At 35.9% G+C, this 128,487-nt stretch overlaps 3 protein-coding genes and 1 pseudogene across 12 annotated transcripts; 2 read left to right on the forward strand and 2 right to left on the reverse strand.

Moving 5' to 3' along the window:
* Window positions 1-2,754: 2,754 nt before the first annotated feature.
* On the forward strand, window positions 2,755-66,930 carry LOC121422413 (caspase recruitment domain-containing protein 11-like). 6 transcript variants are annotated; one of them, XR_005971159.1, is made up of 15 exons: window positions 14,338-15,618; window positions 28,308-28,529; window positions 34,021-34,170; window positions 35,706-35,917; window positions 37,259-37,363; window positions 37,816-38,010; window positions 38,923-39,060; window positions 40,653-40,778; window positions 41,495-41,617; window positions 42,601-42,639; window positions 43,883-44,274; window positions 45,820-45,860; window positions 46,996-47,116; window positions 66,274-66,530; window positions 66,587-66,930. XR_005971159.1 is itself a non-coding variant. In XM_041617443.1 (15 exons), the coding sequence occupies exons 1-14, from the start codon at window positions 15,555-15,557 to the stop codon at window positions 57,866-57,868; spliced, it is 1,974 nt and encodes a 657-aa protein (XP_041473377.1). In that variant the 5' UTR covers window positions 14,338-15,554; the 3' UTR covers window positions 57,869-57,892; window positions 66,274-66,930. The 6 variants fall into 6 exon arrangements, 5 of the variants coding, with proteins under 5 accessions (XP_041473374.1, XP_041473373.1, XP_041473377.1 ...); XM_041617443.1 differs by adding an exon at window positions 57,823-57,892 and having other exon boundaries at window positions 66,274-66,930; XM_041617442.1 differs by having other exon boundaries at window positions 66,274-66,930.
* Window positions 66,931-78,040: 11,110 nt separating this feature from the next.
* On the reverse strand, window positions 78,041-82,823 carry LOC121423002. 2 transcript variants are annotated; one of them, XM_041618273.1, is made up of 4 exons: window positions 82,676-82,823; window positions 81,861-82,018; window positions 79,781-79,831; window positions 78,041-78,696 (listed from the first exon to the last, which is right to left on the reverse strand). In XM_041618273.1, exons 2-4 carry the CDS (start codon window positions 82,011-82,013, stop codon window positions 78,451-78,453), a joined length of 450 nt encoding a protein of 149 aa, XP_041474207.1. In that variant the 5' UTR covers window positions 82,014-82,018; window positions 82,676-82,823; the 3' UTR covers window positions 78,041-78,450. The 2 variants fall into 2 exon arrangements, with proteins under 2 accessions (XP_041474207.1, XP_041474206.1); XM_041618272.1 differs by having other exon boundaries at window positions 82,696-82,821.
* A 5,390-nt stretch (window positions 82,824-88,213) lies between these two features.
* Window positions 88,214-126,638, reverse strand: LOC121422363 (transmembrane channel-like protein 7). 4 transcript variants are annotated; one of them, XM_041617357.1, is made up of 19 exons: window positions 126,556-126,638; window positions 120,307-120,683; window positions 116,726-116,914; window positions 113,587-113,848; window positions 105,445-105,529; window positions 104,113-104,373; window positions 103,798-103,946; window positions 102,055-102,202; window positions 100,082-100,234; window positions 99,093-99,244; window positions 98,191-98,287; window positions 97,078-97,092; window positions 95,502-95,599; window positions 94,301-94,396; window positions 93,710-93,785; window positions 93,232-93,362; window positions 92,425-92,589; window positions 90,284-90,362; window positions 88,214-89,881 (listed from the first exon to the last, which is right to left on the reverse strand). In XM_041617357.1, the coding sequence occupies exons 2-19, from the start codon at window positions 120,566-120,568 to the stop codon at window positions 89,540-89,542; spliced, it is 2,760 nt and encodes a 919-aa protein (XP_041473291.1). In that variant the 5' UTR covers window positions 120,569-120,683; window positions 126,556-126,638; the 3' UTR covers window positions 88,214-89,539. The 4 variants fall into 4 exon arrangements, with proteins under 4 accessions (XP_041473291.1, XP_041473290.1, XP_041473289.1 ...); XM_041617356.1 differs by having other exon boundaries at window positions 126,498-126,631; XM_041617355.1 differs by having other exon boundaries at window positions 126,486-126,631.
* LOC121422624 lies at window positions 120,691-124,169 on the forward strand (annotated as a pseudogene).
* Window positions 126,639-128,487: the final 1,849 nt, after the last annotated feature.

Genomic DNA, 128,487 nt, shown 5'->3' on the forward strand with positions numbered 1-128,487 from the left:
ATCAATACAAGAAGTTCATGGCCCTGAATCTTGACAATGTTTCCGCCATTTGAATAGTTTCATAACGTCAAGTTTGATTATTTTATTGCCATTATAACTTCGGAAATAGGAAGTGCAGGGATATAGGCCTCGGTAAATAGGATAGGCAGAAAAAATGGTTATGAATTGTATGTAGGCCTATTTTCTAGGGGGGGGGGGTGGTGGACATGATGAAGCTGAACCAATTGGCTTTCATTTGGTGACTCTTTTATCTCACATCACTGCAGTCCTAAATCTATGTAGTTTAGTAAGAACCAATTTAGTGGAAACTACTAGTAGTTCAACATGTAGTCAGGGTGCTACATAACTTTTTAGAAGCACTTGCCCAGTCGGGCAAGTAAATTTTTCATTAGTTGGAATATCCTTGCCCAAAAATCTATTTCACATGCCCGAAAAAAATCATTGGAAAAAAAAGTTTGAGCTCTCTAAGTTAAAGAAAGTTTTTGTGGTTTTATAAACCATTGACCTTTTTCTCTCTTTTGACATGAACTGATCTTTGTTATTGCATTTCTTTTTCTAAACTGATTTTATCTTGCCTGCCATGACCAAAATTAGGGTCAGTATATCATATCGACCCTAATTTTTGTCATTCTACTGTGAGAATTTTGCTTGCCCAATTCAGGCAAGAAGTTTTGGTGTTTACTTCAAAACACTTGCCTGACTCTAACTTTTACTTGCCCCGGGCAATCGGGCAAGTGCTTATGTAGCACCCTGGTGTAATGAGAATGCTCGAAGCAGTCTTGGAAGCGATCTTGAGTAGTCTTACAAACCAGTTTGGAAAACCACCTTGCGATGTGGTTTTCAAGACCACAATGTTAATAATCTAGTGTAAGCGTAGATGAGGACACAACCGTTTTTCGAATTCAGCGATCTTCGCACGCATTGGGCACGCTTCACCACACATTGTGTGCATTAGAATGTCTACGCTGCGGTTTCAAATTTCTCGCCAAACATATGACCCCACTGAAAGCGATCCTGTAGCAACAAGGCCACTTACAAAGTGGTTACATGTGGAAAAGTTTCCAGTTATTTTTCCCATGTGAGTGAATTGTGGATATTAAAGCTGTTCGTATGACTGGAATCACTAGATTTTCTTAGGTTCTTCTTCAGCTACATACATATTGGATATCATTTAGCCCAAGAAAGGGTCACCAGATGCGTGTAAAGTCATTTGCAACAGCTTTGTGACACAGTCCTGGTTTATCATTTTGGAAAGGCTTTAATAATTCAATATTAATGCAACTGTTAAATGGGCCACTCTTGGTCACATGTGTGGCCAAAATTATGGCAATCTTGACTTAAATAGTTATAAATCTAAAAAATCTAGAGATTTAGCTATCATTTGGAAATGTTTTTTGCTGTCTCCAATATGTTCAAGGACAGAGGTCAAAAGAAGTGGGTCACATGTGTGAAATCACACGTACCCTTTTTAGACAGGCTAAAATTTCCTTAACCCCGTACTATTGGTGGGGCTAAATGGCAATTTAGCCCCACCTATAGTACGGGGTTAAGCTTAGCCCACTTTCGTTTTACACAGCGTGTTTGCAAAGTGGGCTAACCCCACCTATAGTACGGGATTATTTGGCCCTGCAAAAAAGCAGGGTTATCCCACCAATTGCGGTGCTAAGAGCAATAGTACGGGGTTAAGATCGCATGTGTACAACGAAAGTGGGCTAAGCTTAACCCCGTACTATAGGTGGGGCTAAATGGCAATTTGGCCCCACCTATAGTACGGGGTTAAGGAAATTGTAGCGTGTGTAAAAAGTGTACGAGTGAAGCACTTGTACTACGAATGATCGACAAAAACCACTAGTCCGGGGTTAGCGAGTTTCGTGTGTGAAAAGCAAGCATTCCTTATCCGGGGTTAGCAATAACAATTTGGCATGTGTGAAAAGGAAAAAAAATAGTATGGGGTTAAGGATAGTACGGGGTTAGCGATAGTCCGGGGTTAAGAAAATCCTGTGTAAAAAGGGCAACAGAAGCATGATTCTGAAAGTTTCAATTTCATTTTGGAATTCCTGTAAATTTCAAAATGAAACTGAACTTTCAAAATCATCATAATTAGTTTAAATCTCTAAAAAAATAATTATTTCTAACTACGGTAACTAAAGTCATGATTGTCATAATTTGTGTCACACACGTGACTATTAAAGAATGGCCCTTATTCGCAATGTACTATGAATTTGGTCCAAAGTGCTTTGGTGTATTTTATGAATATTCTAAATCTTGTGTGTTAATATTAAAATGGACACCTGTCTCCTAGATTTCAAATAAAGCAAGGCTGTTGCCGAGGAGATCCGTAGTTTCTATAAATTTACCTTTTTCTTTCCTGAAACCAGACCTGTGAGTTTAATCTTCAAAAAATTTTTTTTCCAGTTTCAAAGATTTTTTTTATAGACACTACATATTAAACAGTTTTAGGGTCTGAGGAGCAAAACTAATGGAGCGATGTCCAGGGGGGAAGTCCCCAAGTTGCATCATATGGAAAGATGGAGGGGGAACTGGAGGGGTGGTATTTATTGAATAAAGCAGTGTTGTACTATTGATTGAATGAACAATTGGTGCAGATTATCTACTGCAAATTCTGTTGACAGTCTTCATTATCTGTGCATTTGGGTGTGGATTGTATGTTTTTAAGTGATAGGAAACAAGTGAGCATACAGTGTTCTTGATTACATAATATACCCACAATCAAACAAGCACAACCAAAAATCTGTATAAAACATATGAAAAAGAGATGACAATTGACATTAAAACTTGTCAGATGTGCATCAATACAGCTCGGCCACAGAAGTCTGCAACTGAATATACTGACAATATTGGGATTTCTTTCTCAAGAACACTGAGGTTAGACTATATATATTTTGACACCATTTGACCCAAGACGTTAAGGATTCATTGTTTGAAAAATATGACACGGATGCCTGAGATAATTAATTTTTAGTATCACATTTATGTCTTTCATTTTTCTTCTCAATATCAAGAAGTCGAAAATATATTACGGCAAGAGAGCATTCTTGTTTGAGTGGTCTGGATTTTAAAAGTGACATATAAAAGGAATATCACGCTTCACTATTAATAAGTTTCAAGATGCATAACGGTACGTGCAATCAAACTGTTATACATATAATGTCAATACATGCAAATACGACAGTTTGCTGAACACATATTTGCATATTATTATACATGTACAATGTATGTTCGCTTCTGTTTTACTGCTTTGTTTTTAGTAAACAGTATCAATATGACAAGTGCAAGTCATATATCTAAAAAATACATTGTAAATTTTTTTCAACAAATGGAGAGAATTGCACTTCGCCATTGATTTTCTACAAAAATCTAAAAATTGATACTTTGACCCCAACTGACCAATAGGATGGTTCAAAGGGATGAGTGCCGATGATTTGGGATTAGACCATGTGGGATGATACTCTAGGGTCAAGTCCACCCTAGTAAAATGTAGATTTGAAGAAATAGGGAAAAAACAAACAACATAATGCTACAAAATTTCATCAAAATCGGATGTAAAATAAAATAAGTTATGGCATTTTGAAGTTTCGCTTATTTTTCACAAAACAGTGATTATGCACAACTCAGCGACATGGAAATGGGTCAGTCGATGATGTCCGTCACTCACCATTTCTTATGTTTTTTATTTGTGTGAATTATACAATATTTCATTTTTGCATATTTGACATAAGGACCACCTTGACTGAACCATATAAACAATGGTAATTCCACATGTTCAGTGAGGAATTAATTGTTGCTTCCCTTGACAATATAGAGAAAATTAGAATATTTCATATTTCATAAAATAAAATAGAAAAGATATAGTGAGTGAATGACGTCATCAGTCTCCTCATTTGCATACCGACCAGGATGTGTAAATAACTGTTTTCTGAAATTAAGCGAAACTTTAAAATATCATAACTTATTTTACATCCAATTTTGATGAAATTTTCAATGTTATGTTTGTTGGAATTTTCTCTTTTTATTCAAATCATCTTTTTGTTGGGATGGACTTGTCCTTTAATGGAAAGTAAGGGTGAAGCAGGGACCAGTTTCATAAAACTTGTTGTTACAACAAATTTGCAATAAACGGTTTAAAAGCTGCTGAAATGCTTCAGTCTGATAGTAGATTTGTTTAAAGATATTGTTATTATAACAAATCTTTATAAAACAGTACCCAGATGTTCATATCTACTAATACCCTTTTCATAAACCTAGCCTCCAATTAGCCGCCTAAGAGTAATGCGGATAATTCAATAAAAATTGCGTTCACAAACTCCGAAAATAAGCCGCATTATTTTTACGAGCGCCCGTCCTGAAAAAGGCGGATAATTGTCATGACAACTGGACACACCCCCTCTGATGCGGTTGTGTTGGAAAAGGGTGACCTTGTGACCGCACCATGGCAATTATCCGCATTATTTGGAAATGCGTTCATAAACTCAAAATCTTGTCCTGATGCTGCTATTATGCGGATAATAGCAGCATCAAAATAATGCGGATAACTCTGGTCCTCCTCCAATTTTACAACCAAATTATGCTGCTATTAGCCGCATAATTGGGTTTATGAAAGGGGTATAAGTGACAATGTTCTGTTTTTATTTCCTTGTCAATTTTAGTGAGGAAAAGTATAGGAGACCTTGAAGGACAATTCTACCCCAGCAGAAAGTTGATTTGAATAAAAAGAGAAAAATCCAACAAGCAGAACACTGAAAATATCATCAAACTTGGATGTAAAATAACAAAGACATTTTAAAGTTTTGCTAAATTTCACAACCTATATGCACATCCTGGTTAGTATGCAAATTAGGGGACTGATGACGTCATCCACACGTTATTTCTTTGTATTTTATTATTTGTATGAAATATTCTATTTTTTTCTTCATTGTCACGTGAAAAAATGTTTAATTTCTCCCTGAACTTGTGGAATTGGCATTGTGTAATACTATTACTATATAGTTCAGTCCAGTTGGTCCTTATTGTCAAATCTGTAAAAACATGTAATAATGCATAATTCAAACAATAAAAACAAAAGAAATGGTGAGTGGGGACATCATCAACTGTCTCATTTGCATGTCACTGAGTTGTGAAAAATAAGCGAAACTTTAAAATGTCATGAATTTCTTCTTTTACTCCTGATTTCGATGAAATTTTCAGCATTATGCTAGTTTGATTTATTCAGACCAACACTTTTCTGGAATGGACTTGACTTTTAATTCATCTTCATGGGGAGGAAAAAACTCACATTATCTTTGTCTTACTACTCACATTTTTAATGATAGTTATACAATATTTATTTGAGGTTTTTCTACAACTTGACTGGGCATTGAATATTGCATTTTCCAGTATTTATATGAAAGTTGAGATGCTTTAAATGCTAGTATAAATACACACTATTTTTACAAACGTATCAACTGATCTGCATTTCCTTGTAACATAATAACGTACTGAAGTAGCAGTGAAAGTAAATGACAAGAGTAAATGTTGATATTTTTACTCTAGATGTACACTATTTTCATGCATCCACCAATCTATTTCCTTGTAACATAATAACATACTGGAGCAATCATTTAAATTTAGAGTAGCCATCCAAAGAAAATCCACGATAAGCAATAGTTATCTCAAGTTTATAGAGTCTGGTCTTGTATGCACAGATATGTCGGCAAGAAGGCGTATTGATTTCATTGAAATGCGAGAAATTACATTATGTCGTTTTCACACTGAAGGTGAAGTGGAGTTACTTCGGATTGAGTTGATACGCTTGTACTGTGCACGGACATTACAGCCCCTTTCAAACTGGCAAAACTCCGCAGCGGTGTATCCGCAGTCGTTTCCGTGGTTTCCATGCGAGTTCACGCCATACATGTATGTGTGGCACGCGGAATCTCCCCCATGCGGAAATGAATGAGACAGGCGATACCGCAGTTCCGGTGCGGACTCTGTTTGTAACCCTCTCCTCGAAGTGCCCAGGTTGAGTACTCCGCTTTGAATCTGGATCGAAATAATCCTAGAATTTTTATACTGCCCTCCATAGTGGAGTACAACTCCTTCTGGACTCCGGAGTATCTCAACTTCGGCTGTCAGTATGAAAGTGGCTTTTATATAGAGACCATTCTCAGCCCCCTGAATACAGACTTGCAACAGTCTCAATGATGACATCACACATCTTTCAACTCAATCGAGTTGAATGATTAAAAATATCATTATAAAATTCTTTTGAATGTTTAGGTGACTATTTTAATGACAAGAGTACATGTGTAGGCCTACATGTATATCCAAATTCAAATGTGATATATAAACAACAAAGATAGAAACCTGCTTTTATTGAAGGTGTTCACACTAACTATGTACATGTATATGTCATCCATTTTTTTGCTGAAAATGCATGAATTGACAGACCTATGCTTTCAATTAAATTCCTTCTTAAAATAATCAGCCAATTTTTTTTTACTAAAAAGGGCGGGAGGGCATACGTGTATTATAAACAAAAGATACAAACTTTATGAGCATACGTTGTATGTGAATCAGATGAGCTGTAAAAATAAATAAATGAAAATAGCTTGATATCATTGGACCATTATACAACCATCTTCCTGTGATGCATTACAAAAAGAATCCAAAATGAATATCAGAGAGCTACTGTATCTGAGCCATAAAGTGAAATGTCAAATTCTTTGAGCACTGGCTACATTATGAATGGAATGACCTCATGATCATTTTAGTACATTTTGGCTCTCATTTTCAGAAGGGATACTATGGTTATTCATTTATAAAACTTGAGGGGATTTTTCTTTAGTTTGCTTTCTTCATCTCATTTGCATGTACTGTTGAAAAATTCATCTACAGCATGTCCCAAAAAAATGTCCCTCTGACATAGGGCAGGCTGAATAAGTTCCTAAGTATGATAGTATGAATTAAATGTTCAGGAGTAGAAAGCTCATTTTTATGTTCTAACTTCTATGAAAATTGAATTGGTCTCGCTTCAGTGTTTTTATATACACTCTGTTTAATACATAACAGTAGTGCATTTTAGCCCATTCCAAGTTTGTAGCACTGCTGTATTTTTGCATTGTAAGTTAACCCCTATTGTGATATCCAGGATCTCAGCAGGGACATTTCCCTAAATCCTTTCCAGGCTCATTAAACTTGGGCATGTTCAAAAGGACAAGAAACATTAAAAAAAATTGTTTGATTGATGATTGATATTAGGGGAATTAGTACACCAACTTGAAAGAAATTGTGAATGATGGATGAGTAAAATAAGCTGAACAATGAAGGAGAATCTACTAGTTAATCACACTTTCCGAAAGGGAACTTTACCTGTGAAAAATTAATTTTTTTTTCCTTTAAAAAGCTACATTGAATCAACTTGACCTCAGTACATGTGCATTAGCTTATTAACTGAAAAAAGTAATAAAAACAAAAAGGCAATATTGTTGGAATTAGACATGAAACAGACATGAACTGTCATTGTTTCGATCATTGTGCATCTCCCATTTAAAGGGGAAGTTCACCCTGAATAAAACTTTGTTGTAAGAATAGCAGAAAAAATAGTAAAAAATATTGGCGAAGGTTTGAGGAAAATCCATTAAAGAGTAAGAAAGTTATTAGAGTTCAAAGTTTTGGATTTGTGACGTCATAAACGAGCAGCTGCTCCATGTGTTATGCAATATAAAATGCATGAATTTTCAAATTTTGTATGGTTCCTGATGAATAAATTTTGTTTTCTATTCATGTTCGGGTGTGAAATGATTTTCTATTGAAATACAAAAGGTACAGTGAAAACTATTTTCAATTTTCTGAGAAAATGACAATTCATTGATTTTTTACCATTCGCTTTGTAGGAATGATACTTGCATATGACGTCACAAATCGAATAATTTAAATTCTAATAACTTTTTAATTATTTGATGGATTTTTCTCAAACTTTTGGCAATATTTTTAATGATTTTTTTCTGCTATTTTTACAATAAACTTTTTGTCAGGGTGAACTTCCCCTTTAATATTAAACATGAACTGTCAAATACAGTTGTTGCCCTTCTGAAGATGCTCAAGGTTGTGGTTTGATGAGCCTGGTTAGATCATGGGGATTTCTCTGACATCAGGGAATTCCCTGGTCAGATTCTGAAAGATCAAAAGGAGTTGTGTTGTTTTAGTAGACTTGTTAAGAGGTTGAACGCTGCATTTTTGAGTACAAATGTCCAACTTGGCACAAATGTTCCTTGAGTCAAAAGAAAAAGATTCATCCAAAGAGACACGCTGTATCTATGCAAATAAGCAAGTAATTTGCATAAATTTGCATATTATGTCGATATAGGAAAAACAAGTAATTCAGAATAAATATTTCAACAGAACTGCCCTAAAATATAAAATAAAGACTTAGGGTAAGACAGGGAAGAAAACTGTCAAAAAATAATTGGGATATCCTTGTTTATTATTACCTAATTTACATAAATTATGCAAATTATAATTTAAAACAGAGTATTCTTTCAAGAATCCTGAACTGTTTTATAAATAACGGCAATTAATACGAAATGTCAACATTCTACATGAAAGAGAATATATTAGCGAAAACATCGATATGCTTCATGACAGTATTAGTGTCTTAATTTGCTTAGAAAGAGGGCAAATATGTCAAAATGTATGACGTGATATTGCGCTAAAACGAGACCAAAACAACCTCTATGTCACAGTCACACTCACGAATCGGACAATAAAGCGATCAATGGTATGTCATTCGAGATAACACAATCTCAACACAATAGCTTCCATCGGCTTCTCGTATCGCTTTTGTTGGTGTGTCTGCCACACCGTAATCTGTGATACATACGGGCAAAATGCATTTCGGTATCGGTAAAACACTATTAATTTTGTTTTATTTGTTTCTAATTGGTTTCTCTTGGAAAATTTACAGGAGACATTGCTTTGCAGGTTACTGCTTAAATGAAGCTCTGGCACATGAATCATGACGAATGTACCCTACCTCAATCCTTATTTTAACTTTGTTAAAATATATATCTTTTGGAGACCCCAAAGTGGCAAAACTGCATCTCCCCGGCATTCCCGCTACTTTACAAAACCAGTTTGACTTGTATTATCTACTTGGAAAACACAGATGCTTGAGACATCAGACAACATGATTCCTGAAAAAAAAATTTGTTTATTTAAGCCAACGGGAGCCTTTCGAATTTACCCCATCCCCTCTCCGTATTTCGACTTTAAATACAAAAAATATCTTGTTTTAAAGCCATCGGCAAGGCAAATTGCGTGTTTTTTTTTATAATAAAGCAACTTTTATATCTATATCGTTATATTTACATTCATCATTATTGATATTATTATAATTATTATTAATATTATTATTGTTATTATAATTATTAATAATATTATTATTGTTATTATTACTATTATTGTTCGGCAGTTTGTAATAGTTCTCTAGCACAGTAAAGGCTATTGTTCGGCCGTTTGTAATAGTGCTCTAGCACAGTAAAGGCTATAACCCAACAGGAGCATGCCTAGGATACACTTTCCCTTTTTGGTTTTATGTATTAAAAAATAGTTTATTGTCTTTAGAACTCTTAAAAGATTACTTTTATTTGTTTTGATACCTTGGAATAGATTGAGGAGAAAATACTTTTCAACTGACATGTAGAGGAGCTGTGGTAAATTGAAGAACAGCCACACTGCCCTTTATTGATTCCACTCTATGTTGAATTTAAATATTTTGAGAGCCCAATCGGAAGAAAGATACATTTCTACAATTCTACTACACACAGTAAAGCATCTTTGCGTTCTCATCTTGAAAAAAACAAACAAACACAGAAGGCATTATTTTATTTCTCATAATATAAATTCGTGTACGTGACGGTGGCCTGTCGAAGTTGCCAAAAACCGTTTATTTTGTTTTGACAATATATATTTAGAATATCGTCTAAATGAAGCCCTCATCTGGAAAAGGGCACTTATTAAAGACAGCATCTACATTATATAGAGGAGGCCTTGGCACTTGGAAGAGGGGGCTGAAGCTTGTTTGATTTCTTGGGACCAAAATTTTACATTGAACCTTTTTCGTTTTTCAAATTTACATCAATAAATTTTACAGGAAATAAACAAAAAGGATTGCACTACAAAATGATTTTTTTTGGGTAACGTTTCGTTTTTTTTTTCGTTTTGTCACATCTGCCGGAATTCCAGGGGGTGCTATCTATCGAGAATAACACACGCAGCACCCCCCTCCCGCCCCCTCGTCCGGAAAATCTTGCGTTGTGCTTCAGCCCCCGCTTCCAAGTACCAGGGCCTCCTCTATGTAATGTAGATGCCGCCTTTAATAAGTGCCCTTTTCCAGATGAGGGCTTCATTTAGACGATATTCTAAATATATATTGTCAAAACAAAATAAAGGGTTGGGCAACTTTGACAGGCCACCGTCATGTACACGAACTTATTTTATGAGATATAAAACAATGCCTTCTATGTTTGTTTTTTTCAAGAGGAGAAAGTAAAGAGGCTTTACTGTGTGTAGTAGAAATGTATCTTTCTCCCGAATGGGCTCTGAAAATATTTAAATTTAACATAGAGTGGAAGCAATAAAGGGGTTTGAGTATTTTAGAGCTTACGTGTGGCTTTTTTTTAATGTACTACAGCTCTTCTACATGTCAATTGTAGAGTATTTTCTCCTCAATCTATTCCAAGATATCAATACAAACCATGGGCGGAAATCCCAGGGGGGACAGGGGGACGTGTCCCCCCTACTCAAAATAGTAGGGGGACACAATATCAAATGTCCCCCTACTTTTTGGGGTCTTTGGTGATGCTAAGAAATATATCACTCAAAATGGGAATAAAACGTACGTTTTGGGACGAGATGACCTTTTTTTTTATTAATTTTTTTTTTTTTGCTTGTCAAATATATTTTCGTCAAAATGACCTTTAATTTTAGGTAATAGCGTTTTATTTTTTTTGCTTGTCAAATTTTCCAGACCCTTGTCCCCCTACCTTTTGTGAGAAATTTCCGCCCCTGATACAAACAAAAGTAATCTTTTAAGAGTTCTAAAGACAATAAACTATTTTTGAATACATAAAACCAAAAGGGAAAAGGGTATCCTAGGCATGCTCCTGTTGGGTTATAGCCTTTACTGTGCTAGAACATTATTACAAACTGCAGAACAATAATAATAATAATAATAACATTGATAATATTATTGATATAGATAAATATGAAATATAGATATAAAAGTTGCTTTATTATACCAAAAACGCAACTTGCCTTGCCGGTGGTTTTTAAACACGATATTTTTTTATTTAGTGTCGAAATACAGAGAGAGGATGGAGTAAATTCGGAGGGCTCCCGTGGACGTATAGTCTTAAATAATAATAAAAAAAACTATCTTCAGGAAACATGTTCACACTGATGTCTCATACATCTGTCTTTTCCAAGTCGATAATACAAGTCAAACTGGATTTGTAAAGTAGCGAGAATGCCGCGAGCCGGGGAATGCAGTTTTGCCACTTCGGGGTCTCCAAAAGACATATATTTTAACAAAGTTAAAATATGGATTGATGTGGGGTACATTCGTCATGATTCATGTGCCAGAGCTTCATTTAAGCAGTAACCTGCAAAGCAATGTCTCCTGTAAATTTTCCAAGAGAAACCAATTAGAAACAAATAAAACAAAATTAATAGTGTTTTACCGATACCGAAATGCATTTTGCCCGTATGTATCACAGATTACGGTGTGGCAGACACACCAACAAAAGCGATACGAGAAGCCGATGGAAGCTATTGTGTTGAGATTGTGTTATCTCGAATGACATACCATTGATCGCTTTATTGTCCGATTCGTGAGTGTGACTGTGACATAGAGGTTGTTTTGGTCTCGTTTTAGCGCAATATAACGTCATACATTTTGACATATTTGCCCTCTTTCTAAGCAAATTAAGACACTAATACTGTCATGAAGTATATCGATGTTTTCGCTAATATATTCTCTTTCATATAGAATGTTGACATTTTGTATTAATTGCTGTTATTTATAAAAACAGTTCAGGATTCTTGAAAGAATACCCTGTTTTAATTTATAATTTGCATAATTTATGTAAATTAGGTAATAATAAACAAGGATATCCCAATTATTTTATGACAGTTTTCTTCCCTGTCTTACCCTAAGTCTTTATTTCATATTTTAGGGCAGTTCTGTTGAAATATTTATTCTGAATTACTTGTTTTTCCTATATCGACATAATATGCAAATTTATGCAAATTACTTGCTTATTTGCATAGATACAGCGTGTCTCTTTGGATGAATCTTTTTCTTTTGACTCAAGGAACATTTGTGCCAAGTTGGACATTTGTACTCAAAAATGCAGCGGTAAGCCCCTTTTTTGCAGTTAACAAGTCTACTATATGCTAGAAAGTGTAGAACGTGGAATGGGCTGAAAAGCACCGCCGCTACCTAATAGACTGTGTATTCAAAACCCCTGAAGCAAGACCAAGGAAATTTTTAGAGAACATGGAACATGAGATGAGCTTCCTAATTGACACATTTAATTGAGAATTATTTTTAATTTTAGAAGTAATTCAGCCTCGTATCAGAGGAACATTTTTGGGGGATGCGCTGTATGTACTATTAAAGTATCCCGTTTTCCACTTCCTCTTCCTATTTCCAATATACCCTCTTGGTATGATATGAGTGATTCTAAACTCTAAATATAGCTTCAAAATAAATAGTATGAAAGAAATGCACAAAAAATAGAAAATTTGGGAAGAATATTTTACTGTGTCTACTGATGATATGATTTCTTTTTTTTTCGTCATGAATATTTATTAGGTGGACTGATGATGTCACATCCCCACTTGTTCTTTTGTATTTATTATATGAAATTAGGTTTATTCAAATTTTTTCCTCCAAGAACTAGAAAAATTGGAATGAAAACTGAATAGTGCATTAAATATCTATTGCTGCAACTTATTTCATTATAAGGGAGACATATTATTCACACATGTATGAAATAATGAAAAAATTGTAATTTTATGTAATAACAAAACGGAAAGTGAGGATGTGACGTCATTAGCCCACCTAATAAATATTTATGAAGACTGTTTTCACAAAATATTGATAAACTTAACTTCAATAACTTAATTATTTGTTATCCGATTTTGATGAAATTTTCGGCATTTTGCTCAGTGAATTCTACTCTATGTATTAAGATATAAATATTTTCAGTCCAGACCATCCCTTTAAAGCTTGAAATGATTAGTTGTCAGATTCTTTGATGAAGTGGCCAGCTCTTAACGTTTAATGATGGGGGCAGTGTTATCCCATTTCAAGTTCTATCATATTTGCTCACTAATGATTCTATGTTATTGCTTTGCATGCAAGTAACGCCGGGGGGGGGGGGGGGGCAGTCAAATATATTGCTGTTCATACGCGTGGCCAAGGAATTTCTAAACACCCCCTAAACAAGTTTTTCTCTGTGCAAAATAGCTCCATAAACAAGCTTTTTCGCAGGCTTTATTTACACATTTTGGCCCCTAAAGAAGTTGTCGCCAAAATATGACCTCGGGGAAAAAACTTGGGGAAAAAAAACCATACCCTAAACACGTTTGGCTAGTCTTTAAAGAAGGCTTTGGGGAAAAAACATACCCTATTAAATACATGTATGTTTGACCCCGCGATTGACCATCTTTCAAAACCACCCTTTTTCTTATAAATCAGTGTGTTTGATACCCTTAGTGAGTCCACGCGCAGACTGCATCCAAAACTGAAAAACACCCCTTAAAACGTGTTTGTTTGGACATGCGTGTGTACAGCAATATATTTGACTGCCCCCACCCCCCCCCCCCCACGGGAAGTAACAGCTCTTCTTTCCTCTCCTTCCATCTCTTTTATGTACATTCATTTTTTGGGGGTAAATTCATTCATATTATGGTTCATTCATCCATTTGAATAAAGTGATGTTGTAAAGCTGAATCAACGACTGATACAATTCGTCCTTAAAATCTTTGAAAAACAAAAGACAATGAATAAATATTTTAGAATTATTTAAAGAAGAAATGATATGGAATATTTATTCCATGATTGAAAGAAGTTGTATATGAAGGGCATTAATTTCTGTCGTTTCGAAAGAGGATCCTGCAGTATTCAGAAGAAGAAACGAAACATGACTATCATAATAGTACAATAGCGAAAATGCATAAACAATGTGAATGGGTTCTTTTATTGAGTTTCAACCATGCATGTCTAGTTTCAATGATCAACCTGATTCTGGTTGATGATTTTGCTGGATGACTGAGTTAGTTTCATTCGTCCTCGGAACTCCTTGTGGAAGGCACTGTCTGTTTCTGAAGCTCTGTACATGTACACCTGTGGATATCATCAGTGGTGATTGTTGGACAGATCTTTCTGTATCGTGCAGTGGAATGTTCTCTATAAATACAACTTTTTTTAACGAATTATTGACGTGACAAATTTGGTCAAATTAATCATTTTTTTTATTTTGGAAAACTTGTTTCCAATGTTAAACCGGCTTGTTTCGTGATCGTAGGACCATTCCATTGAGAGTATGCCTGAATGGAACACGGAACTTGGTGCTACTTTGTGCTACTCTGTTGTGCAAACCCTTTATACTCAAGTTCATTGGTCTGAATACACAGCCTACAATGTTTATTGGAGACCCTCTCACCCTGAAACAGCAAGTCTTACATTATATGCTAGTCTTGTGTGGAAGACCCACTTGTTGATTAAAGTTTCAATCAGGGTCTGTGGTTGCAGACTACATGTAGCTTCGTGCATGGACAAACTGTTTCTTGGAAGGAAAAACTGAGCTCTTCCTCACTATTGGGACAAATTCTATTGAAGAAAATTTAATTTGATTGGAATATGAGCAAACAACTACATGTACATGTACCTTGATAATATCAATGTCAGAGCCGACTGAATGATTGCTTGTTTGTGTTGCGTGTCTCGTGAATTTCTGCTTTTGAATTACAAGTATTGACTCGACTAATGCAAGTCTAGAGGGTACTTGTGTCAATATTTACTCTCATAAACTTGGGATTGGCACTAATTATATCTCTTCAGCAATGCCCTCGATGCCAGTCAACTGAAAGAGAAAGATTAACTAGTTTGCAATCAGCACTTGAGGAAAACAAATTTGATCACACTTTCTAGTCGCCAATGATGAAAACTATTACGGTATACTACATGTTTGTGATTTGAAATCGGGAAACATTTTATGAAACAAGTAGTCCGTAATTTCCACTGTCAGTTGTTATAAGCTACAGAAATCGTGTCATCCGATTGGCTCATCTCAAATTTGTCAGTGAAAATAAATGATAAATTGCTTTTATGAAACACTCTTTAGTTGATTCTCTGAGGACTGGTATTCTGTGGAACTGATTCATTGTAATAAACCAAACTGGATGAAATTTTTTTATACAAATTTTCTTATACAACGGGAAGAAACGGTGACAGTCCCACACTTTCAACAAAATAGAAATAAATCAATATGGCTACTTCGTCTCCTGAAGCTGATGAGACCGAACCCACAACGCATAGTCTTGATGGGTCAGGTGAGGAGCTAGGGCATGTCCTTTACTCTTTGATCTTCTACCTTTTCTTATCAAGTCAAACCAGCATTAGCATCTTCTTGTATGATAATAATGTATAGCATTTAGAGTGCGCCCTCTATCTGGTTTGCTATTCAAGAGGCACAGAAAGCTGAAAGTGGAATGTATAACTGTATAAGGATAAAGACCACAGCCAGTATTCAGTTTGGTACTTAAAGGGGAAGTTCACCCTGAAGAAAACTTTATTGTAAAAATAGCAGAAAAATTAGTAAAAAATATTGGTGAAGGTTTGAGGAAAATCCGTTAAAAAGTAAGAAAGTTATTAGAGTTCAAAGTTTTGGATTTGTGACGTCATAAACGAGCAGCTGCTCCATGTGTTATGCAATATAAAATGCATGAATTTCAAATTTTGTATGGTTCCTGATGACTTAATTTTGTTTTCTATTCATGATCGGGTGTGAAATGATTTGTCTATTGATATACAAAAGGTACAGTGAAAACCATTTTCAATTTTCTGAGAAAATGACATTTCTTTGATTTTTTACCATTCGCTATGTATGAATGCTGCTCGCATATGACGTCACAAATCAAATAATTGAAATTCTAATAACTTTTTAATTATTTGATGAATTTTTCTCAAACCTTCGGCAATATTTTTTATTATTTTTTCTGCTATTTTTACAATAAACTATTTGTCAGGGTGAACTTCCCCTTTAAGCCAGAATTCAAGTATTTTGCTCAGTATTTTGCTTAAATCTACGTCAATTGCCTACCAGACTCAAGCTTGGCTTGCATGCAGTTAAGAAACATGATACGCGCAATCATACAGTTGAGGCCAGAAGTTTACATACACCCCAGAGGAAATTTTTAAAAGTTGACACTCGCAAACATCATATTATTTAATGTATCTTATAAAATATTTGTGCTATCATGAAGAATTTGATATCAAACAAAAGAGTATGTCATGCCCCTTCATCACATTTCTTTGTCATTAGGAGCTGAAAAATATTTAGATGTCATTTTTTCCCCAAAAATCTTTATATTTTAGACAAATTATAGACAAAAACTTGACAAAAACATTTCATATTTGTTGACAAAAACATTTCATATTTGTGATAGTTACTTCTCAACACAAACAATTCAGGTTACACTTTTTTGTTCAATAGTGACATATCATGATAGAAAATTTAATATAAATAATTTACATGTATAAGACATTTATATATTTCTATGGAATCATGTTTGAAAATATACATGTAATAACAAACAATAGAATACATTTGGTACGAATATCCCCTTTTTTTCTTCTTTAGAATGTTATGTATAGTTTGAAGAAAAAAAATTCCAAAGGTCTCAGATTGAAAATGTGGAAGTTAATGTCAAAGAATGAAAACCTGATGAAATCCAACATCTGGTCTTTAAACAGCTATTTTTTTTCTCTTCAGGCATGAATAGGTGCTCAAATCTATGTCTGAAATCAAACCTGCAAACTAATGTACACATGTAGTATTTCATTCAAAATGTTTTGTTGGTTTCAGAGAGGAAAGATATTCTGTTGTCCAGTGCAGGTGTAACATATTTCATCGTAAACTCAATTAATTACCACTTGACGCCGGGCTTTGACAAGGCGATTAGAATCTAATTATCATCTAGGAGGCGAGATGATCTCTCTGTACTTCTCTCTTGCAAAGAACTTCTGAAAACACTCCCCGTGACGTAGACAGGGTATTAGTACCCAGGAAAGGAGAACCAATTGAAAAGTTCTCGTCAAATTAAATCATAATGTGCGAGCTTCCTTGCTGTTCGTTGGGCTGCCGGTCCGCTGCCGTGTCTTTGGCAGGAGAAAGGAAGACATCTATTAGGGCAACATCCAGTCAGCCGTGCGGATAACGTGGGAGGAAATTGTTTTGTTTGTGAAGCCCACTCTTTGGTGGACTTCACTGTTCTTCTTTCAGTTGTTGTTCTTGGTCTCCATAACATGTTGCTGAATCTGATGCTTTGATACTGTGTCAAAGACTCAAGTGTGGATCTGCTTCTTGTTTTCTTCTCTATATTCATCTGGAATTCAAGATTTAAATACTCCATTTCTGATTTTCTGTATTGTGATTTGAATATGGATCTTGTACTGATTTCTTCTTCCATGTGTTGTTCCTAGATGCAAGTACTAGATGTTTCTGATGTTCTTTACTGCGTCTATAGGACTTGAGTGTGGATCTACTATCAAGTTGTTTTCATGCCTATAATTTCATCTGGTATTCAAAGATGCAAGTACCTATTTCTGACTTTCTTTTATACTGTGATTCGAGTGTGGATCTAATACTGGTTTTCCTCTCAATTCATGTGTTGTGTTTTACAGGGTGTTTCTAAAAAAAAGTAACTGAAGTTCAAAGGTCAGCTGTATCAAGAATACATACGAATGTGTCTAAGATGTGAGTGCGGAGGACATTTCTCTCCATTCGTTTTGTGTTCTAAATCTGCTATGCTTCTGATGTTGGTGATTGTTTATCTCAAGGAGTATTGAAGAACACTATAATTAGAGGACAATGGGACAGTATTCTACACATTTTTGTAGTATTCAGTGATTCCTGGTCGAGGAACACGTTCTTATGGACATCACAGATTAAGAGTTGAGAAAGTTGCTGTCGTCAAAATGGTAATGGACAAAATATATATATATTCAGCATGTAAAATGTATGTCTCTTGCTTTTATGTATAACATTCAGTTTAAAGGAACGAATACAAATTTTTGTTTGGATTCAGGATAATTTCTTTCCACTTTGATTGGGAAAACCATGCAAGTTGTTTGCATTTTCTCTCACTTGCATGAGAGTAATATTGGGAGTCAAAATAAGTATACATGCTTTTCTTGATAACAGTGTGGACTTTATTCATTTAGTTTTTTATTAGTTATATATAATATTCATACAGTTATTTTCTAAACAATGTGGACTTTAATTTCATTTATACTAATTATAATATTTGAAATTCCTGAATTCCATTTTATAATGGCACTTTTGCAGGCAAGTCCGCTAGTTTTTATAGCGCTTTTCCCAATAAACGGCTCAAGCGCTATACAGCATATTGAGCGTGATCGGTTCATCACGGACGGACATTTGATAGATTTTGAAAGTTTTGAAGGCTTGTAACAAATTAGGAATAAGATGAACAAGGTTCCTTTGTGTTTTGTAGTGAAGGGTAGGACAAAGTATGCTGAATGATGAAAAAAGTTTGTTGCCATGGTTACCTACAAACATAGGTATCCACTAAATGTGCCATATCACGGACGGACATGATAGAAATGTGGTTTTTAGAATTTTTGTACATTTTTATTGTTTCTATCTAAACAGCTTAACATGGATCAATAATTTTTAATGCAACTAACACTCGGGTATGTTAGCTTCTATGTTCAGCATATTGAATTCTTAACCAATATCAAACTTCTGAGAGAATTGCAAATATTTTCCATCACGGACGGACATCTCGGACGGACATCACGGACGGACACAATCAAAATACATTGGAAGTACCCTGTAAGAAGTTCTTAATACTTTCTTGGGGGAACAAATGCTATTGTATTGATGATTTGTACATATCTTAATATTATTAAACATTGTTAGTTGCACAATCAAGTTGCTACAACTTCAATCAAGTTGCTGCAACTTGATTTAAGATGTATAGCAACTTGTTTTCTATGCTAGACACACAGTATAATCTAGACATATGATCGCTCTAAACACAGTTCTTGTCAAATTAAGAATTGTAGAATACTAGGTTCCAAATCAACAGCTAGTTGATCAATGATCATGTTGATACAAGTTTTTTTATGATCATGATGATTTTTAGGCATTAATTTTCCAAGAGCAAAGAGGGGTTTTTTTTAGGTCAAAAATCTAAATCGAAAAGATCAACAGGTCGCTGATCCTTATGCTTGTTTGTTGGATCAACACTTTTGGGGGGCTCTCTTTAAATCCATCTTTTGCACATATCAAAGTGGAGACACCCCATAATATCAACAGCCCTCATGTATTTAGGCACTGACCGAATCCAAAATTGAAATTGATATATCAATCCAAAGCTTATTAAAACTTTTAAACACTGCAGTGCAAGCTTTATGCATTTTCACAGTTTACCAGATATTAAGCGATTTGCTTAAAATTAGCTCCATAATGGACTTCAAAAAAAGGTATTCATGTAATTTTCACAAGCCTCAAGACTGTGATGTCATGTTCTGTTAGAAGCATTGTGAATCCATAGGTTTGTACATGGAAAAATTGATTTTTCTGCTAATATCAGATTATGCATTGCATTCTACTTCTTCTCCATTACTTTCAGCAAGCTTGAATTGATGAAATCTACAGCTTTGGACTTGTTCTTGCCTCATTTTATTTCCTGCTTTTTTGGCGTATACATGTACATGCAGCTTTCCAACCCTATCTGCATTCCAATAATGTTTAACAATTTTTCCTGACAAAAATATAGCCCCAATAACGGCCAAACAAAGATATCACAAAAAAATGTGACGAGTTGTAGGTAGTTACTCCATTTGAGTTCTGAATAATTCTCAGAGCCACTTCTCACTGCAAGTAGAAGCTAAAATTAAATTCATAATCTGCTCAACAAAGTTTCTCATTTGCATATATTAATCTTTCCACAAGTATTTCACTCGTCCGTCCGTGATGAAATTAATGTCCGTCCGTGATCATTTTTGATTGATTTATTGTATAAACATGCATAAAATGTATGGATTTTAGCTATGTTCAAATAAAATGATATAGTGTCCAGTGAAATACTTCTACACAATTTTATTTCTGTTTCTATTCTGATAAAGAATAAAAAGCTGAATCCATAGACATTATCCTAATAAAAATGATCCCGGACAGACACTAATTTCATCACGGACGGACAGAAATGTTAACATCTACAAGGAAAGATTACTTCCCACATTTTTTTCCTACTAATTTATGTTTGATGATAGATTACGGTTCAGAGTGCAAGACCATTAAAAGAAATTGGAGTAACTTTGAAAACAATGAAACTAGAGTGAAATGAATTTGAGTGAATTAACTTTGTCCGTCCGTGATGAAATTAATGTCCGTCCTTGATCATTTTTGATTGACTTTATGATATGGATAAAATGTATGGATTTCAGCTATGTTCAAATAAAATGATGTACAGTGTTTAGAGAGATACCTCTACACCTTTTTATTTTTTATTTCTATTCTGATAAAGAATAAAAAAACTTTTCTTATTTTTTTCCATCACGGACGGAAATTTCAAAATGGAAATGTTACACCTACCAAAAAATATTACTTCCCAATATTTTTTTTCTACTATATTATGTCTGATAATAGAGTAATGTTCAGAGTGCAAGAACATCCAAACCAAATTAGAGTAACTTTAAACACAATAAAACTAGAGTGAATTTAATTTTTAGTAGAAATGTCCGTCTGTGATGAGAGGTAGCAGCACCCCCATGAATAAAATGGACTATTCCGGTACTTTCGGAATCATCAATCTTCATGAAACTAAGTTTTTTGAAACCTGAGATATCAAAGATTATTTTAAAAGCAAATTTGATAGAAGTACCTAAAAAAATTTTTTTCACCTCAATGCGAACCCTTAACCGATCATGCTCTATTATTACCCCGGTCATTTCATTCATTTCAATCCCTCACAAAAAGTGCACAATTTCCACTCCCTGGGGAGCATTCCTTGCATTCATCGCAGCCTCATAATGGCGCTGGCAAATTCAAACATGTCTTTTGCATCATATCGAGTACCCATTTAGCACCTGGGTCAAGAGTGGCAAAATGTGAATGAATGCCTTGCCAAAGGACGCTAGACCGCGTTGGGATTCAAACACATGACCCTCTGATTACGAGGCGAGAATCAGAACCACCTTAATACACGACTCTTCCAGTATTTTGTATATATATATTTATACAATATAAATATTGTATCTTCATGTCTTTTGAAATAATGCCTTAAAGGAGAATGAAACCATTGGAACAAGATAGCTTGTGTGAAAACAGAAAAATCAAAGAAACAGATCAACAAAAGTTAGAGAAAAATCGGACAAATAATGAGAAAGTTATGAGCATTTGAATATTGCGATCACTAATGCTATGGAAATAGCAAATTGGCAATGCGACAAAGATGTGTGATGTCACTTGTGAACAACTCTCCCCATTACTTTATTTCACTTGAATTGCCTCTTTTATCACATCTATCCATAGATCATGTGTTCTTTCTACATGAGGGCATGTATTACATATTTTTTAAGAATACATCATGGATAAAGAGTTTGTATCATCATTAGAAAAAGCAAAAAGAGACATTTTGAGGGTATTTTATAGTCCACCAAAGGGAAAGTTGTTCATCAGTGACATCACACATCATCCTTGTCGCATTGCCAATAGAGGATCTCCATAGCATTAGTCATTGCAATATTCAAATGCTCATACATGTAACTTTCTCATTATTTGTCCGATTTTTCTCAAACTTTCTTTATTCTTATTCTTTGATTTTTTTGTTTCTACACTAGTCTATTTGTTCCAAAGGTTTCATTCCCCTTTAATATTGTAAATATTGTATCTTCATGTCTTTGGAAATGATGCCTTTTAAAACATTTAAAATGTGTTACAGTATTTCCACCTTTCTCATAATGAAATTCAATTTCAGTATCATAGTTGTTCATTTGTAAATGCTTTAATTAATAAACTAGTTGTTATTTTGTTGTGCTTCCTAGAACCACATAATTAATATTGCAATGCTAGAATCAATAGTGCCGGTTATTTGTATATAATTATGCTGTTTGTACATTAATTACTCATTAAATTAGTTTCACATCAAATTACATGCATTGTTTCACATCAAATTACATTAATTGAAGATTTCAGACTTAAAGTGTAGTCATCAGTCAGGGGCGGTGCCAGGGTATCTTGATGGGGGGGGGGGGGTGGCTAGAAAATCTAAAGATGACATTTTCTTCAAATGAATAGTAATATGGCCCAGCCATCTTAGATAATTATTTTAATGTTTTTTTTTTCTTCCTGTTGTCTTTTATTCCCTTTTTAATTCTGTTTTCACTATTTTTGAAAATCATTGAGGGGGGGGGGGGGCTGTAGCACTGTCCATTCCCTTGAAAGAGTCTGTTTACATGTGCAATCATCCCAAATATTGTAAAGGCGAGGTTAAAGAATAGTACACACAAAACTTAAGTGGAAACCTTGGATGTTTTGTTTTTTTGAATTGATAACTAGGAAGTCATTTATATCGAGGGTAGATTTGCTAAATTCCGTGTTTGCCATGACAATTTTAATTAAGATCATGTTTGCAGTATGTATACAAGGGGTGTATTCAATATTTTGGGGGAAAATGTCTATTTAGGCATAGCCCATGTCCCTTTGAAATGATCCCCCTGACTAAAGAAAGTATCAGAAAATGTGATTGTATGTATTATCCTTCCATGTAATTATGATTTCTGCAAAAAAAAAGTACAAATTCATTATTATTGAATGTACATGTAGGTTCTACAAGCTTGTTTAGAGAGAGAGAGAGAGGGAGAGCAAGGAAATTCAAATATCTTGGTGTCAAGCTTGATGAACAATTAGTATATGGAAAGAGCACATCGATTACACAGCCAGTAAATTATTTCAAAGAATGGGGTTTTTAAGACGGATCTGCGAAACTGGTTTTTCCAAATGAAATTTTTAAGATGTTACGTTGTTCCTTAATCATGCCACTCCTGGATTATTGCATTGTTGCATGGTCAAATGCCTTATCGATAAAAGTTAGACAATATTCTTGGGCGGTGCACATCCACTCACATAGCTGATATGTTTGCTTTTCACACTGCATTTCCTTAACCCCGTACTATCCGTAACCCCGGACTATCCTTAACCCATACTATCTTTTCTTCGATTCACACTCTGCTCAACCGTGGTTAATGCCTTAACCCCAGACTATCCCTCAGCTCATGAATATTGATGATTTTACCATACAGAGCGTGATTAACGTGCAATTCGACTTCTGTGATTGGCTAGTGCTTAGCCCACTTTCCTTAGCCCTGTTTCGTTTTCACACTGCATCTCTTAGCACCGCAATTTTGGTGCTGGCACCACAATAAGCCAGCTAACCCTGCTTGTTTGCAGGGCCAGATAGTACTGTAATAGCCCACTTTGCAAAGACGTAGTGTGAAAACAAAGTGGGCTAAGCTTAACCCCAGAAAATTGGTGGGGATAAGACCCCCCCCCCCCTTAGCCCCACCAATTTAGGACAAAAAGTGTATTGTGAAAAGCATATTAGAGAACTATTGTGGCCAGGGTTGGCGGATTTAAATCGTGATTTAAATCACGATTTAAATCACCATGATTTTTTTTTTAAATCATTGATTTAAATCACTTCCATTGAAAAATGTACAAATCATGGACAAAGTATTTGTTCAACACAGTTTTAATTCTTCAAGTCAACTGAAAAACTTTGAATTAACTTTGTATCAATAAAAGATCAACAAAGTCTTCATATCTACTTAAAACAAATTAAAATCAAATTAATAAAATCAGGTAATTCCTTAAAAACTACAGATGTATGTTGTCAATAGGTACTCATTTTTTGTAAATTATGTCAAGTTTTTCTTCTGAAATTTTACATTCTTTGTCAGTTATTATTAGTCAATTTCTTTCTTAACATAAAGTTTTCACATAATCCAGACTTTTCAGAGAGCAGTTTGTAAAAAAAAATATATAATATGTAAAAGTCAATGAGAAAAAGTTTGTTGGCAGTTTCCAGTTTTGATCCTTCGCCTACTCGTAACTACTTCTGTCATGTAAAATAAAAAAATGATACCTGCATGTAATCAACATATTTAACATGCCTCTTATTTCGTATTGTTACATTTATCATACATTTGATGTTTTAAATAACATAATTATAAAAATCACATGAACATGATGTAGTACAGTCATAATTTGACTGTTGAGAAAAGCTTTCTCTTATAAACCTTTTAAGTCACTGCAGCCCATTTTATGTTCAGTGCTACAAATAATGGAAGTTTTGTATCTGCATGTAATAATGGAAAGAGCTCTATAACAACAATTTGCAAAACTCAGAATAAACATTTAACACTGCATTTTAATGTTAAGATGCAGGTACTTCAGTTACAATCATTGGCAGTTGTAAGCTGTGTCTCATTTAAAATAAAATACTTCTTTTTGTAATACATATATTAAGCAGTTTTGCAGTTTTTATCCTTTAAGTTAAAAGTAAGATTTTTTTTCATACTTCATGGATCAAACAGATTTTTTTGTAGAGAACATGGGAATAAAAATTGTAGATTAATGTAAAAAAATCACAGTAACAGAATGTAGTATAGTCACCCTTTGACTAAGCTATCTCCTATATTGTTCTCCAAAACTGAGAGTTTTGCATCTATATCTGTAGCAAGAGAAGAGTTTTTTATCAAAAAGATCCTAAACATACACATGTACAGTTGTAGTCTCTCTTTGACTATTGTAAAGCTGTGACTAATTGAAAAAAAAATCATTGATTTGAATTATTTCTCTTACAATATACATGAATACTAGTAATTGGCAAAGGGTTTGTTGGCAGTTTTGATAAGGGATTTTTTTCTCTTGGATTTTTTAAATATTTGAATGAAAAATCCCAGAGGGGAATTTTCTCTACTCACTGGGAATTCCCTATGGAATATTCCTTCATAGGCCTATGTATGATAGAATTAAGTTCAGATACATGATTCCTCAAATTTATTTTTAATTGTCCATTTTTACTGGATTTTAATTACAAAATATGTGGTTAAGAACAATATTAGGGGTGAAATGTATAACATCAATATTGATGTCATTGTAAGAGTAAGGGGGAGGGGGATAATTACCCTTTTTTTCGAAGGAACTTTTAAAAAATCAAAAAAATCTGATTTAAATAAAAAAAATCTGATTTAAATCAAATAAATCTGATTTTTTTGATTTTTTTAAAAAAATCAAAAAAATCGCCAACCCTGATTGTGGCAAGAACTGCCCATTCAATGGAATCCACTTAGAATGATCCAAGAATATAAATGCCTGAATGATCTTTCACCTGATTATCTGAAATGTATCTTCTCCTGGCCAAGTCAGGAAATTGAAACACGATTCCGCATGAATATAGCTCTCTCAGTAATACCATAAAGTTGAATAATTGTGCAGCCAGTCGGACATTTGAATTCATGGGATGTGCTGGATGGAACAACCTCAATGTAAATCAAAGAACAGGCGGTCGTTGAATGCTTTTAAATTGGGATTTAATAATCCAAATTAAAGGAAATTATGATTTTCCATACATCCCAATAAAAAATATGAAGGAAAATTGTCATTTTAAATCAGATTTTAATGGATATTTGTGTTAGTTTCTTTTTTTTAATTGTTTTGGATTCAATATTTATATAGATACTGTATGTAATTGTGCTATTTATTATGTAAATATTACTGATTCAAAAATATCAGTTAAACAAATTGTATGTTGTGCGGACAGGGCCATTATGGAAAGTCGTTCTGAATCTGACAATGATGCATGTAGGCCTACCCTGTATGAAATAAAACTACAAATTATTTGCGAGGGGTTATACAGAGGGTGTACATCTTAAAAAATTGTCTGATACACAATGAAGAATATGTATCATGTATGAAAGGGGAGTGAAGATTAAAAAAGAAACACAAACAATCTTCTCCAGATGTAGAAGAACTCATATCAAAGAGCTCTGATTTGGGGAAATAATGCATACTGGTTCAAACCAACTCAAACAGATGAAATTTCCTGAAATGAATTTCTAGGCAAAATCTTGAAAATGAATCAACTTCACTCTTTTCCCATGTGATTCTTGTAGTTGGTACAATGCAGACTGATTGTCATTGAGAAAGATCTGTATGGAAAAGAATAAAGACCCCATTCACATCACTGTCCTGAAATTATTCTACTGGAAACTTGTAAGAGTAGAAACTAGTTTAACGTGTAATGAGATCTCTCGAAGCAGACTTGGAAGCGATCTTCCAAACTGGTCGTAAAACCACCTGGCGATGTCGGAACTGCCAACCAGTACGTTTTGACCATATTTAGTACGTTTTTGCAACCAAAATACGGCAGTACGTTTTTTCTTTAAAAATATGTTTTTGTAAAAATTAAATTTTTTTTTTTTTAAATCATAATTTATTGAGAAAAATCATCTCTATATGTCTCTATTTCATAAAACATACACCAATATGATCCACGATGGCATGTGTTCTACCTATGTTCAGCAGCACCCATCCATCTTCTCAGGGCATTTTTCCCTTTTTCTTTTCTTTTTCTGGGGGGGGAGGAAAAGTACAGTTTTTTTTTATCACAGAATACAGTGTTTCATTCCCAGAGGTTGGCAGGTCTGCGATGTAGTTTTCAAGATCACTTTGCCTCTAGGTTAAACTTGTTTTAGCATTTATTGAAGACACAACCGTTCACCAGAAATCGATCTACTCCACATGCTGGCCGGTATTCTGAAGACAGGTTTCAAGTTGTGGTTTAAGTATGGAAAGCCAAATTGATACATTAATCACTAACAGCAGAGATATCATTTTTCAGCTCATTTGGCTCTCAAATCATTCATAATTGTCTAGGAAGTATAAATAGATGATTGTCTTCACCATTGATGAATCAGGAAAGAGCACAGTAAACATAAGAAACATACAACTTTATAAAAATTTTGACACTTTCAACTTCCCATAATTTTAGCACAGAGTTAGACCACGGTCTAAGTTAGACCTAACTTCAGAATACGGGCAGCTGTGTTTAGAATGTCTGCGCTGCAGTTTTATTTCAAATTTGAAAATGCCACCCCACTGAGAGCATTCCTGTAGCAATAAGACTGTTTCACATGATTTGGGTGATGAACGGGGAGCACCAGCAAAGCGATCTTCCTGCCAATCTGGTTTCTGGAACCGGTTTCCACTGTACTAGTTTGAGGAATGTAATGTGAATGGTGTCCAATTCAAGTCAAATGAAATGCCATAATGAATTGACATTTCCTTATCAACCAGCATAGTTAAGATATACTGTTATGCATAATGCTATTAAAGCAATATTGACTGACCTCGGGACGATACGACGTATATCGCCCAAACTAGATTTATATCGCCTGAGTCGTAGACGAGGGTGATATCAATTTAGTGAGTGCGATATGTCCTTTTGCCCCCAGGCCAGTCAATATTGCTATTATTAAACCAAATCAGACATCCAGAGCAAAAAATCAATAAAATTTAGATATTTTAAAATATAAGAATGGAAATCTATTGTGTCACGTTGAGCAGACTGGGCCTCTGAACTTGACAATTGTGACATAAATAAAATGACGTGTCCCTGGCCTGGGGACGCAGTATCCAGCGTTGTCTCAACGTGATTAACTGCGCGGTTCAAGGACGCATACAAAAATGCCCAGAATACCCAGATGTTTAGCGCTGCCTTTTATTGCCCGCTGTATTTCCACACATTTTCTTATTGACTTTTCTGAGCGGGCAATAAATTGGGCCCGTGGATAATCATTGCAAACTTAGTGACTGACCATTTGATCCCAGTCTTAAGCAGGCAACAATGTATTAAAGTTGCCCTGCTCAGATGTCTGATACGGTTGATAATAATATATACCAACTTTTTTCTTAATATTTCTTTAGACATGGACGAGCTCTCGTCAAAAAGCATCGGGATGGAAAAGATTCCTCCTCTTAGTGCAAGCGAACTGGAGGAGCTCCTGAAAAGCAACTGGAGTAAACTCGTCAAGAATCTAGAGGTGGAGCGGATCTTACCAAGTTTCCAGGATGCATATCTCCTTGATGTCACGGACAGGGAAAGAATTACTAATGCTTCCAGGTATCCGACATCAGTAGAAAGAGCTGGTAAGATTTCTTTCAAAATGCAGGCGGAGGGGGGCAAATGTGCTCTCCCCCCAAAAAATAAAAAAATAAATGCTAAAAAAAATGATGATGATAGTATGCCAATGGAAAGATAATAAAAATAAATAAATAAAAAAAGATAGAGAATGAAATAAAATAAATGAAATGAAAAAATATATAACTAAAAAATTGTAATAAATAAATGATAAAAAATAACAAATCAAATGAGTAAATAGAATAGAAAATTAGAAGAAAGTAAAAATTCATCAATTGTATAGAATAGATAAATAAACCAAACAAAGAGGTAAAAAAAACATGAAAGTGTATATTTAATTCTGAATGTCTTGGCCCATTGCATAAAAGTTTTTTTACAATTATGGTAACTTTGTCATGCAATGGTAACTTGCATGGAATTCTTGATTTTGATTGGCTGTTGATCAGTGTTACCAGGGTAGTGACCATTGAATGTCAAAGTTACCATTTATAGGTGGGGATTTTTTTTACCTGATTGCTAAGAAAGCATGAATGCTTGAATGCTTGTAAGCAAGCAACCAGAGGACCAACGGCTTAAGGTCCGCTCCGAAGGACCTGGTAATGAGGATTATGAATGCCTTTAATACTACAGGGCACTAGCAGTGCACCAAGTAGGAACTTTTATGCAATTGGCCCAAGGTCCTAGAAGTTTGAAGGGGAGTGGGTTTGGCCTAGTCTGCAGACACAGACCCTGATTGGAACTTTGATCAACAACAAGTGTGCAGAGATGCCAAGTTCAAAGACCAGCTATGCGTGAGATTTTATGTGAATCTGAGTGAGATCACAGACATTGTGTACAATGTATATGGAGATAGGCTGGATAGTTGCGTGAGACAGAGATTTGAGGGGTGAACAAGAGTCCAAAATGCTTGAGTCTCACGCATAATGCGTGAGACTTGTTAGCTCTGAGTGTGCCTCCACACAGAGACTAGCACATACAAAACTTGCTGTTCCAATACAGGTCGAGAGAGCCTTCAGTACGCAATGCATGAGTAGGCTGCACATTCAGACCCTTAACTCGAATGGAGGGTTTGCCCAGCAGACTAGGTTTGGCCCTTGTCCCACCACTAGACATTTTATACTGGTGATTATGTTTACTAGCTGTCTGTTTCATAAACCTTGTTTTAATAACTAAGGGTAATCATTACAGTTAAAGGACAAGTCCACCCCGACAAAAAGTTGATTTGAATATAACAAGAAAAATCCATTAATCATAACACTGAAAATTTTGTATCAAAATCGGATGTAAAATAAAAAAAGATTGTGACATATTAAAGTTTCGCTTAATTTTACATAACAGGATATACATGTATGCACATCCTGGTCGATATGCAAATGAGGAGACTGATGACGTCATCCACTCACTATTTCTTTTGTATTTTATTACATGAAATATGAAATATGCTAATTTTCTTCTCATTGTCAAGTGAAACAATGATCAATTCCCCCCTGAACATGTGGAATTAGCATTGTTTAATAATATATGGTTCAGTCAAGTCAGTCCTTCCTGTCAATTCTGTAAAAATGAAATATTTTTTTATTCAAACAATAAAAAACAAAAGAAATAGTGAGTGATGGACATCATCTACTCTCTCATTTGCATACCACTGAGTTGTACAATTATTTTGTGACATATAAGCGAAAATTCAAATGTCATAACTTTCTTATTTCACATCCGATTTTGATGAAATTTTCAACGTTGTGTTTGTTAAATTTTTCTCTATTTATTCAAATCAACATTTTTCTGGGGTGGACTTGACCTTTAAAAGCTACTTAATATTAAACTCTGCCTGAATTGAGGATACAGCTGTGAGCAGAGAAGAATGGGAATGCTGATTTGAAAGGAATTGGTTGCCTCCCAAATATTCAAATAAAACCTATTATCTGTGCACATTTGTTTTGCTTTTAACTCCTTTACTTTAACATTGAAACATACTCAAGCACTATTTACTTTTTACCTTTTAAAGCTGGAAGGGGTTTTCCCTTTTCAGCCCCTGGAGAAACCTGGAAGTAGTCTACCCCCTCAGACCCATTTGTGGGGGTTGTATAATAAGATGATTTTTTACAAGTTCAGATTATGAGTTGGGGGGGGATATGCTTTAGCCTTCATTCTCTACCATGATCAGCTAATTGCCTAGCTCTCTTTTAAATTTTGTGCACTTGCTCAAATGTGGATAAAAACTTTAATTGCTTGGAAAAAGACATATCACCTATTATGTATCAAAAATACCGTGCCTTATTTGCTCATTTCTCAGTAATTTGGGGCGTTCTGCCAGAATGATTTGGAAGGTTTACATTCATACTATATTTTACCCAATATTAGTCTGAATTTGATTTTTTTAAAAATTGAGACATCTGTACATCAAAAAGTACAGTAATAGATGTTTGACCCCCCCCTCCCTTCCCAGTCCATCTGAAGCTTATAGTATGCAGAGCTACCAAGTCTACCTAGCGAGACGAATCGAGAGTGCAGTCAGTGCACAGCTAGTACGTGATACGATGAATCGTGTGCGTGCATCGCATGGTTTGGTAGTGGATCGACATCATGATGAAGCCCATATCTCATGCGCGTGCGCCTTTTCGCAACGTACGAGTGTAAGTACTGGCCGCGCGCAGAGACGCCGAATCATGAAAATCTCACGCATAACATTTTTTTGAACTTGGCATCTCTGAGTATGTAAGTGCCATAAAACAGCAGGGGTAGCGGAATGGCGGGGGGGGGGGGCTAAGCCATGTACAGAAACATGAAAGTGACCGTCTGATTGTGACCTTTTTTTTGCATGGTCGCCTCCCCCCCTTCAACTTTCAAGACCGCTCTGTCAGAGATGCCAAGTTCAAACACCAGCTATGCGTGAGATTTTCTGTGAATCTGAGTGAGATCAGAGACATTGTGTACAATGTATATGGGGATAGGCTGTGATAGTTGCGTGAGACAGACATTTAAGGGGATGAAATAGAGTTCAAAATGCTTGAGTCTCACGCATAATGCGTGAGACTTGGTAGCTCTGTGTACAGGGCTTATTGGCCTAAGCAGTTTTTGGTGGCCCTTGTTATTTTCTCTGATTATACATGTACTGTAATAAGGATAAGAGGCCCTGCCCTATTTTTTGCAGTACATGTATTCTTTTGGCTAATTCTAAATCACAAGCACTCCCCCAAAATTGAAATTTGCGGCCTGCTAATGTGCTTTTAACATAGGAGTTTAAGAGTTTGACTCACAACTGGAAAAGATTTTGTATGTTTATTTTGTAAGAAATGCATAGTTCAATTTTGTTTTAGCAATGATTTGGGTGATTTAAAAGCATGTCATGTTGCCATGGTTAAGGTGTATTTAAATCATTAAGTATCCAATCAGTTATTGTTGTAAACATTGTTCTCTGCACAGGCATTTCATAAACATAACTGGTAAAATGTAAACAGTAAAAACAACTAGGCCTATTGTTTGTTTTCGAGGAAATGCACATGGATATTTTGCTTTTTGGCAATGATGTGTGTCATAAACATTTCATGTATCATGATAATTTATCCAAATAATGAAGTACATATTTCAATCATTTATTGAACATTGTGTATCAACATGTTTTTCTTTGTGTAGGTGTATCATAAACAGGACTGCCAAAATGTAATCGGTGACATGTGATACTTTTTATGCATTTTGAAACGACCCAATTTAAAATTTGTATGATTTTAAAATGTACATTCTGCAACATGACTTTACTTTTATAGCAGGAAGTCAATAATCTTTATTTACTCAAAATGAAACTTATGTACTTCCTAATTCTTTCAAATGGGTGCTCAAGGAAAGGTAAATATTGATTTTCAATCCAGTAATGATCAATGAATTTATCTTGATATACTTTATTTTGTGGTGCGCTGTTCATATTGCCCAGCTTTTAATAGTTAGAACTGCCATTTTCAGTGATGCATAATTAAGAAATTGATCCTGCCAGGTAGCCATTCACCTCACCTGGGTTGAGTGCAGCCCAATGTGGGTAAATTACGCCAAGGCTGGGGTCTAATGGAACCCCCGACCCTTTAAAACGAGAGTCAGAACCACTTGACCCCACTTGATACTTTTAAAAGTGGAAGGGTCTTCTTCTATGCCAAACCTGAATGGTCCTCTGGTAAAATTTTTTAAGTTTTATGAACAAACTCAAACAAAATGCGAGTAGATGACATATTATTTGTGCTGAATGATTGCCAAAAATAGTTACAGCAACAAGTCAGCCCCAAAACTTCTGCACTTTTCTCGCTCTCAAAGTTAATTTTGATATTCAGGTATGGAGGAGTGTGTTATTAAAAGCACAAAAAGGTTTATTACCTTTATGACCCCAGCAAACACAATGTGATGCGATTGCACTTTGATCCAAATGGAACAAGTTGCCAATCTCTTCACAGTGGATTTTCCACACTTTTAATTGTTTTTTTTTAATTCACTGTGAGTAGCAATTGATAGCCACTTGTGGTATTGCTGTAAAATGTGATGCAGCACTGTCCTTCAGTTTGCTCAAGGTTTTGCTCATCCCCCCCCTCCCAAAAATCTTTCTCATGCCAGTATGATTCTATTCCAATCCATTTTGAAAATTGAGTATGAGGTACATACAGTACTTTTCTCTTGTGATTGCGAAAAAAAGAGTACTGTTGGCCACTCATTTTTTTTAAATAATAATTTAGTCATTCATTTTGGAGAGATCAATTGATCAACAGTTCATTACCAAAGAGAAATGGGCCCTCAAGAGTTTCTTAAACTGGTCCACTTGTGCAGAGGTCTTCAAGAAGGTAAACTGATATTTCATCCAAGAAGAAATACAAATTAAGAAGAAAAAATAAATCTGTGCATGTGGACTTTAAATTTAAAAGAAGAACAGTTTCATGTCTGATTTCCTGCCAGCTCAAACAAGCTGAAGAAGAATTGTGGATCGTCTGGATGAACAGATTTATTTTTTCTTCCTAACTTAAAGAATATCAGCCTGATATGAGTATTTTCCTTGTCAATCTTTTGATTATAGTGGCCATTTTCATACATGTTCAGCAGGGAAAGACTGCTATGCATTAGAAGTCTTTTGTATAGCATATTTTTACATAGGACTCTACATTACAAATAGGTGAGAGCTTTTCTCTTATGACCAAAAATGCTATTCAAATTTGTAAAGCAAAATTATTCCCTGTACCACTGTGAGAGTACGGGTAATGCTGACAACACCTCTCTGTTGCATGTGTGTCTTAGGACACACTGCTATGTTGATCAGGTGGGTTCATGAAAGTTATCAGCACTGACTAAATTGTCAGTGCTGAGTAATTCAGTGAAATCCTTGGATTTGATTGGCTGAAAGGCACTGGTCTCTGACTGTTACTTTGGTAACTGTCAGAGAAAGACAACTTTTTTAGTGCTGACAACTTTCATGAATCGGTCCCCAGGTGATGAAGCCAGAGCAATGCTGTAACCTTCTTTGATTTTCAGGTATTTTCCTGGACACACTGTCACGCAGAGGTGATAAAGCCGTAAAGCTCCTCTTCAGCCAAGTTGAAGAGCATTATCCGGAATTGTACAAGGAAATAACGGGAAGAGAGCCCAAGATCACCAGACAGAGACTGAAGACAATCATGGGACGTAAGTAGATCTAAGCCAGTGATGTATAGTCGGTAGCTTGCGGTGGCACAGCATTTGCTCCCGTTTTGATATCTCAGAGGGGCATAGGGTTAGAGTTAGCCGGATCGTAATAGGGTTTTAGGTTCAGAATACAAGGATTGGTGTTTATTTAGTTTTGGAGGTTAGCTTTTACGTTTGGCTTAATGTGCAGATTTCCCTTCGAAGCGACTGTCGTCAGAGCACTAGTCATCGCACGTCCGCTTGCAACCCCTCTTATTTTGAACTTAGTACACTTGCTTCCTTTGGGGCAGAGATCAATGATCATATTACTTGTTAGTTGGAGAAGCACTCAAGAACCAGGGGCCTGTTTCATAAAGCTGTTCGTAAGTTACGCCTGACTTTCTGCGTGATTGGTAACCCTCTATTTCTTATGCTTAATGAACTCTTTGTAGCTGAGCTGACTTTATAGCACCTATGAACATGTTCCAGTCATTTCTAAGTTGTGCATAACTTTACGTACAGCTTTAATGAAGCAACACTCGGGGTGTTTCAGAAAGATTTAAGTATGACTTATAGTCGCACTTAAATGCCTAGTTGCATATGGTTTGAAAGGCATGACCACATCGCTCAGATCGTGTCATGAGGATTTGCACTACTGCATATCTATCAATAATGTCGCATGTTGCATATCGTGTACGCGTCGACATTTAATTGCGACTTAAGTCATGCTTTAAATCTTTGTGATACACCCCCCTGGGCTCCTAAGTATTTGAGTAACTGATAAGTTTGTATACATGTTACACAAAGTCATGTAGTTCAGCCAGCGACCTTCTGCGTCTCGCATATCTACTATTAACTGGCGCATCATCTAGTGATACTGTTGCAATGTCAGCTTCAAAATATGATGTATCACTTGCAATTAGGTAGTCGTCATCAGGAATGATCTTCAAAAAGGCATTAAAAACTCAGATCTTTATCAGGGTGTGTTAGCAGTTTAAAGATTCATTTATTGTACATGTACACAATTTGATTCATTGTCGGTGCTTATTAAAGCTCAGCTAATTATCAATTTGATGGACCAAAATTGATATACTTTTTGTTTTTTATGCAGGAACATTGTATTTTTGTTTACATGTAGTCTCTAAAATGAAAGTTATCATACCAATTGAACACTTTTTGTAAGCACCAGAAACAGTAGCCAAGCTTAGCCAGGTTTATACTGTATAAGAGCCCTGAGCACCTATTAAGGTGGATATATGTGTGCAATAAAAATACCTTATACTTTTTTTTAGTATAAAGCATTTGCCCAGGAATTTGTGAGCTGATAAGGTACAATGTCAAAAAGCCAGAGCCGGGTCTTTCCGGCCGGAATCCTGAAAGCAACCTTTTACCAATCCTCGCTTTTCAACAATTGGGAATGCAGAAAAGCTCCCATGAAAAGTTGCATTAGTGCCTATATGGCAGGATTCGGGCAAAAGGGTTTGGCACAGATTTTTGACAAGGGGGGCCTTTACATCCCCTTCATGGGTGCAATTTTCCATCATTTCAATGCACAGAGAGGGCATTTCTCACACCGGCCCTGACGCTGACCATCCTGACGCAGCTGGCGGAGATGCTGGAGGTGAAGGAGAAGCAGGAGAAAGAACTGGAGCGCACCAAGAAAGACGTCGAAGTTCAGAGACTGGACATTGAGAAACTCACCCACACCAGGAATGTGCTTCAGAGGAAGAACAAAGCACTCCGAGTGAAGAAGGAAGAGAGAGATAAGGTAAAGAGAATGTACTGTATATTCCTTATGACAAAAGAGATGAGGTACAAATATATATATATATATATACCATTTAAAAGAATGCTTGAGATATAAGAAGAATGAATATATATATATATATATATATATATATATATATATTTAAAAAGAATGATGATAGAGATTAGTTAATAGAATGAAGAGATACATGTATGTAAGATGTTCTTCAAAAAGAATGTAGAACGAAATATAAAGATATTATATAAAGGTAAAGAGAATAAATATATTCTTAAAAAATAAACCTCTGGGCTTGATTCGTGTTTAGAGCATGATGAAAAACTCCCATTACCAAAATAAATTGGCCCCATTGAAGTAAGTGTATTATTGGCCTGCTTCTTAATGTTAGGAACCAGGTCAATAATACATGTATATTGACTTTAATGGGGCTAATTATGTATTCATGAGGTCATACATGTATCTTGGACCTATTCCCACCATATTTGGGTTTCGGTGGTTTTTCATCGTGCTCTACCAAAATATGGTATCAAAAATGCTAATATGCAAAAAGTGAAAATTGTTGAAATCACACTTTGGTGCCCCATGACGAAAAACTTCCATTTGAGATCACTATACCCCGGTTTCCCTTCTCATCAATTCTCTTCTCCAAGTACGACAAACCCTAACATCAAGTATCAAAACACCTGTTTCTTGACGTCGGTCCGAAGATAACACAAGAGCCCGGCATCTACACAGCAGGGGGCCACACACGATGGGATGCATGCACAGCGCTGAGCTCGGTTTCTGAAAACATGCCGTCATTTTTATTCGCTTACTTTCCTTATTTCAAGGTCGATTTTCTTCGTTCAAAATTGAAAATGGACTAACATTGGATTACTAAATACAATATGCCTTTGAAAACGTGATTCGAATACAATAATTTCATTCCAAAGGTCCTACTACAGGCAGAGAAGTCTTACGTAATAGCACAGCTGTTGTTTATCTTTTGGTCCTTTGCTCAACGCTCATATACTGGCCTGTGGAGGTGAAATTGAGACAGCGGGGATTACCCCTGGATTACCTGGCCAAGCGCGGGTAATAAGGGTTTGGAAATGATATTTGGGAGATCCAAACGAAAAATGGGGTATAACACCGCAGTTTGCAATATGAACTGCGGTCTTTATCCAAACGGGGGTTTCACATAATGCTATACATGTACTGTGTATCTAATGAATAGAGATGGTTAAGTGTTTATAATATTTTTTTGTCTAATCTTTCTGCTTTTACATAATCATTGGATTCCCCTTTAATGATGAATTGTACTATTTTCAAGTTCTTTTCCTATTGATGTCTGTGGTATTACAGATGGAAGCAGAATTAGCCCAGAGGACTACAATGCTGAAGGATGTCCAGAATAAGCTCCTGAAGTTCCAGAGAGAAGCAGACAAAGCCAAACATCATGCAAGAATGGTAGGTCTTGGTCTATATGCACTTGCTTTACTTCTGAGATACAGTACTACGTGTGCTAAGCCACAAAGGTGGTTTTGAAAACCCACGGTTGAATTTCCTGTGCAAATTATGCTCAATTTAGTGCGTATCGGGCACGTGTATAAAAAATGTCCAACGCTGATGCACGCTTTTGTCACAGAGCACAAAATTGATGCCGGTTACCATGGCTATTTTATTCATGAGTCCACTGTTTGAAGAGTGGACTCATTCAAAACATTGGACTCATGAATAGAATAGCGTTAAAGGTGCTTGAGCTACAGCCAGGGTAATACTATCCAAGTCCTTTGGAAGTGCTTGAGATGTTATTCATAATGTGTTATGCGCTCTACAAGAACTGACTATTATTACTATTATCATTATTACTATAAACAGTTTCATGAAACAGTCCCTCGTTTTCTTCTTCCGACATTTAGGCAACTTTCAAGAACTTTCATTTGGAGTATGAACTGAGGGAGACACAGAACAGGAGGAACATTGAACGACGTCAAACCCGGAACCTTCAGAGGAGTGTCAAGAACCACGAGAAATTGTTGTCAGAACACAACATCACGTATACCTTTGATCCCAAAAAGGTGGAGGAGCTTCAACGTGAACTTGAAAAGATTGATGTAAGTCGAGCGATTCACTGGAAACAAGCCAAAGAAAATCATCTCCAGCGGATGTCTCATAAAGCTTATATTGATAATGAAAACAATAATCTAAAAAAAATTAAATAATAGCAATGATATTGATGATGATGTTGATAATGATAATTAAAGCAACAACCAAAACAAAGCCATATGTATACATATCATTATGTCGGAGCAAGAACGCCCTTAACACCACACTTTTGCGCATCACATGCCTGCAAAAGTACCCTTAATAGGATGCATAAGGGCATCGCGCAGGGGAGTCCTTGTACCTACACAACAATATGTTCACTCAAAATGGTTCACAATCGGAACTTCAAGAATGAATGTAAGGTATAGAATGTAGTTTATGTGAGGATACACTCTTGTGCCATGGAAACTTTTAGTTATTTTGCCATTTTAGCTTTTCATTTTCATTTATTTTCCACAAATCAATCAAAATAAAAAATAATATTCTGAAATGGTATACCGTAAATGATTACATAAGTATAGACAAAAAATAATCTTGAGCATTACATTTAAAGTCGATGGACCTAAAGTAAAGCAAGAGCTTGTGAATAGGCGCAATCATTAAACAGAACTGCATAAAGACAAAAAGTACAAAGAACAGGGACACACAGGTTAGTAGAAAAGACAAAGAAGACCAGTCTATTATTGCCATTCAAGTCTAAAATGATTCGGAAGGTAAATGCATATTTTGTCGTATATCAAAGGAAGCAAACTTCGTATATCAAAGTACGTGATTCATGGTAAAGTTCCCCTGACAACCGGATGCCCGGAACCTCCCTCTTCCAGCTTTTGACATGCCATCAAATGGTCTAATATGTGATTGTTTTTTGTTCCCCTTGATGATGCTTTGTGAGTTTTTTTGCTTCATTTTATGCTATCCAGGACTTTAGACGGTCTGTCGCAGTAAGCGACGAAGTGTGCGAAATATCGGAGCGAGTCAAGAGTCAACTCGCTGAAGTGAGGCAAACGAACAAAGGTCTTAACTTGAAGGTGCGGAGAAAGCAAGAAGAAAATGAACGGGTAAGATTTTGAAATCCAAGCTAAACTTGCTCAGGGGATTACTAAAGGCGACCGCACACCTTACGATTGGTCTGTGACCCGATTTCAGAATAAAATGTAGTAGAATTTGATGTTAACATTGAGACTCGGAATATCTTACTGTGTAACGTTCTAAATCATCGTACAAATACCTATTTTCAAATCTGTGACTATGCTATCATCCTTCTTAGAATAAAAGCGAATTTAATATGTAGTCGTAATGACGTCATAGCAGTCGTACGATTGGCTATGATTTGAAACTAATTTGGCCTTTACTCCAAAATAAGAGCTTGCAATCTTTCAAAATTGTTATATAAGTATACTTTCAATTGATTTTAACCTCAAATAAAATGATTTGTTGCATTCACATTTTCAGAAAATGAGCAAAATGCGATTTGTTCCGAAATTGGATCGCGAACAATCGTAAGGTGTGCAGTGGCCTTAAGATTAATTGAATTATATGTAGCCAATTCTGCTCAGATTTGAAGATTTGTTTGAGAGGCAGTGGTGCACTGCAATTTACAGGCCCTAAATGTGAATATGGAATACTTTGTATCAACTTATTGTTTGATTTTCATTTCCAAATGAATGACCTGTTCATGGGAGGAATTAATTCACTTTGTAAATGCCTGTGGTTCATAACTTCTCAGAAGTACATGTATTCTCTTCCTTCATTTCTCTATTTTCTTTCGTCTACATTGAGTTTACACAACTTATACATGTACAGACTGAATTGTTGGATTTTCTTCAGTTATATTTGATAGGGATTCAAACAAATCAAGAATATTAGGTAATAGATCATAAGAGACAAGTGCAGATTCAGCATAATCGGGGGGGCGGGGGGGGCAGTCTGCCCCCCTGAAGAGCCACAACCCATGCAAAGGACGTATCCCTGCCCCCCCTTACGAGCTTGAAAGACCTTTTCCCCCCCCTGACGAGCTTGAAGACCTTTATTGCCCCTCCCCCCCCCCCCCCCCCCCCCCCCCGATGAACTTGAAGACCTTTTTTTTTGCTTGTCAATTTTTTTTCTGGTACGAAATCCTTTATTTGAGATTGAAGACCCTTTTTTGCCCCCATGTGGAAAATCCTAGGTATGCCACTGGAGGCAAGTGGTATGATAATATAAGAACATTGTAATAATATATAATTAGATGATATTGTAAGATAAGAGATCGATCTCTCTCTCTCTCAATGTTTTCATCTCTACCCAACTTGTTTTGTCCCCTATAAATCCTAAGGATAGATGTTAGATCTAAATGAAGATAAAAACTTTTCATGCTCTCTGTTTACATGTATTCTTTTCTTAATACAAGGATCGACCAAATATTACATGGAAATATATGGTAAAGAATGAAAGGAGGGGTTGTTCAGAATGATTTGGATGATCAAGACGGAAAGGTGTGGAAGGAGAGTCAATTGCCCTTCACTAGAGGGAAAATACTGACTGAAATAAATGATGATAATGATGGAAGACCTCTACAACGTCACTTGTTTCTATCCCCTTTTGATCCTTGGACTATATTTTATATTGAAAAAAAGACCATGGCATCCTTTTTTTTAATCTCTTATAAAAGCTGAGAGGAGAAATTGATTTACTGAAGCAGGAACGAACGATGATGAGAGAGACGATGAAGATGAACCGCCTGCATCTTGAGATGTCTCAGAAAGAACTGGAGATCGTTAGCCAGGAGAGGGCAAAGGTTAGTCACACAGGAGGCCATCACCGTTGCTGGCGCATGCAGTTTCTATGTACACATATCCATAGGGAATTTAACTTTTCAGTGATAAAGTCATTCGAATCCTACAGGAGCAAAATCCCCAGATAAGTACATTCTTTAAAATACTAACCTCATCGATGTGAGGTTTCCAGTTTAATGCACAGTTCTATAGTCTACTATGATGAGAATTTATAATTTTTTAAGGACCTTTAAAAGATGCTGTAGACATGGAATGAAAGAAGTGAAGTTGCTAGCAATGTATCATGGTGTTTTCCCCAAAAATTTTGTAATGATTTGAGTGCCAAATGCAATTATAATTCATTGATTATCTAGTTAACAACATTCTCTTCACCCATGGTGTATCTTAAACCCGAGTTTAGAATATTGGCTGATGTGATTTTGCGTGATAGGATGTGATGTGATATTGGCGCGATTTCCTTCAGCAAGAAACTGATCCACAATGTGCTGCATCCAACCCAGGTGAGGTAAATGGGTACCGGTAGGAAGTAATTTCTTAAAAAGCTGTGTGCGCTATGAACGCCTAGCTTAGCCAGGTAATATAGGAGCGCCTTGAGTACCTAACAAGGTGGATATGTGCGCAATATAAATAACCTATATTATTATTATTTTTATTCTCTTTCTTAATGTTTGTTTTATACTTTTGTTAATTTTTTGTAATCTTTGTCATTTTTTTGCAGTTGAACCAAGCCTATGAGGAGGTATTAAAGGACCTGTCCCAATCGTTCCTCAACACCACATCCCTACAGCGCAGTGTCAACAAGCTACGACTAGACTATGCTGATCTCTCTGAAAGGGTTATTGTAAGTTCACCTCCGACTCTCCAAAAAAGAGTTATTAAATCATTTCATATCTAATTGAAATAGTCAGACCATGAAATGATGTTATTGCACAAAGTCTACTATATTGTAATGGAATTGATTGCCGTTTGACAAACTCATGAATCGAGTTAAATGAAATGATCTCTCAAAATGGGGTAACTTGAATAGTAATTGATCTTACTTAAAGGTCAAGTCCACCTCAGAAAAATGTTGATTTGAATCAATAGAGAAAAATCAGACAAGCACAATGCTGAAGATTTCATCAAAATCGGATGTAAAATAAGAAAGTTATGACATTTCAAAGTTTCGCTTATTAAGGATTCTGGAAGAAATTGTGTAATTGCTGAGAAAGAAGCAAAATAAGCACGGATTCGGTCACTTCCGTCGGGTCTTTATTCCAGCAATAATAATACACTGTCCCACGTGTGCCTACCTGTGTTAGCGATCTCCAGTGTGATTGTATTTCAGCTTAGATTTTATGATTTCACAAAGTTCAATTTATGTAACTGTACCAGATCTAGATCCATGATGATATAGTCATACTTAACCTTGGTTTTACAGACTTTCTCACGAAATTAGTGTTTTACTGCAACTACTATCATTTAGCTTTAAGACAAATTCATATACTTACCAGTTGGTCTAGTTGCCATTTAATACAATACCAGTTTGTCTGATTTCTACATATAAGATGAATTGTTAATGAATGAAATTCTCATTTGACAAAATGTAAAATAGCTATGGGGTAGACAAAATTGAAATTAGAGCATGTACATGTAGGTAATTCTATATTGCATTTGGACTAAGCGATGGTTAGACGAAAAACAATAATTAGACCAAATTGATTGTAGTTCAACTGAGTTTAGCAATGATGGTGCTAGATGATCTATGGATTAGACCACCTGCTAGTAGACCAAGTGGTTACAAATCTGTTATATCATGTTTTTCTTCTTTTCTTTTGCTCACAGAATAATAATGATGGGTCAATGGATACATCTGGAGTATTTGTAAGTATAATCATTTTCCTTCTTAGGGCTGCACAATAATGACAATAACACAGAAATTTTGTGACAATGAAACTTCAATGAATAGATATGAGGTCCCCTAATAACTCCCCTATTAAATATCATAAACAATGAGCTTTTGATGTTATGAAGTAAGGATAAAAGCTTGTCAAGTAGACTTACTTACTTGTATTATTTATCGTGATGTGTCACTTTCCCATCATGTGTGAACACCAAATTTCTGCCAAAGGTCATTTGGCCTGATGAATCTCCCTGGGTAAGATATGAATCATCGCAATGAAAAATGTAAGTAAGCCAAGTTGACAAGTTTTCCACCTTTATTCATAACATTGAAATTTCATACTTTGTTGTTTTTTGTATTTGAATAGAATTATATTCAAGACAGTAAAAAGAGAAACTTCATGATCTAATCTACTTGGGAAGTGTTTAACTATTCACAGACTTGTCAAAGGTTTATCCAACAAGTCCTGTTGTATCTCACCGTCACCATAGTCCTTGTGCTGAGAAGCCCATCAAATTCAAGGAAAAATTCTCAGATCTAAGAATCTTGTCGGACAAAAATGTTGATGAAATGCCCCCCTCCTGGATGATTAAGGACATTCCTAGTGTTATAACATGTTTCAGACGGGAAATCTGCCTTTAAAGGTATTGTTTAACTTTGTGAACAGCTGATTTAAAAAATTCTCAAACCAAGATGAAACATGTGTACAAGTGCATGTATTAGAACTAATAAACCCTGAAAACAACCATTATTGAGAATGAAAAGCGAAAACTACAAGGCAAACCCCGATTTTGTAACTAGGCGTCTTATAGACACCTAAATAGTACACATAAGTGTATGGGATGAAATTAAGATGGTGTTTCCGGTCACTTTATATTTCAATTTTTGAAGTACTAAATAATAAATGCAATTTTTTCTGGGCTTCATTTTTTTAACATATCACAGACACAGGTGACAAGTGTGACCTTCTAGCTCAGATTTTTTAAAAGTCAAACCAATGTTAACCAATCACTTTAAATGGTATGAAACATTGATATTATATCCATTACTCTAATCCAAGATACCAGATCCCAGGAAAGGCTCATAAAAAGGTCATCCTGGACCAATATCTTATTCCCCATATCCATGCTGTTCGACTTAGCTTGAAAATGTGGTTGTGGAAACAAAAATGATAAAGTTTAAATGTGTTTATCGAAGTACAAACAATTATATTTTATTCTGTAGACACACGGTGATGCAGATGATGAACTTGGAGATGACGATGATGATGTTTTGCTCGATGCACTGCTAGACAGTGCTTCGAGTGGAGTAGATGAAAAGATAGTCCCTATGCCTCGACCGAGAGTGACGAGAATGGTCTCCAACACCAGTCGAGGATGCAAGCTAGAGCAGATGAAGACATTGTCCGAGTCTTTTGACAAGGCGTCGTCAGCATCGTCGCCCTCCCGCACGATGACCAGCAGCTCTTCAACGACGACTGGAGATGATTCTGCCTCTGCTTCGCTCAAGATCGGTCGCATCTCGAGGTTCCCCAGCTACAGTTTCCTCGGGAGCAGCGATGATGACGGTGACGATGAAGACGATTACGATGAAGATATGGCGCGCAGCAAGAGCAGGTATCATGAGCTCATCAAGAAAACTTGAAATTCTTGAGGGTTTTTTTATCTTGATGTTTGCCTTTCAACAAATGCTCAAATTTATTCTAACAATCTCAGGGCCCCATTTCATATTGACTTACAATTATGGTAACTTTGCGATTATGGTAACTTCCATGGATATCTTGCTGGGCTTACCATTATGGCAGAGGCAATAATGGTAAAGTTACAGTCATTGTAAGTCCCCAGTGTATTACGTGGGCTTGCGCTTGTATCATTTGCTTATTGTAGGACTTCATTGTGTATGCCTTTTAAATATTTGTATGTATAAACTTTCCCATCAGTTTCACCAAATGGTTAACCTTAGAATTTACAAACCTTGTTTTCATTTGTTCTGTTGAATGTTTGTTGATTTTGAAAGTTATAAGATATCTTCTCTTTATATTGTTAGCCTGACCTTTGGTGTTTTTTGTCAGCTATTCACATTATCTCCAGGTAATGCTGTTAATTCTGCAGTTGTATCTACCAAATACTCTACAAATTTGCATTCATACCATACATTGTTATGCTGTAGAAGAAGTAGCAGCTTCAAATATCATTACATTGATGAAGATTCTGAGTAATTCATGTCCTATTAAAACTCTGTGAATCACATTCAACACCATGTATGAAACAACCAAAGCATCATCAAAATATGTTTATTAATCATTCAGGAAATAGGTGTGTCATTCGTTCATGTTCTCATTATTTTGTTCAAAATTTTACTCTAATTTTTCAGCTCTGCTTAAATGCTCGCTTGCTGCAGTATCACCATTATTATAGAGAGAGATATTATCATAGACAGGCCCCAGTCTCACAAAGAGCTACGATTGATCCAATTAATCTCAACTGAATGGAAATCCATCCATACCATAATTTTTTTCTACAAGAATATTGCATAATCTCTTTAGTAAACAAAGAGAATCACACTTAATCTTCAAGAGAATGATGAATGTACATCATCTCTAGAAAATATTTGGAACAAATTTGCATTTTAGATGTTGACGTTGCTGGCCATCCAAAGTTGTGATTGACGGGACCCTGGATTCAGAAGCAAAACTTATATTGACCAGTCAAAATCATTCTTGTTTGAATACTATGATTGATAAGATACTCCAGGGCCCAGTCTTACAAAGAGTTACGATTGATCCAATTAATCTCAACTAATGAATGATTGATAAGATACTCCAGGGCCCAGTCTCACAAAGAGTTACGATTGATCCAATTAATCTCAACTGAATGGATATCCATCCATACCATAATTTTTTCTACAAAAAAATTGTACAATCTCCTTAGTAAACAAAGAGAATCACACTGAATCTTCAAGAGAACAATGAATGTGCGAAAATACATCATATCTAGAAAATATTCTGAACAAACATGCATTTTAGATGGTGATGTTGCTGGCTTTCCATAGTTGTGGTTGATTGGATCAATCGCAACTCTTTGTGAGACGGGGTCCAGATATCAATGGGGCATTAAGGCTAACAAAAAGGATGATATAATCATATTTTTTCTCATTCTTAGGTTGGAGGAAGAATTTGAAGTTGTAGACCAGCCATTTTCAAGTACGTATACACATGTATCCCCCTCGTATGGATTATATGTTAAATTTTATTTCTGTTTCTTCAATTATACCTTGTTTTTCCTCCGTCCACTCATGGGGAGTTTGTCATGTGCGATGTTTTATCCAACAAAGAATGTTTACTCCAACAGTTGAAGGGGAAGCTCATCCTGGCAAAAAGTTTATTGTACAAATAGCTGAAAAAAATTATTAAAAATATTTATTACCAAAGGTTGAGAAAAATCCATCAGAAAATAAGAAAGTTTTTAGAATTTTAATTATTCAATTTTGTGATGTCATATGCGAGCAGCTTTCCAACATGTACATTACGTATGATAAAAAAATCAATGAAATGTTATTTTCTCAGAAAATTGAACAAATTTTTTACTTTACCTTCAGTATATCAATAGACAAATCATTTCAAATCGGTTCCTAAAGAGAAAACAAAAATTAAGTCATCTTGAACCATTGCAAATAATGATTTATGCCATTTATATTTATGGGGCAGCGGCTCCCCACAAATCCAAAACTTCAAATTCTAATCACTTTCTTAATCTTTAACGGATATTCCTATAACTTTCACCAACATTTTTTTTATTATTTCGTTCTGGTATTTTTACAACAAACTTTTCTTCAAGGTGAACTTCCCCTTTCACAGCCCCCTACATCTGTGCGTCTCGGCCAGCCAAACTCAAGGACAGAACTCATCAGATGATATCAGCATCTGAGGTCTTTATGTAAAGTTCTGTCCTTACCTTGAATTTAACTCTAATCCATTATTACAAAACCAGTGTTATAACATTCCTAAGTTGGTGAAATCACTGTGTTGCTATTGCCTGAGCGGTTGCCAAGTGATTCGCAGTCGTCACACAGATTGAAATGCATGGATAAAATAATAGCATTTTCTGGTTGCCAAAGTTTTCTTGAAGAGAGTGAAAATCAATTAAACTGCCTAGTCAATATGTGCAAAAATGTCACTTTGAATCGTTGGAGACAAGAGGCGAACAGAAAATGGACATACTCGTGCTGCATGTTATAAATGAAAAAGTACCTGTTTGCTTATTATTGGGAAGTATATTATATAATCACTTATCAAAAGAAAAACACTTTGAACTTTTTTCGTTCCATTTTATTTCCAGTGCGTTCCAGGCCGGCTACCCGCCATGTACGTGCCATGCAAGATCGCCGTCGTTCCCGATCGCTCAGCCGACTGGAAGACTACGAGAGCATGGAGTTCTTGAACTCACCAGGTTGTTACAGGTATGCACAACCAGGCAGCAAAGATTCACCGCCAGCCAAAGCTCTCTCGCGGGAGAGTTCCGGCAAAGGTCAAAGGTCAATTAACCGTGTTGAATCTTGGCTTCTTGTCTCGAACCCCAAAGCGTCCGTTCCAAAGTTAAGGGTCCCGCCCATGCAGGCTGAAGAGAACGCTCAGAGTCCAGGACCCGACCCCGAAGGCTGCATGCAGGAATGCATCCAGCCTTCGGAGCAGTGGCTAGGTCCTCCATTAGAACCTATCAAACAAGAAGAGCCGCTGCTCAGTAAACGCATCAAAAACCTCTCTGGGTTCTTGGTAATGAACCGGGGATCCTACAGATTTGGGGTGCATAGAAAGGGTGGCCAAAAAGTAGTTAAACATAAAGAAAAACCGGGATGAATGAAGGCTCTAATTTAACAAACAAAAGTGCAATAACAATGTAAATATCAATCCTCTTTTAAATGCTCTGTACATGTCATTGAATGCATTGTGCTGGTGCATTGTCGGTTTTTAAAATACTTTTTTTTTATATTATACAAGTATTTTTCAGATTATCATCAAATGAAAATAGATCTTGGACCTATTTCTTGTAGAAATTTGTGCAATTATTAAATCTTGGGAATCTTTATTCCCAGACTCTTCTCTTCTAAAAAAATAGGCATAGAATAGCATAGATTCTTTTTAGAATTGTAGAATGACTGTTTAAGGAGAATGAAACAATCAGAAAAAACAATAGTAATAAAAACAGAAAATAATGCAACTTAGAAAAAATTCAGTTAATATCATCTACGAAATGGCAAAGTTATGGAAGTTTTGAAAGCCTTACTTCATATGGCAGTCCTCAATGTGGCAATGTTGCTTCAAAATGGTAGGTAAAGTAGCTCAACACTCAGTTTGTACATTAATTTGTATGATTTCTTCTGTAGATGTTGCTTTTAAATAATTTTCCCAATGATATCTTAATAACTTCAGCAGTGGATACTAAAAAAAGGTGTAAAATGTGTATGAAAAAGTGTGACTCCAAATCCTTTCACAATTTAAGCATTCATTGCCAATTTGAGGAGTGCTATGGAACGTGAATTGACTTTTCAATCCTTTTCAACTTCGTCATTAATAACCGATTTTGATGGAATTTTTGTTTTTGTCTCACCTGCATAGCAGAGTGAGACTATAGGCTCAGATTTTCCGACGGCGGCGGCGTCAACATCAAATCTTAAGTTTTTGATATGACATCATAACTTAAAAAGTATATGGATCTAGTTCATGAAACTTGGCCATAAGGTTAATCAAGTATTACTGAACATCCTGCTTGAGTTCATGTCACATGATCAAGGTGAAAGGTCATTTAGGGTCAATTAACTTAGACCATGTTGGGGGAATCAATATCAAAATCTTAACCTAAGGTTGAGTTTTTGAAATGACATCATAACTTAGAAAGTATATGGACCTAGTTCATGAAACTTGGCCATAAGGTTTATCAAGTATTACTAAACACCCTGCCTGAGTTTCATGTCACATGACCAAGGTCAAAGGTCATTTAGGGTCAATGAACTTTGGCCGAATTGGAGGTATCTGTTAAATTACCATCATAACTTTGAAAGTTTATGGATCTGATTCATAAAACTTTGACATGAGAGTAATCAAGTATCACTGAACATCCTGTGCGAGTTTCAGGTCATATGATCAAGGTTAAAGGTCATATAAGGTCAACAAATTTTGGCCACTTTGGGGGTATTTGTTGAATTACCATCATATCTCTGTAAGTGTATTGGTCTAGATCATAAAACGTGGAAATAAGAGTAACCAAGTAACACTGAACTTCTTGTGCAAGTCTTAGTAGTTTTCAAAGTCAGCACTGCTGCTATATTGGATCGCGATATGCAGGTGAGACCGCCAGAGGCATTCCACTTGTTAAAGGTCAAGTCCACCTCAGAAAAATGTTGATTTGAATCAATAGAGAAAAATCAGACAAGCACAATGCTGAAAATTTCATTAAAATCGGATGTAAAATAATAAAGTTATGACATTTCAAATTTTCGCTTATTTTCAACAAAATAGTTATATGAACGAGCCAGTTACATCCAAATGGGAGTCGATGATGATGTCACTTACTCACTATTTCATTTGTCTTTTATTGTTTGAATTATAAGATATTTCAATTTTTACGAATTTGACGATTAGGACCTCCTTGCCTGAAGCACAAAATGTTAAAATAATGGAATTCCACGTGTTCAGGGAGGAATGAAACTTCATTTCACATGACAATGATGAGAAAATAAAAATATTTGATATTTCATATAATAAAATACAAAAGAAATAGTGAGTGAGTGATTTCATCAACTCTCTCATTTGGATGTAACTGGCTCGTTCATATAACTATTTTGTTGAAAATAAGCGAAACTTTAAAATGCCATAACTTTCTTATTTTACATCCGATTTTGATGAAATTTTCAGTGTTATTCTTGTTGAATTTTTCTCTTTTTATTCAAATCAAGTTTTTGTTGGGGTGGACTTGTCCTTTAAAGATTTCTTCTCTCAATACTTTCATTAAAATAAATTTTCCCTGAAGTTTCATTCTCCTTTGATTAAAAATGATATCATTCATAATCTTATATGTTAACATCTCAGGAAATTATATTTATTTGGGAAGCTCAATGCATTTTGCGAAGTGCCTTTTACCAAGCTTACATGTACTTGTAAATAGGTGTAGCATACATGTAGATGATTTCTCTTTTTTTATCTACATTTTTGTATTTGGTAATGTGAAGGACTTGATATCATAGCAACATTCCTTGGAAGTTACAGTAATGGCAAATTCAAAATAGTTGCAAGTCTTTATGTCACAAGCTCCAGGGCCCATAACACACAAAGGTTAGCGATTAATCGCTATATGAATTGGCCTATCAAAATCATTGTTGCATGCGCATTCTGCTCTGTAGACTGACCAAGAACCAATCAGAATTGTCCTTTCAAATTAGCTATTAATCGCTAACTTTTGTGTTAAGGGGCTCAGTTCTTCAAAACTTTTCTTTGAATCACCATGTACTTTGATAATTCATTTGTCTCTATCATCATTTCAACATTGACTCTTCATAAGTACTGTGTGAGTTTGGTCATCATTTCAATGTTGAATTTAGGATTTTGAAATACATGTAGAGGGTGCATGCAGCAATTTCCTAGATTTAGCTTTTATAATACGTACAATGTATATTCAATGGGCTATTCTCAGAAGCGGGTAGAGGGGGCTCCTCTGCTTGGTTCTGCCATTGCCATTTTATAACATATTGGGAATTTACATGATCAACGAGGCTCAGACATGTGTGATTTCTTCGGAATTTGGAGAAAAATTCCCACATTAGAAAAAAGGAAGGGGAAGGCGGAGTTAGTTGAGCATAGGGGCAAGTTGAGCCACCACCCCCAAGCCAATAAATGAATGAGTCAGACATTGTGGTGATGTCATGTATTGATGACCCATTACATAACCTTTAACCCCAACACATTGTTCTCAACTTTGAAACAAAAAGTACTTTTTTTAGAGGGAAGAATACAAATTTCAGCCAAAAAAGTAAAAAAGGGTGTGAAATAGATCAGTGCCTTTTACCCACACACATCTTTAAATATAATAAAGAAATAAGAACAATATTGTCCAGGTATGGATTCTCATTCTTGTCATAGTCTTTTACAAGATGGATGCATAAGAAATGTGTGGATGTGAAAATATCGCATGAAGTTTGGACTTGGATAATTTGAGCCAGCCACCATGGGGCAAGTTGAGCCATGGTGATTCTTATGGTATTGTATAATAAAAAGAAACAAACCTTAAAAAGCCATTGATATGCAAGCAGAAACGAGCAAATTCACATGACAGTTCTTTTAGTATTTATGTAGAGAATTAGCAAGTGAAAAGACTTTAAACAAAAAATTGACATGTCGGTTATTCTGGCATACATTTTGTACATAGTTTTTGTGGCTCAACTTACCCCCAGAAGGGGGCACAACTTACCCCACAGATGGGGCAAGTTGAGCCATTTGACATCGTTTTTTGTCTCACCTGCGAAGCAGAGTGAGACTATAGGTGCCGCTTTTCCGACGGCGACGGCGGCGTCAACATCAAATCTTAACCTGAGGTTAAGTTTTTGAAATGACATCATAACTTAGAAAGTATATGGACCTAGTTCATGAAACTTGGCCATAAGGTTAATCAATTATTACTGAACATCCTATTAAAGTTTCATGTCACATGACCAAGGTCAAAGGTCATTTAGGGTCAATGAACTTAGACCATGTTGGAGGAATCAACATCGAAATCTTAACCTGAGGTTAAGTTTTTGAAATGTCATCATAACTTAGAAAATATATGGACCTAGTTCATGAAACTTGGACATAAGGTTAATCAAGTATCACTGAACATCCTGCATGAGTTTCATGTCACATGACCAAGGTCAAAGGTCATTTAGGGTCAATGAACTTTGGCCGAATTGGGGATATCTGTTGAATTCCCATCATAACTTTGAAAGTTTATGGATCTGATTCATGAATCTTGGACATAATAGTAATCAAGCATCACTGAATATTTTGTGCAAGTTTCAGGTCTCATGATTAAGGTCAAAGGTCATTTAGGGTCAATGAACTTTGGCTGAATCAGGGGTATCTGTTGAATTACCATCATAACTTTGAAAGTTTATTAGTCTAGTTCATTAAACTTGGACATATGAGTAATCAAATATCACTGAACATCCTGTGCGCGTTTCAGGTCACATGACCAAGGTCAAAGGTCAATGAACTTTGGCCGAATTGGGTGTATCTGTTGAATTACCATCAAAACTTTGAAAGTTTATGGATCTGATTCATGAAACTTGTACATAAGAGTAATCAAGTATCACTGAACATCCTGTGCTAGTTTCAGGTCACATGATCAAGGTCAAAGGTCATGTAAGGTCAATGAACTTTGGCCATGTTGGGGTTTTTTGTTGAATAACCATCATATCTCTGTAAGTTTATTGGTCTCGTTCATAAAAAGTGGACATAAGAGTAACCATGTATCACTGAACATCTTGTGCGAGTTAGAGTAGTATTCAAAGTCAGCACTGCTGCTATATTGAACTGCGTGATGCAGGTGAGACAGCCAGAGGCATTCCACTTGTTTAAAGGTTACAATGACTTTCAGTGTGGGGGTAGAAAGTAATATCTAGGTAAAAAATATTGCCCAAGAATCAAATTTAAAGGCAAGGTGCTAATTTGTTCCTGGTCATAAGACATATCAATTCTAACATGCAAAATGCATGAAGTGCCACAACTTACCCCGCCTTCCCCTACTATTGCTCCAGACTACATGTATTTTTACAGGCAAGCCCTGTCTCTCTTCCGGGTCCATGCCTGACTCATCATTATACTCCAAACTTCCATTCGTCCTATGTACATAATGTGTGATCCAAAGATGTCTGTATTGATTGTCTAGACATACATAAATGCTTCAGAGAGCATGTGTGCTTTATATTAAGCGTTTTTGTTTCATAATAGATAGGTGATGTATGGATGGAAAATGAAACTGTTAAAGGTATAACTGTTGTGATACTACAGAATATGAATTCAAAATCAGGATGATATCAGACATTTTAATAAAGGTGCAGTTAATATACTACACAATCTAAATTAGGGCGATACCAGAAATGATTGTGATATGATACTATACAATCTTAATTAGGATGATACCAGATATAATTGTGATATGATAATCTATAATCTTAATTAGGGTGCTACCAGAAATATTCACCATTAATCTCTCAAGGAATGCAGGAATTTATGAGAATAGAAACTAATTGAAAAATACTAACCAATCTTGATTAGGGCGATAACAGAAATGAATGTGATATGATAATTTACAATCTTAATTAGGGCGATACCAGAAATAATTGTGATATGATAATCTACAATCTTAATTAGGAAGATACCAAAAATCTTCACCATTAATCTGTCAAGGAATGCAGGAATTTATGAGAATAGAAACTAATTGAAAAATACTTATTGAGCCACACTTACATAAAATATTTTTCTTTGTGTCTTAATAACATTACGGTTGAATATATACATGTATTTATAAATGATAATCTTCGTATAATTACTGGAATGAGAAATGCTTCAATTTTTTTCTTTTTTTCATCAATTGTTTGATATACCTCTTGTTTCTAAAATATCTCACCATTTTTTTTGTATGGTGATTTATGTATTCATGTGGTCTGTAATTGAATCTTTCCTTATCATATCTTATTATCCTTATCATATCATTATTGAATGATATTATTATATGCCTCATGGTATCACCAGACAGTAATATGAAGTAAAAGATTTGGAAAGAATAATTGAAATGCACAAAAACTATCATATTTCTATCTTTCTATGCATGCTATCTTAATACTTGCATTAATTTGAACACCTTTCTCAAACACTTGGGGATGGGGAATCAGTTGCCCCCCCCCCATATTGTAGGATAGCCTTCCTGAAAGGAAAATGCATTTCTGCAAAAAATGAATAAAAAAATCTTCCCCAAACCTTTACATTTACGACTGATTTCTGCACACACCTCAAGAAATCTTTAGGGTGGTTTTGATACTTCACACTCTTATTATTTACCGTACATGTATATTGTTACATGTATCATCATCATGTGATTGGGGTTCTATTCATATTTAAAGCTGATACGAACCAATAGCGCCACCCCGAGTCCTCAACTTCTCATGCTTGGCTAGTTTCATGACCCATAATGCTAGTGTAGTCTAGTAATATAGACCCACTTGAATGATAACATGCTAATCAACACTCAATACATTTATACCGCAATAATTGTTACCAAGTAGCAAAACAATTACTTTTCCTTTCAAAACATTTGAGTTTCTCTATACAAATACAATTATAGGTCAATTTATTCTCTGTAGTAATAGCAGGTATCTGAAAATGTATATTTGAAGACTATGTATTCATAACACACAGTCAGTGAGAGGCCACACACAGTTCCTCCCCCATTCACTTTTCCCATATACTTGGGTGGAGGGTAAACTCCTGATTCATTTTCATTGAATATTTAGCATTTATCTTCATATATCCATGTGCATCCTCTGTACGCCTTAAGGCCATCGCACACCTTACGACTGTTGGCGATCCGATTTTGGAACAAATTGCATTTTTCTCATTTTCTGAAAATGTGTATGAAACCTATCATTTTATTTGAGGTTTAAATTGATTGAAAGAATACTAATATAACCATTTTGAAAGATTGCAAGCCTTCATTTCGGAGTAAAGGCCAAATTAGTTTCAAATCAGAGCTATGCTATGACGTCATTACGACTAGATATTTAATTCGCTTTTATTCTAAAAAGGATGACAGCATAGTCACATATTTGAACATAGGTATTTGTACGATGATTTAGAACATTACACTGTAAGATATTCCAAGTCTCAATATTAGCATCAAATTCTACTACATTTTTTCTGAAATCGGGTCGCAGGCCGATCGTAAGTTGTGCGGTCGCCTTTACCCTCTGAACAAAGGCGTTAATCCTACGTGTATAAAACATGCCCATTTTAGATCCCACAAAGATCCAAATCTTGAATATGGGAGAAAAGATAGCTAAATGTTAATCATTTACATACATGTATAGCTCCAGAAACATATTACCCTTTTTCCTTCATGCAAGTTTTGCTCCATTTTGTAAAAAAAAAAAGTACATTTGGACGTTTTGGACAGGTCTTGGGTCCTACCCTAAAATTTGTGTATTTATTTTATGCCTTTTCTGGTCATATGTCTGTATACCAGTATGGTTGATTGGTTTTATTATGGGCTGATTTAATTTGAATTTGGTTTTTCTTTCAGGCAAAATTAAAAAAAACATAATGCCCTCACGGTTTCAAGCTTGCTGCTAGCTAGTAACTATTATGTAGCTAGTAGCTACATAGTTACTAGCTAATAGAAAGCTTTAATAGGCATGCAGAGAAATAATCAAGTGATCTTTTAGCAAGCTTATACTTTGTGCTATCTTATAATTGCTTTAAGGTAGCCACTAGTTCCATGTGCATGTAATAACAGCTAAATACTAGCTAGCAGCAAAAGTCTGTATATGATGCACTGATGCATTTTCTACAAACATTATTTTCCTTTTGCTGCTTTAACTTCTATAATATCTCAAGTCTACAAATAATGGCTGGTATTATTTTAATCGTTAATTGGGTCATTTTTCCCTAGTTAAAATTGTAAGATTGTGATTTGTTTCGTCAAGGATTATATTCAAGTTTGTCACTTTGGATTTATAACTATGGAGTATATTCTGCCTCAAATAGAGTACATGGAATCTTCTCAATATTTTCTTACGGTGTTCATATATTTCCAAAGAGTATATTCTCACATGGTGTATATATTCATGGATTATATCCATAGACGAGAGTACATTTGTATGATGTACATGTATACGGTATACTTTTTATGTATCTATACACACTCATCATGGGGTATATTATCATGGAGTATATTAAAGGGGAAGTTCACCATGAAGAAAAGTTTATTGTAAAATAGCAGAAAAGGTAATAAAAAATATTGGTGAAGGTTTGAGGATAATCCGTCAAAGATTAAGAAAGTTATTAGAATTCAAAATTTTGGATTTGTGACGTCATATGCGAGCAGCATTCCTACATAGCGAATGGTAAAAAATCAATGAAATGTCATTTTCTCAGAAAATTGAAAATGGTTTTTACTGTGCCTTTCGTATATCAATAGACAAATCATTTCACACCCGATCATAAATAGAAAACAAAATAAATTCATCAGGAACCATACAAAATTCGAAATTCATTGATCTTTTTACCATTCGCTATGTAGGAATGCTGCTCGCATATGACGTCACAAATCCAAAACTTTGGATTCTAATAACTTTTCTTAATCTTTAACGGATTTTCCTCAAACCTTCACCAATATGTTTTATTAATTTTTCTGCTATTTTTACAACAAACTTTTCTTCAGGGTGAATTTCCCCTTTAACATGGTAATATTCACATGGAATATACTCACATGGAACATATTCTCACATTTTGTATTCTTAATATTTCCCTTTTCTAATACATATACTGTACATGTCTTCCATCCTACTAATTCTCTAATAAATCCAATCTTGTTTTCTATCATGTTTTCACTCAGCCTCATTTCTTTCTGTCTTTCTACAAGTCATAAGATCTTTCTATATATTTCCATTGTCATGCGATGCTTATTGGGCGGTTCAATCAGGGATTTAGCTGATTTGAGTATGCCAAGAAAATATGCACATATCTTTGTTTGAAAGAAACAATGGTTGAAGGTCAAGTCCACCCCAGACAAATGTTGATTTGAATAGCACAACGCTGAAAATTTCATCAAAATCGGATGTAAAATAAGAAAGTTATGACATTTAAAGTTTCGCTTATTTTCCACAAAGCAATGAAAGGAAACAAACTCAGTGGCATGCAAAGGTCACAGTCAATGATGTCCATCACTCACTATTTCTTTTGTTTTTTTTATTGTTTGAATGATACAATATTTCATTTTTTACAGATTTGACACTAAGGACCAACTTGATTGAACCATATAGTATTAAACAATGTGAATTCCACATGTTAAGGGAGGAGTTTATCGTTGTTTCACAGGACAACAGTTGGAAAATTGGAATATTTCACATTTCATATAATAATATACAAAAGAAATAGTGAATGAGTGATGTCATCACTCCACTCATTTGCATACCGACAAGGATGTGAATTTAACTGTTTTGTGATATTAAGCGAAACTTTAAAATGTCATAACTTTTTAGTTTTACATCCGATTTTGATGAAATTTTCAGTGTTTTGCTCATTGGATTTTTCTCTTTTTATTCGAATCAACTTTTTGTTGGTGTGGACTTGTCCTTAAACTTAGAAATACAATACATTTTTCTTTTTTTTTCTTCAATTAAAGATAAATAGTGCAGTATTTCATCTATTTTACCTGTTCATATTGCTCTGTTTTATGTATGCTCAAATCAATTTTATCTCATGGTGGACTGATATATTCAGGCCGGGTTGACTTTTAATAACCTATAAAGATTCCTAACAACTCCCAGCACGGGCAATGATTACTTCACCCCTCTCCCCCCCCCATGGGGTATTCTGTACACTAACCGATAAGAGAATGTTGCTTTGACCCCCCCCCCCCTGCTTCTCTCTTCCCTCACCAGCTGTGACAGATAAAATCTTAAGAATTCAAATCTTTAATTCAATCTTCCTGGGGCCTGTTGCATAAAACTTTTTTCCTTAGAAAACTCTGGTAAAAACTGAAAACTAAGACTAAGGTTAGTCTGATTTCTGCCATTAACTTTAACAGAGGTCAAAAACTCCTGTAAAAACAACCTGAGTTTTCTCAGGTAGAAAGTTTTATGCAACGGGCCCTGGTGAGTATTTTGCGAAATAAATAGGTAATGTTTTTACACTGACATGTTTTAAGCTACTGATATCCTTGCATCTGATTGGCTCAGAACGATTGAGTCGGAGAAAATCACTGAACATTTGCTTCATGAAACGCTCTACATATCTGAGAGAAGCAACGTTTATCTAATGAATTTAACTTTGATGCCTACAAAAGGAAAAATAAATCTTCAAATGAAGTTTATAACATCCACAATACAAATTCTATTTATCCCCCCCTCCTGTCTTACAGCCATAGCAACTTAGTAACAAAGCGAAATTTTGCAATCCTGTTATAACGTTTTCTTCTTATGATGGTACATGTAAGTAGAAGGTAACATTTTTCTGTGATATCCAACATGTCATTGTTTAGAAACCTTGCGTGAGAAAGACTTTAAAGGGGGAAGTCTGCCTTCAAATCATATTGGTTTTTGTCTCACCTGCGAAGCAGAGTGAGACTATAGGCGCCGCTTTTCCGACGGCGGTGGCGGCGGCGGCGTCAACATCAAATCTTAACCTGAGGTTAAGTTTTTGAAATGATGTCATAACTTAGAAAGTATATTGACCTAGTTAATAAAACTTGGCCATAAGGTTAATCAAGTATTACTGAACATCCTATTAGAGTTTCATGTCACATGACCAAGGTCAAAGGTCATTTAGGGTCAATGAACTTAGACCATGTTGGAGGAATCAACATCGAAATCTTAACCTGAGGTTAAGTTTTTGAAATGTCATCATAACTTAGAAAATATATGGACCTAGTTCATGAAACTTGGACATAAGGTTAATCAAGTATCACTGAACATCCTGCATGAGTTTCACGTCACATGACCAAGGTCAAAGGTCATTTAGGGTCAATGAACTTTGGCCGAATTAGAGATATCTGTTGAATTCCCATCATAACTTTGAAAGTTTATGGATCTGATTCATGAAACTTGGACATAATAGTAATCAAGCATCACTGAACATTTTGTGCAAGTTTCAGGTCTCATGATTAAGGTCAAAGGTCATTTAGGGTCAATGAACTTTGGCCGAATCGGGGGTATCTGTTGAATTACCATCATAACTTTGATTGTTTATTGGTCTAGTTCATTAAACTTGGACATTAGAGTAATCAAGTATCACTGAACATCCTGTGTGCGTTTCAGGTCACATGACCAAGGTCAAAGGTCAATGAACCTTGGCTGAATCGGGTGTATCTGTTGAATTACCATCATAACTTTGAAAGTTTATGGATCTGATTCATGAAACTTGTACATAAGAGTAATCAAGTATCACTGAACATCCTGTTCGAGTTTCAGTTCACATGATCAAGGTCAAAGGTCATGAAAGGTCAATGAACTTTGGCCATGTTGGGGTTTTTTGTTGAATAACCATCATATCTCTGTAAGTTTATTGGTCTAGTTCATAAAAAGTGGACATAAGAGTAACCATGTATCACTGAACATCTTGTGCGAGTTAGAGTAGTATTCAAAGTCAGCACTGCTGCTATATTGAACCGCGTGATGCAGGTGAGACGGCCAGAGGCATTCCACTTGTTTTATAATAAAAGAGCAGAAAATGAGAGAAACTTACATGAATCAATGAAAACTCCAATTTGGGATAAAAAGAAATGAATACTTTAAGCTGGCATGCTATTACTTTTATGCAATCGAAGGTGACCCTCTATATGTAATGTAATTTACATATACTGCCATTTTATTTCAAAAATATATTTCACCTTTGAATGAACTAAACAAGATTATGCCACATGATTTCTACAACACTTCAATGAAAAAGAAGTGCTATACATTCGTCATCAACCATAGCAATTTGGCATTTTTTTTAAATTCATAATCTCAGAACCCGAGAGAGCTGCTCGCAAATTACACAACAAAATCAAGGTTTATGAAATTCATAACTTAGTATAAGTTGCAATTCTATTGTTTGGTCCCTAAATCAAGCACATATCTTGCAATTAATCACAAATTCGTGATGGTTTATCTGCTCCTTGAAACAAGGATTGTAACCTGATTTGCTTGAGCTAGAATCGATCTGTCAGTTGTAAAATTGCAACAAGAGTATTTGCAATTGATTGCAAATATTTCTAGATCTTGCGCACCCCTTATGTTATCCTTTAATTTTTCAGTAAACCTTCATTACCTCTGATATGTTTCTCTCGGATTCTGTTGTTTTAATTAAAATCAACTTGACGTGAGTGTGGACTTCCTGTTTACCGTAAAACACAGAAATGTAGTTGTGTGCATTTGTATCTAGGAAGCTGTTTTCTGTGTGAAAAACTGTTTGTCATTGGTTGTGGGTCCTGTTACAATTTGTGCTGGCTTGCATGATGCAAGTAGTGAAAACAAATTTTGGTTGTGTTGTGGTTGTGAAAATATATCAGCTTCAGCTATAATCAGTCATTACATCATTTCTGATTTTCAATGTGACAGTGCTGCTTTGGTAGAAAGAAAGAGCAATTTTTATCATTTTTTTAATGAAAATAGCTACATCAGGGTGCTACATAACTGTTTCGAAGCGCTTGCCCAGTCGGGCAAGTAAATTTTTAAATAGTTGGAATATACTTGCCCCAAAATCTATTTTCCTGGAAAAAATCCTTGAAAAAAAAGTTTTCCCTCTTCAAAAGAAAGTGTTGCCGTTTTATATACCTTAGACTTTTTTCTCTCCTTTGACATGACCTGATCTACCTTGTTATTGCATTTCTTTTTCCAAAGTGATTTTATCCTGCCTGCCATGACCAAAATTAGGGTCAATATCAATCATATCATAACATCGACCCTTATTTTTGTCATTCTACTGTGAGAATTATGCTTTCTACTGTGTGGATTTTGCTTGCCCAATTAGGGCAAGTAGTTTTGGTCTTTACTTCAAAACACTTGCCTGACTCTTAATTTTACTTGCCCCGGGCAATCGGGCAACTGCTTATGTAGCACCCTGTACATGTATAGGAGTGCATTGTGTGCAGAAGTCACTCTTATATAATCAGTCATTTCATCATTTCTGATATTCAATGTGACAGTACTGCTTTGGTGAAAAGGAAAGAACAACTTTTGTCATAATTTCTCTTAAAGAAAATATCTACATTGCAGGGGAGCATTTCATCAACAATTTTGTCCGACAAGTAGTCAGATCTGACATCTTTCCTTGATTCTGATTTGCTGAGAGGCACTGTTACTATGGTAACTGTTGGAAAAAATGGTACTTGTCCGATAAAACGTCCGACAAGTCCTTTTATGAAACGCTACCCTGAAGTATAACCCCTTCCCCCTGCTGTTTCCATGGCCTCTGAATAGTGGGTGTGTGTGGGGGAGGGAGTGAGTGGGTGTGGGGAGTGTGTGTGTTTGTGTGAAAGAGAGAAGAGGAAAGAAAAGAATGGAGGTCAGGGATCAAAAAAATATTAGATGTAAGATGAAGAAATTGAACAATTTCTGTTTCCTCTGAATAGTGTGTGTGGGTGTGGTGTGGGGGTGAGTGGGTGGTGTGTGTGTGTGTTCGTGTGAAAGAGAGCAGAGGAAATAATAGAATGGAGGTCAGGGAGCATAAAAATATTAGATGTAAGATAAAGAAATAGAACAAGTTTGGTTTCCTCTGAAAAGTGTGTGTGGGGGTGAGTGGGTGGTGTGTGTGTGTGTTCATGTGAAAGAGAGAAGAGGAAAGAATAGAATGGAGGTCAGGGAGCAAAAAAAAATATTAGATGTATGATAAAGAAATAGAACAATTGTAGTTTCCTCTGAATAGTGTGTGTGGGGGGTGAGTGGGTAGTGTGTATGTGTGTGTTCATGTGAAAGAGAGAATAGGAAAGAATAGAATGGAGGTTAGGGAGCAAAAAAAAATTAGATGTATGATGAACAAATAGAACAATTGCAGTTTCCTCTGAATAGTGTGTGTGGGTGTGTGTGGGGTGAGTGGGTAGTGTGTGTGTGTGTGTTCATGTGAAAGGGAGAATAGGAAAGAATAGAATGGAGGTTAGGGAGCAAAAAAAAAATTAGATGTATGATGAACAAATAGAACAATTGCAGTTTCCTCTGAATAGTGTGTGTGTGTGGGTGGGGAGTGTGTGTTGTGTGTTCGTGTGGAAGAGAGAAGAGGAAAGAATAGAATGGAGGTCAGGGAGCAAAAAAAATAGATGTATGATAAAGAAATAGAACTATTGCAGTTTCCTCTGAATAGTGTGTGTGTGTGGGTGGGGAGTGTGTGTGTGTTCGTGTGGAAGAGAGAAGAGGAAAGAATTGAATGGAGATCAGGGAGCAAAAAAAAAATTAGATGTATGATAAACAAATATAACAATGTCTGTTTCCTCTGAATAGTGTGTGTGGGTGTGGTGTGTGGGGGTGGGGAGTGTGTATTTGTCCATGTGAAAGAGAGAAGAGGAAAGAAGGGAATTGGAGGTCATGGGGAAGAAAATAGATGTACATGTATGAAGAAGGAAAAGAATTGAGTGATATGCAGTGTGATTTCTGATATGCAGAGCTCCTGTAGAATGCTGTCACATGTAAAATTTGAGAACCAATCGTGTATGGTTTTAGTACTCATTGATATATATAAACCAGGTCATGAAATAGAGCTTCAGAATTGTAAGTTTCATTTTCCCCCTTTCCTATATCACTAGTAGCAATATGTCTTTATTTCTGTTTGAATGTGGACATTATCTTGCATGTATGTATTGTTTTTGTGCACGAAATATTATGAAGGTTACATTTTTATTTTGCATCACAACAAAAATATTCATCTTATTTATGTTTTACACCACATATTTTGCTCACAGAAAGTTTCTCTATCCTTTTAGATTTGAAATTCAATAGCATACATACATGTACATCTTGCCACATAATTTGGTTACACTTTCTAATTCCGAAGGTTCGTAATTCCAAAACGCGTAAATGGCCTATTTCTCGATGTTCGTTAATCAGAAAACGTAAGAGAGATCGTTAATCCGAACATTTGTGGCGTTTTTCAGAAGGTTTGATAATCCGAAAAACAAAATAAGATTCGTTGTTCCGAAGGTTTGTTAATCCGAAAACAAAATACGGTTCGTTGTTCCGAAGGTTCGTTAGACCGAAAACTAAATAAGGTTCGTTGTTCCGAAGGTTCGTTAGACCAAAACTAAATAAGGTTCGTTAATCATTTCGTTTTCGGACTAACGAACCTTCGGAATTACGAACCTCACCACAATTTTGGACTAAAGAACCTTCAGAATTACGAACCTCATTTCATTTTCGGACTAACTAACCTTCGGAAATAAGAACCTTCAGAATAACGAACCTTTGGAATAACAAAGCGTCAGAATTACGAATGTATGCACATAATTTAGCATGAAAAAAAAATTAAAAAGAGAACTTAGTAATGTGAAATATTATACATGTACAGACAATACTTTTGATTGCCCCTCTTCACGCTACCTCCCCCTTGCTTTCTCTTTTTTTGAGGGGAGGTGTGCTCTGTTTTCTCTTGGTTGCTAATCTTGCCAAACAATACACTTTTTTATCATCAATGCATTCCAACTTCTGTTGCATGTTTTCCTGCATTCTGTATTTCTGGTGCACAAACATTTAAAATCTTGTATCTCAAAATTTAAATATTTTGATAACAGCTCAGAATAAGCTGGATTTTAGAGTTATAACATGGGTAGCAACCTTCTTTTGCCTCCAAAGAGTCCTTCACCGGTATTCAGAGACTGTTTTCAGGCAATATGAGACTGCCACCATTGCTATATTTTTAAAATACAGCCTAAGCTGCCCTCAAATTTTTTTAAACTTTGAGATACAACTTGGGTTTTATTAGCCCAGCCACGTTATGCTACATCAAATCTTGTTACCGTGTCTGGTTGGGTGATCCCTCACTGGCCATTTGAGAAAAGGGCCCCCTGAATTCCCAAGAGGTTAGGTCCACTTTACCCGACCCTTGGTATATTTTGCTTATGATTTTCATGAAACATTGGGCAAAGTGGACCCGAATATTAATTTGACTGATCATGTTCACAGAGAGTTGCTTAAACTGGACCCGACCTTTCAGAAATTTAGGGGGCCCTTTTCTCGAATGGTCAGGTTACATGATTGCCCAACCAGACGCGATAAACCCGATGTGTTGGCACCAGCCCTTGAACTTTGAGATTTGTGAGGATTAATATTACATTTTGGGCTTCCTATCTTCCCATATCACTGAGCAGTTATTATTCTGTAATAATTGGAATGAAATCCCTGGTTTTGATTTTCTAAAATGGGTTGCATGATTTCAGAAAATGATGTATATTGCCAAGTATAAAATATTATAGTCAACCGAGATAGATCCTCGTCATTTGATTGGTTGGTCGATAACGATCATTCAACCCGTTTCAAAATGACGTCATCAACCGTGCAATTTCAGATCCATTCATCGTGCAATTTTGGATCCATACGATTTTGTCCATTGCATGCGTGCACCCAGACTATAGACACTACTCGTGTGTGCAGCACTCATGTTGTATGTATGCAATAATCATCAGACTGAGCTTACACTGCATCGAAATTTCATTTGAAAATGAATCTGTTTTTAGGTGTCATATAAACCAAATAATGATTTTTTTTCATTCATGCAATGGACAGAATACTTCATTCATCGAAAGATGAAATGAATGATCCATTCAACTCGGCTTATTGAATCGGTCATTTCATCTTTCACCTCATGAAGTATTCTGTCCATTCCACTCATGAACATTCATTATTTGTATACCAATTTATATTTAATGCATCCATTTAAGTAACAAAAGCTTTGACTTGATGACTGAATCATCCGGTTTTGACGTCCCCTTTTAAGTTTGGTCATAAAGGACAAAAATTAAACAGCATTCTCCAAAATTGAGTTTACTAGGCATTGCATGGTTTCTGCCAACAAAAAGTTGATTTGAACAAAAAGAAGAAAATCCAAGCATAACACTGATAATTTCATCAAAATCGGATTTAAAGTAAGAAAGTTATGACATTTTAAACTATTCTTAATTTCACAAAAATAATAGTTATATGCACATCCCGGTCGGTATGCAAATGAGGGAACAGATGACATCACTGACTCATTATTTCTTTTGTATTCTACATATATGAATTATGAAATATGCAAATTTTGTCCTCGTTGTCCTGTGAAACAAAGTTTTATTTCTCCCTAAAACATGCGGATTATCATATGATTGTTTAACATTTTATGGGTCAGTCAAGTTGTTCCCTATTGTCAAATCTGTAAAAATTGAAATACTGTATTGTATGTATAATTCAAACAATAAAAACAAAAGAAATAGTGAGGGACATCATCGATTCTCTCAGTTGCATTTGACTAAATTGTGCATATATGTGAATATAAATTAAACTTTAAAATGTCATAACTTTCTTACTTTACATCCTATTTAGATGAAATTGTCAGCATTATTCTTTCCTGATTTTTCTCTATTTATTCAAATTAACAATTTTCTGAGGTGGACTTGACCTTTAAGTGTTGAGTAGTAACTGTTAATGCATTGTATCATATTGCATAGTGAATTGTAACGTTTCCTTACAAGCGCAACTTCAATGTAATAATTGCATTTGAAAATAATTTCATTTTGCATGCTTGACTTTTTGTTTAAAGAGTATCAATTGCATTACTCTGCTAAATATATACGTTCCTCTTCTTATTTCTGAAGCTTATTTATTTTAAAAATTTAGTTACCAGTATAATCAACCTGAATGTGCCTGCATTTGAAAATTATTTCATCCAAATATTTCATTTTTCATACCTGACTTTTTAATTATTATTTGAAATATACAGATTTTCTTATTTAAACTACATGTTCCTGTGTTGTATTACCATGTGTTCTGTCTTCATAAGTAATGTAACAAAACTTTGCAATAAACTATTTAATATAATTAACATTCAAGGACAATACCTAATACATACCAGCAGCAATGATTTTTTCTATCCGGTACCTGAATAGCTACTGTACAAAAGAACAAAAAAAAACTGCAAATTCGGATATTGCAGACTTGATTAAGAGAATTCATTCCTATAATTTTGTGCTATTATCTTTGATTAGTATAACATTGAAACAGTTTATCCATTGATAATATTTGATAGGTTTTTTTTTACAAATGCTTTAATAATATTTTTGTATGTTTCGCTGTCTCTGCCTCTGTATATGAATCTTTATCATCTCTTCCTCCTCCTTCTTCATTCTGGTTTTGTTCTTTCATTCTGCTTATCTCTCTCTCTTTAACTATGTATATATCTCTAATTTCCTTATTCCGTCTTGCCCTATCTTTCTCTCCTCCTACCCCCCTACTTCCCCCCCCCCCCCCCCTTCTTCCCCTCCTCCTACCCCCCCCCCCCTACTTCACCTCCTCCTTTTCCTCTTTCTCTTCTTCTGCTTCCTCTTATTATTTCCTCTTTCTCTCTGTCTCTGCCTCTGTATATGAAACCTTATCATCTCTTTCTCCTCCTTCATTCTTGTTTTGTTCTTTCATTCTGCCTATTTTTCTCTCTCTGTCTATATATCTCTAATTTCCTTATTCCGTCTCTGCCCTATCTTTCTCTCCTACCCCCATCCTCCTCCGTCGCCTTTCCCTTCTCATCCTCCTCATTCTTTTCCTCTTTCTCTTCTTTTCTTCCCCTCCTCCTTTTTCTTCCCCTTCTTCTCATCCTCCTCCTTTTCCTCTTTCTCTTCTCCTTTTTCTTCCTCTCATTCTCTCTCTCTCATTTTCAGCTTCATGAGAAAGAAGAACTCATGGAAGGAAAAAATTTACACCCTCTTCAATTTTTGAAATCCTGGAGCCAACAAGCGTTCAGACAAGGAGCATCGACTCATGGAGGGTTAACATGAGGGGCATCTACGTGAGGATCGTGTACTCATAGAGTGTTAACACAAGGAACATGCACTCATGGGGCATTTACACAAGGTGCATTTATACAAAGAGCAATTACACATGGAGGGTTAACACGAGGGGCATCTACGTGAGGATCGTGTACTCATAGAGTGTTAAGACAAGGAACGTGCACTCATGGGGCATTTACACAAGGTGCATTTATACAAGGAGCATTTACACATGGAGCGTTCACACGTGACCACTGGATCCTTCATTTGAATCATTACAGGATAAGAGTCACGTGACCAAGAAATCACTAGCATGTGCTCAGATTAAGCCTGATTTCTCTCCAACAACCAGTTGTTTAAACAATTGCTTTGAAAGGTGGATATTATAACCTATTCGCACAAGTGTCTCTTGCATCTCCTGGGGTTTTTCATGTCACTGATTTATTTTGTTGCACTGTATGTAGACACATTTTTAATAAATTATCGATTACAAATAATATTGAAATCAGTTTTAAAAAAGCTAAATAATGTTACTGTACGTAAGGCATTCAAATGTTCATACAGTGCGTTATGAAAAATGAGCAACAGGAATACAAAGACCTTTTCGTGCAAAAGTCCCCAGGAGTATTGAAATGATCAATGGTATTCAAATTTGTAGTTTTCTACAAAATCTCTGTTTTAGGAGATTAAGCTATTGTGATTAGACAAGGAGTTTCCTTCTGGTCAAATATGCAAATTTGTACAAAAAACTACAAAAGAAGTAGTAACATTGTCAAATCTCTCATTTGCATATTTCTGTTTTGTGAAGAATGAACAAATTATTTAAATGTCATGACTGTCTTAGTTTACATCTGATTTTGATGAAATTTTCAGCATTATGTGTCTATAATGTTCGCTTTTTATTCAAATCAACATTTTGTTGCGGTTGAATTGACAGTAAGATATTTTCTTTTATCAAAAGGGACATATAGTACAATAGATGCATCTGCATTTGTGCACAGAGCAATGTACTTACATATAAGAGAGAATTATAGTTGTATGATTTAATTGAAATTATTTTTATTTATGCTTTTATGGAGGTTATACATGTACTACTGAAATTGTTTTGTACCATTTTAATATTGATTGATTTAAATGATTTTATCACGAAGTACACATACATGTATAAGGTTTATAGTATCAAATACCTTGACAGGATAGTCGATGAAAGCAGAGTTGAATGTTAGAAATATGGCTTTAAAGTCTTTCAACTTTTTAAAGAAAAAAATATGAATATATTGTTTTGTATCAGGTTTATATATATAGTGATTATATATTTAATAGGTTTTTACTCTATTATCAAGAATCAAGAGGTTTTATTTTTTAGAAAAAGTTTTGATACGATAATGGTGCCAAAAGCAAGTGAATTTCAGATGCTTATATGTACTTCATGCTAGTGTAAAATATGGATTTTTTTTCCAAATTGTAAAATACAAGTAAAATTGAGTATACTGAATGTGAGTAAAATAGTATATTGAACGTAAATGAAAAAGAAATCAAACAGAGTGTAGACCTATATTGCAATTATTGTCGCTGCAGCTATCGGCACCTAACCAAAAGTCCTCTCCCATGTCTTGGAGCATGAATCCTGTTATTAAAGGACAAGTCCACCCCAACAAAAACTTTATTTGAATAAAAAGAGAAAAATTCAACAAGCACAACACTGAAAATTTCATCAAAATCAGATGTAAAATAAGAAAGTTATGGCATTTTAAAATTTCGCTTATCTTCAACAAAATAGTTATATGAACGAGCCAGTAAGATCCAAATGAGAGAGTTGATGACATCACTCACTCACTATTTCTTTTGTATTTTATTATATGAAATATGAAATATTTTTATTTTCTTGTCATTGTCATGTAAAATGAAGTTTCATTCCTCCCTAAACACGTGGAATTCCATTATTTTAACATTTTGTGCTTCAGGCATGAAGGTCCTAATTGTCAAATTAGTAATAATTGAAATATTGTATAATTCAAACAATACATAACAAAAGAAATAGTGAGTGAGTGACATCATCGACTCTCTCATTTGGATGTAACTGGATCGTTCATATAACTATTTTGTTGAAAATAAGCAAAACTTTGAATTGTCATAACTTTTCTTATTTTATATTCGATTTTGATGAAATTTTCAGCATTGTGCTTGTCTGATTTTTCTCTATTGATTCAAATCAACATTTTTCTGAGGTGGACTTGACCTTTAATTGTAAGTAGGGAAAAAATTACACAGGGCTGGGGCAATTTAGCCCCCCAAAATGCTCGAAAGAACCCTGGAAACTAAAAAAAGAAGGAGCCCTAAAAGTCCCCATTCACTGTGATGTTAAAGCTTATCCAATATTCCAGATTCAGGCTACTTGTTGTGAAAGTAGCTCCCCCCCCCAAAAAAAAAAAAAATTGGGGGGCCTTGATCATAAGGCTTCTATATAACTTATAAGCGTCTTTCACAGCTGCTAATACCTCGGTAACATTTGCTATACGGCGGCCGTACAGCGAGTCGAAAACGGACGTTTTATTCCTTTTTATTCAAACCACATGTATGTAGCTCGTACATAAAATGTTAAAACGGCTGTTTTTCGACTCGCCGTACGGCCGCCGTAGAGCAAATGTGACCAAGGTATTGATAACATTCTCCATTATATAAGATGAAATGCTGAGTGATCTAAACTCCCGTACAGAATTCCTGCATAAAAGACGTAGACGACTTTTGGTATGGTGCCAGACGAAAGATAGTAGTTGCAGCAAAGAAATATTTCACGAGAAAGTCTTTCAAATCCGGGTTTATAATGGTCACCATATAATCATATATCTGCATGTAGATCTGGTACATTAATGCAAACTTGTCTTTGTGAAATCATGTAATCTTCGCTGAACACCGATAAATCTGACAATCGCTAACACAGAAAAGCATATGTCGGACACTGTATAACTATTGCTTCGAAAAATACCCAAATTTGCCCCCCCCCCCGATCTACCAGTGGTTGTGAGTCTGCTGAATTGACACCATTATTGTCTGTGAAGGCCATCTGTATTCAGCAGCCACTTTTTTCTGTTTCCCTTGGGTGGTAAGATTTGATTGTATTTTCATGTTATTTTATGAAACAGATTTCTCTATAGATGAATATAATAATAAACTCTTTATTGTAGTAAAATATATTATCTTAGTTTATCTTAATGTATTCATAGATATTATATATATATATATATAAAAGATAAAATTGTTTGATTTTCTATTACATACATAAAAATGGCTAGAGGCTTGACCTTATAATCTATAGATTGGGAAGTTCTTAAAAAAACAGTGTTCGGTAAAGAGGATTATTCAATCTTTATTTCGCATTATTATATTGAATTGTTACAATTATTTCCAACATAAGCCTCATAATTCCAGATATTTGATTGTTGAAGACCCCAAAGAATCTTGATTTTAATGCCTACTTCACAGAATTTGATCTAATGTGATGTGATTTTTTAAAATGAAATGCAGATCTACATTTGCTAAACATTTCCTGAAACATGATTGCTGTGCTTTGAATAGTCATATGAATTAATATAGAGCATATGTATAGTGCATATCACATTATGACATAACGTCCTATAGATGTGCTTACAAAGGACTTGGATATTATATTAATACAAAGGGTAAAGATTTGACAACCCGTAAATATCAGTTTACCTCTCCAGAAAACAATTTAACATATATTGTTATCTTGCATAAAATTGATATGATCATATGGCCCTTCCATTTTTCTTATTGGAATACAGGAAACATGCCATAATAATGTTATTCATTGACGAAATATTATTATGTTGTACACAAAGTAAAGTAGAACACCGGTGGACAGTAGGCTGTAGTAGGGTTAACAAATGAGGAACTAGTTTTATAAAAAACTATTGAGGAGGCGCGATGGCTCAGTCGGTAGAGCGGGGGATTCGTATTCTGGTGACCCAGGTTTGAGTCCCACTTGTTGCACTAGTGCCCTTTGGTAAGCCATTAATCCTCAGTACCAGGTCTAATCTGGAGAGGACCTTAAGCCGTCGGTCCTCTGGTTGCTTGCTGACAAGCATTCATGCTTTCTTAGCAATTAGGCAAAAAATCACCACTAATCACCAATTAAGTATCCAGATTTTTGTCTCACCTGCGAAGCAAAGTGAGACTATAGGCGCCGCTTTTCCGACGGCGACGGCGACGGCGGCGGCGGCGGCGTCAACATCAAATCTTAACCTGAGGTTAAGTTTTTGAAATGACATCATAACTTAGAAAGTATATGGACCTAGTTAATAAAACTTGGCCATAAGGTTAATCAAGTATTACTGAACATCCTATTAGAGTTTCATGTCATATGACCAAGGTCAAAGGTCATTTAGGGTCAATGAACTTAGACCATGTTGGAGGAATCAACATCGAAATCTTAACCTGAGGTTAAGTTTTTGAAATGTCATCATAACTTAGAAAATATATGGACCTAGTTCATGAAACTTGGACATAAGGTTAATCAAGTATCAATGAACATCCTGCATGAGTTTCACATCACATGACCAAGGTCAAAGGTCATTTAGGGTCAATGAACTTTGGACGAATTGGGGATATCTGTTGAATTCCCATCATAACTTTGAAAGTTTATGGATCTGATTCATGAAACTTGGACATAATAGTAATCAAGCATCACTGAACATTTTGTGCAAGTTTCAGGTCACATGATCAAGGTCAAAGGTCATTTAGGGTCAATGAACTTTGGCCGATTTGGGGATATCTGTTGAATTCCCATCATAACTTTGAAAGTTTATGGATCTGATTCATGAAACTTGGACATAATAGTAATTAAGCATCACTGAACATTTTGTGCAAGTTTCAGGTCTCATGATTAAGGTCAAAGGTCATTTAGGGTCAATGAACTTTGGCCGAATCGGGGGTATCTGTTGAATTACCATCATAACTTTGAAAGTTTATTGGTCTAGTTCGTTAAACTTGGACATTAGAGTAATCAAGTATCACTGAACATCCTGTGCGTGTTTCAGGTCACATGTCCAAGGTCAAAGGTCAATGAACTTTAGCCGAATTGGGTGTATCTGTTGAATTACCATCATAACTTTGAAAGTTTATGGATCTGATTCATGAAACTTGTACATAAGAGTAATCAAGTATCACTGAACATCCTGTGCCAGTTTCAGGTCACATGATCAAGGTCAAAGGTCATGTAAGGTCAATGAACTTTGGCCATGTTGGGGTTTTTTGTTGAATAACCATCATATCTCTGTAAGTTTATTGGTCTAGTTCATAAAAAGTGGACATAAGAGTAACCATGTATCACTGAACATCTTGTGCGAGTTAGAGTAGTATGCAAAGTCAGCACTGCTGCTATATTGAACCGCGTGATGCAGGTGAGACGGCCAGAGGCATTCCACTTGTTTCTCTTCTTCTCTTTCTCTAATGCTTTGAAGCGCCTTGAGCATCTAATCAAGATGGTAAATGCGCTATACAAGTATTATGTTTTATTATTAATATTGATATATACATGTTCCTGTTAAATATATACCGTAACTTGTCATACATGTAAGGCTATATAATTCAAGATACAGATCCTATGACATCAAAGGTACAATCAGTTGAAAGCTGATCATTAATGTAAGACCAAGGCATATCATGTACAAAAAAGATACAATTGATTTTAAATATTTATTTTGTCTAATCGTCTTGCAGGGCTGTTCAAATTGTATGTTTACAGGTATAGTTGCAAAGTACATTCCTGGTCCTGAAAACGGGAAATTGCAAATATGCTTTGTTGTGATTTCCTTACATCATGGGTAATATTCATGAAATAATCAGTGTTGTTGTGACTTATGAAATCAATCCAAGCATTATAATTACTAGTTACTATTTGAAATGATACTGATAATAGATCTTCAACATTGAAAACTTCCGACATTCCTTTTCGGTTCCATGACATTTGCTCCGGCGACAATTGCTCCGATGGAAAATATGCACGTTAAGCCAAACATAAAATCCGACCTCCATAACTAAAAAAACCCTAATCATTATCCTTACATAATGATAATAATAATAGCTGTATTTATAAAGCGCTTTTTGCCTGAGGATACAAAGCGCTGCTATTATTACCCCGGCCTTAGCTCGAGCTACCATCGCCGGCGCTCAGTGCATGCAAGGAGTTAATCCTGCCGGGTACCCATTCACCTCACCTGGGTCGAGTACAGCACAGTGCGGATAAATTTCTTGCCGAAGGAAAACGTGCCATGGTTAGGAATCGAACCCAGGACCCTATGTTTGAAAGGCGAGAGTCGGAACCACTTGACCAGACCTCCACGACGCGCCGACATGATTCTGAGCCACAAACTCTTTACAATCCTACATGTAAATCTAGCCCCTATGCCCTCTGAGATATCAAGAACGGAGCAAATGTGGCAGGAGCAATGGTCGTGTCACCTAGCCAGAACCTTTCTATTAAATCACTGTTGTATAATTCAATTGTATCCTACTCATGCCAACATCCTTACAACATAATTAAGTATTAGATAATAATGTTTGGTTGAGGAGCTATCAAATTTGTAGAAACTTGCAAACATACCAAGCAATGTATAGTATGTAGTACTATCTTATCAAATATTTTAAGGTGTCATAAATGTTATATTTTACTGATTTTTTTTCATTGTTGATGGTAAGATTAATAGCGATTTGCATAACTGAATGTGGACTCTATGGCCTGTATTCTGAACTATGGCTAATTGAAACTCTAGTCTCAGCTCATTCGACTCTGAGAGTGTACATACATGTATCTGTCTGGGAAAAAAATTATATAGAAATAATTTTTTTGAAAATTGACAATTTTAATTATCAATTATTTTGATTATTTTAATGAATTATTGAAACAATTTTGTCCATTATAAAAGCATGGGATAACACTTGTAAACATAAGAAACAAACAATGAATTCTAACATTTTTGGCTTCCCATAATTACAGAGTTAGACCATCATTGCCGAATTTAAATCAGTCTTCAGAATATGGGCCTTTATATCTAACAGTATATAAAGATACATGGTGCTGGGAATGATTTGTGATTGTATACATGTAGCTTTTCTAAGAGATAATAAAATATTTTATAATATCACAAATTTCATTATTTTTACCTCTCTTTGTCGATATTTGATAATGTCTTATTATTAAACCATCCTACTTTTTAGCTAAGTAACATTTCTTTAATGGGGCATCCAGCCTTGGTTGAACAGAATGGTGAAAGTTTGAAAGAAATCAGACAAGCAATTATGGCTACTTTCAAATTGAGATCCCTAAGACTATGTAGATTTCAAATTGGCAACTAGGCAAATACAATGAGGGCAAGGACAACTTTCCCATAGGCCAGATTTGTGGTTTTCTCCCAAGTACCTATTCCCCTGGGGCAGTAATCTACATGTATATATATCCCAGGTAGTAAGTATATTTTTATATGTCTTCATGAAAGAAAAAATATAATTTGAAGTAAAACTTTTTTTAAAAAATGACATTTTAGCCAGATCATGTATTGGAGTACATGACAAAGTATTCCTTGCCTTACATCACTATGACATCACGTATGCGGCCAATTTGAAGTCTCCATGGGTATAGTGATTACCAATATTTACAACTTTTTGAAAATTCATAACTTTCTTATTGTGTGTGCGATATTTCTCAAACTTTCACCTATCAACTAATCTGATATTTCTTTTTCCTTTAAAAACAGGTTTTTATTTGGGTTGGATTCCCCTTTAAACTATTTAGGCATGGCAAGATAGTACCCCATTTCTGTTAAAAGTGTGCATTCTACATACATGAACCAATAAACTCTTAATAAAAATTTTTTTCTCACCTATGCATTTCACTTCTAACTCTATTCACTTTATCTAATTCCTTTCCAGGACTTAGCACATGGTGCACTGAAAACCACTTCCGCGATCATTCTCAATAATGGCTGGGATCCAGAGTTGACTTTTACGGGATGCACTTTGTCAGAAAAGAAAAAAAAAGGTCGGCAGTACAAAATGAAGGACATTTCCAAACCCGAAAAATGTTGACAACCACAAAGAAGAAGAAAAAAAAGTTGGTCGATTTTGCAGGGGTATGCAAGAAAGTTAATCTAGGTGGTGTACCAATACATTTTCAAATTATACCGGGGCTCCGTAACACAAAGATTAGCGATGAATTGCAAATATGAAAGAACCGCACTGATTGGTCCCTGGTCAATATTTTAAACCTAATGCGCGTGTTACATTGATATTGATTGGTCAGTTCATTTAACGATTGATCGCTGATCTTTGTGTTACGGAGCCCGGGTGTGTCTGCACCTTCTGCCACCCCCTCCCCCCGATCTGCGGCTGCCTTTTCTTTAATATATCTTCTCTTCCTTTCCCTATATAGAGTTTTTCTCGTCTTTTATTTCTTCTTCCTGTTTCCCTTGTCTTTCTCTCTTTTCCCTTCCTTTTCTTTTCCCCTCCATTCCCTTCATTGCCTCTTTCTCCCCCCCCCCACCTTTTATGTTTATACTCTTCCTATTTCCTCTTCTCTTTCTTTTCTGTTCCTCTCTCTCTCTTTCCCCCGCCCTTTCCCTCTTTCTTCTTGCTCTCCCTGTTCTTTTCTTCAGTTCCATTTTCCCTCTTTCTTTATTCTTTCCCCTCATCCTTTTCCTTAATTTCTCTTTCTTTCTCTCTCCAGTTTCGCTTCTTTTTCCTTTTTTATGGGGGGGGGGTGGTGGGACAAGGCCCCTTTAGCCCTATGGATTATTGGCATAACAAATAAAGCTAGATTAATAAAGTGCAATTATCAATATCATAACTTTCTTTTTTATTCGTTTACAAACATTCATATGTCAACAATTATCTAAACAAAGTACACAAATTGATATATTCTCTATTTTATGACTTTTTATAGCTCTTTATTCAAATACATAAATAAGCATTCAAACTAACTTCTTAGCCTACTTTTCTGACATATTCAAATGTCTCACTCTACAGGATATCTTGGGTATTAAGGAGAAATCATGATCCTCCCTTAACACCCATAAAATGCCATGTTATAGTTTTCAGCCTCTGTCAGAGGCACAATACATATACATGTACGTGTTGCTATGCTAGACATTGCACGAGGCAGTGCAATGTTATAAAGCATGCCACTGGCTTGATTACCCTGCTTTTTATAAAGAAAATATGAATAAATAAATAAATAAATGTAGTTCTGTACTTAGGTCAAGCACACCACAAAAAAGTCAAAATTTCTTGAGTGATATAACAAACTCGGGACAAAACTGAGTGCATCAATAAAGTCACATAATTGTAAAAATCTTGTCTTCACTCTTTCAATATTAAAGTTAAAGGAAAATTCAAAGGTTTCTTTATTCTTCGAATAGGAAAATGCAAATCTCAGATATTCACCAACATTTTATTGCATTCTGATTGCTTTGAAAACAAGGTATTTTCTTTTCAGAATAGTGATGACCCTTGCTATAAGGTTATTCACGGGCCTAATTACAATTGGCAGGCAAAAGATATCCATTCGAGCCTATATACCTTGTATTCTCAGTTTTTAAATTTGATATTGATATTGACTAAAATGAATGAATATTACTGACAATCTAACACTGATTGTAGGAAGGGTACTTACTGAACTTCCTTTTTCCAAATTGGAAAGATATATCACCACTTTGGAACTATTTTTTATTGGCAGAAGAATTAGGGCCATTTTACTCTCTCAAGTGATGAATTTGATCCTGTCAAGCAGGTGTAGTCTTCATAAATGCTGATTCATTTTTTAAATGAGCCAGTTGAGGTACCCTTTCCTGGTCAGATATGGAATGTCAGACATATATCCTATCCACTGGTAGTAAACATTCAACCCTCGAATTTCTCCATATTTTTTATGAATTTTTATAAAGTGCCACTTTAAACACACGAGTCTATGGGAAATTATTTAGGCCTGTAATACCATAAAAAGCTCCAACAATGGATCTAAACCATCCAAATGGCTTGTTGAATGACATACCCAGAATCAATAGCATGTAGAGCACATAACCAAGTTACCATGACAGCAAATCAACAAGATGATACATTTGTAAGGCATCTATTTTTCCCATGATATAATTTCATCATTTTTTTCAACTTGTACAGCATTCAGAGCACACTGAAGCCAGTCTGCGGGCTCAGACCCTGATTGAAACTTTTAATCGACCTTAGACTCAATATTCGACCACTTTCATTGAATGAATGATTTGCACAATACTACACTGCAGGGGCCGCGGAACGGTTTTCAAAGTGGGGGGGGGGCTGACCATGCAAAAAAATCACAATCATATGGTCATTTTTACGTTTTTGTACACGGTTTTGGAAAAAAGTGGGGGGCTGAAGCCCCCCCCCTGCTTCCACGGCCCCTGCACTAGAGCGTACATACTTTTTTGAAAAATTGAATAAACGTTTGAGAAGTGACAAAAATTAAATCATGCATCTCTCGAATTGGAATAGAATTTTAGGATTGAGTGGCCAATAAAAATCATACAAAAGATTAAACACCTCTCTATCGGCGGTGCTGCACCATCCCGAGTTTGCTCAATCTCGAGATTTTAGCCCGATCTGCCCTCTTCGCGATTAATCTCGAGATTCAAGAAACCCCGTCTCCACCATCGCACGAAGAGCGATTCTTGCTCGAGCGAGGCAACAAGCCCGATATTCCGAGCATGCGCACTTTCGATCTTGGAGTTTCAACGGCCCGCGCTTTTGAATAACTTCCCGCGATATGCAATCAAGTCCATGTACTCTTTCGCCGAATTCGACCGTTGTTATGCAACAATCCTCTCAGCTCAGCCGCGCTATAATTATAAGCGAGTGAAGTATTCTTCGTTTAATATGATGGCGGACTCCGAGGCAACGACAGAGGGGAGAGAGAGAGAGAGGGGAGGAAAAAAATGCTATTTGCTCACATTTTGCGAAGGAATAAGACGACAATGCTGTCAGTATTGTTATTGACTATGACCATCGTCGATAATGAGCGCCTCCCCCATCGGTCTGGTCTCTCCCAAAATCCATTCACGGGGGGCTTGACACCATCGTTGCTGATTGGGGAATTGATGAACGCTATGATAAAGTTGACTTTCGCATGCGTTCGGTATAATCGCTGTTTATGTTTTTACCAAGGCGGAAATGGAACGCGAATTGCATTATGGACTGAAGGTCATGAATAAATTAACCCGAGTCCAAACCCGAGTGCGTCTGCACCTACGAATTAGCGCGATAATTCGTAAATAGCGCGCTATTTTACAAATAAACCCGAGTTGACTTGGGATTGCAATCTCGAGATTAATCCTACGAACTAGCGCGATAATTGCGTCTGCATTACAAACAATCTCGAGATTTTTCAGATCGGGATAATTTGCCGGATCAGAAATAGCGCGCTAATTTGAAAACTCGGGATGGTGCAGACGGCCCTTATGTGTGCTTGAAAGAAAATCAAGAAGTGGGTCAATCATGTTTACTTTAGATGTTGCAGACTGAGTAGCAAACAAATTATTTTTTTTTATAGTAAAAGATGAATACCTTTCTTCCCAAAATGGAGAATACATGTACTTACATAGTGGGTAAATATTTCCTTATTTATATAGCCCAGTATATTGTTCACACTGCTGCAAATAAATGAAATGCACCTTTGAATATAAATAACCTTTCTCCATAGGCTGACGAATAATCAAATAGAAGGTTAATCTTTCCTTAATCAATTTTTTTAGCCCATCACATAGTTATATAACTGCCCGATACCATACGGCTGCACTGTGTGTAAAGGTCACATAAACCACAATTATTGAGCATACATGTATGAAGCGACTATATACTAGCTCTGATCCCTAACTCTCATAACCGAAAGAAATGAACAATAATGCTTCCAATCGTACAAAGCTTCAGGTCTTCTATGACTTGCTGGTTTGAAGCGCATTGTAACTGAGTCTCCAGTCATTACATGCTTACAGGAGAGTTGTCCACCCGTTTCATTTCCACAGACTTTCATCGCGAGATAGTCGTTCTTCCAAGGCCAAACGAGAGAGGATAAGATGGATTGGCAGTACTGTTTGCTCTGTAAAAGTTTTCAGTTTCTTCCTTCGACGGAGGGGAAGGGGCAGCGTTACCGATGGGTTTCCTCTGTTGTGGGCGGAGGGGTAATTCACGAGGGGTGTGGTCACCAAGGGTCGGTCGCCAGGGAACATCGCAACCTCGTGCCCGATCATCGGGATGCTCCTCTAAGGAGTCTTTCTGTAATGAATTAATTACAATAATTGTTATTGAAAAAAATATCTAACCCTTGGTAACAAACTTTTGGCACAAATTTTAACAAACATGAAGGATCCAGCAATAAACACAATTGCTGGAATAGTTTCTTGCAGAGTTGCAGCACTTAGCATGACAAATGTTTTTAGGGAGCTAGTCATGGACAAATCAATTAACCTTTTTAAACAAAATATCTAACTTGGTGATAGGTTTTGATGCGATTTATTCAGAAAATTATATATTTACCCATTTTCCTTATATTCTCTTTCTTTTTTTTTTGGGGGGGTATGAAACTGTTGGGGATCCATGCCCCCCCCCCATGTGTCCACCAATTGTTGGCTTTCTAAAGAAAAATAATAATTCAGAATCCTAAATCTATATCTTCATCTTGCATAATCATACAAACAATATAATTGCAGCATAAGTGTATTGTTCTTACATAGGCCAAGCCAGTACACAAAATAGTAAAAAAAAATTTAAAAAAATATATTTTTTTAAAGTTGACTCTTAATAGCTGCACGATTTCCTTAAAAAGTTGCACATACACAAAACTCTGGTGTTGTTTTAAACACCAGCCAAGAGGCTACTTATATATATGACCACACCAGACAGGGGCCACGGAACGGTTTTCAAAGTGGGGGGGCTGAACCAAAAGTGAGGGGCTGACCATGCTAAAAATCACAATCATATGGTCAATTTTACGTTTTTGTACACGGTTCCGCTGCCCCTGCCAGAGAAGTGTTAAACAACACCAGCCTTGGTTTTGGTCTTACACCAAAATAGGTGTTTATACAACACCAATTAGTATTAAAACAGCGTCGGTTTGATTCCAAACTGGTGTTGTTTCAATATTTGTCTGGTGTGGACATATAGATTCCTGGCTGGTGGTAAATCAACAATGGAATTTTTGCAGAGTAGTATTAAGTCTATGACTCGTTATGTTTCAAGTATATTGAAAATATAAAATAATATAGGCTGAAGAACATTATTAGTAGTTAATCAACACAGATCACTTTACTGAATATACCTTTTTTGCTTTGTGTAAAGCATTGGATATATCTACACTTACCAATTTCTGTGAGATATTTGCAATTTGACACTGGACATCATATTTCCAATTCTGTTAAAATAGAAAAGAAACGACAAAACAATGATACAATCAATAACTGGAATCTCAGAATGAAATATGAAATGAAATTTTGTTATAAATTTACAAACGTAAGAAAAGGAATGTAAAATCTGCTTCATTTTCATTCATCATTATTAGTTTACATATCTTGACAAACAAAATATTCTGATCAGTTACTTCTACAAGTATTTGGCATATACATGTTTGTTTTAATCCTTTCAATTATGATTATAGTGGACAGTATTATGCCATATTCATTATATGAGTTCACTGGCAGATCCAAGGTGGGGGGGGGGGCACAGCCAGCCCGTGCCCCTTTGAGAGCGAGCCATAATAAAAATTTGTATGATAAATATACCATTTTTATGCAAGTGTGCCCCCACCCCTCTTGAAAGAGAGGGTCTTGGGGGGGCTTTCCAAATATTCCGCAGAAGAGATGACCAACTTTTATTTATTTTTTATTTTTCTTTGCTTGTCTAAGTTTAATCAGGAACATGTGCCCCCCCCTTTGGAAAATCCTGGATCTGCCCCTATATGGGTTGGAGGCTGATGACAGGTGGTGGATCCATGCAGGGATAATGTGTACCCCTCCATGTTTTTTTTTTATTTTAATCACCCATTCAACTTTCATATTCATATAGCTTCAGTAAATTGTCATTTGTGACCCCAGGCCGGCCCCCATTCTCAAATTTTCTTTTTGCACCCCCTCTAACCTAAACTCCTGGAACCACCACCAATCATGCCCAATAGGAGTCATAAATCATCCATAAGATGGTTGCTATAGCATTTGAACTGAAAAAACGAAATTATTTGCAAGTGCATGAAGGGTCAACAAAGCATCTGCCCCAAGTATATCCAAAGAAATCCTATTAATTGAGACATGGTCAGAATCATATTAGGCAAGTTTTGGCATTTGCAATGGGTACAGATTCTAGAACGTAGTAAATGCATCGAAAATGCCCATGAAACATAATGAACAGATGAGAGGTCCTTGTAGAATATTGTTGACCCGGAACAGCAGACCATCCTAAGATCACCGGGGCTGTAAAAATTTCAAAAATGTGTCATTTTTCCAGAGTCATGGTCTACACTGCTGGTTTTGATTCACTAACTTCCGACAAAGACTCCTTTGTCACAAAAGAATTTTTGACAATAGATTCTAACCATTTCAGAAAGTGTCTATGTAGTGGTTGCAAAAACGTGGAGACATTGTGGAGTCCGCAACGTGGAGCGTTGTGGCCCAGTGGATCAGTCTCCGGACCTTGAAACAGAGGGTCGTGGGTTCAAATCCCAGCCATGGCGTAATTTGCTTCAGCAAGAAATTCATCCACTGTGTGCTGCACTCGACCCAGGTGATGTAAATGGGTACCGGCAGGAAGTAATTCCTCAAAAAGCTGTGTGCGCCTTAATCGGTTGCCTAGCTTAGCCAGGGTAATAATAATAGCAGTGCCTTTTTAAAGCGCCATGAGCACCGAAAGGTGGACCTGTGCGCTATATAAGTAGCCACCATTATTATTATTAAAAACTCAAAAATTGTTATATTCATGCATGATGATGGGCCCCAAGTCTGCACACCTAACAATTTGAGTCAAGATTTAACATGAATTTCTTCTTATTTCACAAAATCTTTCAGTTGATAATGTTCCTTACATCGTAAGGAGTTAGTGTGCCAAATATCTCATAAAAATTTGTAATATATGATTTTCTTGGAAAAAACCTCGGGCAGTCATTTTCAGATTGAAAAAAAATGGTACCCCATGTCTGCGCACTCATTCACTTTGCACACGATTCAGGGATTTTGATGACAATTAAAGGCTGCATTTTGAGATTGTCACATGAAATGCCCTGAATTCATTATTTTTCCACCATTTTGAGTCAGATTTTTTAAAGAATGCCTGTCTATGTATTGCATGTGTAAAGTTCGTGCTCGTTGCGTATCTTCTTTCATTAGAATCGTGCAGATACCCAGGTGCGCAGACTTGGGAGACCGCGCAGACATGGGGGATCTGACCATACTTACTCCAAATGTTTCATGTGTTCTTTGTTGCCTGACACCCATGTTGTACTGCGGTACCTCCGTCCAGCTCTGAGGATGTGGTAGTAAAGGGTTAAATGAGATGGATTCAAGACCGATAGAACTCTGAGAACACGATTCGTCTCCCGACCGAGCCATGGTATCTGTCAAAAGAGGATGAGAAAATGTACATGAGTGTGATTATTTTAAATAAAGTAAGACTATATTCAAAGTAAAATATATAAATCTCTCCTCTTCTTTCTGTCTTGTCTTCTGCTTCTTTTTTTCCATCTTGCTTTACCTTATTTTTTCTTCCTCTTTCATCTTAATTTTCTTAATATTCCTCTTCTCTCTCCAATTTTATTTATTTTTATCTTCACCTTCTTTTTTTTCTTATTCGTTCTCTCTAAATTTCTCAATTCTTTTCTTAATTATTCTTTTCTTAATCTACACTTCTTCCTTTTACCCATCTTGTTTTTTTATCGCACTCCTCCCCTCGATCGGGGGGGGGGGGGGCGGGGGTCTTTTTTCATTGCTTTCCTTCTTAATTCTCTTCTTTCCATCTAATTATGATTTTTACTTTTAAAAACACAAATTGTGGTACTAACATTATATAACTTTATACAACTTTCACTGTCAATCTACCGATACTGTTGTTTACCTTTTGTACGGAATTATAATAATATACTGCATCTCCAAACCAAACATATCCTGCATATTGACGGAAGTGCATTATCCTTTAAAACATGACAAAAGAAGGGACAAAGTAGTCATAATCATTATAACTTATCACTTATTCATGTAGACATATAAAGACTTATCTTGAGGGTAATAATCTCACCTGAAAAATATGTATCTTCCGCAGTCTGTGTAGTGGTAGTATTTACACACCTGCTTGCACGCCGGTATCAAGCTACATGCGTACGATCGTAAATACGGAAGCGATGCCGTTTCTAATAACAACAAATCCCTGGATATTGCGATCGCTAAGGACAACGCCCCCACGTGTGTGGTGTTCGGGTGGGCGGCGGGGAGAACTTGGTCAGCAGAGCAGACGACACGTAATTCTAATTCGGCAAGCAAAGATTGCAACCTTGTCAAAAAAATACTTATTTTTAAGATTTGAAACTGGAATAAGTGGTTGCTAGTTACATGTAGTTGGGCTTTTAGAAAGTTCATTTTAACAGAGGGTGCAAGATCTCAATTCCCATGAAGGCTGCATCCTCCTGCTTTTAATGATTAGCCCCGGGTAAATAGCCGCCAATGTCTGCATTATAGGCTTTTATTTCTCACCATTTCGACATATGAAATTTAAACATACTCTTAAATTATTCTTACGACTATTTACCTTTTTAATCTTCATTTACCCAATGTATTATGATTATGAATTGATAATATTACAACTCAAATAAAATTTCAATCATATCGAGTTTGCATATACGGCTTTGCTATTTATTTTCCCTACGTCTTCCCCTAGCAATTTGGCTAAAGTAATGTAACTTATTGTTCATTCTTTTCTGTAATATTTTCAAGGCATGATAGACCTACTTGTTATTTTTATGACACACTTCTTCTTTTCCTTCTCCTTCCTTTTCTTCCTCCTCCTTTTTATTCTTCCTCTCATTCTCCTCTTTTTTCTTCCCTTTTCCTCCTCCTCCTCATCCTTCTTCTTCTCCTCCTCCTCCTCCTTCTTCTTCTTCTTCTTCTTCTTCCAACCGCGTATTCAGGATTTCATTTTGGAGGGGGCGGTAAATGCACGCAAAGCGCGCTCCCTAGGGGGTGGGTGCAGGGAGGGGAAGTTTCCCCCTCCCGCGCGAAGCGCGAAGCTTTTAGTGTTTCATAAATTAAAATAAAAAGGAGCCGTTCCTCTTGTCTCTAGTACCTCCAATTCGGTTGACTATATTGTGATTTTGAATCTTGTTTCCAAATAGTGATTGTGAACGCACAAAAGAGGTATACAATTGAAAATTCAATGGAGGAAATTAAAATGATAATAACTCCGCGCGAAGCGCGGAAGCTAAAGCGTTTTATCAATTTTTCTTGCCATAAAAAGGGTCCCGAGAAAAGGGTATTCTCAAAGATATATTGAATACTTTCTTTGGACAGATCAGATTTGATTACAAACAATTTAGCAACAGTGCATATTTTTAACTCGCAAAACAGAGGAGAAGATTGGTAGAGGAAGATATTCCTCCCCGCGCAGAGCAATGAAACTCTGAAATTTCAAAGGGCGGACGTTTCATCAAAATAATGTAGATATCTCTAATACCCAATCGGCTCTAATTCAATTGATTTTCTAAGATTATTGAACTTCATTACAATGAAAATAGTGCGCAAAAAGTTGAAACTTCTGTGATTTATTGAAATTATCTATCTATATAAAAAAAAAGGATGCCTAATTTTTTTGACTTATCCTGAAGCGCTTCATTTTGAATATAAAGAAACTTAAGTGTCATTCAAAATTTCAAACTGAGGGCGCAAAACAGGACAGGAGATGAATGTATACAGGGAAATGACATGAAGTTTAATACAATTTGATAAAAAATATTGTACTTTTTTATTTAATACGACACGAATTTCATACCTTCCTCTTTTTAAATTAGGAACCTGTTTGCCCCAAAATTATGGTTGTTTAGTAATGAGCTGAAAAGCGGGAGAAGTTGACTTTATGGAGGTGACGGCAGAAACTGATATAAAGATTTTACCCGCTCGGAGCCGACCAGACCAGAAGTTGCGCGATCAATTGAAAAAAAAGATGACTTCATATATTTACTTCGGCCTAACCTTACTCAAATTCATGCCCTAATGTATACAATTTTAACTTTAACTGGCAAGAAGCATATAGCTGAGGTGGAAAAACAGCTGGGGTTAGAGAAAAGGTGGGGAAAACAATGGAGAACTTCAATATTGTCATTTAACCGCGCGCAGCGCGGAAGCAAAATTCATATATAAATTTAGAGCAAGAAGAGTGAAGGCGTTTCTCTTTTGAGAAAAAAAAGAAAAAAAAACACAAAGCTACCTTTCTTCCCTTTCCTCCCTTACCTTTTCCTTTTCTCCTCTCTTTTTTCCCCTTTTTTTTTCTTTTTGGGGACGTTTTTTTTTGGGGGGCGACCGCCCCCACCGCCCCCCCTGGCTACGCGCCTGTCTTCTTCTTCTTCTTCTTTCCCTACTTCTCCCATGTACACAGCAGTAAGAAAAAATGTGAAAAGTTAACACTATTTGTTTATAGAGAAGATTTTTATTTCAAATCAACCTCAGATTTGTAAAAATCATCTGAATTTACATAAATAAAGAACTGCTGAAAGGCTTGACATGAGCTGTAACATAAATGAAAGAACAGAGCTGATATACAATTGCTAATTCAGAACCAATTTACATAAATCAAATGTAAATAATGTTCCAATGATCTGTCAATTATTTACATTTTATACAATAAAGTTATATATTTTCTTGTGCCAACTTAACTGAGTACAGAATATATATATATATATACTTGAACATATTCTAAATGATAATAAAATAAAGCACTGTTTCTAGAAACACACACATAAGGACACGAAAAGGAAATATTCTCACAGAAGAATCCCATACACAAAAAAACAAAAATACCTTAAATGTGAGCAAAACCATAATCAACATTGTTATGATAAAAAAATATTTTGGAGTAGATCTCTTTTTACTGTAAACAATCAGAATGGAAGACAGAATTGTATTTCCAGTATAGAATGCTTTTTCTCTAAATATTTACACAAAAATAATGAAATGAAAGGCACTAGAGGTGACATACATATCAATTTGACATCAATCTTCTTAAACCTCCATGCGGAGTTCATCCTGAGTGATTTTACTATACTGATTTTAAGGCAAGATAATTGTTAATTGATTTCTCCTTTCTTGAATTAATACTTACAAGGCACTAACATTGAATAGTAGACAGGCACAGATCTAGTAGGAGGGGGGATGGCAGAAGGCATTTCCCTCCCCCTTTTGGGGATAGAGTGAAATAGAATCAGTACCCTGTGATGAGTAGCATCCCCATCATGTTGCCTCCCCCCCTAAAAGTGATGATGGAAATACATGTAATATCTGCTTGAAGCGATTGTCTGAATTCTTAGTCTTCAGTGGAAAATCACTTATCTATCTTGAAATGAGAAGTTTTGTGCCCCTTTTGTGACCCCCATCCCCCATCTCCTTCATAAAAAACATGAATCTGCCCCTGTGCCCTTGGTATCTAGTAACCACTACCATGCCCCTCAAAGAGGCATACAAGCTGTAAGTCACCTGGCTTACTGTCTAAGCAGTCAGACAAACCAAATTAACAGGTCATAAAGAAAGTAAAAACAAACGAAACTGAAATAGGATAGTTGATCCCAAGACTGGACAACTAGGTTAATGATGTACATGTGATGCATAAAGATAAAGCATGAAGATACAGAGATAACAACCTAAAATCTGAATGTCATATCAACATTTTTTTTTTGGGGGGGGGGGCAGAAAACAACATTTTGGATGGAAAAACAATTATTTTCACTATTTCCACCTGAGAGATAACACCTTAAAAATAAATAGGTGGAAAACAGGCTTGTTTTCTGAGAACCTACTTTTTTTTTTAAATTGGGGATGAAAGTACATGTAGAACAGACTACTGTAAAAAAAAAAAAGAATACAAGAATTGTTACTCTTCAAATACTGAATGTACATCAGAGATTACTAATGGTTTTATGGTTAACATCAAACCTAATATCCTGATAACACAATTATCAATATGATATCAAATGCAGCCAATATCACAATGTTGGGTGTCAAAATGTTGAATGCTGGTATTCAATCAGCTTTCAAGATCCTTTTGTCCATTTTCAAACATCAGAAGAGGCTTGTCTAAGGCCTACCGCACACTACACGATCCGACTACTTCAATTCTTCAATTTAAATAACTAACATTTGCAAATGTAATTCATTTTATTTTTATAATCATATTAATGATGACTGAATTGCAAAGAATTACTGAACAATTGGACTGAGTAAATTGCAGTTCAAGTTTTCCCTGTTCCGATTCATGTATTTATTCACAATTGGTAAAAAAGAACCAAGCATACTCTTGCTCTTGTCGGTCTTTTACTGTTGATCGCTTATCCACCATTATCACGTGATACAATTGCACTAAAAGTAAATCATTTTCTATCAACCTCGAGAAAAGACTGTGGCCACTGAAATGTTACACTTCTAGAATCTAGATATAATTCATTGTGTCTTTCATGTCGATAAAATCCATATTTCAACTTCTATCAATGAAACCTGCATTGGCAATAAAGATCAATATGCATTTTATAATTCTAATACATCCAACATTTAAATCAAATACTTTTCACATTTTACAATTTCATTTCAACCATGTACATGTATTATATACAATCCTAAAAAGGCAGAATGAATTATTTAAAAAAAGAAAAGAATTTGAATGTATACAGTAAATTACACAAAATAAGAATGTTATCAAAATATATATCACTAATATGATAATATACCATAACCATTTTCATACATATTTCAGACCCATTATAAGGAGTATATATTCTGTATGCATTGAAACTGGAATGCTGGACTGTGACATGCATGCAGCAAAACAATATCCAGACAAAAAAATATGATGGGTTGACTATGATAAGCTCTGTGAGGCATCAGTGCACACACTACTACTCATCTTTTGGACAGTATACCCCTAGTGTTATACAAATAATGTATATTTACGAGTGTAATGCAACAATGCATTACACTCATGGGCACTTACAATTTTGCGACAAGAACAAGGTGCTTGGGCCGAGTGCTTGTGCATATTGTGAATACCAAATTTTCATTTTGCAATATATATTGTGTAAAATCTTTTCTTCTTATCCTTCTCCTTTCTTCTTCTTCTTGTAATTCTCCTCCCTCTCCTTCTCCTCTTTCTTCTTTGTCTTAATTATGCGTGTGTTCTATATTAACTTTTTATCACAAATATGACTTAAAATGCAGTAGTCATTACTTATTGCATTAAGTCTCTGATATACATGTACTTCTCAGCTATGCAAATACTTTAATACCACTGCTTGAGACTGTATACACCTTATAACATATTGTATATCCATGTGCCATTCAGTCTTTGTAACTGTGATACATGGGCCCTGTTGTACAAAGAGTTACGATTGATCCAATCAATCGCAACTATGGAAAGCCAGCAAAGTCAACATATGAAATGCATGTTTGTTCAAAAAATTCTAGATATGAATCCATATCCATAAATTCATTGATTTCTTGACAATTTGGGGTGTTCTCCTTTGATTACAAAGGACATTTTGCAAATTTCCTGTAGAAAAATTTATGACACTGATGGATTCCCATAGAGTTACGATTGATCGGATAAATCGTAACTCTTTGTACAACAGGGCATGATGTAATAAATACCATACCATTTTCTAGGCTCACACACTCGAAGAGATCACATTTCCTTTCTATTACGAATCTCAGGCATATCTAGTATGCGCTCCTTACTAAGTGCATCAAAATCCTTGCCATATCCTTTTGTTTGAAAGAATGCCATATGAACAACATGATGCACCCTAATGCACAAAACTACACCCAAAAATGCATGGCTGGAAAGTTGTGTATAATTAAATCATGAGCATATGCACTCGCTGTTGGCTACACCCTTGAACCTGTCTTACAATAAATTATAGATGTATTGCATAATAAGTGTAAATTACACGAAGTTCAAAATAATAGTACATCAAGCACTATGTGACCTTGTCATTGTGAGGTTACTGATTCAGAATAAAAATGAACATTATAACTTTACATTATGTACATTACTTATATAATAAGGAGACACTATTCATACCTCAAGCAAATCACATCAGTTTCTGTGCAAATAAATTCAGCTTTTTTACATTACACAGGGATACAAATCTGAGGTTCTCAGCAATATCTGTCACAGTAATGAAGAGATACAAGAGTTAACAAGCCGATTGCTGTAACTTCATTTGCCTACCAGTTTCACAAGATAAAACTCAATCAAGTCCACCATAGGAATACATGTTTATACATGTAATTCAAGCTGCATTTAGAGTAATTTCAGTTCAATGTGACAGGATACCGGAACAATTTTTTTGAAGAACGAACAAAGGAGAGCCTTGGAAAGTAGTCATTATTAACCCGATATTATAAAATAACTTTCTATAATATCAGATAAAACTGCTTAATATGTCTGACATCAACCTTATAATGGTCCATATTCACAGGCAAATTTGAGTTTTAAATAGCCCGAATTCGAGCTTCAAATATGTAATTAAGATTTGATGTTGCTATGCAGGTGAGACAAAAACAAAGCAGACTGGATAAAAGAGCTTGATAAACTGCATCATCATTAAAACATTGCAACAGAAGGATTGCATTGGATTGGATTGGACTCCATGATGGTATGGCAGTCAAGAAACTGAGAGGATGTTTGCTACAGCGACTGGTATCATTGGGCTCTTATGTTATGCCTGCTGTTCGTCGGTGAGGGGCACGGGGAGGATCTAGGTGACAGGTGCGGTAAGAGATGGAGGCTTGAAGGGGACAATGCTCCCTCTCTCCGGTGGTGATGGCATTAGTATTGTGATGCTACAAAGACAAAGAAACTATGAGGATGTTTGCTACGGCGACAGATATCATTGGGCTCCCATGTTATGCCTACTGCTCCTTGGTGAGGGGCGCGGGGAGGGTCTAGGTGAGAGGCGAGGTGACAGATGGGGGCTTGAAGGGGACACCTCTCCCCCTCTCTTTTGATGAGGATGATGGTGATGGTGTTTATGCTTTCTCCTACCATCTGCCCGTGGGCTGCGGTGTTGCCCGTTAGGCGCCGATGCCGTCGACGGGGAGGGGGACCGGATGGCTCGCCCGTTGTTGCTGAACAGGATACTGTCGTTTGGATTGGTGATGCCCAGCTTCTTATTACGTTTCTTGATCGCATCTTGGAGCATGCGAAGTAAAAAGCGTTTGTCTTTTCCCTCCTGTAAACAAAAGGTTAGGGACATGTATCAATGAATTTAACCGACATATTTTCAAATGTAATTTATGTTAAGTTTGCTCATTAGTGAAAATGTGCATGTATTTACATAATGGAGTAGAGTGGTATTTGCTGTATCATTTAGATCAAAGAAGCATATCAGTGAAAGTTTGACGAAAAGGGTAATGAAAGAGTCGCAAAATATTTGATAACGTTAAATCACTTGAGAAATAGGATAGGAAGAGAAGGACAAAGACAGAGAAAGATGGGGGAGGGGGGGAAAGAGATTAGGGGGAGAAGATGCAAGAGAAAGTGAGAGAGAGGGACAGACAGATAGCCAGACAAGACAGACAGACAAGAAAGACAGAAACAGATAGACTTGGTGAGAGAGTGAGAGTAAACTCACCAGATTGATTTGATGCTGTAGCCTCTTGACGGTCTCCTTGTAACCCATGGCTACGGATCTTCTATAATACACCAGCAAACTGAATAACAGACACAAAGTCATGAAATCAGAGATTACTCACCACATGAAAAGTTCATGTACTAGTTAACAAGTGCATTGTTACCTAATAACTGGGAATTTTAGATTTTTATATCATACTAATGATAATAGTCACATTAGCACTTAATACTTAATGTACAGTATTTAACCCTAAGAAGACTAGGGAGGCTGATTCAGCCACACCCCTCAACATTCTTCGCGACAAATCCGCCGTACGAAAATTTTTGACCGCGTTGCTTGCTGACTTTTTACTTCCAAGTCTCATGCAACTTTTGAGACCAAAATTGTGACGTCCGGGTAAGCAGTTCTGGAATTATGCAACATTTTGTAAGTGCATGCAGACCCAAAATTGCTCAAAAACGTGAATTTGTGTACAAATCCAATGCAACTAGTGTTTTTAGCCAAAATTCATAAAAATGTTTCATTATTTTTCCTTTCCTGCTTAAAATCAATTCATTTTATCTTATTTCATGGTCAAACTAAAGTCCCCAACGATTTCCATTGAAAAAACAATGAAAAACAGAAAGTCAATATACAAGGAAATATATAAGAAATTTAAAAAACAAAAAAATACATAAGAAAATAAATGTGATGTTGACATCTTTTGAAATGTGACGAGATGCCTATAAAGAGTATATGAAACAAAAATTAGCATTTTAGGGGCATTATTTATTTAATTAGAGCAAACTAATGATTTTACGCATTAATTAGCATAAAATAATGAGCAATGAGATTTTTCGCAGAAGTCGATATATAGTTCTGTAGATAATGCCATGGGTAACGCATGTGCTAATTTTTGTTGCGATCGCGCGATTAACGGCCGAGATCATAAGAGGGGGGACTGAATCAGCCCTCCCCCAGTCTTCTTTAGATGTCAAAATAACCCAGTCTATTTAGGGCTTTACATTGTAATTACCATTACCCTGGGTATTGTATCCTGGCAGAATGCATGTACTCTCTCCACTCCATGGGGAATACTTGAACAAGAGTTCCATGCCTCAATTCTTATATAGGCTTTTGCATCCTATCAGGCACCTATTAACTATTTACCTGGGTGGAGAGCGGCAAAGTAAGGATTGACGCACTGCCAAAGGACGCTAGGCCATGGTGGGTTTCAAACACATAACTCTCTTATTACAAGGCAAGATTCAGATCACTCCACTAGAATGCTTCCAATGAAAAATATGATATCACAACAAGAAAAAGGTAGCGATATTAGACTGCCAGTAGAGGGAGCCGTTTAAAATACCATACCGATAATGCTTTAACCCTATCTAGGCCGGGGGGGTGGGCCTCGGAGGCCCCCCCCTCAACGAATATTTTTACCGCGCAAATTTTTTTGACTGCGCCGCTCGCTGACTTTTTACTTTCAAGTCTTGCGCAACTTTTGAGACCAATTTTGCGTCACCCGGGTACGTGGTTCCGAAATTACGCAACATTATGTAAGTGCATGTCAGACCAAAAATTGCTCAAAAACATGATTTCGTGTACAAAGTCAATGCAAATTGTGTTTTCAACCAAAATTCATAAATGCATGATTATTTTTAGTTTTGCTGGTCTAAATGTATTTATTTTATGCTTTTTATGATCACAGAAGAGTCCCCAACAAATTTCATTGAAAAAAAAATGAAAAACAAAAGGTCAAAAAACAAAGAAATACATAAGAAATTGCAAAAAACAATATAATACATAAGAAAATGATTTGATATCGCAATTTTTTTCATGTACACTTGCTAAGAACACCACAAAGAGTTTCTATACCGAAAATTAGTACATTTGGAGCTTTATTTAGGGAGTTAGAGGAAAAAGAATGATTTCTCATACTAATTACGCATAAATTAGCATAATCACTTAATAGCAATTCGCATGAAAAATCTTACTATACAATCTTGTAGATTATGTCCCAGGCAACCCGCGTGCCGATTTTCGGCGCGATCGCGCGGTCGACGGCCGAGATCTTAAGGGGGGGCCTGGGAGGCCCCCCCCCGGCCATATGAACTCCCAAAATACCCCGGCCTAGATAGGGTTAAATGTAAACTCACATGATCATGAGTATGATTCCTATGAGAACACCAGGGCTGGTGAGTAAGATGACCACGGTCGTGATGACTCTATCAGATTGCTGCCATTTACCGAAGAGATCTATCACCACGTCGTAGGTAGCGTTCCTACCTCGGAACGGCCCACAGGAAGCCGAAGGTTCAATCCTGAAGAAAGGAAGCATTTCAATTCAATTATTGTCATTAGAAAGTATACATACATGTACAATAAAACAATGGAAATAGACCTTATGCATATGATATCAAAGCGCAACCCCTCATAGGATATAGGAATGTGCATGAACAGAGATGTCAGAGATGCAGCAACTGCGAATCACCAATGTATGCAAGGTAATGGCTTCAGTCTCTAATATGGCAGCACAATGTCATCAATGTAATAAACATTACAGAGATGGAATTTTAAAATAATCTTGACATTTAGGGCCTCTCATGATATTAGCATCGACTTAGAGATCATGGACAATCAAAGCCAGACTTCACATTAAGGGCCTCTGTATATACACAAAGCAACATCATGTGCTTTCACTGCTAGGGGCATTTTCATAAAGCTGTTCGTAAGTTAAGAGCAACTTTAACATTGACAGGTGAACCTTTCTTATGCGCTAACCATCGCCAATTCAATATACCACTTACCACAAGAAAGGATCACCCGTTTTTCAAGTCGCTTATAACTTACGAACAGCTATATGAAACAGCAGCCCAATCTCCTACATGAAACACTTTATAAAAATACTAACAAATAGTGATAATCATGGTTTTTGTTTCAAGAGAAAAATATGTCCGACTTACTGGACGACACTGTATCCAAATGCTCCCAGGCATATCATGAACATGAGGAACAGGATCCCTAAGAATACTGTCTTTGCTAGTCCTGCTTTCCAAGGTCTTAAAGATGGCTTGCAGTTGTATAAGACACTGACCTACGGGAGATTCCATATGAAAATATTCCATAAGCTAATGTCATATCATAAAGAAATAAATGTATGACACAATAATACATCTATACAATCATTTCTGTACCAACAATACAAGATGAACAATAAAAATAATGTCTTTTTTGAAGTGTAACTGGTTTTCAGGTGCATTTAACTTAGTGGGCAATGTTCATGCCTTGTCTTAAAGAATGACCAAAATACTGCCTATGTGTAGTCCTGCTTTCCAAGGTCTTAAAGATGACTCGCAGTTGTATAAATCACTGACCTAAAGAAGATTCTATACAACATATTCCATAAAATAATTATAAGGAATTACATGTATGGCACTTTACCTTTTTGACATAAAAGATGAGGACGAGTTTGAAGATATTGATGACCATGAGTAAAGGTGAGAAATACATGCCAATCCTGAAAGAAGTGGAAATTAAAATGCAATCAGCAAGTAAACATATTAATCGTTGATATCGAGATAAATATAAATATAAATAATTTTTTTCCCCTCCACAGGGATTTCTATGAATTGTTGAACGTAGCAAAATATCTTTCTGATGGCAAACTAAATTAATCGCAATAAAATATATAATTACAATCAAGTAAATACAATCATCCAGTAAATAAACCATAATGAAAATACAATCAATGAATCATCCATTAAATAAAATCATCCACTACCAGTTTATACATCTGGTAAAGACAATCATCCAATAAATACATTCGATGAATCATCCAGTAAATACAATCATCCAGTGCTGGTAAATGCAATCATGAAGTAAATACAATCATCCAATAAATACAATCATCTAGTAAATACAATCATCCTGTAAATACAACCAGCAGCTATAAATCACAATTAAGTTAAAACAATGGCATACTTGTTAAACCCTTCATGAAACGGACCCCATGTGGACATTTTTTACACTTACCAAGTATATGTTTGAGACTGAATAAGATCCATTGTGTTACGAGCAATATCAAACTCAGGAGAGGCAAACGATTGGCAACAATGATCTTTACCAATCCTGTGAATAAATGAAAAAAAACATACAAGAAAACATATATAATGGTGCTACATGTAACTTTTCTTATACTCAGATAGCTAATGACCAGTGCCGGCCGCACAGAAACATTTTTAGCCTATCAGAACGCTAACAGTAAGCTGAGTCACATTTTTCGGATTCTGAAGTCAAAATATTTATTTCAATGTGTAAGTAATGCATTGCTGCAACATTAGGAATCGCTACCACATTACCACTTGTCAGGGCCTCTGTTAGCGCATTGTTAGTGCTAACAACGTTTCTGTAGGCGCCGTCAATACAGGACAAGTCTATTGTGTTTTGAATTACCCTTACTCCAACAGTGCTTAGAATAAGATGCAGAGAATAAAACAATTGAGCATGGCAAAGAAGGAGCAGTTTCTAATAGCAGTTGCATGAAGCACTTGATGGATATCACATAAAATAATATTTTAAATAAAGTTGCAAATTTATCAAAGATGGGCCAGACGGCATGTTCAGATTTATTATGAAATATGTAATGGAAAATATTATGGCATCTACTTTGATTTTCATTAAGGATACTGTAGAACAGAGTCCTAGGGGCATTTCATGAAAAGCTTTGTCAGTGATGTTAATTGATTAGTTTGCTTTCAGCCAATCAGATGCAAGGATTTGTCAGGGAAAATCACTGACAAGACGTTCCATACAACACAGCCCTACTACTCAAAGAAATTACTGTGGAGCGTTGTGGCCCAGTGGATTAGTCTCCGGACTTTGAAACAGGTGGCCCAGTGGATTAGTCTCCGGACTTTGAAACAGAGGGTCGTGGGTTCAAATGCCAGCCATGGTGTAGTTTCCTTCAGCAAGAAATTCATCCACGTTGTGCTGCACTCAACCCAGGTGAGGTGAATGGGTACCTGGCAGAAATTTATTCCTTGAAATGCCCCAGCGCTGTAAAAGGCTGCGGGGCTAAAGCCAGGGTAATAATATCCAAGTCCTTTGGAAGCGCATAGAAACGTTATTTATAATGTGTTATGCGCTATACAAGAACTGTCTATTATTATCATTATAAAAGGAGAGGAGGGGGGGTTAATGATTACAAAATCAATAAATACTGAATGATCATTACCTTCTGATGAACTCCAAGACAAAGGTGGCTAAACTTTGGAGGATGAAATCTACAATGACAAGCTTGTATACTTCAGTCCCAATAAAGGTTTCCCAACACTAAAAAATAAAGATAAGAAAATTGATAAATAATCATTCAAAACCATTAAATAGCCTTTCTGATGAATTCTATAGATATTGTGTTGGTAACTTATTTGCTGACTAGTCTGTACCCCCTCCGTCTACTTTCCATTTTGTCTCATCAAACATGGTCTAAGTCTAGTTTGTCTATAACATCTTCGTCTACAAACCATTTAGTCTAATCGCCATTGAGCCCATTTACCATTTTGTCTAATTTCCAGTTATGCTTTACCTATTTCACCCCATATCAAGTTGGTCTCTCACTACTTAGTCTGTATGGTTAAATGAATGGTTCACGAACCAAGTTTCGTTTGACAAAGTAAAAATTAAGAGAAGAGGTAGATATGAGAACAATTGAAGCACTAGACTAAATGAGAATTCTTAGACTATGAGGGTATTAGACCAATAATTTTTTTTACAAATATTTACTAGAGCAAGTAATTTCTGCATCTCATAACATATATGCCATCAATATCTTTAGAGGCCTGAGGGTATACCCCTTTTCCCTACTACAAATAGTTCATTGACCCTAAATGACCTTTGACCTTGGTCAAGTGACCTGAAACTCGGGCAGGATGTTCAGAAAATACTTGATTACCAATTACCCGTATGTCCAAGTTTCATGAGCTACTATCCATGTTATCAATATGATGACATTTCAAAATGTAACCCAAGGTTAAGATTTCAATATTGATGCCGCTGCCTTCTGAAAAGCGGCACCTATAGTCTTGCTCTGCTTTGCAGGCGAGACAAAAATTGAAGGCTGAATTCAACTGAATGATTCCAAAGTGTATGGGAAAAAAATAAGGATAAACAAGTCAAATTATTAGTGAGATCCTGGGATCTATTGTTTAAATGAGAAATGTAATCATTTTTGAAAGATACACATTGTGGTTAATAGACTGTGCTGAGTACACTCTCATCAACCAATCTCTAAGCATTAATGCAAATGAGTGACACCACAATAAGGGTGCAACGTAAGTGCATGTATGATGAAACACACAAATTGGCCTTGTAGAAATAACATAGGTACATGTAGTATTGTTTAATTTTTTATAATTATTCATAATCATCCAAAATGTACTGTTGCACAGTTAGGTGACGTCATAATATTAGATTCATTGCACTACATTTATTTACCTACATAGGAAAATAAACAATGACAAAACATTTGCTCCGATCCTAATAACTCATAGGGCATAGGGTTAGAGTTAGGATTGTAATTGATGGGTTTTTTTGTTCACAATAATGTAAAGATAATCATTACGGTTTCTTTAGTTTTCCAGGATATATGTTACTTATATATTTGGCTGTTTGGTACTAGTAAATGTTAATATCCTAAATTTTAGTGACTAAGTTTTGAAATATTGGATCAGTATGTGCAATGTAATGTGAATGTGTACAGATGCGGAGTGCTTTCTATTGAACACCGATTATCATTTCTATTCTAAACTTACTACTATACCCCGATACTGTGTTGCAGAAAGATAAGTGGGAAAAGATGAATGCATTATAAAGCATAAACAAGATCCATATCAAATCCGTATCTCACTGGATGTCAACATGAAAATATTACAACTGTGACTGTTCCAAGTTAAATTATAGTCAATTCAAATGCCTAGAAATTTGGTTTCTTGTTTTTGAATGGTATAAAAATATTGTTAGAAAACATACAACATGTATTTAGTTTGAATGTGATGAATATAAAAAAAACTTTGTTTGGTTATACTTGTATTTAGGGAGAGTTTGTTAGCTCTAAACCACAATGATAATTTCTTCAATTTTAAAACAAGTGTTGGAATAAGTATATTTACATGTAGGTTTTTGTGTGAATAGAATAATGTACATTTGTATCATCTGCAAATAAAACATACATGTACATTCATTCTCTACATGTAGATGCATTCACAATGTCATTCATATATATATATATATATATATGAAAAATCAAGGGACCCAAAATAGATCCTTATGGTACTCCACATTTCACGGTGCAATTATTGGATAATTTAGATTAAAAACAAACATAATGGCATCTTTTGCTTACATAGTCTTTAAACCAAGCAAGAACCATACCCGACTCCATATTTCATTAATTTACAAAATAAAATGTTTTTTTCCAGTAATTTAATAATACTTGATAACAAAGAAATTGGTCAATAGTTTGTGACAAGATATGGGTCATCTACTTTATGTGTTGGAATCATTTTTGCAAAAAAAGATGTAGACTGAAAATATGTGATGGTGGGGAGGCAATAATTTTTGTTTTTCAATAGATAGATGCTTATTCCATCAGGCCCACAAGATTTAGTCAATTTCATGGACCTAACAATTTCTAAAATCTCTTATTCTTCATATATCCACTAACTCCTGAGGCACTGTATATCCAATATTGAATATTCTTATTCAAGGAGTGGTAGAAGATTTCACATTTGGTGAAAAAGAGACATTCTATTCAACTCTGCTACATCTTCTTGATTAAAGCATAATTCTTTCACCTCATGCAAAAATCTTGTACCATCACAAAAATGCCTATTCACAATTATTATAAAGTGCAACTTTGATCGTACCACAACACAGTTTTGCGTTGACTCCTCTGTACAGCTGATTTGATTGAGCCAGAAGTAACACAACACACACAGCACTGAAGCCTTCATAAGAAATGTTCTATATACAGAGAGGGTTTGGAAGAAAAGACAAGTGTGGTTAATATACTACATGCTACTTCTTCTACATTACATGTAGAATAACTTGGGGGTTCAATAATTCATGAGCAAATCAATTAGTCTTATAGCAAATCCATTTTCAACAAATTTTGGCAATGCCTTTGAAAAGGACTTCAATCAATAAGCTACATGCATATATAAAATATAATTGTGGAATCCTGTGAATGTCATACATCGTAACATGACAGACGTGCATGTATGAATGCACAGTTTATTCATACTACCATTATTATGCATGAATTCCAGTTAGGTGCTTCATAAAGATAGATCTGCATATGACAATTTCTAAGCCAGTAAGGCAGATATAAAAACAGCTCTTTTAATAGATGCTCTTGTTATGTTATTTTTAAGTATATGAAGGAAAATAATTTCCATCAAGTTCTCTCTATAAGCTATCCATATTCATCAGACACATGACAAATGAACTAATGGGATGGTACAACATGCATTATTAATCGAAACTGAGCTGATAACTGGAGAATAAATGGTAGTGATTTTTTTTTTACCCGATTGCTAAGAAAGCATGAATGGTTGTAAGCAAGCATCTAGAGGACCAACGGCTTAAGGTCCTCTCCAAGGACCTGGTAATAATGATATAAATGACTTACCAAAAGGCACTAGCACACCAAATGGGGAATCAAGCCCGGGTCATCAGAATACAAAATCCCTGCTCTACGGACTACCTCATATGTCAATATTAATTTTCAAAGCTATGATTACGATATTTTGGACAAATCTTGCTTTACCTGAAGAGTGAAACATAAAGCTGCATTCTTGGGTTTGAATATTTCTCAAATGAGCTGAGAACACTGAACATGTAAGGCAGCATCAGGTTATAACCACTGATGACAAGGGGGATGGCCAGTTCCCGTACCACTGTCAGTCCAGAGTCTATCTCCTGCCAGTCGATAAAAAGTATTATAACACGGTGTAAACATATATTATATTCATGGTAACTAATCACCTTCGAGGGAACATCGGGTTATATCCACTGGTAACAAGAGAGATAGTCAGCTCTTGTATCACCATTAGTCTAGAATCTTATCTCCAGCCAGTTAATAGAAAATATCATAACAACGTTACGTGTAAACATGCATTATAGTAATGCTAAGCAATCATGAACAAGGAAAATCAGATTACATCCACTGACAAAATGAGGGATAGTCAGCTCCTGCATTACCATCAATCTAGAATCGTTCTCCTGCCAGTCAATAGTATAAAATAATACACATCATCATGGGCATAAGTCAGAATTACACAAAGTACCTTTAGAAAAGCTCTATCAAGTTTGGACTATGTCAAATGTGGTTGAGAGTAATTATTCTAATGCTGGGGGAAAATGGTGTGCATTACATGCTTCATGGGATAGAAATATGTTGTATGGACCTTTCTTATTTGATAAATCAGTGGCTGAAAAAATTTAGTCCATCCATAATGAGGATGCTGACAAATTAGAACAGGATTACCATGAATTATTGTTCAACCGTAAATAAGAAGGGAAATAAAACAAATAATACACCAGGCACTTTTTTCAAAATTGTGAGTGGGGATTATTCATCCTCTGACAACACTACGTCTTTTCCTTGGTGCCCAGAACTTACATGAATAATCCCTACTTACACTTTCAAAATCATACACCTTGTATAATTGTATGATTTAAAAAAAAAATTCAATTTCTTGTGAGTTAAGGATTGTACATACACAAAAGTTCTACAAAACTTCATAGATAACTTACCGCTACCACGCTATCATACATGAAGTGTACGAGATAGGAGGCGCCTGCTATAATTGCCAAGACGATGATGTTGATGGTGAGACGTAGCATATAAATACCAAATTTTCTACAGCAGCTCATGCTGTCAGAGCTGTGGTGTGTTGTCAGCGCTTCCTGTGAGACACCAGAAGGGGAAAAAATAAAATCAGAAAGAAATATATAATAATAATAATAACAATAATAGCCAATTTTTATAAAGCACTTTTCCCAGAATGGCCCAAAGCGCGTTACAGCATATTATTACCCCGGTCATTGGATTCATTTCAATCAAGCACGAAAAGTGCACAATTCCACTCCCTGGGGAGCATTCCTTGCATTCATCGCAGCCACATTATGGCGCTGGCAAAATCAAACATACATTATCTTACGCATCCTACGGGGTACCCATTTAGCACCTGGGTCAAGAGTGGCAAAGTGTGGATTAACGCCTTGCCAAAGGACGCTAGACCGCGGTGGGATTCGAACACACGACCCTCTGTTTACAAGGCGAGAGTCAGAACCACTACACCACAGCTCTTCCACAGTTCTTCTTATCCCATAGAGCCGATATCAACTATCGATAGCAAAAATAATTCCTTCACAGTACCCAGATGTGTGGTGTGAGGGGTACTTCCGGTTCGAACAGCTGATTGTTGTTTCCCGGCTTTAGGAACATCTTAGGCATTTCCATAACATATGTACGTCTGACCCCCTTATATGTGGGACCTTCGAGAAATTTTCTGTCTCTGATTTCTTGTTCTTTTGACAGTCTCTAATGCTCTCAAATGACCATGACTTGGTCAGAGTATGAAGTGAAGTAAAACTGGAGAAAAATGGTGGTTGGATGCACAAAAAGGTTGATTGTATGGAATTGCCCCTTATTTTTTAACTGTCAACTGCTGAAATTGATCCAAGATCCTACTGCACCATTCTTGAATGATACTTCATTGAACACCCTGCACATTAATATCTTCTTTACAATCTAGAAAGACCATTCATTTTTCCTTATCTAATATTCTTGATTCGCAGTAGGATGTGAACTTGAAGCCCTGCTAAGAGTTTTTAGATGTTCAAGCGGTCTTCACCCTTATTCCACAGCAAGTCATCATCCCGGGGACCGTTTCATCAACATTTTTGTCAGATCTGACATCTTTCCTTGATTCTGATTGGCTGAGAGGCACTGTTACTATAGTACCTGTCGGATAAAGTGGGACTTGTCGGATATCGGATAAAACCTCCGATAGGTCCTTTCATGAAACGCTCCCCCAATCACTAACAGATACATGAAGCGATTCAGGTACTTCCGTATAATTCTTTATAATCCTTTCGGAAGAATCCGATCTAAGATCAGCAACCTCCCATTTCTGCTATAATTACACATAGTCTGCAGACACAGACCTTCTGTTTCGCATTATGCACAACCAAAGTCTGAAGTAGTGAGACTAGATCCACTCATGTACTCTAGCTGCTACTGACACAGAGTTTGGAGTCAAGTCTTCTCCACTCTAACCATGGTTTACAAAGCGCAGCAGAGTATATCTATATAGTGCCTGCACTATACAAATTTGTAATATTATCATATAAACTAGAAAGAATGCTTTGTGCAAGTAAAAAAATCACGAGTACAAGTCCCACATACAGTGAGAGAAGTCATATGGGGAAAGATCATTTTGATATGCAGCCGCTGTTTTATGGAATAATCTGCTGGAAAATCTAAGGTATATAACAATATATGAAAAGTTTAGAAAGAGTTTGAAAACACATTTATTTAGCATTTTGTAGACAATTAGGAACCCAGTGCTCTCCTCTCCATCTCCACTTGCAAAAAGCGCAATTTTGCCTATCTATTATGCACTATACAAAACATTTCATTATTATTTTTATTATTATGAACTGTCAAATTTGAGTCTGTACTAGTAGACTACATGTACATTACACCTGCCAGTTGTGCTTACAGCTAATTCCAGATAGATGCTCTTGTTCTTCAGCCCTGATGTGGACTCGGAGGTAATGCTGTAGTCCCATCCACAGAAAACCTTGGCAGTAAAGAAGTTGTAATGACGATCACCGGTCACAAAGTACTGCCTATACGCCTTGGACATTCTGAAAATAAAAAACAAAATTTTTCAAAGATTAACCCTAAAACTAGGAGGGCGGATTCCGTCCCCCTACAATTTTCACGATAAATCCGCCGCACAAATTTTTCAACCGCGACTCTCACCGGCCTTTTTTTTAATCTCGCACAACTTTTAAGAAACGCGATTACGAAATCACGCAACATTATATACCGGGTAAGTGCATGTCAGACCCAAAACTGCTAAAAAACGTGCATTCAAGTACAAATCCAATGCAAATTATGTATTTAGCCAAAATACATAAAAGTATCATTTCTACTTTTACTGATTGATTTTACTGAATTTTGTCTTGTTTATGATCAACATCAAAGTCTGCAACAATTTCCATCGAAAAAAACAAAAAAGTCAACAAAAAAGAAATACATAAGAAATTTAAAAAGCAATAAAATACATGTACATAAGAAAAAAATTGTGATACCAAATTTTTTTGAGGTACATTTGATCAGGATCCTACAAAGTGTCTGAGAATAAAAAATGAGCAGTTTTGAGGCAGTATAATAGTTGATTAAAGTGTCAAATATTAGTCTGTGCTTGTAGACTAGATATCAACCAGACTAATGGGGTGCTGCAAGAAACTTGCGATGAATTGCAAGTCAATTTTCAGTCCCTAAATCAATCATATGTCTTGCAGTTAATTGCAAATTAGTGATTGATTGTCAATCTGCTCCATGAAACAAGAAGTCAAATCTGATTCGCTATAATTAGCAATGATCTATTAGTTGTAAAAATTGCAACAGAATATTGGCAATTGATCGCAAATATTTTCTTGCAACACCCCCTTAGAAAGTAAGCAAGCTGATGGTGATGTCAAAACAGAAACAAGAATACTTGCTTACTTATGTATCTTGTACACATAGGCCTTATTTTGTGAACAGTAAAGAGTTATCATAAAACCTAAGTATATTCTATGACTAGCTATTCATTTATACACGTACTAGTCAATGAGAGACAATACCCAGTGCAGGTTGGTTTGCTCCCTCTTTAACAGGCACTTAAAAGCCACTTAAAAGGTACTTAAAATGTACTTAATAAAATTATTTCCTCATTAGCCCTGGTATTGCCAAGCTGAAACTATCCTGTCAAGCTATTACCAGATTAAAGGCCATCCAGGAAGTAATAGAAACCACTCTATCTAACGGTGACATCCTGGTATCTAGCTTTATCAGGGATAGCAGGTTTACACTTTAGGCTTCAGCGAACAGCTTTCCCTTTTCCCAAAATATAAAATTTCCAAATGTAATTGCACTGGAAATAAAAAATAACAATACTTTGAAGTATTTAATCATCTATATTTGTTTACATCTGATGTAAAATTTCCTTTTATGGGCAATGAATATTCAGTTCTATTGATTGCAAACTTTATAAGGGGGAGAACCCCCTCTGGATTTGCCTAGTCACTTTTGCATCAAGCTGTAATAAAAATTTGCAATCAAAGATATTAGTCCACCACAAACTTAAGTGCCACAAGTCACTTTTTTCAGAACAAAAATAAGATCTTAACTTTTGGGATGAGAAGTTCCTGGGTTTCTGAGAACACCATTGAAAAGAATTGTCACAACTTACCCCTGAGTGATAACGATGAGAACCAGTATGAAGATGAGGATATTAGTAATCAGGTAGGCCAGCGGCATGCTGTAATAGTTCTTGTTATCTACAGTGAACGTCTCGTTAGTGTAGTACCCGCAATACAGTTCAGTATCCTTGAACCAACCCTAGTGAAAATAAAAGAGGGGAAAAAACAAGAAAAGCAAGTAAGAGGGAGATTCAGAGACACATTTACATGAAGAACAAATTCAGTATGTTCATGTTTAATGCTAAGTGTTCAGATCCATCTATTAAATGATACCAATCTAAAAAAAATACTTTGACTTTACTTACTCCTCCCGTCAACAGGTCCCATCCAGAGAAGTTTTCTGAGTGTGGATACCGGGCGCTGGGCTCGTAGATCAGCTGAGGCGTCGTCACAAAGCCAAATGTCAGCAGGAAGACGGGGATGTTGAGAAGAAGTAGCCATTTCAGGAGGAGGAAGTAGGAGGTGACGCCGCTGCCAAAGTTGCCTTCGATCTTCTTGATGGAGCTGCGCCACAGCTCCAAGGAGTAGGTGAAATCGGAGAGGCTCTCCAGGAAGGATTCCCATTTCTGATGGAAGATGAAAAAGTTGTGATCAATCTTTTTGTTCTCACTTGCACTAAAATATCCAAATAGCACAATTTGAAAACCAGGACCCCATCTTACAAAGAGTTACGATTGATGCGATCAATCGCAACTATGGACGGCTAGCAATGTCAACATCTATTATGCATGTTTGTTCATAATATTTTCCAACTATGATGTATATTCATACATTCATTGTTTTCTTGAAAATGTCCTCTGCTTCTCTTTGCATACAAAGGACATTGTGCAATTTTTTGTAGAAAAAATTATGACACTGATTGATTTCCATAGTTACGATTGATCGGATCAATCATAGCTCTTTGTAAGACGGGGCCCTGCTCTTCCAAAATTGTTTTTGTCAATGCCTACCAGCACTCTCATGGATGGAGAGATAGGACTGGGCCAAGTTACATAAATAGTAGTGATTGATCATGGGGCTCTCTGGGACTACTTGTAATCGCCATTTCTGATGGAATAAGAAATCAAAGTGCCCTACCATTGAAAAATCATGGGGAAATTGAATCAATGCGAAATTTGCAAAAGGCCAATTGACTTGCAAGGTATAATACATGTACGTCCGTCGTGAGAGCCCGCCGGACTAATGCTGTAAAAGTTCGGACAGCACGAATATTCTGACCGAGCTCACGACCGTTTATTTACTTTTGGTCGTTGCAGTTCTAGTTTCCAACAATCCAAATTCCTAGACTTTTAGCAGGTATCTTGATTGCTAAACCAAAATAAATAACCTCTGTGAAGTTACGTTTCAAAGTGAAAACACGCAGTTTACTTCTGGTTGGTTAGTCTACTAACTGTCGCTCTCCCATATTAGACCTCCCAGACATGCCGGCGTCTATTACACAACATCTCCAGGCATGCAGCAGAGTGACAGACTTGAATCCCTTCTCTGTTCTGAGATTAGCCTTGATTTTCCCATGATTTGTCAATGGAAGGTTGTTTTAAATTGTAAATTAACTAATTTTGTTATTTTCTTCAACTTATTTTGTTATTTTCTTAATTGTTTAAAGTGATACTGGATTGTCATATACATGTACTTACATAGGCTACTTCATAGAACCATGCTGTACATAAACCAGGGGATTTCTCTTTCCTTGTTCTACTTGATCTTCTGTTCACTTGCTCTCTGTAATAAAAATAAAACATGATGGAGAAATGATTGGGGTGTTCCATAATCTCTTTTCATACGGTACTGTGTTGCATCTTTATGTAGACGTTGAACATGGAGAGGATGATTTCATTCATTCAGGTATAGAATGGGTATCTACTGTATAAGTGAAATTGATGGACTGATTTACATGTCCATACATACATGTAGTATATTTCACTAGACCTACAACATATAAACTGTCAATATACCTCTGCATGTGGCATGAATGGAAATTATACACTGTACAGTGATGTTTTGTACATAACAGTATTAAAAAAATTTTATTTTGCATGAAGCAAACATATTGATCAAACATATTTTACTCATTAGTCCAAGCATTGCAGAGTTTTGCAATAATTTTTTTTTGTTCGCATGTAATTTTGCACCCAAGTTTCCACCACATCAGGCACTGGGAATAAAATAATGATGTCATTCCTTACAATACTCGCAATATGGTATTATTGATGAACTGAAATTTAACAAATTAACTTTCTGATATAATGCAATTGATCCATATAATATATATCAACTGTTAACAATGGAAAATAAACATAATTCATCAACATCAAAGTAGAACAAAATGTCTTTCTTATATGGTGGTTGCCATAAAATGTGATGAACATTAAAGAAAACAAATCAAATTTAACTGTAACACTCGGTGATATGTCTGTGCATGCATATTATCTATTTTTAAGCTTTTCATTGTGGTTGATAGCAAGAAACCAAAAAAAGGACAAGGATATGAAGCTAAAGATCATTAACAAAATCAAAGCCCAAATCCTCCAACACAACTATTCACAAAGTTCCCATGAACTACATTAGAAAGACACACACACACCAAGCTCTATTTATAAGAACAGCAAAATGCAAAAATGAATGAAATCATTTAAACAAAGAAGGAATCTGTATAAAATGCATCTCCAGATTACAGTACTTGTTAGAATTTATCTAAATCTCTCTTTGGATGAAGAACATCTTGATATGCCATTTGAACTATTCCAAGAATTTCACAGGCTATTCAGATCAATTTTTAAATTCACATAGATTTTTTTTATGAATGAATTTACGAAGAGAATCTGAACCAGATAACTACAGGGGTTACCTCCAATGTGAAAGCTAAAATCCCATCAAATGTGGATTTCTAATACATTGGATTGATTGGTTGGATTCAATATTGACAAATTTGATGAACAGGATATATGTATGTAACAGGGCCCCTAACATAAAGCATGGCGAATGATCGAGAGGCTGATTTGTGATCAATCATACATACATGTACATGTAATAATAAAGGCAATCAATCATACAAATTAGCCTATTGATCAATTGCATAAATTCTATGTCACTGGACCCTGAATGAATTGCTGCTACCAACTGATTCTAGGTCAGCAGTATTATCTTTGTAGGAGGATATGATCAGCTGAGAATGAAGGCTTCAAATACCGAATGATTATAAAAAAAATCAATCAGAAACTAGAATGATTGATATTTTTATTTACTTCTGATTCAGAGCATAGTAATTGCAGAATTGTACTGATGCTCATGAGTCATATTGATTCAATTCCAACATTGTTTTAAAGGGAAAACTTAAAAAGGGGTACTCCGACCTGAAAATATTATTTGAAAAGATAAAGAAAAATCAGACAAAACAAAATACCTAAAACTTGATGAAAATCAGGCAAGGAATATAAACAAAGCTATGGCATTTTAAAGATTTGCATTATTTCGGTGAAACAGTTCTGGGCATGTCTTCATGAATATTTGATGAGCAAGCTTATGATGCCATATCCCCACTTGTTCTCTTATACATGTATTTCATTACATGAAATTAGGTTTGTTTAAAGGTAAATGCTAGTTTTGGTAACGATATCAAAATGAGTTCGTACAGAATCCAATGAAATGACCACCAAAGTGTCTGTTTATATAAATAAAACGTATGTGCCAAAGGAAGAAATTGTGTAATTGCTGAGAAATCAGCAAATAAGCACAGGATTCGGGTAGAGCGTCGGGCCCGACATTCAAAGCAATAATTATACACTGTCCCACGTGCGCTTATCTGTGTTGGGGATCTTCAGTCTGAACATTTTTCAGCATAGATTTCAAGATTTTACAAAGTTCAGTTTATGTAACTGTACCAGATCTAGATCCTCGATTATATAGGGGGAAGGCGGGGTAAGTTGTGACAGTTTTTGCTTTTTGCATGTTAGAATTGATATGATTAATAATCTTGTCGAAATAAGTACCTTGCCTTGAAATTTAATTCTTCTGAAATATTTTCCAGCTATATATAACTTTCTATCCCCACACTGAAAGTCATAGTGACCTTTGAAAAAAACGATGTCAAATGGCTCAACTTGCCCCATATATGGGGTAAGTTTGAGCCACCTTCTGGGGTAAGTTTGAGCCACCTTCTGGGGTAAGTTGAGCCACAAAAACTATGTACAAAATGTATGGGGGAGAACCAGCATGTCAATTTCTTGTTTAAAGTCTTTTCACTTGCTAATTCTCTATAAATACTAACACCCTGTAAAAGGAAAAGAGCAGTCATGTAAATTTGCTCCTTTCAGCCTGCATTTCAATCGATTTTTATGGTTTGTTTGTTTTTTAAGATACATTACCATAGGAATTACCATGGCTCAACTTGCCCCATGCTGTTTGGCTCAACTTACCCCAGTCCGAACTTAGTGTGATAATTTTGTATCCACACATTTATTATGCATCCATCATATAAAAGACTATGACAAGAATGAAGATCCATACCTGGACTAATAATGTTGTTATCATGTCTTTATTATATTTAAAGACGTGTGTGTTTATAAAGCACTTATCTATTTCACACTCTTTTTTACTTTTTTGGCTGAAATTCATATTTTTCCCTCTAAAAAACTACTTTTTGTTTCAAAGTTGGAAACAATGTGGTGGGGTTAGGGGTTATGCTATGGGTCATCAATACATGACACCACCACAATGTCTGACTCATTCATTATTGGCCTGGGGCTGGTGGCTCAACTTGCCCCTATGCTCAACTTACCCCGCCTTCCCCTACTGACAATTATTAAGCCTTGTTTTACAGACTTTCTCATGAAATCAGTGTTTACTGCAACTACTGGAATTTCTCTTTAATTTTTTTCTACCAAGAACCAAACAAATTGGATTAACAACTGATTTACATTCCTGCCACGTATTTCATTATGGAGAATAGATATCTTTCACACACTGTATGAAAAATGAAAAATTTATGATTTCATGCCATAACATAATGAAAAATTTATGATTTCATGCCATAACATAAGAAAAACAAGAGTGGTGATGTGACATCATCAGCCCACCTAAATAATATTCATGATGATGTGCATACTGTGTGCATGTAAAGTCTGTTTTCACAAAATATTGCTAAACTTTAGAGTTCAGTAACTTATTTGTGATCAGATTTTGATATTTTCAGAATTTTGCATGGTGAATTTTACTAATTTTAGCCAAGAGTACTGCTTTATCAATTCTGTCGATTTTTTTTTGTGTGTGTGAAAATTTGAATTTAAATGCAATATACATGTACAGTGTGTAAATTTAAATCAGAGTTTTTATTTCCCTTCCAATCACACTAAATTACAGAGCTATATAATTGAAATTCAGATTCCATACTTGAGAAAAATTCATCAAAAGGGGGAAAAATAAGCAAAAAAGAGAAGAAAATCTGACCTTTTGATTACCAGGTATTTATTTTCTATTTGGTCTGTTTTTTCTAAAGATTATTAAATTACATGTACATACATGTATTTTGCAATGGTGTAATGAACGGCCTTTGAGTAACCAAATCTTAATTCAAGTCAGCTGTATTGATTTAAGGATGCTACATACGTACATGTACCTAACGCTGCATTCAGACAACTTAGCAATGTACATAGATCCAAACATTACAATCATTGTATAAACTTGATAAGGACTAATTGAAACTTAGCAAGAACTAGCCTTTAACTTCCTTTCCTTAATATAATCCATCCTTTTATGCAAAAAGGAAGCAAGTGAATTGTCCAAATTTGAATTCATATTTTCATGGTCTGTATGCTCATACTATTCATCTGTCTAGCAAGTGTATCATTAATTGTGGCACATATACAGTGCACATAATTCATGCTATTTTTTATCAAAGGGAAATTCACATTATGTAATTTGTCACTTGCTTTGCTTTTATAATACTAGGGTAGAATCGTTATTCAATGGACTCATTGAACCTTCAACCTCCCATGTTAATCGGGGTGAATCTATTCGTTTCCCCCTTATTCTTAAGTTCCAAGTAAACACGATATTGTGTTTGCACAGTAGCTATTTGCCAAGCATTAGGTCCCGGATCTGTACCAGCCTATTCCTGGTTTAAGTGGACTTTGCCAAACAAACTTTCATAGACACACAGTAAACATACAATGTTGCTAAGTTAGGTTTGATATGTAAATGTACCAGGGAATGTTTCACTACCATGGAAACCTTGATTGTGATTGGCTATTGAGCCCAAGTTTAATGGCAAAGTTACATGTACCATAATTGCAAGTCCTTTATGAAATGAGCCCCTTTCTACATCTACGATGATATGGTCACAAGTGATCTTGATGTTAAAGAATTTGTCAAAAATCAGTGTTTACTGCAACTTTATGAATACCTGTAGTTGGATCTCAATTAATGAACACATTTTGTTAAAAACATAATACACATTTTTTTTTTTACAGAGACAGCAGGAATTCCAATAGAGTCTGCACAAGACTAAAAAATAATCAGGGTAGTCGAAGTGAAACCCTATGCAGGGAAGCCAATAAAAGGCATTGAAAACTTATTGATGTTTCAGTTTTGGAATAAAGCTGTTTTTATTTTGAGGCCTAACATAAAGGATTCTTACAATAAGATGGTATGTGAACACCAGAAAGTATTTCCTACAGTAAACCGATTGGTAATAAGTCTTCCAACATGTACATGTACAAGGATATTGTATCTGCCTATATATGAAAACTGCATTATCACCCGTCTCAGATATCTGAGCTGGTAATTTACAAAAATGTATTGCCCTACATTTTCTGATTATTGGGAAGGGATAGGTATATTGCTTGTATTTTGCTCGATCTCTATGCACGTATTGACTTTGCATGCAGAGACGATGCAAAATATAACCTTGTATTTTCCCTGGTCTCACATCCGGGCATTTGCGGATGCGTAGAAAGAGATACGCTTCATAATGATCCACGCAGCAACAATACCCCTCACAATACAAACACTGGATCCGGGGCTGGAATTTCATCCCTTGGGACACGATCTCATAATTACAATTAGGCCTACATGTGTGTCATAATGTTTAAGTGCAGAGCCTGGCCCTGGTCTAACATGACACAGTAGAACCATATTCTCGAAAAAAATATCTCTATTTTCATTATCATTTTAAGGCCTGATTTGGATGATACTAAAAAGATTGACTGGCTCTTCTTTCGGGGAACATTGTTATTGCCCTTAAAAGAACTATATATTGCCCTTGTCTAAAGACTCGGGCCAATATGATTCTTTTGTGGGCAATATATTTCATGTTCCCCTCAAGGCCAGTCAATATAATGTGTATTCACCTGGGGCCTCCTTTATAAAGATTATGGTATTAAACTCATGGTAGTACATGTGTGGTAACTTAGCCACTACCTTGAAAACGTTGATTGTGAGTGGCCCTACTGATCCGTTACCATGTTACATACAGTTGCCACGGTGACAAACTCTTTTATGAAATGAGTCCTGGGTCCCATAACACAAAGGTAAGCGATTGATTGTACACTTGATTTTCACGATTGATTGTACATTGTAGTCAATGGAATCAATCGTAGAAAAGTGTTTAATGATCATTGCTAAGCTTTGTGTTACGGGCCCCTGATCTGGGTTCTCTCCCCCTTCCCCCCCCATTTGTATTGGAACCTCTTGGTCTCATAAAAGAAAGGTACTGTAAAGAAATATATGATCTCCATTTTAAAGTTTCTCTTGTATGATATTTGCTTCGATTAGAAATAATTTGCCCAAACCAGCTCACAGTTCATGAATCAAGATTAACGTCAAATATTCCAAACTTCCATCTCAACTGTCCCACCACCACCTAATATGCAACAGTCACATTGGCTGAACCTGCTGATGGTATGTCACTGGAAATATCACTATACACAGCTTTGGGGTGACTGTAACGTATTGCTGTTCACCGCACAACAGTTGTCACAGCATATTCTATTAATATAAATACAGGTCAAGTCCACCTCAGAATAATGTTGATTTGAATCAATAGAGAAAAATCAGACAAGCACGATGCTGAAAATTTCATCAAAATCGGATGTAAAATAAGAAAGTAATGACATTTCAAAGTTTCGCTTATTTTCAAATAAAATAGTTATATGAACGAGCCAGTTACATCCAAATGATAGAGTCGATGATGTCACCCAATCACTATTTTTGTTTTTCATTGTTTGAATTATACAATATTAAATTTTTACAAATTTGACGATTAGGACCTCCTTGCCTGAAGCACAAAATGTTAAAATAATGGAATTCCACATGTTCGTAGAGGAATGAAACTTCATTTCACATGACAATGACGAGAAAATAAAAATATTTCATATTTCATATAATAACATACAAAAGAAATAGTGAGTGATGTCATCAGTTCCTCATTTGCATACCGACCCAGATGTGCATATAACTGTTTTGTGAAATGAAGACAAACTTTAAAATGCCATAACTTTTTTATTTTACATGTACATCCGATTTTGATGAAATTTTCAGTGTTATGCTAGTTGAATTTTTCACGTTTTATTCGAATCAAGTTTTTGTTGGGGTGGACTTGTCCTTTAAAAACAAAGTTTGCTCTTACTTCTTCACCACAATGTACTCTAGTGCATTCCTGAATTGAAATTAAAGTCATCAATCATTTAAGCAATAACTAGTTGCTTCAATAGCAAAAGTGAAATTTCATAAAGTACATGTATGATAGGGTTCAATTTATTTATGTCCAATTCAGTTGAATGGATTTATTTTCATCTTTTTTATTGGAATAATATTTAGCATTTACAATGCTTCATACACTATACAATGGAATGGTGTCTCTATTCAGTACATACATAATATTATCCTCGTCACCAGGTTTTTGCTGAGAATGACCGAATTGAAAGAGCAATTAGATGATCATCTCTTTTTGTCATTATACAAGTAGGAAGGTTAAAATTGATGATCAGTGGATCACGATGCATATCATATTGAGTCAGATCTCTACATTAACACTAGTAATTGCATTTTCATTGGTGACGAGTTAATTGCAGGCATGACAAAGGGCACTGTTACAGATAGTCTAATAGCGATTAATTGCTAAATGAAATGGCCCATCAAGATCATCGTCGCATGCGCGTTTTGCTATCAAGTCAACTGACAAGGAACTAATCAGAATTTCCCTTTTTTTTAAATTGATCGTTAACCTTTGTTTTATGGGCCCTGATCATAATCAAAGTGTCAAATACGATATACATGTAATAGCAAACAATACTATCATTATGGCATGAAAATAAATATTATTGAGCCTGAAAATAAATGTTATTGAGCCTGAAAATTCAGGGCTTGACCTTAAAAGTGACAACCCAAGTTGTGTCATCTACAACCGGTAATATCAAAGTACAAACCACATGCTACATGCACAATCAATTGTAGATAATTAGAGAGTCTCTACTGGTCAACCTCCCTCCCGAGCAGTGCGAGTGAGTTTTTCTACCTTTGAACAATGTGCACTTTATACATGTAGGCTGCTTTCTTACAGATTTTAAAAAATGATTTACATCAATGCACAAGAACACAAAATATTATTTCAAGCGTCTAAATGCTGGGAGAATGTTCATCTAAATAAAGACCTAGAGTAGAAGCTATTTTAAAACCTAAAGGTACACGATGAGTGCATGGGCTCAATATGTGTTCAACACAAGTTCAAAAGCATGAACCATATGTCTGAACACAAGCTGCTGACTCATGCATGCATGACTAACCTGACTCGACGTCTTGTATCGATTGTCCCCGAGATCTGACGGATGGTGTTGCGTCTCCTAAGGGTGCCCCTCGACGTCCCTTCGACCAGGACGGGATCGGAGAGGATGTCGTCCACCATGTTCTCCAGGTTGACGTTCTCATAGTTCCGTCTGGTGGTGGATCGCGAACGCCGGAGCGACGCCGATCGAGAGCGGCTCCTCTTCCGCATCGACTTGCTGTGGTGGGAGGAGTGGTGGGATTTGGCTCTGTGAAGCGTGTGGCCTAAAATAACATCATGAATAAGGAAGAGAAAATGGTTTCACTCAATCTTGGGTAGTCTTCATCAATATTAAATGTCACAATAAGAAAGGATAGGTCTTTTTTTTCTTTCCTTTTTATTCCACAGAATACCTTTATTTTATAATATACATGTACACAATACAAATGAATCAAATTATTTTACAAAACTCTTTTTCATACAATCTTTACATGCATTCATTATTTTTACATCTTGTCCATATAACACAAACTATCTCATCTAAAGAGTACTAGTGATGGCCATTATTCGGTACTCAAGCCAAGAATGATTGAAATTTGAAAATGCAAAATATTGTATGCTTGATTCAAAACATGTTATTATAGGAGGGTAATGTCTTAATAAAGCACACAGCTGCTGTGCTTTGCTACACTAAGTACATGTTATTTTTTAGGATATCTGTCAAACTATTGCATGCTATCTAGGTGTACATTTAACATGGAAGTCAAGCTTGTTTAATATAGTATTGCTGCATTAGACCCGGTGAATAAAACCATCTATTGTTTGTTTGTTTTTCAATCAAAATCTGTTTAACAGTTGCTTGCACACCAAAGCACGGGTAATATCTAATTTCCTTTGAAAGCCCAAACAGAATTTTAGAGAATAGAGACATTAGATTGAATGTGATAGACACATTTGAAGTCACAGGTAGAATTCAAACATAATTATAGAATACAGTTTGTTGTACATACTTCATTCTTGATACTAACACTATGCATAGCACAAAAAGGCAAGGCCGGCTAATAATATCTTAATATTGTTTTTGGTTTGTGTAGTTTTAAATCATAACAATGTGTCATTAGAAGGAAAATAAATGAAGTGGTAGATACCTATTCTAACTAAGAATTTTCACAAACATTTCGAAACAAAGAAACTTTGATATCAATTACATTGCCTTTTTATTAATTCAATACATACTGTACATGTATGTTACTACTGATAATGCCACGGGGGTTGCTCCCTATTTTGCAACCTCAGTATATAATGCCCAAAACCCAGTGTGATTATTCTGAAAAAAAGGAGGGAACTAGAGCAGAAGTGCCTAACAAAAGATTGTGAAAGCACAGGTTTTTTTCTCAGAAGTAATCATTTTTTATTGTAATCTTGAATGAGAATAAAGTCCTCAAATACCAAACTTAATGTGTGGATTATCTGTATGTAATATGAAATTCACTTTAACATAAGAGCTTGGAAGGATGAAGGGGTGATACTGTGGGAGAAGAATTAAGAGAAATTCCAGTAGTTGCAGTAAACACTGATTTCATGAGAAAGTCTGTAAAACAAGGCTTAACTGTCAGTCTATAATTGAGGATCTAGATCTGGTACAGTTACATAAACTGAACTTTGTGAAATCTTGAAATTTACGCTGAAAAATGTTCAGACTGAAGATCCCCAACACAGATAAGCGCACGTGGGACAGTGTATAATTATTGCTTTGAATGTCGGGCCCGACGCTCTACCCGAATCCTGTGCTTATTTGCTGATTTCTCAGCAATTACACAATTTCTTCCAGAATCCTTTGGCATTTGCCATTTATTAATACAAACAGACACTTTGGTGGTCATTTCATTGGATTCTGCACGAACTCATTTTGATATCGTTTCCAAAACCAACATTTACCTTTAAACAGAGCTCAATTTGGACTTCCACACTGGATTCCAGTTCATGGATACTGTACATGTTAATTAAATTATAACAACTACAACACAACCACAGCCTCCTTTGTTTGTATGTTCTTTTTCGATTAACTCTTTCACTCATTACAACATTAACATCTGGAAAATACATGTACATTCGGCGTGTTTCTACAGAGAATCGTCAAACGGTATTACCCGCGTAAGTATCGAGAATTCTGGAAAACTTCCCTGTAGAAACAGACGCAATGCGGCTTATTGATAAACTGCTTCACGAAGAATGCGGTTTCTCAAACCACCTCTGGGAGATGGTTATTGCCATGTTAATTTGTTTATTTGCAACGTGGAATGTGAGTTAATCGGATTATTCTCTCCATAGAAACAGGTTGGATTAAGGGCGATATTTTTTTCGATTGCAGAAAAGATGAACTGTTTTCAATGATTCTCTGTAGAAACACACCGATCGTATACATGATATTATATTTTCCTATTGAAATAAATAAATTGGAACAATTAAGATTCAAAAATTGAAATAAATTTCAATATCCATGTACATGTACCTACACATTCTGTAGTACCCATTCAAACACTCTATTACACAACAATAACCACCATAATAATAATAAAAATAATGATTATAATGATGATAATGATAATAATAATGATGACAATGAGAGCGGTGTTGGCTCAGTCCGTAACGCGTCTGCCCGTCGAACCAAAGATCGTGGGTTAGAGTCCACCCCGGGCGGATGACTGAACTTCACTGAAGCCAGTGCGTTGTGTGTAAACGTCTCTCCCATGTTTCATAGATGCAGGCTATGTTACAATGGAAAACACTCCGTCCCTCGGATAGGACATTAAATGGAGGCCCCGTGTAGAGGAGAGTCACCACCTTTGCACGTTAAGAACCCACTGCACTATTCGTATAAGAGTAGGGGGTAACCCCGGTGTAGTGGTCCACCTGCATTCCCCCCAATCAGTTATATCGGGAGGAGAGACCTGCGGGTCATAGTGATTGAGTTCACTTTTCGCCTCCCAGGCACAGGTGACGCCAAACAAATAATAATAATAATAATAATGATAATGATAATACTACTACTAATAATAATACTACTACTACTAATAATAATAATAATGATAATAATAATGATGATGATGATAATAATAACAAAAACAATGACAATAGTAATGATAATATGATTCTCTTACCTAATTGCCTACTTGGAAGCATATCTATGACACTGTTTGGATCGCTGAGGCTTGCAGCAATGATCTCTCTCTCGTGTATCTCGTCTGCATCATCGTTGCTGGACTGATAGGACACGCTGGAAGCTACGGAGGGACTCCGGGATCGCCCCATCAGGGGGGTCTGGCCCGACCCGCTGAATGCAGGATTGACTGTACACGATGGTGATGGATGGAGGGGGGGAGAAGGAATGTGATGTTATTAACACATGAGGAATGTGACCAGGAGAGACTGCCTGGTGATTGAGATCAATCACTACAAGTCTTCAAGATCTATCCAGCATCTTGACTTCGGTGTAATTTGTCTTTAATAATCCTACGGCTGCTGATTTCCCTCTGGATCTCACAAAATAACTTCTTTTCCTCATCACTTTGCCTTTACATGTATATACCCAATTCAAACATGATCAGTACGAACCCTGCTCTCCCCATTCCTTTTAATACTCTTTAATCTCAATCTTGATTACTTCCAGCATCTTCTTAGCACTACATACTGTATATATGCTCAATTCATCCATCTGTTATCCCAGTCATCAATTAAAGGCCATCCCAACAACAAGTTGATATGAACAAGATGAAAATCAGAAAAAAAATTAAACTGAAAATATCAACAAGACTGAATGTATAAAAAAGTTATGGTATTTTAAAGAGAGTTTTCCTGGTCCTTGAACAAAATATGAGAAAGTTTGCAACTTTGTACTTTGAATTAAACCTCCTCCTTCTGCTAGTCTATCTCTCCCCTCATCTCCTCCTCAATGAAGTCTGTTGACCTCACTCTCTAATTATAATCTTCATCAGTCTACCACTGAGTGACAGCAGTAACGCAAGTGTAATTTACACCCAAGGGAGGAATGACAAATAAGATGGGTATCCAAGACATGGTTACAATCCAAACCCCCTCTTCACCACCATCATCTACAGTACAGACTAATAGAGCGTACTAAGTACTGGGCCAGTTCAGGGAAAAAGGACCTCATCGTGTATTAACACATTAGAAAGCCTGCAGTACAACGTTATTGTAGAACCGGGAATTTCTAATCCTCTCTACTTGACTAGAAATGTTCACATCTTGTGCTGGATTTTCAGTTACAGTTTCTGAATTTTCATACATTTTAAATCGGGGATGGAGAAAGGGGGTAAGTACCTCTATAGATTTATATTAAAGTTTAATTCATTATTTCTAAATGCAATGTACATATACATGTAGGTGTACATTGAAGGTGTGTATATGTTTTGAGAATATTTTCTAACTTTATTCTTTGACATGAATAAAGGGGAAAACTTGACCATGCTATGGTCTTCATTGTTAAACTCTCTGTCAATTCCAAGTCCAATGGCATTTAGAATTTGAGTTTCATGAATGAATCACAAAAGTACATGAAGAAATCACATGTGTTGTAGAGCTTTTAAAGATTTTAACGAAAACAACCAAAGCTTTAAAAAAAATCCCTTAAAGATCAACAATGTGACCAGACACATTAATTATTATCTGGAGCGTCGTGGCCCAGTGGATTAATCTCTAACCTTTAAAACAGAGGGTCATGGTTCAAATGCTAGCCATGACATAGTATCCTTCAGCAAGGAATTCATCCAGTGTGCTGCACTCGACCCAGTTGAGGTAATTGGGTACTGGCAGGAAGTAATTTCACATAAAGTCGTGTGCACCTGCGTAGGTAGCCTAGCTTAGCCAGGGTAATAATAATAGCAGGGACCGCTCTGTAAATTCTTAATATTATTATCACGTAAATCTGAATATCAGGCAGCTACACATAGACCCATTTCACTCGTCCATTGATTGCTTCACAATGACCTTGTGATGCATACCTCAGTTGTGTAAAAGATGGTATGTGGAATTTATCACCCCCCCTCCCCTTTATTGATGGATGAACAGAGCAGCTTGTCATGAATCACAGTGTTCAATGACTAATTAAAGAATAGATTATTGACCTTAAAATTCAATACGGATTAATATGATACATGTACATGTGGGTCAGTCGGTAGAGCGGGGATTCGTATTCCGGTGACCCGGGTTCGATTCCCACTTGGTGCACTAGTGCCCTTTGGTAAGGCATTAATCCTCATTACCAGGTCCTTCAGAGAGGACCTTAAAGACGTAAGTCTGTGGTTGCTTGCTTACAAGCATTCAGGCTTTAGCAATCACGTAAAAAAAAATCCCCACCAATCACCAATTTTCTGTTTACCTAATGAAGCACATGTAGCTCACACTCCATACATGTAGTTATAATAGGCCTACATGTACATGAATCTAAATAAGCAAAATATACATGTATATCCCCCTGAGTACGCCACTGGTATGTAAATTATTTGCATACCAGAGGCGTACACTGGGATTCAACCAACCCCTTAACATTTTTTTTTATACCCAACACCCCCCCCCTAAAATTTTTTTAATACTTTTTTTTATTTGCATGTCAATTTTGGGGGGATAGGAACGACCTAAAATTGATGGTGATACCTTTTTTTGGGGGGAGGGGGGTGCTCAATACATGTACATACATTATGTACAAAGGTTGCCAAGTAGTAAACTTCTCCTCTTTTAATAAAGAATGCACAGTACATGTATATACAGGTGTATATATTAATATTTTCAACAGGTACAATACCATGAATTCAAATTTTTGAATTTTTTTTTTGTAATATTAACTTACATGGACATGTTATTTTTGAAAAAAAAGGGAATCTAATCAAAAGAAAAATCCCACGACTTCTACAAAGATTCTTTTTGTACTAAATTACTGTTCAAGTTTACTCATATCACGCAGGAAAATCTGCAAAATACTTTGTCTTCACACTTCAGCTCTGCACAATCAGCCTCTTTGTGGCAAAACACAAAAAGTAATTGTTATCCATTTTTTAAATAATCAAATATAATCCAAACAAACAGATTTTAATAAAATGTAAGAAAAAGATTAATTTAAGAATGATATGAACAAAAATGGAACTTTTGATAGGACTTCCTTTATTCATTTTTTAAAATTATGAATATCCATATGAAGTGAACAGTAGTTCTGAATAGAATTACTGGATAACCAAATAAAATGGCTAAGTCAATATGTATTTATGTATGTATTTATGCACATAGAATGTTCTTACATTATCAGTGAATGAATTATTCATGCATGTTGACCAAGATACATAAATTATTTGGAAGTATTTGTGATGTAATTTGCATTGATTTACCAATTATATTCCAGCAGTGGCAACCAAATGTTCTGGCCAAACAAATTTTAAAGATAGTAAATTATTGTGTGCTTAATACGGTTCAACCCCTCCCCCCCAAAAAAAAAAAAATCAATTTTCAGTCTGCACAGCTCATTCTTGCACAACTCATTTTCCAGTAAATTTTAATTGAAATGAAATTAATGCACCTAGTAATCACCCCCTGGAATGGAAAGCGAGATGACAAAATTGCTTGGGGGTGTTTCACAAGAGGTACGTGTGACTATTTTTTATCAAGTCATTGACTCTAAGCCATACTTAACTCTGTGAAACAAACACCCCCCTCCCCCCCGGTCTTGACTTACTTGTATTAAGTTGAATGTCCTCTCCCTTATAGCCAGTACGGGGTGTACCCATGGGTGAGCCGTAGGCCAGGTTGTCTACACCACGGGCCCCGTATCTCAGATCCGGGCTGGGCTCCATGTTCTCATAGCGGCTAGACGTCCCCTGTGGACCGCCGCTATACCCCGAGGCTCCAGCATAGCCAAGCTCCACATTGACATACTCACTGTCATTCTCCACGCCCACCTGGCCACGCGGCTGCCTTCGTCTCGATGCAGAAGACATTGCAATCTCCCTATCTTCTGCTGTTGGTGTATTAACTCAAAGAACTAAAGACTGTAGGGTGTGTGTTGTGGCACATCGCATGTTGAGTCACGAAGATGTTCCGCTTCTACTTCATCTGAAAAATGAAAGGTGTGAATAAATGAGTTAGATTTGAGGCTAAACTTAAGAATACCAATCACCAAAGATTCTGCTTTCCAATTACAAAACAAAGCAGACCCTGTGGGATGAATTTCTTAGAAAATTAGGAAAATAAGTTGTTTTGTTTGGAAACAAACTTGCTTTTGAAAAGTATATATTACAGGAATTGGTGGCTACATGGATGTGACTCCAATTCCATAGCATAATGTAGAGCATCTACAGGTCTAATCACAAATTAAGAAAAAAGTCAATATTGACAAAAATCAGAGTTGTTTTATAGTCAGAGAATATCACCTTTACAAGAAAAATATTCTCCATCAGCTTTCTCTGATCATTGGCCTACTTGTCTCAATTGCGTATTACAGTTTGGTGAAAAACATGTGAAACTTTAAAATGTACTAACTTTTTTCATTCTACATCATTTTGTATGAAAATTTTCAGCATTATGCGTGTTTCATTTTTCTCCACTTTAATATTCAAATCAACTTTTGCATGAGAGGACTTGACTTTAGTAATGTTTATGAGCTACAGTGAACCATGAGCCAGCAGAAAGCAACTTATCAATTTTGTTTATAGACATTTGTAATCTTCATTAATCATTTTGTGAAATTCGATGTAGACCTTTATTTGTATTTTTCTCAATTATCATAACAGCCAAGACTTCAAGCAGACACAGAGATGAAAGTGTTGGAAGTATCCAAGATGAGATGCTATCTATCCCATTCATGGAAGAGGATGAAGATGAAGGTGAGGTTCACCTACCTTTGACCCATTTGAAGCAAATCTGCATGAAAAACCAGGATTCCCAACTCAGGACCCCACCCCCCCCCCCCCCCCCCCCGATCTTAACATCAGGTTTTCTCATGCATTTTTATGAACAATAACTATTATGTCCTTGCACTATCTCACCAATCCCAACAGGTCTACTTTTGTTTTTTGTTGCATTGGACATGACAATGGATGCTGGGGGGGGGGGGGGTTCTTACTTTTTTTATTAAAAACAATTTACTTTGCAATATCAAGGACGATATAACTTCTGTTTCTTTAATTTTGACTGATATTTTTCCAACTCTTCTCCAATTCAAAGTTAAAACTTGATTTAGCTGACAAATGCGATTAAGACCTATATATGTACATTTAGATCTAGCTTATAACACTTGAGCATAAAACTAACACTGCTAGTAGTGATAGGAACCAACTTCGATCAGTACAAGACCAGTGGTCTGAAAGCGCTTTGCATTAGTTTTTACCAGCCATCAATATTTTGACTTGTCTGGCACGATTCTCTTATCATGTGAACACCTCTATTCATGATGATGATGATGAACAACATTTGTATGGCCAGTCTAAAGCACTAACCAAGCTTATTTACTGTCAAACGCAAACTTAACCAAATTAATTGTTATAATCTAAACACTTAAGTGTAGGATGTTTTTGTTGTGTCTCTGGATTGTTGTCATGTTCAGTGTTGTTTTGTATAGTGTATCCTTTTTTCTTATTTATATTCAAATTTAAATTATGAACAATGTACAATACAATGCTATAATGAACCTGTTTCACAAGCTTTGCTTTCAAAAGGTTTCCTCCACATGACAGCTTTTGAGTTACATGATCCTAACCAATATTTTACTGCTTTCACAAGTGTATTGCATTGTTACATGTATGTTTCAATGAAATTTCAATGTACAAACTGTATTTACTTTGCTTTTATTATGGAAATGAATAAAATGAAATGAAATATATCCAGACAGTAGCATTGCAAGTCCTGATGTGCTTGTTCTAACAGAGCTGTTAGGGATCACCTATGACAAGTTGCCTATGATGTCATCTGTTTACAGATAGGTCATCAATAAAATGATGGTGCTGGATCCTTCGTTGCCTCTGTTCATAAAATGGCAGACACCAAATATACCCATGTTTCAGTCCTTTCGTTTTTTTATATTCAAAATCAAGAAGTTTTAACAGGTGGAAAACCAAATGTTATCGAGAGAGAACCCTACATGTACATAGAAGTTGCTGTTTGACATAGTCAAACTGACTTTCTACGATAATAACACCCTATCCTTTTGTCCATGAAATTTCTATTCATTTGATGAGGAGAAATCAGTCGAGCCAGGATCTGATACAATAATCACCTTGAATATGCTTTTAGTGACAGTACTTAGCATACATTGTCAGGAACCTTGGCCCACTGGTCTAGCTTCCCGCGAATGCTCTCTTGGAGGGGTCATGTGAGGGGCTCACTCTAAACCTTACAGGAGATCAGATCCTCTGGGGTTATGATCAAACCCCTTTTCTGAAAATGAGATTACAGATCAGTAGATTACATTTGCCTTTGCAGAGGATAACAAAGGTCAAGAATGTTCGCAATATGGGGATGCCATTTTTATGGTTTGAGCAGTGTTGAAGCAGATGACACAACCGTTGGGTACAACGAAACAGGATTTGTCTTAACAACATACATTGCATTTAATATCGGGAAGTGGATCAACTTTAGTGTACATGTAGGTGTTCTCATGTGCATTCAAACTGTCATTCCCTTTGGGAAGCAAATAGCGTACCCACCAGATGCTTAGATAGAAGGATGAAAGTTATAATTATTAGTTCATCCCGGGGTGCAGTTGTAAGAGTAGTGCAGTGAACGAGACTATATTAGAGGATGGGTAGCATACCAATTCTTTAAGTGTTATTTAATTCTACAGAAGGATAGAGAGGCAGAATGCGAGGTAGAAATTTGTTAGGAAAAAAAGAGAGCTGATATTTCAAACCAAACATTAGGCCTACTCCATGTAAACAGTCCCTGTTCATAGCCTATTGTTGGCACTTCAGTTGCACGAGCGAAAGTGCGGACAAAGCAGCTGGGCGTAGATACTTGCATTGCAGTGAATAGTGAGCACACATCGCTAACACAGTTTGAATGACTTCGCTCTGATCGTCACTTTGGCCGAGTGCTGGAGCAGCATTCAGAATAGCTTGAGAAAACCGAATCAGTTTCTACCTTTATCTCGCTGATTTTGATTGGTCAAAACTTGGTGGTTGCTTCATACATCTTCGGCAAACATAAAAAATATACAGCATGGAGTTTTACTTGAAGTGCGATGGAAAGACTCCATGTTACGGCAATACTACTTCTTCGCTTGGAATCGCCTACTCGTAATCATCAGATCTTACAAAACTTGATTGAGTAATGAAATTGTATATTTGAGAACATTTTGTGAAAGTTTCATTGAATTTGGTCAATGAAGAGCCAGCGATTATGAACTTCAATTTTCAGTGTTGTGAGGTGTTTGCAAATCTGACTCGCCAATCGAGAAGGGTTGTTTTGACCATAGGAGAAGCTGTGAGTGACGTCATCCGCACTGTGATGTGCGCCAAGATTAGTCTGGGTATTCAGACACATTGGTCCATATTCTGAAGTCAGGTTTAACTTAGACCACAGTAGTCGGTGCTAAAATTATGGGGAGTCAAAAATTCTGTTTATATTTCTTATGTTTACTGTTTTGTTTCCTTTTGCTTTTATAATGAAAAATACTTAAGTTACCATTCCCAGACAATTATAAACATTTTGGATGTTGTATGAGTTAATAAATTGGATGTGTACTGTTAGGGCTTTTGACCCCAATTGGCTCTCTATACTTGAACCAGGGTTTTTAAACGCGGGTTAAGAATACGGGCCCATTGGGTTTCATTTGTTGTATATATCTTTTTTATTACGATCTGAGCTCTGTTAAATATGAAATTTTCATTGTTATTTCAAATATGATTTTGTATAATTTGTGCAAAATAATTGTTCAGGTGTAGTTGCCCTTGAACCAAAGAAATCATATGCCATATCAATCAGAGTACTTTTAGGCCCCACATATTTCTTAATTCGCTCATTAAATTAGAAAAAGTACATTAAAAGGCAATTTGTTATGTCTTTTGTCTTAATTAATCATTAATTATGAATATTAAAAATCTGTAGCAAAGTATAACTATGATGAACTAGGTAGACCATTAATATGTCAAAATATATAAAATATGTTAAAAGATTAAATGAAAAGCATGTATATTCCCCATATATAACGCTATACTATAAGTGTGCCATGCCTAAAACAAAGAGCACGTAATTGTCTTTTGTCCACAAAAAGCCCTAACTTTATATCACAAAGATGACAATAACTCGACTTCTGTGATAAAAAAATGTGCCTAATGCGTAGGGAGGTTTAAATAAATTGTCAATTAAAACGTTAAAAATGAAGGTTTCTTGCCAGACCGATGTCATGTAGATCACTCGATCCAAATGTACACAACGCAAATACAATAGGTTTGACCCTTGAACCGCTCATGTATGACGTACAACCGGTTAGCTATGCCGTTTTGAAGAACAATTTATAGACAAAAAATTATTTCATAAATACTGAAATTTATGTGATAATAAATAATTAGCAGTATTTATTTATAATCACATAATAAACTTTAGTATTTGTGAAATAATAATTTTTATCTATAAATTGTTCTTCAAAACGGCATAGCTAACCAGTAACCGGATGTACGTCATACATAGATCTAAGCGGCTCAAGGGTCGACCCTAGCTAAGTTGCGTTGTGTACATTTGGATCAAGGGATCTACCCGACATCAGCCTGGTCAGAAACCTTCATTTTTTAACATTTTATCTAATTGACAATTTTTTTAAACCATCCTACGCAATGATTAGGATTTAAGTGTAGGAAGGTGTAGAGATTAATAAAATCACAACAATTTTAATACATGATTTTTATATTAAACAAAGATGGATTTCCTAGGGAAATCCATCTTTGTTTACATGTGTCTCTTATTATGAAGGGCGGTTCAAGACGATGAAGAAGTTTATGTCAAAGTATTTTAAAAAACATCAAGGAGTCCTCAAAAGTATAGGCGGGCAGGGGTTTAGGAACTTGAGGAAGACTTCCCTTGTCTTGACTTGAGCTAGACCAAAAGCTTCGGTCTCTGTTTTGTTGGTTGTTCAGCTGAACTCCGTTGGCTTCACTCACCAAATACAGAGACCGAAGTTCTAGCGCGATCTGTACAGGGGACTCAATGGCCATATGTTTATGTACTAAAGATCGGATAAAACGGGGAAGTGAATTTGCGCGACAGCCGAGGTAAGTCACCGTTTTTGTTCCTTTTAACTTCATTTTTCTCCGTTTTTGGGCAATAAATGCCAAGAGGGAATATAAATTTGCATTTTGGTCACGTTAATTTTCAAAATTTTTATTCATTAAAGACAAAAATTGAAGAACCTGACGGGGGGATTTTGCATTGCAAGTCCCCTAATGGTGGCTGCACGATAGCGAGCCGTCTGTGTACGAGGAGAAATTTAAAAAAATGTTTAAAAACTACTCGAAACAGACGCCGGCTGCCAGCTGTCTAGACTTGAGCTGTCTTGATCAACAATTTCCACCTCTTTCAATGTCTTTTCTTGACGCGAGTCAACTTTTATCGAAAGAGCCAAAAGAGCATGGACCCTAGGCCTAGTACTAATACTAATAGGATAAGTCTAGACTCTAATTCTAAAGAGAATGTGAGCTTGGCTGACCAGCCGCCGCGCCTCAGCTGTCGAATGAAATGCATGCAGCCGCAGCAGCCCGGCGCCCCGGCTCAGCCCGCACCCTGCAGACGAAGAACCGCTATCTCGGCACCGGCAATGCGCTGAAGACGACGCGCTTGCCCGGGCCGGGGACGGGCACTTGCTTTATTTTATCCACACCATCCCATTATCAACTAACATAATACAACAAACACAATTTGCGAAAATACCTTTTTCCTTACAGCACAATATGGATCATGGTCAATACAAAACAAACGTTTGTGGAAAGAATAAAACCACCTTCAAAAAAGTTTCTTGAAGTCACCGAAACCCTCAGCCTGATTCGACGACTTCCGGATAACTTTCTGGCGACTTTGGCCAATGAGGGCGCGCGTAAGAAAAACAAAAAACAGTGGAAAAGGGGAGCTACGGAAAGGTCACAAAAAACACCTTGCAACAGAAGGGGCAACGCCCTAAGATTTGCCAAAATGACAATGATTAGTGAATAATCAATAGCGGGTAAGATTCGTTCAAAGAAAAATAAATAGCTATGTGGTATCTATACGTTTAATTTACTTACATGAAAAAAATGACTTTATGTTGTACGGGACAACAGTCCCAATTACTCACAGGGCGGTGACGTTCGGAGGGGGGGGGGACTCCGACCTATAGAATTAGAAATGACGTCCACGTAACAATTGTTGTATACATATCCTTTTTCTCCACCTTACCCCTCCCCCTCAAAAGTTTTTAGTAAATTTACCGAGGTTTTCCAAATTAAACCCCAAAAATGTACATGATGTCAATTGTGCATAATGACAAAATGCGTTGAAAATAGTTCTATGTGCTTTAAATTTGCTTAATAACGATTCATATCAGTTCATATTTTCTTGTACTTGTTCATAGTTACCTGACAAATAAAATCAATCAATCAATATACTATTATTAAAATAACGGTTAAAATATTATTCGATGTAATAGTCTCATGATTACCCTTTGTTGGGAAATTCAGTTATATTTACATAACGGCTCTCATATCATTCCTGGTATCTTTATCTCGATAATCATCTTATCACTATTATTATTCCGTACAAAGTACGTATCATCGTAAGCAGGGCAGGGCGGGCGGTGAGACAGGATTTTCTATAATAGGCGGTTATCATTATGTTCAATTGGATTCTTTAGGGGCGGGGTCTTGCTGATATTTCAGCTAGAAAAAAATAATTAAAGTTAAAATTGTTCTAACTGTTTTCCAGCAGAATAAATGGGTGATGCATAATATAGTCAAATCAAAGAAATCCACAATAATACTCGATGAAAAAAAAAGAAAAATTAGTTTAACTATTATATGACAGGGTTCCAACGTTTCCGTGCCGTTTTAATCTCAGAGTTTACGCCCGTATCAGTATAGCTATATTGTTTTAAATCATAATGTTGATATAAGCATCGGCTCACTTCAATCTATATAGACCCTCATCCTCGTTATTGTGCGTCAATACTCTTTTCACCCTTTTTTGTCATTTTAATCATAATTATTCTAATTTGGATGATTAAAAAATAGTTAGAAAATGGATTGCTTGCTGTCACAGTAAATCTTAGCTTTATTCACTAAAATGCTTTGCACCGTCGGGACTCGGGGGGGGGGGGTACACTCTAAATTACAGGGATTTAAAATAAGTCCAGACTGTAGCTCAGTTAGGGACCAATCGATTCTGGATTTAGTTTTAATCCTATCAAGACTTAAATTCAAATCTCAAATGATTTAAATTTAAATCTTTCGAGATTCAAACTAAATCCGGAATTCGATTGGTCCCTAACTACAGTCCATGTGGACTTATTTTAAATCCCTGTAATTTAGAGTGTACAGGAGCCTGGGGACCATCTTAAGTTTTGACTGAGTCGTGAAAAAGAGGGGAGGGGGATGAAGAGATGGGGATCAAGATTAGCGACAAAAAAAAATATCCAGATGACCTATTGATTGGCTTATAAAATATTCATTTGAGAAAGAAATTATATCACCTTATTACACAGTAGAGAAATCATGTTTAAGCCTGTCACACTAACAACAGGTTGTTTAGACTGTTTTGCAATTGTTTAAACTAAGTTTAAAAAGTTAAACACAGTATAGTTGTTAGAGTGACGGGCTTTAAAAACCCGCTTAAAACTTTAAACAGTGTTTTCCTGCTCCGCCCAGCAAAATATAGCTTGTGTGGTCACCCCTGCATGGCCCTT

Source organism: Lytechinus variegatus, chromosome 10 (assembly GCF_018143015.1).
Source record: "Lytechinus variegatus isolate NC3 chromosome 10, Lvar_3.0, whole genome shotgun sequence".
In the NCBI taxonomy this organism is placed as follows: Eukaryota; Metazoa; Echinodermata; class Echinoidea; order Temnopleuroida; family Toxopneustidae; genus Lytechinus; species Lytechinus variegatus.

Bases quoted from the DNA above. Each gene is read 5' to 3' on its own strand.
- LOC121422413 (XM_041617439.1), top strand. From the start codon at position 15,555: ATGGCTACTTCGTCTCCTGAAGCTGATGAGACCGAACCCACAACGCAT. The intron at 39,061-40,652 runs GTAAGATTTTGA...CTCTTATAAAAG, and splicing joins AGCAAGAAGAAAATGAACGG to CTGAGAGGAGAAATTGATTT. The intron at 45,861-46,995 runs GTACGTATACAC...TTTTATTTCCAG, and splicing joins TGTAGACCAGCCATTTTCAA to TGCGTTCCAGGCCGGCTACC.
- LOC121423002 (XM_041618273.1), bottom strand. From the start codon at position 82,013: ATGGCTCGGTCGGGAGACGAATCGTGTTCTCAGAGTTCTATCGGTCTT. The intron at 79,832-81,860 runs GTAAGTATGGTC...CTATTTTAACAG, and splicing joins GAACACATGAAACATTTGGA to AATTGGAAATATGATGTCCA. The intron at 78,697-79,780 runs GTAAGTGTAGAT...AATTCATTACAG, and splicing joins CAAATATCTCACAGAAATTG to AAAGACTCCTTAGAGGAGCA.
- LOC121422363 (XM_041617357.1), bottom strand. From the start codon at position 120,568: ATGTCTTCTGCATCGAGACGAAGGCAGCCGCGTGGCCAGGTGGGCGTG. The intron at 105,530-113,586 runs GTTAGTCATGCA...TTTTTATTACAG, and splicing joins GATACAAGACGTCGAGTCAG to AGAGCAAGTGAACAGAAGAT. The intron at 93,363-93,709 runs GTAAAGTGCCAT...AATCTCCCGTAG, and splicing joins TCATCTTTTATGTCAAAAAG to GTCAGTGTCTTATACAACTG.